This window comes from Bos javanicus, chromosome 12, assembly GCF_032452875.1.
Source record: "Bos javanicus breed banteng chromosome 12, ARS-OSU_banteng_1.0, whole genome shotgun sequence".
Classification (NCBI taxonomy): Eukaryota; Metazoa; Chordata; class Mammalia; order Artiodactyla; family Bovidae; genus Bos; species Bos javanicus.
The window spans coordinates 32676079-32818950 of NC_083879.1; the positions used below are offsets into that span (position 1 = coordinate 32676079).

The 142872-nt window shown below is 47.9% G+C and overlaps 2 protein-coding genes across 4 annotated transcripts; both read left to right on the plus strand.

Annotated features, from left to right (window-relative positions):
* The first annotated feature begins 1528 nt into the window (after positions 1-1528).
* Positions 1529-2167, plus strand: LOC133258020 (RNA-binding protein cabeza-like). The gene has a single exon (XM_061434369.1). It carries the CDS (start codon positions 1529-1531, stop codon positions 2165-2167), a length of 639 nt encoding a protein of 212 aa, XP_061290353.1.
* Positions 2109-62086, plus strand: USP12 (ubiquitin specific peptidase 12). 3 transcript variants are annotated; one of them, XM_061434911.1, is made up of 9 exons: positions 2109-2338; positions 34379-34459; positions 43807-44020; positions 49383-49609; positions 51557-51633; positions 51754-51837; positions 54974-55171; positions 57678-57756; positions 58882-62086. In XM_061434911.1, the coding sequence occupies exons 1-9, from the start codon at positions 2291-2293 to the stop codon at positions 58981-58983; spliced, it is 1110 nt and encodes a 369-aa protein (XP_061290895.1). In that variant the 5' UTR covers positions 2109-2290; the 3' UTR covers positions 58984-62086. The 3 variants fall into 3 exon arrangements, with proteins under 3 accessions (XP_061290895.1, XP_061290894.1, XP_061290893.1); XM_061434910.1 differs by lacking the exon at positions 2109-2338 and adding an exon at positions 2725-3816; XM_061434909.1 differs by lacking the exon at positions 2109-2338 and adding an exon at positions 31362-31794.
* Positions 62087-142872: the final 80786 nt, after the last annotated feature.

Genomic DNA, 142872 nt, shown 5'->3' on the forward strand with positions numbered 1-142872 from the left:
ACAAGGAAAGATCTCGGTGGGCAGCATAGATAGAGGTGGGGCTCAAGTTCTGGTGTGGACCTGCTTGATGGGACAAGATGAAGATAGATGTCAACCCAAATAGGGAGACAGCATCAAGGGGCATGGTGACACTGGTAGGAGGCCCAGGCACACACTGGGGGCCTAAGCAAAATGGACCATAGCAAGAAGGAATTCAGGTGGGTGATACTTTCCCGTCTGGGCAGAGAAACAGGGAGATGAGCACCCAACACCCTGAACGTGTGTTTTGGAGTTTTCTAGTACTGGCTCAGGTATCAGGGCAAAGAGGGTGGGCCTGGCTTCCCAGGAGGCAGGTGCCTGGAGCATCAGGCCAGCTACTATGGGACTTAGTTACATTCTGTTTGCAATTTATTTTCCCCCCAAGCAAGCTTATAATGGAAATCACTATGGAAACAGCATGCATGTACCAGAAATCTATTTTTCACCTAAATTTTGTTTGAATGTTTTGTTTTTTTGAATGTTTTGAACTGAGGAGATAAGGAATATCTGATTTTAGATATATGTCTGAATTTCTGCCCCACTGAAATGGGGGAACCCAAAAAGCATTACATGACCACAGTTCTTTAATTGTGAAAAATCACAGCTTTCTAATACAATAAGGGCTTCCCAGGTGGCTCAGTGGTGGAGAATCCGCCTGCCAATGCAGGAGCCACAGGAGATGCAGGTTTGATCCCTGTGTGGGGAAGATTCCCCTGGAGAAGGGAATGGCAACCCACCCCAGTGTTCTTGCCTAGAGAATCCCATGGACAGAGGAGCCTGGCCAGCCACAGTCCTTGGGGTCGGTAACAGTCAGACACGACTGAGTGACTGAGCATACATGCAGGCTAATACAATAGTTTATATTCTATTAACTTGAACTTCTTTCTCAAATAGGAAGAAGTGAAGCTGAGATGCCTGACAGGAAGGACAGGGTGCAATGATGCATTTTACAAAAGTGGAAAATGCTAACTGTCCTCCTGGCTAACACCAGCTTCACCATTTCTCACAGGACCTTTTTCTCACTTGCGGGACTACTTGTCCCTGGGAACATCATCATCACTGCTAGGTTGAGATCTTTCCTATTTTGCAACTCGACTTTCAGAACAAATATATTTAGAAACTATATTTATAACCAAATTCTAAATTTATGGCCAAGAAGCAGGCAGGAAAGCAGCTTCGCCCCCTTCCTCGTAATTTACCTTTCTTGATTCAAAGAGCTTAATATATATAGTTTCTTCTTTGCCCCTTTCACGTTTATTGAATTAATTTGTCTTTCGCTAAATCATGGTGTTTTGACCCAGGTTATTCACCCAAAGTGTGTAAAAAGAGACAAACCACCTTGTATTTTAGCTGTTTGGGATGTTGGATGACCTGGGCTATTTTAACCGTCCAGAAGCAGGTTTCCTCCCATCGCACCCAGGATTATCGAGACCGCCCCTCAGTTTTCTGGGCAGTGGAGGCTAGCTGTTCCTTCGGCCGTGCTAGAGGCTGGAGGTCAGCTCCTTTCAGGATGGGCGCTGGTCGCCCCCGCGACCCTCTTCGTCCCTCACTCGAAGCGGAGGCTCTAGGACCGCGAGGGCCGCGGGCGGGAGGCGGTGCCGCTCGAGCCCCGCCCCGGCCGAGCGCGGGGTGGAGCCGGCGCGGGAGTTCCCAGAGTGGCGCGTTCAGGGAGGAGGAGGGAGGTGGAGGGAGATGTCCGCGGGGAGAGGGCGGGCCCGGCGCGGGAGTGGGCGGGGCTCGAGGCGGCGGGCGGGGCTCGCTGCTGTGGGCGGGGCCGGCACGGGAGAGGGCGGGGGTGCGCGGCGGTGGGCGGGGCGGGGCGGCGGCGGCGGGCGGGACCGGCGCGGGACTGGTCAGGGAGCGCGGAGGTGGGAGGGGCGGGGTGGCGGAGGGGCGGGGCGGAGGCGGTGGCGGTGGCGGTGGGCGGGGCGGGCGCGCCGCCGGGCCGCGCAGCTGCCGGGCAGGCTGGGCATTAGGGCCTCGGCGGAGCCCGCTCCCCAGCGCGCTGGGCGGGGTGCGCGGCGGGCAGGCGCGGGCCCGGAGGCAGCGGTTGCGCCCTGCGCCGGGGAGGAGCCGGGGGCGGGCGGGGGCTGGGGCCCGCGACGGGGAGTGCCGGAGCGCCGGCGGCGAAAGCGGCAGCGGCGGCTGAGCAGGCTTGGTGCGTGGGTCCGCGGCGGCTCGGGGTCGGCCCGCGGTGCGAGCGGGCGGCCCGGCTGCCTCCCTCCCCGCCCGCCGCCGCCGCCGCGATTCGGTGGAAGATGGCGCTGGGCGGATGGAAATCCTAATGACGGTCTCCAAACTCGCCTCCATCTGTACCATGGTAGGTGCGGCAGGCGGGCGGCCAGCGTCCCCGCCCTTGCCGCCCGCGGGGCCTAGCGCGGGGCCGGCCGGGGGCGGTTGGACGGCGCGGCCCGAGCGCGGGCGGAGCGGCCCCGGGGCGCGCGGGGGCAGGGAGGGGCGCGGGCCGGCGGTGCTCCCGATCGCCGCGGCTCTGGGGGGCCGGAGGCGGGAGCACGCGCGTGGTGCCCCAGCCTTTGCGTCCGGAGCGCGCGGGGCCGAGGCGGGGTAGGTAGGTCCCGCTGCCGGCCCGCGCGCACGGAAGTCGGCGCAGGTCTGCTCCCCGCGCCCTGGCGAGGCCGCGTCCCCTCGCCGGGCCCGGGGGACGGGTGTGTGTGTGTGCGAAGGGGGAAACTTTAAAGTGCTGTCGAAACTGACCCCCCCCTCCTCCCCACCGTGTCTCCTCCTCGGAGGTGACTGAGCTCCCCGGTTTGCAGCCGGGGAGTCTTGTCTGGGAATGCCCGCCGATCCTGAGAACAGCTTAAGCGTTCCTGTCGTTTGTTTACTTGAACGCACTAGACGCATCGGTGTGTGACTTGGAAGTATTTCTGTGCGGGAACAGACGGCAGCAGCATCGCTGTCTTGTGTCGTGTCGGGGGCTTTTAAGTAGAAGGGGAAAAGAGCTTCAGGGGAAAAGAGCTCCTGCCTCGTGGACAAGTCCCGAGTTAAGCAGAGCGAACGTGCGTTTAAATCTTGGTGTTCTGTGCGTGGCCGGGGTACCCGTTGTCACTCCACACGATGGGGGCGAATTCGTTTCCTTAGTTCCTTATGGCTTTAACATCTGGCGATCTCTCTGGCGATCTTAGTTATGAGCCGTCTCAGGAAAAAAAAAAAGTTATTCTTCTACCACGTGGGCCTAGCGATCACGTTTATTAAAGACTCCTGCAGTCTTTCCTTCTGTTTTACGCCTTCCCAGCCCTTTTTGTGCCTGTGGGAAATTCCCCCCGCCCCCCACCAGCTGTCTTCCTCGTATGGGTGGTACATTTCCTGTACCTTTCTTGAAGGAGCGGCGAATCCGATCGGAAAGATGGCTTTTAGCCGCAGATTTCTGAACTGCACCCTGAGAAACAGTATTTTTAAAAATGGCTGAAATCAGGTGGGATTAAAATCTACAGTATTAAAGACATCACGCTGAAGAATGAATCATGAAGAGTCCATTTCCTCAAGTGGATGTTTTTCTCGAACAGTTCACGTTTTAGGAAAGCATTGATGTTAAAGGGACCGTTTTAAAGGATGATTTCCAAGGGTCAGGTACATTAATTACGCTTAGATGTGTCAGTTATCATCTTACTCTGTTTCAGAAGGAATGTGATAATTAAGTCTTTGAAAATGATAATCTCGATAATCTCACCAGATTGCTGAGCCTGCACAGATTGCCGGGTCATGGTTCCCTGTCAAAGTCTAGAGATTCTGGAGAGATGTGTCTGTCTTACTGCCTGCTCATCCACTCCAGTATTTCAGGTATACATTTAGCACCTACTTCGTACAGGAGGGTGTGCTGAGCGCTGGGGATACAACAGTAGTCAAGTGGGACTCTTGCTTTCATGGTTGTTTACCTTCTAGTTAAGGGAAACAAGCGTCATTCACATTAACGAATTTATAGATGCACTAGTCACATTAAGAAAATGAGGCAGAGCAATTTGCCATGTCAAACACTGAGTGGGATCTTGATCTCAAGAACCTTATACTCTAGAGTTCTTTCTAGGGCTTCTGCTCTGGTGCATTAATTGCATGTAGTGTAATGTGTGTATTGTTGGCAGATACAGAAACATCAGTGCTCAGCCAAATGAGATTGCTCCTGAAGCAGTGTTAAAGTTGGGTGTGTCAGTTTTCATATTTGAATAAAAACTCTGACGCTGTCCGAGATAGAGCCGAACATCTCAAAGTAGCCTGCGATCTTTTGCTTAAGGAGCACTTCAGCCTATCTTCTGAGATATCACCAAGTAGACAACGAAGCAAAGCAAAGTATTTACCTGTGTGCCTTTGTAGATTTCTGGTGCATTCACAGCTCTCTCTCAAGCAGGTAGCCTTACTTGAATAATCTTACAGCTGTCCATCCCCAGCCTTCATCCCCACTCATGTCTTTTCACAGCATTTTTTTAATCTCAGTGGTACTTCCCACACTAGCTATGTTGTAAAGTTTTCTCTTATCGCCTTATTATGATAGATTGTAAAGGCCTTAAGCGGAGGGACTGTTGTTTATTTGTGCAGTTTGGTAGAGCACTACCTTCTGCGGACGGTCAAGAGTTTGTCCGGGTCCCTTCTGTCCCATGCCAATGACTGGGGGGAGTGAGTTTCGCTAAATGTGGCTGAGATTGAGGTTGTGTGTTGGGTGGTGGGAGGAGGGGGCTGGATCTCTCAGAGAATCAGCAGCTGTGAAAACATTTATAATGAGTTGACATTTTATACTATAAATAATAAAGTTGACAGAATTTTATTTCACCTGTCAACATAAGGCACTTGGGCAAATCAGCAGTCCCTTGGACTTGGATTGCATTAAGTACCTGTTAAAAGCGAATCTCTTCCAAAGTGCCTTCTCCTAGATCACTGTTCTGCTGGCATGGGAATGTTAGTCAAGTTTGTTGCTCTTAAGTCAATGTTACAGCCTAATCGAGTGAGGGATTGCGTTTAGGCTGCAGGGAATCCATCTGCAGGGTGCCTCTAGAAACCCCTCTTATTTATGATGTCCAGGAAATAATTTCAGTATCACATGGTGCTTGTTTTGCCGCCAAAGTAGCTCCTGACTTGAGGGCCTGGCACGGAGTATTTACCCAATATTTAATTTGTACTTCATCGTGGTGAAATAATGGGAAAGTGACAAATGCATGTAGAGAGGCGGCCTGCGTTTGGAAATCAAAGTGAAGTTGTAGAGCAGCTTGTAGCGGCTGGGACCTGGTGACCACACGGGTCAGGGCCGTCACAGTAGGGGGTGCTCCCGGGATGTGAGAGGCATCTAGGCTTGTTTGGGTTGTAGGAGTCCTGGCCGGGGAAGGGGCATGGGCCGGGGCTTAAGTAAAGGAGAAGTTGTGGCAAAGGAAGGTGGTAGGTGGTGGGGTGGCCTGGCTTCTTGCCCGTCCCCAGTCTCTGGAGTCAGCTAGGTCCCCTGGAACATGGGACTGCTAAGCCAAGAGCATAATCTGCAGCTTGGTGTCTGACAAGTTCGCTTCGAAAAAGGCGTGGGAATCTTGAAACTGACTGTACTTACTGCAGGAAAGTCACAGTTGAGACTGGCTACTTGTCTTGTCTTATTGAGTCTCACTGGGGTCACTCACCCATGGTGCCTTGTTCATGAGAATGAGGCTGTGGGGTAGGCTCTTCTTGTAGTCTGAATATTCTATTAAATAATAACATTCTGTGTTCCTTCTTAGGAAATAGGGTGGATGTGCTGTGCTCAGTTGCTCATTCATGTCTGACTTTGCAACCCCGTGGACTGTAGCTCATGGGGATTCTCCGGGCAAGAATACTGGAGTGGGTTGCCATTCCCTTCTCCAGGGGATCTTCCTGACCCAGGGATCGCACCCAGGTCTCCTGCATTGCAGACAGATTCTTTACCATCTGAGCCACCAGGGAAGGGTGGATGTAGTTCTTTTATTAGCGAAATATTTAATTAATTTTTATCTATATTTTAGTAGTAAAATTAGTGTTTCTGTGACAGGAATATTTAAAGTGAGTTGCTGTTGGTTTTCTAATTTTGCCGTTTTTAACTTTAACTTAGGAGGGATGAAAACTTCAAAAATAAGGAGTCTTCTGTCATATAATTGGTTGGATAGGAAATGTTTGAAGAGGTGTTTGAGGACCTTAGTGGATAAATCGTTGAGAATAAGTTTTATTTAAGCCAGCTGATCTTCTGAATTTGGCCAGAATACATACTGGACATAAAAAATTATTCTCATTATAGAAAATTTGGAAAATATTCTATTAAAAAGAGTTTGGAAACTCTGAAGGCAGCAGAAAATAATTTACTTTACCCTCCTCCCCACCCCCAGAGCTTGTTTTGTCTTAAAAAAAAAATTCACCTATTTTTGGCTGCTCTGGGTCTTTGTTGCTGCTCAAGGGCTTTCTTTAGTTGTGGTGCACAGACTTCTCATTGTGGTGGCTTCTCTTGTTGTGCAGCCACAACTCAGAAGTTGGGGTGCATGGGCTTTAGTTGCCTGAGGTATGTGAGATCTTCCACCATCAGGGATCAAACCCTCGAACCTGTGTCTCCTGTATTAGCAGGCAGATTCTTTAACACTGAGCCACCAGCCTCCCTTTAAAGTCAGATTAACTGAAGCTTACCTGAAAGTTTTATTGTCTCCAGAAAGATTATGTAAGCACTTATCTAGCATTAATTCGTTTCCAGCAATCTTCATTTTTTAGATTTAAACGATCTGATTTTGTTTTGATTTCTCTCTCAGTAGCTCCTTTCTAGAAGCTTAATATAGTATTTTATAATGTGTCCTACCGCATGGTATAATTAAAAAGAGCAGTTGGACCAGAAGGAAAACTCTAGTCCAGATTTTGACATTTAGATCTTCGCATATGGGAAAGTCTCTTAAAACTTTCCGAGTTCATTTTTCTCATTTGTAAAATAAAGGGGTTGGACTAGACGCTAATAAATATTCCTTCTGTGTTTGTTTCCTTCTAGATCTAAAACTCAGTATTCTCTAATCCTTTTAGAGTTTATAAATTGACTGTTGATTTCATCATTTTGGGAATGTTAATCATGTTTAATTAATTAATTTTACTTTTACTTTTTTGACCTCCTTCGCCCAGTTCTCTCCACACTTCACCCTTGTCGCCTCTGGCAGCCACCACTCTTGTTCTCTGTATCTATGAGCCTTTTTTTTTTTTTTTTTTTTTAAGATACCACATATAAGTGAGCTTATGTGGTATTTGTCTGTCTGACTTATTTCACCTAGCATAATAACAGTAATATCCATTCATGTTGTTGGCAATGGCAAGATTTTTTTTTAGTGTTTGAGTAACATTCCATTGTATACACATACCTCATGTTCTTTATCCATTCATCCACTGATGAACATTTAGATAGTTTTTTTCCATATCTTGGCTATTGTAAATAGTGCTGCACTGAACATAGGGGTCCATTTATCTTTTTGGATTAGTGTTCTCATTTGATGTGGTAAATGTCCAGAAGAGGAATTGCTGGATCATATGGTAGTTCTATTTTTAATTTTTTGAGGAGCCTCCATATTGTTTTCCATAGTTGCTGTATCAACTTACATTCCTGCCAACAGTGAGCAGATTCTCTTTTCTCCACCTCCCCACTAACACTTGTTATTTTTTGTCTTTTTGACACATTCTAACAGGTGTGAGGTGATACTTCCTTGTGGTTTTGATTTGTATTTCCCTGGTGATTAATGATGTAGAGTATCTTTTCATGTAACTTTTGGCAAATGTGTGTGTGTTTTTTTCAAAAGGTGTCTGTTGAGATCTTCTGCCTGCTTTGTAATTGGATTGGCTTTTTGCTATTGATTTGTATTAGTTCTTTCATATATTTTGGATATTAGTCCCTTAGCAGATATATGATTTACAGTAGTTTCTCCTGTTCAGTAGGTTGCATCTGATCATGTTTTAGATAACATGAAGAGCATGGAATTAGATATAGTTAAATATGGATTATACCTAGTTTGCTAGTTTTTAAAAAATGTTGTGGAATTTATGGATAATTATGGTCCAAAGTAAATGTTTGTTCTTTCAAAAGCATTTAGTGGAGGTGGAGAAGGCAGTGGGACCCACTCCAGTACTCTTGCCTGGAAAATCCCATGGACGGGGAGCCTGGTGGGCTGTGGTCCATGGGGTCGCTAAGAGTCGGACACGACTGAGCGACTTCACTTTCTCTTTTCACTTTCATGCATTGGAGAAGGAAATGGCAACCCACTCCAGTGTTTTTGCCTGGAGAATCCCAGGGACGGGGAAGCCTGGTGGGCTGCAGTCTATGGGGTCACACAGGGTTGGACACGACTGAAGCGACTTAGCAGCAGCAGCAGCGATATCACTATTTTATTCATTAAGGGGCTCAATCCACATAGCTGTTTACTTATTTTCGACAGTTTTTTCTTTTCCGATACCATTTTTTAAAGATTTTTGAATTGCTGCCCTTTTTGAGGGCTTTCCTGGTGGCTCAGATGGTAAGGAATCTACCTGCAATGCAAGAGACCTAGGTTCAATCCCTGGGTTAGGAAGATCCCCTGGAGAAGGAAATGGCAACCCGCTCCAGTGTTCATGCCTGGAGAATCCCATGGACAGAGGAGCCTTTGCATCCATCGGGTTGCAAACAGTCAGACACGACTGAGTTACTCAGCAGGTATAAGCCCTTTTTGAGATTCCACATTTATTTTCATGGGTGTGAGTGTGATCTTGGACAAATTAGTTCTCTGTACCACGATTTTCTTATCTGTAAAATGGGGGTGAAATAACGTCCACTTTATAGGGTTCTAGAATGGTACTGGCCCATGACTAATCATCTGTTGTGTTTGTAGTTCTTATTATTATCTTTGTAAAGTGGTTTGCTCCCCTCCATGAGGTAAGGACTCATTGGCACTTCTAGTTAATGTCAGGTTAGCAAATACTAGTAACCAAAATGGAAATCTTTTAAATAAAATGTAGTTATTTTAGTTCATTTTTATCATAAGCAACATGAGTTTATTAATAGTATATGCTTCTGAGAAAGCACACATTTATTTTGAAGTTAAGTGGGTTAGATCATAATATTCAAACTAAGAATGTGGATTGTCTTTTTTCTCCTGTTTTGAGTAGTTTGTAGGAACTACTGCTTTTGGCTGGGAATAAAAATGGTCTAAATTTGCAACATTCTCAAACATGTTTGAGAAGTTTAGATAAGTTGGGAATAGTACTTTGAGAAGAAAAGTCTTATTTTTTATACTGAAAAAAAGCACACCAACTTGTCATCATTGGTAGAATGGAGTTTGTGTTTTAAAGTCAGCTTCAGGCCTTATTTCCTTTTGGATTTTCCTGTTCTTCCCTGGGGCCACATTGTTGCATTTGATTCCTTCATGCCCTGGTCCCCTACCAGGGTGACACCTCTTGTTGGCCTGTGGTGCAGTTACCAAACCTGCTTTTCGAAGAGGATTGTTGAAATATCTGTAAAATGGTTTGTGTTGGAAGAAAAAGGTAAATGCCAGGTATAACGGTGAGTTATATGAGATGCTGAATCAATAATCCAGAGACCCAGTACTGTTGAAAATACCCATATAGAAGTCATCATCATTTAAAACCTTATGCACAGAATTTATATTAGAAGGAGATGAGAGAAATGGTTTTTGTATACATAATTCATCTTGGAAGAAAAACCCTGACGTCTACTTTCCCAGAAGTACTCAATCAAGAAGAATTTCGTGATGCTGTGAAGTACATGATATTTAATATAGAATGTGATTGTGTGAGTGGTGTGGGTCTTCATAATCCTGTATGTTCACTGGCTTATCCTTTGCTGCTGTGGCTTCCAAAGAAAGATCAGCTTTTTCTCAGAGTTGTGTGACGTCTATAGAACCATGTCGAAGCTTGCTTAGGACCTCCATCTGTAGTAATCCACACATCGAAAGCTGCAGGCCAGTAAAAATTTTTTTCCAGCTCAGAACAAGTGGATATTTTTCCAGTGCCAGCTGACAGATATTCTTATTGAAATGCTTCATAGGTTCAGGGACCAACCCTGCACTTTCTACTTGTGAATAGTGGTCTCATCATGGTATATTTTAAAGGAGTTAGAGTATTGTTGCCTTTGGTTTTATTTTAGTCCTTTTTCTTTCAGTGACCTAAGCCAGGCTTCTTCCTGATGCTAAGTGTGTAAATGCTTTTCATGGAAGGCGTGATGGATTTATTCTTTTTAAGCTAATAGCGATGTGTTCTTTTTTGTTCCCCCCCGTAAAGAATGCCTTTTCTTCATAAGTGCTTTGAGGAAGTATTCGCGGGGACCTGCATGCTGTCAGGGTGCGTGCGGTACTGAGAATATGAAGATGAGCATGATGAGCTCTGGTCTCACAGGACCTTCCCGTTCAGTGTGTCCCAAATAGGTCATAGTTGTGCCCAGAGAGAAATCTTCTTGGCTGCTGGGCAACCAGGAGCTGTCTGGATTGACCAGAGACCCTTGACCAATTTGCATCCAGAAAAGAACCCGCCTGCCAGTGCAGGAGACATGAGAGACGTGGGTTCAGTCCCTGGGTCGGGAAGATCCCCTAGAGAGGGAAATGGCAGCCCACTCCAGTATTCTTGCCTGGAGAATCCCATGGACAGAGGAGCCTGGCGGGCTACAGTCCAGGGGTCCACAAAGAGTCGGACTCGACCGAAGCGACTTAGCAGACAAGTACGCATGAGAATAGTCTTACCTGTATGTTCCTGTGGGCTCCACACTTAGTACTCACTATGTGTACCATGATGAGAAAAAGGTCGGGAAGGAGGCCAGACGTATACAGCACATCAGGAGTGAGGAATAATCAGTATGGGAAAGAGGAAGTGGTCATTTCTCCCTGGGAAAGAGACGAGGGCTTGGGGAGGAAACCTCTCGGAAGAGATTGGAACTTAGTGCTGTTGCTGTTGTTCAGTTGCTCAGTTGTGTCCGACTTCTTGCGATCCCATGGACTGCAGCACGCCAGGCTTCCAGCACGCCAGACACTGTCCTCCAGTGTCTCCCGGAATTTGCTCAAATTCGTGTCCACTGAATCACTGATGCTATGTAACCATCTCATCCTCTGCTGCCCCCTTCTCTTGCCCTCAGTCTTTCCCAGCATCGGAGTCTTTTCCAGTGAGTCGGCTCTTTGCATCAGGTGGCCCAAGTATTGGAGCTTCAGTTTCAGCATCAGTCCTTCCAGTGAATATTCAGGGTTGAATTTAGTGCAAGGAAGTCAGTCATTGTGTGAGCAGGAAGAGAGGGGATTCCAGAGGTGAGCAGAGGTGCAGCCTCCTGGGATCTGCATTTATCCTGAGCAGGTGTAAGTTCAGAGGAGAGTTGGGATAAAGGTATAGTGGAGTTGATAAAGGTACATTGGTAAATTTTACTACATTGATTGTTAAAACGTTGCTTTTAAAAAATATGGTGACAATAACATGATGAAGTAGAAGGGACTAATGGTAGTTAAAAACTTGTTAAAAGTCTTGTCCCCTATCCAAAAAACCTCCCCAAAAACAGTATTAGAAAATTGTAAGTTGTATATGCATGGTAAAAATGAAGGCTAAATATATACCTATACAAGAAATGATTTTCCTTGTTTCCAAACTAGCTGAAACTTTATCACTCAAATTCTGAGGGCAGGAAAATAGGAAATATAAGATTGAAAAAAAAAAAAACAAAAGAAAAAGATGAACAGAAAACCAAAGTAAAATGGAAGAAAGCTGTTTTATTAATTATAATAAATCTAAATGGATTAAATTCATCTGTATTATAGGGAAGGAACTATCAGATTACATAAAGAACTAAATATCGCTTAAAAACCTTTGTAAAACAAAAGGACAATGTATATAACAACACAATACTACCATCACCTCTAAGAACTTAATGTGCAGATAGCTTTTCTAGATATTTTAAGATCATTCAAGTCCTTTTTTTGTTAGTCTCATACTCCTTCTCACATCTGTCATCTTGAAGATCCTTTCAGAGCGAGGAAAGCTTAGGAAATATCAGCCCCACTTTCACAGAGTACAAAAACAAGCTTCAAGTCGTCCCCAAAGCGACTGGAGGTGAGATCCCTGTTTCTTGACTCCCTAGTCCGTGATGGTATCTACAAGACAATACGTTGCCTCTTTCATGGTTGAGATAAAATTGTTTTTCTTTCCTTTTTAAACAAGAATTTGGGAAATTTTTTTGTCCCTAATTTCTAAGCTTCTCTGTATGTGTGTGTAGCTTTGAGTCCCACTCCACTTACTAATTATGTGTATTTGGATGGACCACTTACTGTGAGATGGAATCATTCTCCCCATTAGATCAAATGAGAGAAAGCCTGTGAAGGGAGGTGATCCATGTGGAACTGCTTTCTTTGCACTGGAAACATAAATGGAGATCCCCGTGGTGGTTGGTGATGGGCATTCGTCCTCAGGGGCAGAGGGCGGGGCGTGTCTGGCCACCTGGGCTGTGGCATGGCAGCGGGCTCCCAGGTTCCCTTTGACGAAATAGAAGTCAGTGCAGAGTTTGAAAATGAGTGTTTTAGTGATCCTGGTCTTGCGGTGCTCAGGTAACTGATGAAGCACAATTTTAGGTTCTCTTTCATTAAAAAAGTCTTTTAGGGATTTATGGTTCATAGACTTTTTTTTTCTTTTCTTTCTAATGAGGTATCTGTGGGCTTGGTTCTCCTACGACATGCAGTTCATTGCCAAATTATTTGTGCTATGAGGGAGCAGTTTACTTGTGATGTCAGCTAACTTCTTGTTGTTTCCTTCTAGTGCCATTTTTTTTTTAAGGTCTAAAATTATAGTGAATCAATTGTGTTAATCTCTATAGTATTCATCTACCTGAGTTTTTCAGGAATGCCTGAAAAGAAAGCTTTAGTAATTCTTTCAAGTTAGGATTGTAGAAAGAGAGCCCATCTGGGCACAAAGAAAGGAAGCAGTGGAGTAAGTCCTAGGGGCAAGGAAAGTAGAAAATAAGAGCCCCCTATTCTCTGGAGTGGAAAATATGTTTATAATGTGAGATCCTGTAGACATAAACATTTCCGCTGCTCTGAACCTCAGTCCAGAAAGCCAGCCACTGTCATTTTGAAGAATTTTTTTTTCTTTCTTCCCTAGAATGTTGTTCCACAGTTTTGTTTTGTTTTTTGGTTTGTTTGCTTTCCCTGATGTTGGGACGATTCCCTGGTGTTTAATCTGCTTCACGGAAGTGCTCTTCTGCAGGATGATCAAGGTGGTACCTTGGGGTAGCAGTTGGTACTTAGAAGTTTGCACGAGGAAGATGTGTCTTGAAATAGCAGAGGAAGGGTGTTCTGGTTTCTACTGAACAAGACAGCATGTTTAGACGGTTTCAGACTTCGGCTGTGAATGACGTGGCTTTGGTTCATCCAGGAGCAGGCGAGGAATGGAAATCAAGTGTTCTCCGTGTCCCCCTGAGGGAATCAGGGTTACTAAAGGTGAACAGAAGTCGGAACAGTTTTGAAATGTCAAAGGCTCAAAACTAGATACAGTTGATCAAAAACGAAACCCCAGGTACTGTATTAACGACTCTGCTAGGCAAATTTATTATTTTTGTTTTCGTTAATTTGCATGTCATTCTTTAAAAAGACAGTTCATTTTTTTTTTTTTCAAAACTAGTTTCTCTAGTTTACTAGTGAGTTTCATTTGTTTTTGCTGCGTATTTTAACTTGAAGGAAGCGTACGTCTCCCTCCCAGGGGATGCAGCCAGCCCACAGGACGATTCCCCTCCCTGGTTAAGCAGGTGCCCCGGGGGAGCTGGTCAGCCCAGCAGGAGAAACCTAGAGGCACCTGTGAGCGCTCTGGTGGGTTTTCCCTGTGAAAATCCAGCCCTCACCCCTTGACCACGCTTGCAATCTGCCTCGTTGTCTTCTTTGAAGACGCTCATACGTTGCCCTTTTCGACCGAAAAGTGGACTCTCTTACCTTTTCTCATCTCTGCTTATGGTTTGTTTTTATTTTTGTCCTTTCGAGGCGGCGTGGCTGCCTCTCGCGTGTCCTCCCGCCTCTCTCCCGTGGTTGCAGTTTTCACCCCAGATGTCATCTTCTCTCCTTTTCGCTCCAGGAACTGCGCTGTGGTTCTTATACCACCCTGTATGTTGTGTTAGTGATGAGCTGGCTCATCTCCGTGGTCACTTTCGAGGCGGGGTGGTGCCTCTCTCTCTTGTCCTCCCACCTGTCCCCCTGTGTGTTAGACCTGGGGTGGTAGATACACCTCTGAGGTTGCATAAATTGTTTGGAACTATTAAAATGAGGATTTTAAAAGGGAGCACTTTGAATGCATTACCCCACCTCCTCAGCCTTGCTCCTGCTGAGAAGGTGTCCCTTCTAAGTGACTCGTCCTTTTTCTCACACTGCTTTGAATTTTTTCTCCTTGTCTTTGACTTTCAGCGTTTTCACTATCACATGCCTGGTTGTGGGTCTGTGTGTTTATGACCTATAGATTCTTAAATTCGGGTTTATGTTAAATGCCTATACCATTCAGTTGAAAGTTTGTTTGTTTTTTTTAGGGTGGTACATTTCAGTTATAATATATCAACTTCATAGGCCAGAGTGATTAAATTCATTCAAAATCATTGTGTCTCAACCAAGAATATATTACTGCAGTTAAATATTACAAACATTCTCACAGAAGACATTCTTAAGAAAATTGGAAGCAAACTAAAATGAAATGATAGTGTGAATTCCTTTCATGAGTTGTATATTGGCATGCCTTTAGACTAGCCTTGCTGAGTATTGATGCCACAGATGAAATTGCTGGGTGTGAGCTCTTTGGAAAGGCAGTGCTCTTGAGGGTGTCCTGTATGCTTATCGGATGGTGTATTAGCTTTGTAGGGCTTCTGTAACAGGAGCTGCAAACTGAATGGCTTAGAACAAGGGAAATTTATTGTCTTACAGTCTGGAGGCCAGAGTCCAAGTCCACGGTCTGGACAGTGTACTGCGCCCTTGGAAGGTGCTGGGCTCCCTGCCCCGCCGCCAGCATCTGAGAGTCTCACTTGGAAGTCTGAGCCTCAGGTGTCCCGTGGCTTGTCAGTGGCCACCTTCCCCTGTGTCCCTTCATATCATTTTTCCTCTGTGCGTGTCTATGTCTCAATTCCCCTTTTTAAAAGGACACCAGTCATACTGAATTGGAGTTCACCTTAGTGACCTCATTCTAGCTTGATTACTTCTGTAAAGACCCAGTTTTTAAATAAGGTCACAATCCACACTGCTGTGAGTTAAGTTTTACATACATCTTTTTTTTTTTTTTTTTTGGTGGGGAGGGTGGGAATGGATACAGTTCAGTTCATAATGGGTGGCTTAAAGAAACATTGCCATCTCAATCCTTTCAGAAATCAGATAGGGACTTAAAGAGCTGTAGTTTTTTGGTGGTGAGGGGGGAGCAACCAGTTTAAGTGTCTTTTAAACTAACTAGTGTAAATATCTCTAACGTCACTTGTGAGCCAAGATTGGACCTGTGCAGTGGTGGACACTTAATATTCCATTAAACCAATGATGGCTGACGTTTTCTGGAAGTGGATGTAGTTGGTTAGCTGTGCGATTTTTTTTTTTCCTTTGTGATTGATCGTTTGCTACCTTCTACCCAGCTTCCCACTCCCAAGTCTTTCACAGATATGTGATGTTTTCTTTTAGTTACATGGATACTTACTAAGAAATTTTACTGTCTTACTGATTATAACAGGAAAAAAATGTGATGGACAGCAATGTGTAAAGAAGCCAGAAGTCACCAGTAACCCATTAATCATTTACTCGTATTTGATTACATGTTTTTGTATCTCTCCTGGTCTTTTCCATACATGGCAGACATGATTTTTAAAACACAATTTGTATTATTAAATATGCTCTTACTGTCTTGTGGGTAATTGAGTTAATTATTAATACTAGCGCTCTCATAGCAGACGTTTTATTTGCTCTTGTATCTTTCTATTCTCTGACCTCTTAGAAACCAAGATATATTTATTTTTGTTGTTTCTCATTCTCTCTTCTGACAACCAGAGTTTAGAATTACAGATTTACAGTTTTGGAGTTTAAAAAGAACCTTTTGACAACTGGCCCTTTACAGTAAGTATGTGGTGCAGGGGAGCTAAATCTGACGTCCTGATATTTCACAGTGATGCGCAGATTCTGAATGAACTCCTTAAGCATCATGGTTTAGTTTGAAGCTCAATGGGAGCTAGTGTACATTATTATTAATTTGTCCTTCCTTCTGAAAAGCTGCCAAACTGGAATGGCAAGCATTGGAAGAGAGTGGTTATGTAGGAAGTCTCCAGCCAGCAGACTGATTTCCAGAGGTCTTTTTGAAAGTCAGTCAGTTGGTGCTCATTGACTCTCCAGCGGAAACAGTGTATATAATTTAGTTCCTTAGCCAAAGGGATAAGGCCTGTTTTAGCCTGAGTGTTACTGTGGTTCAGCCACATTATGACATGTGGTTCATGCAGAGGGGCTGCTGTTGCCACCTGGGAAGGTGGGACTCAGTCTCATGTTTTTGCTGCCTGTTGTTTTTCAAGAAGACTCCCTGGGGAAGGTCTTGCACTTCGCTAGTGATCTGAGGTGGACCTGACATTGGGAAGGGGGTGTGATGAGGAGGGGGAGCTCTGTGATTCTTATCCGAGTTGCGCTTTCCCCTCTGCCATTTATTAGTTACAGTCATGGGCCTATTGCCTTCAACCCTTGAGTTTATTTTCTGTATAAAGTGGGCCCCACATAATGTGCGTAATAGCTGGGTAGTGCTGACTGCATACTTGTCATTATTCTAAGCCCTTTGCATACATGAATCCATTTAGTTTTCATGGTAGTTCTGTGGGGTCGGAACTGTTGTTTTCCTTTACGGGTGGGAAAAGTGAAAGTGAAAGTCACTCAGTCGTGTCTGACTCTGTGACACCGTGGACTATACAGTCCATGGAATTCTCCAGGCCAGAATACTGGAATGGGTAGCTGTGCTCTTCTCCAGGGGATATTCCCAACCCAGGGATCGAATCCAGGTCTCCTGCATTGCAGGTGGAAAAAGAAGAGAAGCGAAAAGCAAAGCAGAAAAGGAAAGATGTAAACATCTGAATGCAGAGTTCCAAAGAATAGCAAGAAGAGATAAGAAAGCCTTCTTCAGCGATCAATGCAAAGAAATAGAGGAAAACAACAGAATGGGAAAGACTAGAGATCTCTTCAAGAAAATTAGAGATACCAAGGGAACATTTCATGCAAAGATGGGCTCGATAAAGGACAGAAATGGTATGGACCTAACAGAAGCAGAAGATATTAATAAGAGATGGCAAGAATACACAGAAGAACTGTACAAAAAAGATCTTCACGACCCAGATAATCACGATGGTGTTATCACTGACCTAGAGCCAGACATCCTGGAATGTGAAGTCAAGTGGGCCTTAGAAAGCATCACTATGAACAAAGCTAGTGGAGGTGATGGAATTCCAGTTGAGCTATTCCAAATCCTGAAAGATGATGCTGTGGAAGTGCTTCACTCAATATGCCAACAAATTTGGAAAACTCAGCAGTGGCCACAGGACTGGAAAAGGTCAGTTTTCATTCCAATCCCAAAGAAAGGCAATGCCAAAGAATGCTCAAACTACCGCACAATTGTACTCATCTCACACGCTAGTAAATTAATGCTCAAAATTCTCCAAGCCAGGCTTCAGCAATATGTGAACCGTGAACTTCCAGATGTGCAAGCTGGTTTTAGAAAAGGCAGAGGAACCAGAGATCAAATTGCCATCATCCACTGGATCATTGAAAAAGCAAGAGAGTTCCAGAAAAACATCTATTTCTGCTTTCTTGACTATGCCAAAGCCTTTGACTGTGTGGATCACAATAAACTGTGGAAAATTCTGAAAGAGATGGGAATACCAGACCACCTGATCTGCCTCTTGAAAAATTTGTATGCAGGTCAGGAAGCAACAGTTAGAACTGGGCATGGAACAACAGACTGGTTCCAAATAGGAAAAGGAGTACGTCAAGGCTGTATATTGTCACCCTGCTTATTTAACTTCTATGCAGAGTACATCATGAGAAACACTGGACTGGAAGAAACACAAGCCGGAATCAAGATGGCCGGGAGAAATATCAGTAACCTCAGATATGCAGATGACACCATCCTTATGGCAGAAAGTGAAGAGGATCTAAAAAGCCTCTTGATGAAAGTGAAAGTGGAGAGTGAAAAAATTGGCTTAAAGCTCAACATTCAGAAAACGAAGATCATGGCATCCGGTCCCATCACTTCATGGGAAATAGATGGGGAAACAGTGGAAACAGCGTCAGACTTTACTTTTCTGGGCTCCAAAATCACTGCAGATGGTGACTGCAGCCATGAAATTAGAAGACGCTTATTCCTTGGAAGGAAAGTTATGACCAACCTAGATAGCATATTCAAAAGCAGAGACATTACTTTGCCAACAAAGGTTCGTCTAGTCAAGGCTATGGTTTTTCCTGTGGTCATGTATGGATGTGAGAGTTGGACTGTAAAGAAGGCTGAGTGCCGAAGAATTGATGCTTTTGAACTGTGGTGTTGGAGAAGACTCTTGAGAGTCCCTTGGACTGCAAGGAGATCCAACCAGTCCATTCTGAAGGAGATCAGCCCTGGGATTTCTTTGGAGGGAATGATGTTGAAGCTGCAACTCCAGTACTTTGGCCACCTCATGCGAAGAGTTGACTCATTGGAAAAGACTCTGATGCTGGGCGGGATTGCGGGCAAGAGGAGAAGGGGACGACAGAGGATGAGATGGCTGGATGGCATCACTGACTCGATGGATGTGAGTCTCAGTGAACTCCGGGAGTTGGTGATGGACAGGGAGGCCTGGCATACTGCGATTCACGGGGTCGCAAAGAGTCGGACACGACTGAGCGACTAATCTGATCTGATCTGATCTGATCTTTACCACCTGAGCCAACAGGGAAGCAAACTGAGGCATAAAAAGCTGAAGGAGTTTTCCTACCGTCATGCAGATCTAGGGTTCAGATCCCTTGAGTCTGGGTCCAGAGTCTTGGTTTATAACTGTCTCACTTAACCGGTTGTCCAGAAGCACTGCTCTGAGGTTATTGGGGGGCTCGCAGGTGGCTCAGTGGTAAAATACCCACCTGGCTATGTAGCAGACGTGAATTCGATCCCTGGCTTAGGCAGATCCTCTGGAGAAGGAAATGACAACCCACTCCAGTGTTCTTCCCCAGGAAATCCCATGGACAGAGGAGCCTGGCAGGCTAGAGTCCATGTGGTGGCGAAGAGTCAGACACAACTAAGTGACTGAGCACACACACATGAGGTTTCTAGGAGGAGTAAATGAGATGGTATATCAGGGATCTGGTTCAATAAATGTTAGCTCCCTTCTTCAGCTCTCAAGTAGTCCTCGAGGAACCCTGTGTATTCATGGCTGACTATATACTCAATCAAGTTATGAATTTCCTGTATCAGCAAGGTGAATTTTAATAACATAGTAGTACTTCGCTTGACCTGTCTGCACATTACCTTTTTATTTCAGGTGGAAATCCTCAGTCAAAATTCAGGCAGTTTTGGGGTGAGTGGAAAGGGAGGGACAGACCCTGGGAAGGGTCTGCCCAGGACATGATGGAGTCGCTTGGTGTCAGGCATCATCGGCAGCTGGAAAGTCTGAGGCATCAGAGCACTTGCCACTGGGGGGTAGGGCCATCTCTCTGTGGTGGTTCTGAGTTATACTTAGCTCTTTCTTGGTTTAGGTTCTAGTGGGAGAAATTAACCTTTCAATTAAAAGTTATGTGTTCAATAAAGGAATTGAATTCTAAGTGGGCAGATTCTGATGGATCATCTCAAAATCAGGGCTTCCTTCGACCTGACAGGTCCATTCCTCACCTGTGACAAGCCGTGGCAGTTTTCTAATGCTGTCTCTCATGCACAACGCAGTACCTGTGTGTGACTTCACCTGCGTTTATATATATCCTAAGGTCCGCTGGAGGAGGGCATGGCAGTTCACTCCACTGTTCTTACCTGGAGAATTCCATGCACAGAGGAGCCTGGTGGGCTACAGTCCAGCAGGGGTCACAAAGAGTTGGACGCAAATGAAGAGACTTAGCATGCATGTACCACATAAAATAAAGTGGGCCTAGGGCTTCCCTGGTGGCTCAGATGGTAAAGTGTGTGCCTGCAATGCAGGAGATCTGGATTCGATCCCTGGCCAGGAAGATCCCCTGGAGAAGGAAATGGCAACCCACTCCAGTACCCTTCCCAGGACAATCCAATGGACAGAGAGGCCCTGTAGGCTACAGTCCATGGGGTCGCAGAGAGTCGTGCATGACTGAGTGACTTCAATTGCGTATATGAAATTGCTGTAGGAAAGCTCTGTCTTTCTAAAGAGGTTTCTGACATTAAAGTTTTATCTAAGAACAACTGTTTTAGAAACAATTTTATTTTTTATTTTTTTTTTAGAAACAATTTTATACACGTGTGTAGCGCAAGCTGGAGGAACCTTACTACTGTGGTAGGGATATTGGATGTATCAGCATTACAGAAATGAATCTTCCTCCATTAGATGTAAACTAAGGAAAGCTCTGTTGAATGTGTCTGCAAGCTTAAATGTTGGTATTTTGATCTGTACGCTGAACTTCTTTACCAAAGAAATCATTAATCTGGGCAAAGTCCAGCAGAATGTTAACGGTAACAGATAGAGATGTGTAGGGTGTTCAGCTGGAGCAAACTGAAAAGAATGAAAGGTGCAGTCGTGCTTGGGAAGATAATGATTTAAGGTGTAGAATGTGAATACAAGGCTGTGTTCTCGTCTCACCTGGGGCCCTCTGGGACTGAAATGTGTGCCGACACCTGGTCCACACCGTCTCAGACAGAGCAGGGCACCGTGGTCCTTCTGCAGGGTCAACGTTGATCTCTCTGTTGTATCCTGGGGTTCCAGAATCAGTGTTTCTTTAAACTCAAGAGACAGAACGATGGCAAAACTAAAGGGGCAAACACTGCACAAACTGTGACAAATGTAGAGCTTCAGAACTGAAGATTGTCACAAAGTTCGCAGCTTAAACCAGCATGCGTTTGTCATCGAGCAGACCCACTGCCAGGTGAGGCTCTGATGGGAACTGACCTCTGGCCAGGGCACCAACTGCAGCCTTGCAGAGGGCACAGGTTGGAGGGGCCTGGCTTTTGGCCGGCTGTCTGTAGGAGACAACCCTCAGCACTGAGAGGCCGCCTCCAGTTCCTGGCTGTGAGACCTCTCCATGGGAGCCCTCCTCCATGTAGCCCTCCCCTCCACGTGGCCCCTCTCTGTCCTGGGATGGTCCTCTCAGCTCCTGGCAGCCTGTTCCTTCAGAGCCAGTCAGTGAGTCAGACAGCACGCCAGGGAGCGGTGCAGAGTCTTCTATAACCAAAGAATTGTCGTCCCATGACCTTCGTCAGATTCTGTTGGTTAGAAGCAAGTTGCTGGCCCTTCCTGCAGTCAAGGGGAGCCCTTTAACTCTGTCCACCACAGTGATGCCTTCCCAGCAGCTTGTCAGTGTGAAGTCAGCCTGACTGAGGCCTGTTTCTCCCCTTGCTTGGTAAATGTCCTACTTGTGATTATTTTCTGTGAAGGGGCCACCTCTTTCTAAATGAATCCGTTATCTGAATCACTTCTTTGGCAGTTCATCATGTTTCCCATTCTGTTTTAACCAAGCGCAGTCTTCTTTCCTAAAGAAAAACAGACGTCTCTCGGGTCAACGCTTCATGTCGCGTGCCGCCATGCACCATCTGCTGTCTGCAGCCCAGAGTGTCTCTTGACCAGCCTGTCTTCTTCCTTCCCACCTGCTGTACACCTCCTGGGTTATTTTGAGGTGAACCCCAGGTACCATGTTATCACTGAAATTAACTTTTCCTGTTGGGCCCTGGTTCTCCTCTCCTACGCTGTGGGTTCCCTGCAAATAGGGATCGCCTCGTCCACATCTTGCTTTGTCCTGGTGGTGCCAAGTGGGTAGGCAGCTACACACACGTGTGCAAAGTCATTTCAGAATCCCTATCGCTTTCCACATAGACTCATGATGACGAAGCAGTCCTTTGATAACAAGACTCCGCAGTAACTCAGGCCTGTGGTGGGAGGATTCCTAGACGGAATCCTGCCTGAGTTCTAGCCGGAAGGAACCCTGTTCACACAAAGCTCGTGTGTTCTGGGTGGGGAGACATGTGTCCTGGCCCCCTCCCCAGTGCGCTCCTGGCTGCACTTGTGGACGTATGATTGTATCCTCCGTAGAGACCAGCCGATATCTTAGGATTTGTGTCTTTCATAGACCTCAGTGGCTAAGTGTTTATGTAAATGTTTGGTGGTGCAGCTGAGACCATAAAGCATTACCTGTATTCAATTGATAAATTTTGTTACACTTAGAGATCTGAGATAAAAAAAAAAAAAAAACTATGAATGTTTTCATTCACTTTATGATGCCTCTTCGTTCATCTTCAGGCTGCTTGTAGGTGCCTCTAGCAGCAGTGTTTTGTTCCTGATGTGTTTGTGTCATCCGGCCCAGCTTGTCTGCATGGCATCTCCTCTCTCGTTTAAGTGCATCACGTGTAAGTCTCTCTTTATGACACTGGTGGATACTGTGGCTTGGGATGGCGTTCCTGTTCACAGAATGGAGCACTGTTTTTCGTCTGCTTGTTTGCTGATACCCCACATAATATATCACTAATTGCTGACCTAGTCTCTCCTTTATAAAAGTGATTTTTAAAAGACTATTTATTTTATTTATTTGGCTGCACTGGGTCTTAGTTGTGGCATGTGGCACCTAGTTCTCAGACCAGGGATCGAACCCAGGCTCCCTGCATTGGGAGCTTGGAGTCTTAGCCACTGGACCCCCAGGGCAGCTCCCTGTAAAAGTGATTTTAAAGCTTTGTTAGAACATCCATCGGGAGAAGGCAATGGCACCCCACTCCAGTACTCTTGCCTGGAAAATCCATGGATGGAAGAGCCTGGTAGGCTGCAGTCCATGGGGTCACTAAGAGTCGGACACGACTGAGCGACTTCACTTTCACTTTCCACTTTCATGCATTGGAGAAGGAAATGGCAACCCACTCCAGTGTTCTTGCCTGGAAAATCCCATGGATGGAGAAGCCTGGTAGGCTGCAGTCCATGGGGTCGCACGGAGTCGGACACGACTGAAGCAACTTAGCAGCAGCAGCAGCAGAACATCCATCACATTCTGTAATGAGATCACGTCTCTAGCATTACAAAATTACGTTCAAGTTGTGTTCAAGTTCCTTACTTCTTCTCTAGAGGAATTAGAATTACTGTTTGTTGGGGTTGTTTCAGACTTCCTCGGCTTACTCTTCGCTGTTCAGAAGGAAGTAACTGTGAGAGTATTTTTGGTAGTAGGAAAGACTTAAGGGGACCTGAATGGAGAGCAGGTCCCTATTCTTTGGGATTTGGGGGAGGGGGCACCATGTGTCTGGGCAGGTGATGTGTGTGCTCACCTTGGGACTCACGTTTCCCTCCTCAGACTGAATAGAGGAGACCTGTTCCCCACCTCTGTGTCAGTTTCAGAATATAATGGAAGATGATTCTAGACGGCAAACCAAATGGGATAAGGATATTTTTGAAGTTGAGTCACCTTTGGTCTGCACACTGCTTCTCTCCATGTTCTATCCCGTGGGAATCAGCATCACTATAAAGAGCAGTCCTTTAGTCCTTCTTTGGAGTGTGGTGACACAGTCAGTGTGACTAATAAGTTTTCAAATTTGTTCTAATTTATAAAAACTATTCTGAAGTAGATAATGGATCTATGAGTTTCTTTTACATTTCTGGATGTAATAAGAAAGCATTGTTGGAAGTGACTTCAGGGAACAGCGGTCTGAATGGAACAGCCTTTGCTGTGGGGTGTGAGTTTCTGCTCAGATTGGTTTAGCACCAAGAAGGACTCCTTTCATGACTGTAGATGTTTATTAGCAGAGCTTGTTATAGAATTTAGATATATTAGTGTCATGTGGAGCGTAGACTACTGGAAGTGATATTATACTTGTTAATATAAAAACTCTTACAAGATCTGCTATAAAGGACCCTGTGGCCAGTGTGAGCACATGCATGTCTGCTTCTTCAGTGGCACCATCTGTGGGAGTCACAGAAAGGTGTGTCTGCGTGCATGTGCTGAGTGGCTGGCTATTGGTGCTTTGTCTATTGAACTGCAATAGAGCTAGAGGGTGAGCGGCGTTACTGATGCACCAGATCCTTTGAGGGATTCCTAGAGGACTGGAAAGTAGTGATGGGAAAGAAAAGAAGCAAAAAACAGACCAGCCAGCTGTGGTCCTCCCCAGAGAGCTCCTGTGGAAGCTTGAACTTGGAATCTGCCGTTCATGGTTGGCTGTGGCTGTGATGCCGTCACCATGGTAATCGCATCTAGCCTCTGGCTTGGGAGAGCTGGGTCAGGGAGCCTTCTCGCTTCCTATTGACACAGAGTAGTGGGCACATGGGGTCAGGCCAGAGACCTGGTCTTTGCAGAGAGTGGCTGACCTTCTGTCTGGGGGTGGGTGGACTGGCCGTTAGGGCTGGGGAGAGAGCAGGGACCGGCATGTGATGGGCTGGGTCCCCACAGACCTAAGGCCAGCCCAGGGTGCAGCCACCCCCAGCCACGCCCCCTGGCGCTCTGCCTCCCTGTCCCTCCCAGCTCTTTCAGGACCAGTGGGGAGGAATCCCAATCAGAGATGCAGATGCTGGCCATCTTTCTTTCACAAGTTGGATCTGCTAAGCAGGGGTTTCCAGACACTTAAGGGAAACCGGGGAGGGAGAAGGAGAACGGGAAACTTGAAAGATTCTCCTTTAAGTGACAATAGTTAAATGTCCAAGGGCCATGTGTCTGTTCCTTAGGTTTTTTTCTTGTTGACTTTCCTGAACTTTGTCGCATCAATGTTTTTTTTGATAGTTGTAAAGTTTTGCCGCCTTTGTAACTCACATTTTCTTACGTCGAAGTTACTCGACGTCTTTTTGTCTGCTTTCGAGTTGAGCTCCCCGGGCAGCATTGGCTGCCCTCCAAGCCGCTGTCTGTGGAGCTCCTATGTTGTGAGTGAAGTGTGGTGGGTGAATTGTCACAGAAGCAAATGTGAGTGGTCCAGCCTCTGCCCAGGTAAACAGGTAGTAGGGATGGGGAGGAAGGAGGGACATAGAAGGAGAGTTTCACAGCAGTAATGTACCTATTTTATGAGATTGGTGAATCTGGCTAGAGAGTTAAATATAGAATTACTAGATTCCCTAAAGCAATCTTATACCCAGTAATTCATAATAAAAACTGGGAGGTGGTGTGGGGAAGGAGAACCGGAGGCGTGTGCGTGCCAGTTTCACACTTGCAGAGCAGGTTTAAAGCTGGTGACGAGACATCTGTAATTTACAGCTGTGATAATAACCACTGTAGAGCTGAGACCAAGCTGTTAGCAGCCGGTGTCTCTGGGGAAAGGAACTGAAGGGAGGGGGCGACCAATAACACCTTGCCTTTACCCTCTACCCTCTGCACTTTGCATTGTGTTCAGTGTATGAGCTTGCAGTATTTATTAAATAAGGTGTACATGAGGCACACAAAAGGGATTTGGTGCTTGTTCTAGTATTTATTACAACTGACCAGGGGGTGCTAACTTAAGACTTTGGGATAAAGAGCTATGTGTTTTCTTTAACCTGCCCAGTAGCTTCCCAAACAAAGTACAAGTGAGGTAGTTCGCTGTCTTCTGTTGGAATTTTCCGTTGTGTTGTTCCGTTTGGTTGAAACCATCACTTGAGTGACTGATGCTTCTGATAGCCTTACAAAGGGCAGCTTCACTCTCGTTGTTTGCTTTCCAGCCCCATGAGCTTGGCAGAGTAGGTGTTTTCCTGTATTAGGAGGTGCAGAGACCACACCAGCCTTGGTGACTTGTCCGGAGGTGGTGCTGAGCTTGGGCTCAGACTCTGTCCCCGATTCCCGGCCCCCACATAGGATCTCTGTAGCATTCCCAAACTCAGGCTCCCACTCCGATTTCTCCCTGCATTTGGAACATTGTGTTCTAGTTGTATTTAAAACAGGTACAATTATGTAAAGTTTAAAAATAAAATGAAATAAAAAAAAAGAAAACAAAAACAAAAACAAAAAAACAGGTAAGCCTGTGTTTATTTTGAAAGGTGAGTTCTCTTGAGGTTTTTCAGCAGTGCCGCACATGACACTGGGAGTCACTCAGCCTCTCACTGTTGGGCATCTGGACCACACTTGCTCTCTGCCCTGCTGTCCCCGTCTTTCCTCAGACAGCAGTGCCTCCCGGAATTTTCCCTATGTCTTTATTTTGCACTCTTGTAGCTAGCTCAGTCAGAGCAGTGGAAGGTAGGTATTGTTTGCTTCAAGGTTTAACTCATCTTTTGGGCTTATGACACTAAACAAGCAATGCTTGGCCTTATCTGATCCTCATGGTGAGGTTTTTTTAACCCAAGAAATTATGGATTTCAGTAGTGACTTGCCCTCCAGGAAAACAATGGTGGCGGGGGATGCGTAATTAACTCTTGTCTTGGGATCCCAGTGTAACAGCCTTGACCCTTGATCACGAAGTCCTTTTCTTAAAATTGTGGTCAGATATATATAACAAAAAAAAAAATTGCCACTTCAGTTAATCTTATGTATAGATTTCAGTAACATGAATTACATTTGCCATGTTGTGGCAGCTGTCACCGCTGTCATATTCTAGAATGTTTTCATCACCCCAGCCGGAGCTCCATGGCCATTCAGTAGAACTCCCCATTCCTCCCTGTCTGCAGACTTTGCTTAATCTAAAGTTAATCTACTTTCTGTCTTCTGTGAATTTGCCCAGTAGAGGTGTTCCATGTCAATGGAATCCTACACTATTTGTCCTCTTGGGTCTGGGTCCTCTTATTTCACTTAGCATAATGTTTTCAAAGTTTATGCATGTTGTGGCATGAATCAGTACTTCATTTCTTCTTATGGCTCAATGATTGTATTAGTCCACGGTTTGTGTATCTGTTCCTCTCTTGATGGGCATTTGGGGTTCTTTCTACCTTTTGCCTTTAATGACTAATACTGCTGTGAATGTTGACCTTCCTGTTTTCAGACCTTTTGGATATATACCTAGGATTGAAATTGTTGAGCCATATGGGAATGCCATATTAAATTTTTGGAGGAACCACTACGTTTCTTCACATCCTCACCAATGCCTGTTCTGTTTCCCCCCTTGATTCTGGCCAGTTTGATGGGTGTGAAGCGGCACCCTGTGATTTCGATTTGCATTTCCCCTAGTGAGTAGTGATACTGAGCATCTTTAAATGTGCTTGTTTGCCAATTGTGTATCATCTTTGGAGAAATGTCAGTTCGAGTCACTTGCCTGTTTTTTGGTTGGGTTGTTTTTTTTTGTTCTTGGGTTGTAAGAGTGCTTTATTCCGGGTGTTTATGCCACTTGGTCATGGTCGGTAATCCTTTTAGTGCATTGCTGAATTCGGTTCACTAGTGCTTTGTTGAGGTTTCTGCATCTGTATTCATAAGGGATAGCGCCTGTAGTTTTTAGTGTCTTGTCTAGCTTCAGAGTCAGGGTGATGCTGGTTTCATAAAATGAGAAAGTATTCTCCCCTCATTTTTTCTGAAGGGTTTTAAAGCCTGTGGTTTTAAGTCTTCTGACATAGTTAATGCTGAGGGTTTTTTAGCTGAACAGTGGTGGTGGAGGGCCTGACCCCAGGAACTTCCCCCTGTGTCTCCTCTGTGACGTCTTTCCATTCTGCGGGGTGTTTTGGACAGGACTCCGCGCGCTGCCAGCAGCAGTCAGTTCCTTTCTGTGTCTAACAACTATTTCGGTTTGATGATAATTTTAGTTTTTATTACAGTTAGCCCCTGGAATCTGGAGTATGAACCCTGTTGTTACAGTAACAGAATAATTCAGTCAATCAATAATTTACATAGCTTTGATTTCACTTCAGCTTAATAATACGTTGTAGCTGGATGGTGATTTTCCTTGCAGGAGTGTGAGGGACTTTTCACATAGTTCACTTTACTGTAACACAGGATTTGGGGAAAACAGAGGGGTTCACGCTTTTGTAAGTGGGAAAACGTTGGTCCCCGTTTTCTGATTGAGCGGTTTGGCAGTTAGACCTAATATATGTGTACTTGAATATTGGAACAGAAGTCCCACAAACCACCGTTTACTCTCTCGGTAGGGAGAGGCACTGTGACCTCTTCAGCGTCACGGAAAAGGGAACAGCGGTTGTGATACTCTGCTACCTACTGAGGGCTGCGACCTTTTTGGTTCTCAGATGCTTACTGAGGTTCATCTTTTCTGGAGGACTACTGCTTTGGGATGACTTTTAGGATGCCTGAGACTGAGAGTATGGAAATGGTTTGTTTTCTCATGAAAATGTTTGTTGTCTCTGGTTTAGTGTCGGGGCACAGTGTCTGGGTTAGCGTCAGGGCACGGCATACCTGGTTTAGCGTCGGGGCATGGCGTCTCTGGTTTAGCGTCGGGGTATGGCGTCTTCCAGGGGAACAGTCGTGGGCTCTCAGCCTTGTCTCCCTTCTCCATCTTCTGGTTTGGGAGACAGGAGCTTGCTTCTCACATCTCACTCTGGATTCACCCCTTTCCTGCCCGCACTCACTTCCTCCTTGCTTTGTCCACATCCTACCTCGCCTCTTCCTGTGCCTCCCGCACTGTTCTCGGTTTGTAGGGTCACTTGCTTCTTTGATCTTCAGGAAGCCTTTCCTGCCTGTTTTGGCAGTTCTCCTTTGGTTCCCGACCTGATCTGACCCTCTTCAGTATTAAACTGGGAATGATAAATGCTGGATTTCAAGATAGGACTTGAAACACAACAGTGGGGGAAATGTGTTTTCTCATATTTGTATTAAATACAGGCTATCTAGTATAAAGAACTGTAAGCTGTCTAATGGAAAGAAGGAAGTGCCGGCCCTCGGTATCTGTGGGTTCCGCCTCCCAGGATCGAAAACATTTGTGAACAAAGTCCCAGAAAGTTCGTAAAAGCAAAACTTGAATGTGCCGTGTGCTGGCAGCTGTTCACATGGCATTTACACTGCACTAGGTGTGACATGACCTCGAGAGATGGCTCATGGGTCATATGCAAGAACTGCATTGTTTTGCATGATGGGTTTGCGCATCCTTGGGTTTTGGGATCTGTGGAGGTCCTGGAACCAGTTCCCCACAGATACAGACAGACGACTATGTTCTTGATAAGTCCATTTCCTATATGGAGGTGTTGATCTTTTACATTTTCATCCCTTTTTATTTCTTGCTAAAATGTATAAAGTTTGCTATTTTCTTAAGCAGTGTACACTGAACATAATTAGCTTTTCCAAATACATCTTCACAGATAACCATTTTTTAATCATAGTCGAGCTTTAGATGGTAGAAGAGATTTCCTTAATTTACTGCCTTGAAAACATTCCTGGGTGTCACTTTGCTTTTGTGTAATTGTTTCTTTCTCTCAACGGCAGGATGCAGGGCGGTCAGATGTGTTTTCCATGGTTGACTGTGTAAACGTTGTCCTTCAGAAGAGCCATCTCCCGACTGGTTTTCTTTTTTCCTATTTGCAGCTGTGTCCTCAAAACATAGTATCTTTATCAGTAAACAGAAGGTATCCTTACAGTTTCTACTTCTCTTCTTTCACATGGGTTGGTGGTTAATTTTCGGTGAGACACTCAGTTTTTTAAGAATTGGACTAGGCCAGGCCAGGGTGTTGTTAGGAGAAGGCGATGGCACCCCACTCCAGTACTCTTGCCTGGAAAACCTCCATGGACATGGAGGAGCCTGGTAGGCTGCAGTCCATGGGGTCGCTAGGAGTTGGACACGACTGAGCGACTTCATTTTCACTTTTCACTTTCATGCATTGGAGAAGGAAATGGCAACCCCCTCCAGTGTTCTTGCCTGGAGAATCCCAGGGGTGGGGGAGCCTGGTGGGCTGCCATCTATGGGGTCGCACAGAGTCGGACACGACTGAAGTGACTTAGCAGCAGCAGTGTGTTGTTAAGTTGCTCAGTCGTGTCTGACTCTTCATGACTCCATGGATGGCAGCATGCCAGGCTGTCCATCACCAACTCCCGGAGCTTGCTCAAACTCAAGTCCATTGAGTCAGTGATGCCATCCAACCATCTCATCCTCTGTCATCCCCAGCATCCAGGGTCTTTTCCAGTGAGTTGGCTCTTCATATCAGGTGGCCAAAGTATTGGAGCTTTTTTTTTTTTTTAAACTGTCTCCATAATTACCATTGAGTTTTTTACTTTCAATTATAATTTTCAGATTTGGAAGTTTTATTTGATTCTTTAAAAACAAATCAGCTTAGGCTTTAAATTCTGACATTTGTTCTTATAATCAGGCTTTTGCTGTTTCTTTGTATATACCAACCATTTGCTTTATGTCATGTCTGAAATATTTCTGATGTTTAGCATCTTGAGTCTTAATTCTTCTGTCTGTATTTTCACTGGTTTTTACACATGGTGCTTTGTTTTTCTGCTTTTGTGTGTATGTGTGATTTTTGACTGTGAACTCAGTCTCTTGGGAGTTTTACTTGCGGGAATTCCTTGTGGGTGGATTGAATTTGTCTTCTGGAATGAGTCTGTAATTCCACTGTTTGCTAGTTGTGGGCACCATCCGCTTAGGACCTTGTTGAATTACATTTCCTGCCTGATTTTGTTTGTGTGTGTGAATCTGGGTCACAAGCTTTGATGGGGGCCAGCTTGTGGTTATGATGTTGGGAAGATACTGGTCGTCTCTCCCACCCCCAGGCCATGGACAAGTCCTGCAGGTTCTTTTGCCATCTCCTCTTGTGGTGCAGGCTTATTTCTTGTTCCGCCTTTGCTGAAGACACAGCCCTCTTGGCTCCCTTGCCGTGCTTGGGTCTCCTGCCGGTCCCCGTCTTGAGCGGGCCCTGAGCCTCAGCCCTGGTCTCCGTGCCCCGTTCGATCCGGCCATCAGCTTGGGGTGCTCGGGTCGCTGGTGTCGGCACGTGCCTCCTCATGAAATCCGTCTTTGGCATTTGCTCATCTCTCAGGTTCTCCCATCACTTGATTTTTGGTTTCTGCAGATTTCTTATTTTCTCACCAGCTCACTAAATTACTATATATATATTTTTTTTTAATTAAAAAGTTCATCCACTTTTTGGTTGTTTTCATCAGGAGGGTCATAAATATCTAATCACTTCTTTGTGATGAATTTGTAGCAATAGGTCCTGAGTCTAAAATAATCTTACGTGGTAACGGAAGAGTCAGAAAGAATGTTTTCTTCCTTCAGTGTGTTGTGTTCTCAGACAAAACAGATGACATTCCTGATCCCCATGGCTTTAGAGCAGAGATTCCTGAGAGTGCCAGCATTTCTTCCCTTTGTCCCAGTGAAGAATCATGATTTCACGCAGTGTTGTTAATTGCAGTAGGAACATATTTCTCAAATGTGGGGATGGGAGACTGTTCAGAGCCATCCCTGTTGGATGTTGACAGGTTCTAGGCTCAGTTTAAATTTTGGGCTGCTGGATGGACTATTACTTGACGTGATAGGGTTTGGCAACCTTCAACAGAATCTTAGAATCTTCAGGGGATGGTGTTTGAGAACTCTTGTAAATGTACTAAAAAAAATTGTATAGCACATTTTCAACTTGGTGGGGTTTTTTTCTTTATTATTAATTTCTTAACCAATTAATGTCTAACTACAGTGTTGAAAACACTTCTAAATTAAAAACAAAAAAAGAACCACTCATCAGCCACTGGATTGCTCTGTCTACACCCTGCCTTTGTAGTTAGCGTTTGGCTAGAGGCAGGAATGTGCTCTGGTCGTTTCTGCAAGAGAGTCTTGAATTCCTGCCATGAGACTGTCCTCCCGCACATTCACAGAATCAGTGCCGCGGTGTCATCGCGCTGCACTAAGGTATAGTTTACTGCGCTGTACCTTAACTTAGCACTCACGTCCGTAAGTTCCGTGCTCTCTGTACTTCCCATTGCAGTCTGCTGCCCTTACTCCATCTATAACCATCTATGGTGCTTGTCATGTGCTGGTTGACTTGGAGTTCCTAGAGTTTTGTGTGAATCTAGTAATGTCCTCAGAAGTGTGGATAAAAGTGATTAGACATGATAGAATGTTGAGTTAGAAGAGACTTTAGAAATTTTCTGACCTTTAGCTGTGAAAACCTAAGTTGGTGTAAGGGCTTCCTTGAACACCCAACAGATGAGCTTAGAGCTGGGATTTGGAAGATTGCTGAAGAAGTCTACCCTGGATATTCATTGGAAGGACTGATGCTGAAGCTGAAGCTCCAACACTTTGGCCACCTGATGCAAAGAGCTGACTCATCGCAAAAGACCTTGATGCTGGGAAAGATTGAGGGCAGGAGGAGAAGCGGGGGACAGAGGGTGAGATGGTTGGAAGGCATCACTGATGCAATGGACATGAATTTGAGCAAGCTCTGGGAGACAGGGAAGGACAGGCAAGCCTGGCGTGCTGGGTTCTTGATTCACCCTAAGGGCGAGAAATGCTTTCCTTGGGTGTGCCTGCTGGCTTTTACTGTTCCAAGTAGATGTCCTTTGACAATAGCACCTTTTCTAGCTTTTGTGTATGTGTGTATGGAAAGAGGTTATACTTGTTTGCATGACACCAGTATCAGTTTGAGTTCTTAGTGATAGTTTTCAGCACACGCGAGGAAATTCCGTGACAAGACACTCGAGCTGGTGGTGTGGACAGTGGGCTGGTAGGCTCCCCACAAAGGGCTCTGGTTCAGTGGATCTTGAAGTTGCTGTCATAACTGAATTTCGTGTTATTATTAAAAAGTGCACGGAATGCCAAATTTAAATAGTATCTGTGAGCTAGGGCTTATATCAAGGTCTTATATAAAGCTAAATAGTATGTCTTAAACAAGTAAACATCATGTATAAATACAGGTGCTGGGCGGCTGAAATGTATTCAGGCAAATGTCTTGCTTTGGTCGAGCTTGACCACCAGCCTGCCTGGTTCCTTCCGTCAGGCCTTATTTTCAGGCCTGGCATGTCAGGAAGCCAAGGAGGCGCCACCTGACAAAGGGCCGGGCTTCCAGGCTCAGGAGGCAGCAGGGGCACACTGGGCACCGGGTGCTGTTGAGTGCGGCTGTCCCCGGGGAGGCGCCGTGTGCGTGTCGTCCTGTCCGCGGCTTCGTACACAAGGCAGCGTTCGGCTGTTTTGTGGGTAGTGTCAGTTGTATTCATCTGGTCCTGTGTTTTCTGGGGAATTTTGAAGTTAACAGCTACTCTGTCTCCAGAATCGCTCTGACTTCCCTTTCAGACTGCGTCTGGAGTGCATTTGCTAGCACGCACCGGTGCTCAGGGCCTTTGTCACCCCCGTCCCCCCAATCCCTTTTCCTTCGGTGCCCCAGATGCACAGACATGTCGACTGTATTCCTGAGACCGTGGCACGCGGTTACTCTCTGAGCAAGGCCCTTCTTTTGTTGGGTGTCGTCTCATTCTCCGCTCTTGTCTTTAACCCCCTTCACTTCCGCGTCCTGGCCTCCTCCAGCCCCACTCAGGTGCGTGTCGTGTACATTCTCCAGCCCCCTTGCCGTGCGCTATTGTGTATATATGTGGTGGTGGTTGTGTTGATCTTTTTTCTTTGTGTACCTAGTATTATGTATTTGAGAAATACCTGTGTGTTTGAATGAACTCTGCTTCATTTATTCTGACAGCTACGTGGTATGCTGTCATTTTATGGGCCATCTGTTCATAGATTGCTGTCAGCTGTGCTGTCACCAGTGAGACTTCAGGAAGCGTTCTTTTTTTAATGTTTTTTTTCATATTATTCATCTATTTTTGGCAGTGTTGTGTCGGTCTTTGTTGCTGCACAGGCTTTTCCTCAGGGGCTGTCCTCTAGTTTCTCGCTGCAGTGGCTTCTCTTGCGGTGGCGCACACGCTCTAGGCGCACGGGCTTCTGTAGTGGCAGCACCTGGGCTCAGGAGTTGTGGCCCACGGGCTTAGCTGCTCCAAGGCACGTGGGATTTTCCTGGACCGGGGATTGAACCCATGTCTCCTGCGTTGGCAGGTGGATTCCTTACCACTGAACCACCAGGGATGCCCTCAGCAAACATTCTTGTCCCCCTTTGTTCTGCATGAGAAATTTTCATGCGTACACTGCTGAAGAAGTGTTAGGTTGCTGAAGGTATGCCTGTTTAACTTCATGATGTCTCTGAAATCACGCACCTATGAGACCACAGATACAGCAGGGGCTCTCATCCATCACATAAGAATCATGTAGGAAAAGGAGCAGGATTTAGTAGAATTCCTTGATCCAACTGTTCCTGCAAACTTTTTTTTTTTTTCTAAGTCATATTATTAAAAGGCTTTCTTCTTCATTGTCACCCTTTATTTTCTTTCCATAATGTTAGGTAGTTACAGGAAACAAAATCATTTGAAGGATCTCTCTGTAATGTGTATGCATCTGTGATAGTATTGGGAAAATACCCTGAATACTGAGATTTCTCCTTTTCGTCCCATAGGGCGCCAATGCCTCGGCATTAGAGAAAGAGATTGGTCCAGAACAGTTTCCAGTCAACGAGCACTATTTCGGATTAGTCAATGTAAGTATCAATGTAAGCTAATACGTAAGTAGCCTATAGAATTGTGCTTGGAAGTAGTCTTAAGGACGATGAATGCAGTTCATAATTTATTAAAGGAAAATTGTTCATTCGCATCAGCAGATTTAATGCAAGAAACTCGACTTGGAATTTCAGAATTCTCTCTAATGGGAGAGAGAGAGGCACTGCCTGAAGCCTTAAGAGTCTTGAAACAGTTTCTAATTTATCAGCCTGATTTTTTTTTTTTTTTCTATTTTGTGTCAGAATTTTCTCATAACCAAAATCTCATATGGCCTAGACCAAATGATCTGATTCTTTGAGAATTATATACATGTCTAAATATAAGTGGTCTACATGACAGATAGAAATAAATATAGTTTTGTAAATGTCTCTGTGTGTCTGTAGAGTCTAAAGAACTTTCTTTAGAATTTTGAACTCTTTCCTGAATCATCAGAGAACACAGATCTTTACACGCTTGGCATGGTAGTTTATGCTCTTGTACTATTCTGTTAGGTGGATCTGTGGCATTTTAAATATATATATATATATATATGTGATAATACAGGTACGAAAGTAAGTTTTATTAAACTTGTTTCTAGCATGTCGTTATGTACACATGGATTTCTTGTGCCATTTGAGGAGGGCAGATAAAGTGGTGTGTGGTGTCACCTTGCCAGGGGACTCTTCTTTGTCTGTGCTGGACAGAGAATCAGCAGTGCCCACCCTCTTCTGTATTCCCCTCCCTGGAGAAGACCACTCATCAATCCTCTGGCTCTTTTTTCTGGAATGTGTCCTTATAGAGTAAATAAGATACTTATACTTCTATTAATATATATATATATATATACACACACACACGTATATGTATACTGACTTGCTGTTTTGGCAGAAATAGAAGCAGGAACTTTGCTGTCTTTTCCCATCATCCCTGCCCAACTTCACTTTCCCTGGTTCTCCCAGTATGAAATTAATCTTGGCCTTAATTGTCACTTATTCTTAACCAAAGTCTTCAAGAGAACCAAAGAAAGCCAAGAAGACCATGTGTCAGTTTCCACGGAGCTGTGCCCAGCAGGCCCCCTCTGTGCTCTCCTGGTGCCTGGCAGCGTCTCTTCTGTTGCCCTGCACGGCCCCTGCACTTGACCCCTTCCCTCCATCCCGACCCCTTCCCAGTGGTTTCCTCCCTTGCTTTGCAGAACACAGCCCGCAGTCGCTTGTTAAGGAGGTGTGCACAGGTATAAGCTCTGAGGTCGTGTGTACCAAAGACAGGTTTGGTTATCTGTCTCTAAGTGTCAGTTGGACGTCCATCCTAGGGTATACCCGTCCTTCAGAGTCTTTGGGGCTTGCTCTGGTGCTTTCTGGCTTCTCTTGATGCTGAGAGGGCACTTGCCTCTCAGCAAGTGAGAGAGCCTCTCAGTAAGAGAGCCATTCTGGCTCTTTCTCTCTTATGAACGTGCCTTCTTTTCCCCTTTAGAGGGTGTCTGGGAGTCCTGAAGGGTGTTCTCTGTCCCAATGTTCTGAAATCTCATCCTGTCTCTTGATGGGAACCCTGTTGTGCTGTTTACTGACCCATTCAGACTAATGATGTGTGTCCCTCAGGTCTAAGTCATTTCCGATACTATTATTGGGATAGTTTTCTTCCTGTTACTGTAATGTCTCTGTTTTGTCTTTTTTTTTTTTTTTATGGTTAATTGCATATTGAAACAGACTGATTCCTTATTTTTATTTTTTATCCCATTTTTGATCATTTCCCTTAGTCTCCATTTTAGACTGTATCTTCAACTGTTTTATCCACTCTTTGCATGTTTCATTTTTTAGAGTGTTACCTTGTTTGTTTGTTTGTTTGTTTAATCTTGTTTCATGGAGACAATATCTTCTGCTCCTTTTCTTACGATATTATTCAAAGATTTTGTTGTTGCCGAGGTTTTCTTGCACTCACTGGATTGTTTCTGAGACCTTTGAGTTTATTCCACTCCCCCGCCCCCACCTCTTTTTTAGTATCTTTACTACTGGAAGGTTTCCTCAAATTTTGTTCATCTAAAAGAGTGAAATTTTCTCTAAGTTTGCTCTGTCTCTGGTCCGTTGTCATCTTCTTTAGCGTTTTGAGTTTTTACCTAATCTATTCTTTTTTTTTTTTAATTTTATTTTATTTTTAAACTTTACGTAATTGTATTAGTTTTGCCAAATATCAAAATGATTCCACCACAGGTATACATGTGTTCCCCATCCTGAACCCTCCTCCCTCCTCCCTCCCCATACCATCCCTCTGGGTCGTCCCAGTGCACTAGCCCCAAGCATCCAGTATCGTGCATCGAACCTGGACTGGCCACTCGTTTCATACATGATATTTTACATGTTTCAATGCCATTCTCCCAAATCTTACCACCTTCTCCCTCTCCCCCAGAGTCCATAAGACTGTTCTATACATCAGTGTCTCTTTTGCTGTCTCGTACACAGGGTTATTGTTACCATCTTTCTAAATTCCATATATATGCGTTAGTATACTGTATTGGTGTTTTTCCTTCTGGCTTACTTCACTCTGTATAATAGGCTCCAGTTTCATCCACCTCATTAGAACTGATTCAAATGTATTCTTTTTAATGGCGAAGTAGTACTCCATTGTGTATATGTACCATAGCTTTCTTATCCATTCATCTGCTGATGGACATCTAGGTTGCTTCCATGTCCTGGCTATTATAAACAGTGCTGTGATGAACATTGGGGTACACGTGTCTCTTTCCCTTCTGGTTTCCTCAGTGTGTATGCCCAACAGTGGGATTGCTGGATCATAAGGCAGTTCTATTTCCAGTTTTTTAAGGAATCTCCACACTGTTCTCCATAGTGGCTGTACTAGTTTGCATTCCCACCAAGAGTGTAAGAGGGTTCCCTTTTCTCCACACCCTCTCCAGCGAATCAACCTACCTGATTTCAGGCTCTACTACAAAGCCACAGTTATCAAGACAGTATGATACTGGCACAAAGACAGAAATATAGATCAATGGAACAAAATAGAAAGCCCAGAGATAAATCCACGCACATATGGACACCTTATCTTTGACAAAGGAGGCAAGAATATACAATGGATTAAAGACAATCTCTTTAACAAGTGGTGCTGGGAAATCTGGTCAACCACTTGTAAAAGAATGAAACTAGAACACTTTCTAACACCATACACAAAAATAAACTCAAAATGGATTAAAGATCTCAACGTAAGACCAGAAACTATAAAACTCCTAGAGGAGAACATAGGCAAAACACTCTCTGACATACATCACAGCAGGATCCTCTATGACCCACCTCCCAGAATATTGGAAATAAAAGCAAAAATAAACAAATGGGACCTGATTAACCTTAAAAGCTTCTGCACATCAAAGGAAACTATTAGCAAGGTGAAAAGACAGCCTTCAGAATGGGAGAAAATAATAGCAAATGAAACAACTGACAAACAACTAATCTCAAAAATATACAAGCAACTCCTACAGCTCAACTCCAGGAAAATAAATGACCCAATCAAAAAATGGGCCAAAGAACTAAATAGACATTTCTCCAAAGAAGACATACAGAGGGCTAACAAACACATGAAAAGATGCTCAACATCACTCATTATCAGAGAAATGCAAATCAAAACCACTATGAGGTACCATTTCACACCAGTCAGAATGGTTGCGATCCAAAAGTCTACAAATAATAATAATCTATTCTTTTACTGTCATTTTATTTGGGGTTTCGTGGGGAAGAGAGTTAAATGAATATTTAATTTCCCTTGGTTATTGAGAAGTCTAGCCTCGACTTCTGTATAGTATCTGAAATGCTTGCACTTACATATAGAGTTGCCTAGCGATCAGAAGCCTCATTTCAGTTCTGGGGGAGCAGACCCTATTTTCTTCAGTCTCACTGCTCCTTTTCTGTGGGAACCACTCTTACCTGGTTCAGACCCCAAAGCTCATTTGTGTCTTGAACTGTCGTAAAGCTGTGCCCATTGTTAGTGTCCCGGGAGAACCTCTCTTCTTTAGAACAGTAGTGTTTTCTATATTGAAGGCTATCTTACCTTTAGCTTGTCCTGTGTAAGCATTCCAGCCTTCTGCCTTTTGTGCCTAAGTAACTTTTTTGCAAATAACCTCCAAACAAGTAAAACAACATACTTGATACGATATGAGTCCTAAAGCTCTGTGGGGCTTCTCTAGTGGCTCCGTTGGTAAAGAATCCGCCTGCAATGCGGGAAACCTGGGTTCGATCTCTGAGTTAGGAAGATCCCCTGGAGGAGGGCATGGCAACCCACTCCAGTATTCTTGCCTGGAAAATCCCCAAAGACAGAGGGACCTGGTGGGCTGCAGTCCATGGGGTCTCAAAGAGTTGGACACGACTAAGCACAAAGCTCTGTGGTATTTTTTTTTTTTTCTGCTAATGTTTTTAACTCAATATGATACCAAAAACCATTGTTGATTGTGTTACCAAAAGTTTCTAAGAAGGTATCATTTTTATTACTTCGTATGCACCAGTCTAAATTCAGAAGGTGGAGTTTGTGTTTCTCCCTGAAGCTGAATAAATGAGGTTCCAGTAAAGCCAAGGAAAGCCGGAATTTCCGATCTCTGTGCCTTGTTACAGTGATGAAAAATTGAGATCCCTGAGATCCTGAGGTAACCAGGGCTCCGGCTGTGAAGGGTTGATGAGCACCTCGAACTCTGCTCAGAGATCAGTGGTGGTGAGAGCAGGCTCAGCTGACCTGGGACAGCGACACACGCTTCTGTGATCTGTGGTCTTGGGCCACTTTACAGCTGTGTTGTGTGCCTTGAACCGTTTTCCACGAGCTCTGTTTCCAACTCTTACACTGTCATCACCCTTCTCTCTAGTTTTCTTCTCCTTTTTTATTTGGAGTTATCACACTATTTATAGAGTCCCTTAAAAACTAAGGTTGGAGCTCTGAGAAGCTGGGGAGATGGCTTAGTTAATTCAGAGGTGAACATTTGAACATTTTCCTCCTGTCCCTATGCCTGTTTGCCAAGTCGTTAGTGTTTATAAACAACACGGAATGCAGCTGCTTTAGGAACTTGGTGGTTAATCTTTCCTAATAATTGGATTCTGTTAAAATGAGGCACGTGTCTGTTTTCTTCTAATCAGTCTGTTCTAGCAAAGTGTGCATTTCCAGGTTCATTTTAATCAACCTTACAAAAAGCGAATACTGAAAGCGAATACTGAAAAGAGTTCCTGTTAGGTCTTCCTGATTGAATCCCTTTTTGTGACTAGTAAAGTACTAGAATCACTCAAAGGCATTTGCTTTTGGGAAACTGTCTGTGCATTTGGGCAATTAGAAAAGTAGACTTTTTTTTTAATGAAGAGAAGGAAAAAAACCCCATAGTTTAATTAACCTACCAGAAAATTCAGAGTGGTTACTCTTCACTTTGTTAATAACAATCTAGTTTCCATTACTTTCAGTTGTAGATATTTTTATCTTGGAGGAACATTTTCGCAAATGATAGCTTTCATGTCAGTTGACTCTTGCTGATAACTCTGATGTCTATCCCTGTGATTTGCATAATACATATAGTGGGGGTTTCCTATTGAGTTAACCCTTGTGGGTACGTTAGTATTTCTGATGTTGCAGGATGTCAGGAGAAATATGGGTGTGCCTGGTGGGGTACAGGGGAGTGCAGAAACCATCTCGAGAGGCGGAGGAGCCTTTGGGTGCTTTCTCTTGCTGTAAAATCCCTCTTTTACATGTCGGCTGTTTGTGCAATTAGCTGAATTCTTTGAAAACAAATGGTTTTAATCTGATCAGCCAACTTGCCTTTTCCCCTTTATATCTTGTAGCCAATAAATACTTAGTCTAGTGAAGTTGAGTGAAGAGTCATTTAGACTGCTAGTGTCTTTTTCCTACGTTTTGTGCAGTTGCTCCGTTTTTAGCAGCCTTTCGAGAATCATTTTAACTTTCTAATACATAAGCCCCCAAACACAAGTCGGTTGGGATTAATGAATCTTTTTGTGAGGCTGAACCATCTTATAAAAGGCTTTCTCTAACCTGAACGGATAGTAGTCATTAGTTGGAACTCTGAATGCAGGGAACAAGGGTCACCATGGAGGAAAGAGAAATAAAAATGAAACTTACCATTTGCAGGTTACAGGGTTGAGCAGGCTGATGTCTCTTGGTTCTGTTTTCTTTTGTGTTGATTTCATTCTCCATTAGTTTCTTCCCACCTGGTGTCCTTAGGCTGCTCAAAGCCTATATTATCAGAGATCGAAGACTGTTCATATCAAACCTGACCAAAGAACTCAGGCCAGACTGGATCAAGTGCCTGACCCTGTGGCAGCATCTGCAGAAGGGCTTGTGACTGACCCCCTTACAGAATTTGCATAGAGAAGTCAGTTCCTGTGAGGAGGCCTGGGGCTGGGCAGCAGGTGAAGGGGGGAGGAGCAGGTGAGTAGGGGGGAGTAGGTCGGGGGGGCAGGTCAGAAAGGGGGTCAGGATGGGGGTCAGGTGAGGGGGAGGAACAATGTCCCTGAGAATCTGGATTAGGTACCCTTGGCTGCAGGGAGCAGGTGGTTGGGGACGTGCCTGAACAGAAATTGTGGGGAGAAGAGGGTCTTCCCTTAGAAGGGGATGTTCATGGGACAGGCATCATCACCAACCAGCGTGGGTGACAGTGGAGCAGTTAGCCATTTAAAACATTCTGTTGACATTATGTTGACATAATAGTGGTTAAAACCAGTAGTTTCCAAATGGAATATGTAAGATGATTCATTGGCGGGTGGGGGCAAAAGTATGAGCACTGCTAATGTTCATTTTTACCTAAAAATGAAAGATAATTAAGCTTTGCTGATTCTTAATAAATGGACAATGCTGGTACCCGTACTCTGTCCACACATGTGATGGCTCTGTATCACTTCAAGTTGCACAGTGCTGCAGGCTGATGGTACCACCCCTCTGGTTTATTTGTGCTGCTGCCATCTATCATGATTTAAGTGTAGACCTGGGGATTATAGGATTTAATCTGTTTCAGCTAAGCTAATTTTCCAAAAGGGACAGATGACTCAAAAAGGTTGTTTCAAAAATAACCATGTAGTGATGAGGTATGCCAAACCACACTAAGTTCTTCATGCAGATCATTGAGTTACTTCTTCACAAGATTGTAGAGGTTGGTGCTGTTATAAACGTCATTTACAGATGAGGAAACCGATAAATAGAGTGGCTTGGTAACTTCCCTAGGAAGGCGTTGATAGTAAAAACCCATCCTGTGCTTTAAAGTCATTTGAAGTCATTCTTTAAGTAATTCTGCCATCAATTTGATAGACATTTAGGTTTATTTCTGTTTATTTTTGATTTTAGGAATTTATTTTTTTTTCCTGTTTTAATTTAATTTTTTAAAAATATGGATACAAGGACTTTCCTGGTGGTCCAGCGGCTAAGATTCTGAGCTCCCAATGCAGAGGGCCCAGGTTCGATCCCTGGTTGGGGAATTAGATCTCACATGCTGCACCTAAAAGTCTGCATGCTGTAACTAAAGATCCTGTGTTCCTCAGTTGAGACCCAGGGCAGCCAAATAAATCTTTTCTTAAAAATATGGGTGCAAAAGAAACTTCTTATAACCATGTACATGCACAGCAGTCTCACTTTCATTGCTCTCTCCTCTTTTCCTTCTCTCTATAAATAATCATTTATATTAGCTTTTGATTTAGCCTTCCTAATTTTAAAATATCAGCGGACGTGTGCATGTGTTTGTGGACATAGTTGAAGGTTGCATTCTTCAGCACTCCTCTGCAGGTAGCCTGTTAGAGTTTCACGTGCAGGACCTTACCCTGGGACAGTGCTCTGAGAACTGTCCTCGGTCCTTGTGTACTCCTTGGATCCTCCCTGAGTGACTTCCAGGTGTTTTATTAGCCTGCTTTTCACGTCATTATCTATTCACGGGAAGGAAGAAGGAAGGCAGAAAATATTTGTCAAGCTCTGTGTTCTTCTGTTTGTAAAGTAGGACTGTTTCCTCCCTTGTCATTAAATAGAAGGAAACTCGTGCCTCCCTGGCGTCTAGTGGTTAAGACTTTGTGTCTCCAATGCAAGGGTGCAGGTTTGATCCCTAGTTGGGGAACTAAGATCCCACGTGCCTTGGGGCAAGGCCAAAAAAAAAAAAGAAGGAAACTGAAGCTGAGTGAGTCATGGTCGCCTGCTCCAGGCCACACGGCCAGTGAGAGGTGGCGCAGACATTCAGGATTCAACTCCAGAGCGAGTCCACGTCCTCCTGATGGATTGAGCACGAAATGCCAGTGACCTGGCATTTCAGCATGTCAGTGGTTAGGCTGTCACACTGTTGATTCTTTCATCTAATACTTCAGAGTATCCTGTTTTTTTCTTATTTTCTGTTTTTATTTTTTGGATGGCCCTGAAGAACTTGATAGTAAACTTCACTATTATGTTTTTATAAAAGAATTTTTGAGAGTTATATTTTTAAATGTACAGTATAGAAAATAGTTCTTATACAACCGATACTATCAAAACAGTGAGAATTGGAAAAGAAAAAAATTCTCCAGAATCCTGCTGCTGCTGCTGCTAAGTCGCTTCAGTCGTGTCCGACTCTGTGCGACCCCAGAGACGGAAGGCCACCAGGCTCCCCCATCCCTGGGATTCTCCAGGCAAGAACACTGGAGTGGGTTGCCATTTCCTTCTCCACTCCAGAATCCTAAACCTTATCTAATTTCACTATTTAAACTGTAGTTCTTTAACTCAGTGGTCATAAAGGCCAAATTTATCGCATGTATCTTTCTTCCATTTTAACCTGAAACTGATGTCAAGAGCATCCATTTAATGTTAAAATCTCTAATTTGCAGTCAGGACAATTATTTTTACCCTCAGTTCAGTTCAGTCGCTCAGTCGTGTCCAACTCTTTGTGACCCCATGGACTGCAGCATGCCAGGCCTCCCTGTCCATCGCCAACTCCCAGAGTTCACTCAAACTCACGTCCATTGAGCCGGTGATGCCATCCAGCCATCTCATCCTCTGTCGTCCCCTTCTCCGGCTGCCTTCAATCTTTCCCAGCATCAGGGTCTTTTCAAATGAGTCTTCGCATCAGGTGGCCAAAGTATTGGAGCTTCAGCCTCAGCATCAGTTCTTCCAATGCATATTCAGGACTGATCTCCTTTAGGATGGACTGGGTGGATCTCCTTGCAGTCCAGGCACTCTCAGGCATCTTCTCCAACACCACAGTTGTACCCTCGGGTACCTTTTGATTTATGAGGATCATAAATATTCGCTATCTTGCTCTTTCTCTTCTCTCAACAACTCTAGGCTTGGAAATTCTTTCTCTGGAAATTGTTTTACCCCCAATTTTAACAAAAAAAAAATTTTTTTTCTTCTTTTTCTATCCTAGTTTGGGAATACCTGCTACTGCAATTCAGTTCTTCAGGCACTTTACTTCTGTCGTCCATTTCGGGAAAAAGTTCTCGCGTATAAGAGTCAGCCCCGGAAGAAGGAGAGCCTTCTCACGTGCTTAGCAGACCTCTTCCACAGCATCGCCACCCAGAAGAAGAAGGTTGGAGTCATACCTCCTAAGAAGTTCATAACAAGATTGCGGAAAGAAAATGGTAAATAACTCTTCTGCTTCTCAACCTGCTGCTGAGGTAACAGGACGGTCGGGTGCAGCAAGCGTTGGCTGGGCGTCCTCACGCCTGATGGTGCAGTGGCTTCTGAGAAGCCAAAGGCGGTGTTCCTGCGTGGAAGGCAGCGCCAGCCGGCTCATTGAGGACACAGTCACTTGGGTTCCTGTGAGGTGTGGCTGCCGTCTGAAGTGTGCTGTACAGAGATTAAATTCTGTATGCCCGGATATGAGAAATCGTCATTTCTCTTTTTTTGCCTACTTGGCTCTTTGATCAAGGAAAGTTGTTGGGGGCCACTTCCCCGGTGGTCCAGTGGCTAAGACTCCAGGCTCCCAGTGCGGGCCGGGGTGGGTGGGTTGGGGGTGGCTGGGTTTGATCCCTGATCAGGGAACTAGATCCTGCATGCTACAGCTAAGACCTGGTGCACCCAAATATTGAAAAAAGAAAAGTTGTGGGGTCTTCTGCAGTTTTTTTGTTGATTTTTTTTTCCAATTACTGTTCATTTGTGTTTTTTTTGGTAATGCTTTTTATGCATATTAACTCATTTGATCCTTACAATAACCTGATGAAAGGCCATTATATTTCCCCCACTTTAGCCATGAAAAAAAAAAAAACAAAAACTGATGCTAAAAGACATACCCCAGGCAAAGAAAAGCGCCAACACAATAAATGAAACTTTCTGGCTTAGATATATGGTTTTAACTCCACCCCCTACCCCACCCCACCCTTTTAAAAATAGTTACTGGCTACACCCCCACTTCCCTTTTCTCTCTTCAAATAGTTTTCATTTGATTTCCCTAGCAAGCTCATCATTAGTCACTACTTCCTCAGTTGCCTTAATGTCACTGGCACTCAGGGATGTTACGGTGACCTGTCAGGCCCGTGTCCTCCCTGACGTCTGAGCCCAGCGTCTGTCCAGGGTGGTGAACCGCCTTGGGAAGCTCGGATGGACTTGAGAAACGTGTGGAATTCTTTTTGCTTATTTGCTTGGAATTAGGCATTTCAGTCACTGTAGAAAGAAAATTGGGTGTTATTTTTAGTTTCATTTGTTATCTCTCGAATATAATGATGCCCATAGACATATAATTTGAGAAGTTTCTAAGGTTGGTTATTAATGGGGAGTCCTGCCCTTAACTCAGTTGAACTGTTCATTGTCACATGAATCAAGAAAAGCATGGGTCATACTGAATTTCCTAAAACATATGAAGATGCTGGAATAATATAATTATAGGTTACTCTTTATTAATCTGATAACCATGTTAAAAGTTTTGTTCATTTTCTCCATATACAAATAGATTAATTGCTCACAAAAGCACTTTTTAAAATATTTCCCTGATTCAAAGCTAAACCTACTTACTGTCTTAAATTCCAGATGTGTCGAGTATCTGCTGTGGTGAGAAAGCCAAGTACAACTCTGTTAGAATGAGAGTGATTCAGGTCTTCTCGGAGAGTTGTTGTTTTTTTTAGTCTGTGTTGGTGGGACACTTAAAAAATTTTGTCCTGGTAGAAAGCTCATGTACAGTTGATGTTTGGACAGCATGGGTTTATATTACATGGGTCCAGTTGTACGAGGATTTTTTCAGTAGTCAATACTAGAGCCCTGCATCGTCTGTGGCAGCTCAAATCCACAGGTGCGTGACCAGGTACGGAGGGTCCTCACATACAAGGGGCCGACTATGGTTGTACGTGGGTTTTCACCTGTGCAGAGGGCCACCTCTCCTAAGGTGGCTTGAAGTCAGAACAGCTGGCTTGTAGCAATGTGCAGCATTCACATTGCTGTTGGGGGTCAAGTCTTTTCTTCTTATGTCACCTTCACTGTTTCAGTGCCTGTGGTCTGTTCATTCATTCATTCAAGAAATGCCAAATGACCTCTTTGGTTTACCATGGGGTTGAATGTTTTTTCATGTATTTTATTTAACCTTTAAAATTTTGTTTCTATAAGTTGTTGATTTCAAGTCTTTTGCTGACTTTGTCTTTTGTATAAATTCTTTTTATGTTGAAGATGTTCATACCTTTCAGGTTTCACCATCTTAAAATTTTTAAATGATTTCTAATGTGTAGAACTTAGTCTTATGTGGTCATATCTGCAGCCCTTCTAAAATGTAATTTTTAAATTCCTTGTGTCTTAGGGAGGCTTTCCCTCGATTTTCTAATTGGTTTCTATTCTATCATTTTGAAAATGTAAACTGTAAACTTCCTGAACTTATATAAGGTCTGGAGGTGAAACTTCCTGGTGGGGTGGTGGTCTGAGTGCATCTTGTTGGCTGGGTACAGATGCCTGTGTGGCCAGGTGGCCTGGCTGCCCGAGTCCCCTGGGTGGGGCCAAACGGCCTGCCTTGAGTCCTGGTCCTGCCAATTCCAGGCAGTGTCTTTACCACTCTCTTCCATTTCCTCACTTGTTAAATACTGCTAATAGCAGTGTCACGGGGTTGTTAGGAAGATGGCATGAGGCCCTGCCCTGGAAGGTCTTCCTCTCCAGGCTCAGGGTACATCATGTGAGCACAGGTCAAGTGCTTAGTGTTTCCATGACAGGACTCATTTGAGTAGCTACGGGGGACGTTCCACGGAGTTACAGGTCTTTGGAAGGGCCCTTAGAGATTCTCTGGATTAAATATATTTTCCATGATGCCTTTGTTCCCTAAACCTGACTGCACAGCAGAATCACCTGGAGGAGCTTGGAGAAGTGCAGGTTCCAGGCCTCACCTGACTCTGGCAGAGCGTGTACACGGGGTTGTGTGGCCCAGTGATTTATCATGTTCAAGGCTTCCTCTGTGATTCGTATACATTTGCCCTGGCACTGCCACAAGGTCCACTTTCCGCTTTAAAACTTTCCCTGTTGTAGTATTTATCAGTTCAGTCCTATTGCTCAGTCGTGTCTGACTCTGTGACCCCATGGACTGCAGCACGCCAGGCCTCCCTGTCCATCAGCAACTCCTAGAGCTTGCTCAAACTCATGTCCATTGAGTCGGTGATGCCATCCAACCATTTCGCCCTCTGTCATCCCCTTTCTTCTCCTGCCCTCATTCTTTCCCAGCATCAGGGTCTTTTCCAATGAGTCAGTTCTTTGCATCAAGTGGCCAAAGTATTGGAGTTTCAGCTTCAGCATCAGTTCTTCCAATGACTATTCAGGACTGATCTCCTTTAGGATGGACTGGTTTGATCTCCTTGCAGTCCAAGGGACTCTCAAGAGTCTTCTCCAACAACATAGTTCAAGAGCATCAATTCCTCAGCACTCAGCTTTCTTTATAGTCCGACTCTCAAATCCATACATGAGTTGGAAAAACCATAGCCTTGACTAGATGGACCTTTGTTGGCAAAGTAATGTCTCTGCGTTTTAATATGCTGTCTAGGTTGATCATATCTTTTCTTCCAAGGAGTAAGCATCTTCTAATTTCATGGCTGCAGTCACCATCTGCAGTAATTTTGAAGCCCCTAAAAATAAAGTCTGTCACTGTTTCCATTGTTTCCCCATCTATTTGCCATGAAGTGATGGGACCGGATGCCGTGATCTCAGTTTTCTGAATGTTGAGTTTTAAGCCAACTTTTTCACTCTCCTCTTTCACTTTCATCAAGAGGCTCTTTAGATCGTCTTCATTTTCTGCCATAAGGGTGGTGTCATCTGCATATCTGAGGTTATTGATATTTCTCCTGGCAATCTTGATTCCAGCTTATAGTTCATCCAGCCCAGCATTTCTCATGATGTACTCTGCATATAAGTTAAATAAGCAGGGTGACAGTATACAGCCTTGACGTACTCCTTTCCCGATTTGAAACCAGTCTGTTGTTCCATGTCCAGTTCTGACTGTTGCTTCCTGACCTGCATATAGATTCCTCAGGAGGCAAGTCAGGTGGTCTGGTATTCCCGTGTCTTTCAGAATTGTCCACAGTTTATTGTGATCCACACAGTCAAAGGCTTTGGCATAGTCAATAAAGCAGAAATAGATGTTTTTCTGGAACTCTCTTGATTTTTCCATGATCCAGCAGATGTTGGCAATTTGACCTCTGGTTCCTCTGCCTTTTCTAAATCCAGCTTGAACATCTGGAAGTTCACAGTTCACATATTGCTGAAGCCTGGCTTGGAGAATTTTGAGCATTACTTTACTAGTGTGTGAGATGAGTGCAATTGTGCAGTAGTTTGAGCATTATTTGGCATTGCCTTTCTTTGGGATTGGAATGGAAACTGACCATTTCCAGTCCTGTGGCCACTGCTGTTTTCCAAATTTGCTGGCATATTGAGTGCAGCACTTTCACAACATCATCTTTTAGGATTTGAAATAGCTCAACTGGAATTCCATCACCTCCACTAGCTTTGTTCATAGTGATGCTTCCTAAGACCCACTTGACTTCACACTCCAGGATGTCTGGCTGTAGGTGAGTGATCATACCATCGTGACTATCTTTTTTGTGAAGATCTTTTTTGTATAGTTCTTCTGTGTATTCTTGCCACCTCTTCTTAATATCTTCTGCTTCTGTTAGGTCTATATCATTTCTGTCCTTTATTGAGCCCATCTTTGCATGAAATGTTCCCTTGGTTTCTCTAATTTTCTTGAAGAGATTTCTAGTCTTTCCCATTCTATTATTTTCCTCTATTTCTTTGCATTCATCACTGAGGAAGGCTTTCTTATCTCTCCTTGCTCTTCTTTGGAACTCTGCATTCAAATGGGTATATCTTTCCTTTTCTTCTTTGCCTTTCACTTCTCTTCTTTTCATAGCTATTTGTAAGGCCTCCGCAGACAACCATTTTGCCTTTTTGTAGTATTTACGGGACAATAGATTAAGTGAACTAATAAAAAGCAGTTGATTCTTACCACCTCAATACATTATGTATGAGGATAGGTTTTCTCTTTTTTGATCAATTAGTATTTTTTAGAAGATTTTTGGAGAAGGCAATGGCACCCCACTCCAGTACTCTTGCCTGGAAAATCCCATGGACGGAGGAGCCTGGTAGGCAGCGGTCCATGGGGTTGCACAGAGTCGGACACGACTGAGCGACTTTGCTTTCACTTTCATGCATTGGAGAAGGCAATGGCACCCCACTCCAGTACTCATGCCTGGAGAATCCCAGGGATGGGGAAGCCTGGTGGGCTGCTGTCTATGGGGTCGCACAGAGTCAGACACGACTGAAGTGACTTAGCAGCAGCAGCAGAAGACTTTTATTCATCATAACTTTATTTTCCCCACATTTGAGTCATAATTTGTATATGTGAAAGGTACGTGTTTCTTGTTCATTACTAACAGTCCCAAACATTTTATGTAATTCTGATAGAATACTAGATATACTTTTTTTAATTTGGTTTTTTTAATGAAGTTATTCAGTCTGAAATAATTCTCTATGTATCATTATTTTTAGAGCTCTTTGACAACTACATGCAGCAAGATGCCCACGAATTCCTAAATTACCTACTAAATACCATTGCTGATATTTTACAAGAAGAGAGAAAGCAGGAGAAACAAAATGGTCGTTTGCCTAACGGTAACATCGACAGTGAAAATAACAGCACACCAGACCCAACATGGGTTCATGAGATCTTTCAGGGAACACTGACTAATGAAACCAGGTGTCTTACTTGTGAAACTGTAAGTATATCATCAAATGTCGTATAGAACACATCTAACCCATCGTGTTAAAAGTTCTTTGAAGATGAATGTGAGAGTGAGCTTGAGAGTTGTGGTGCCTGTGACCGACGAGCCTCTCAGCTGTCTCTTGTTGACTGAACCCTGAGCCGGCAGAGGAACACTCGCTGCGGTGTGAACTGTGCGGAGACTTCATGTTGAACAGGAGGGCTGTGTTGTGACTGCAGTGTCGTACAGAGTAGTCTCGCTGCTCTGACGGCCCTCTGTGCCTCGTGTATTTGTGCCTCCCCCCGCCCCAGCCCCTATCGGCCGCTGGTCATTTTACTGCCTCCATAGTTTGCCCTTTCCAGATACCACGGGGTTGGAATCGTAGAGCACGTGGCCTTTTCAGATTGGCTTCTTGCACTCAGCAGTAGGTATTTAAGGTTCCCGCCCGTCTTTTCACAGCTTGATAGCTCATTTTTTTTTATTGCTGAATTACATTTTATTGTCTGGATGTACCAGAGTTTATCCATTCACCTACTGAAGGACATCTCGGTTGCTTGTTTTGGTAATTATGAATAAAGCTGCTCTCAACAGGCATGTGCAGGATTTTGTGTGGATGTGTTTTCAGTGCCTCAGTTAGTGGTCAGGGCGCAGTTGCTAGATCGTGTGGTAGGAAGAGTACGTTTAGTTTTGGAAGGAACTACATTCACATTCCCACCAGCAATGAGGGAGAGTTCCTGCTGCTCCACGTCCTGGTCAGCACATGCTGATGTCGGTGTTTTGGATTTTGGCTGTTCTAATAGGTATGTAGTGTTGTCTTGTTTTAATTTGCATTTCTCTGATGGCATATAATGTGGAACATCTTTACATGCACCCGTTTGCCATCTATATATCTTCTTTGCTGAGGTATTAGTACTAGTCTTTGGCCCATTTTTCAAATCAGGTTGTTTGTTTTCTAGTTGTTGAGGTTTAGGAGTACTTTGTACATTTTAGATACCAGGCCTTTGTCAGCTGTGTCATTTGCAAGGATTTCTCCCAGCCTGTGGCTCATCTTTACTTTCTCTGAACCATGCCTTTGGCAGATCAGAAGTTTTTAATGTTTTAATTTTAAATTTTAATAAAGTCCAGTTTGTTTGTTTGTTTTCCTTCATGGAAATGCTTTTGATATTCTTTAAATGCTTTTGGTGTCGTATCGAGAAAGTCATCACAGACCATCTGTGCGTGTAGAGTCGTGTGGTGGTGAGGGGTCCCGGGCACGAGTCTGACGTCCCTCCTGTTGCATCCTGTCGAGGGAGGCAGCCAGCATGAGGGATGTGTCCTACTCCAGTTCACTGAATCAGTAGTAACTTTAGATCATGACAGATGATTTATTCATAGTTCAAACAGAACATGGTTAAATTCAGAGAGTAAATGAAAGAAGGTCATAAGTGAAGGCTCATTTGGCATGTTGGACTAACATTTTTTCTTAAATGGTAGTTTTTTTCTTAAATAATTAAACAATACAGAGATCATGTCCTTTACCAGCCATTCTCATTCAGCCTTGTCCTGTGTTCTTTTAAGAATTACTGTATATGGCATAGTTTGTTTTATGCTTTACACCATGGACACAGGAGCCTGGCTACAGTCCATGGGGTTGAAAGAGTGGGCCACGACTGAGTGACTAAACCACCCCCCATACCAGGATTCGGGGAAGTGATAGGATTTCACATCACACCAGCCTTTGCCAGTAAGGAGAGCAGCCGTAGGTGCACTTTGTTATTTTCCTCTAAATATAATGAAGGGTGTTGATTCAGCGTCCTTTTGTAAACTTGCATGACTCAAGTAGTTTCTTTTCAACTTGGGGGAAAAAGTTCTTTATGTATTTAATAATACTGATAATAACCCACATTTAATTCTATCATTTTGAAGCAGTAATTTCCTGATATCTAAAGAAATCAACGGTAATTAATTCTCCTATTTTTACAGATAAGCAGCAAAGATGAAGATTTTTTAGACCTTTCTGTTGACGTGGAACAAAACACATCAATTACTCACTGCTTAAGGTAAGCATGGAATTATTTATTTTGACAGTTAATGATTATCTTTGGTTTTTAGAATATCTTTAAATGAATACATCATTTTCTGGTATAGGCAAAACTAATTTATTTTGAATTTTACAACAGGGGTTTTAGCAACACAGAAACTCTATGCAGTGAATACAAATATTACTGTGAAGAATGTCGCAGCAAACAGGAAGCACACAAACGGTAATTTAGTGTTTTCTGAAATTCATAGTGATTCTTTGGCCATGGATGTTCTAACCAAAAGTGATCTCTGGCAGTTTACACTGAGTAATCATCCTTCGTTTTATCACCAACCGTTAAGACTCATTAGGTAATTACTAGACAAACACATTAGGTGGTTACCAGGCAAACAGTGCTCAACTCTGTGCTGCCTTGACTTGTCCACACTTGGTGAGTGTTTAATCACCATAAACCAACACAGTGAGAGGGTTCTGCTTTGAAGCTCTCCTCGTTGTGTAAGCTTTCTCTTGGTGAGGAAAGAAGAGGGGGAAAGTGCTTTCCTCACGCCCACTCCAATCTCCACTGTTCCTCCTAGGATTCATGCCTTTTCTCAGTGTGTTACCATGAAGACCATATTCTGGTATCAGAAAAGGGACTCCTCATCACCCTGATTATTTTACTTTTTATTTTGAAGCAGCCTCAAAAGTCTTGTGAGCAATATACCAAGAATGCTTTTTCACCCTTAACCATTTGAGAGTGGGTCCCTGCTGTGATGTCCCACAATTCTGAGGCTTCGGTAGCAGTGTCCTGCCAGCGGAGACGTTTCCCCTGTACCATGTCCGGCCACGTCAGGACAGCAGCACTGACATGTTACTGTTGTCATAGACCTTCCTTTAGCATCACCAGATGTCCCAGTAATGTCCTTTATAGAAAAAAAGGGTCCAGTCCAGAAGCACACGTTGCATTTAGCATTCGTGTCTCTGTCGTCTTTCTACATCGGGAGCAGTTCCTTATTAGTCTTTGCTTGACTTTCACTCTCTTGACACTTAAAAATTACAGGTTAGTTACTTTACAGAATGTCCTTCTTTGGGTCCATCTAATGTTTTCATGTGATGAGGTTCAGATTATGTATTCTGGGCAGGAATCACACAGAGGTGAGGCTGTGTTCTTTTTAAATACACGATTTTGGTGCGTGTCATGTGTCGGGGCCCCACGACCACTCCTGGATTTGATGCTTCCCTAGAAGGACTCACAGGATTCAGCGTCTATAGTCCTGCTCACAGCCAAGGTTTGTCACAGGGAACAGTGACAGGTCCGATCAGCAAAGGGGAAGCCAGGTGTCCTGTCCCCGTGGAGTCACTTGGACACACTTGTTTCTCCAGCATCGAATGTGGCAGCATTGTCTCCCAGAGAAGCTCCTCACAGACTCAGCGTGGTGCCCGAGATTTACTGGGGGCAGGTCACCTAGGCATTCCCTGCCTGTGTGTGTGCATACACGCTCACTCACTCAGTGTCCGATTCTTTGCAGCCCCACGGACCACAGTCCGCCAGGCTCCTCTGTCTATGGGGTTCTCCAGGCAAGAATCCTGGAGTGGGTTGCCATCTCCTCCTCCAGGGGGTCTTCCTCACCCAGGGATCAAGCCTGAGTCTCTTATGTCTAATGCATCACAGGCGGATTCTTCACCCGCCAAGCCATCAGGCCTGTACCAAAACTCCAGGCTCCTGGAAGGGAAGCAAGAGCTCAGCATAAACCATATGATCTGTACCATAAGTTCAGGCACATCGAGAACCGCTTACGAGCTAGGGAACAGCGGGAGCACCCCCAGATCAGGTTCCCAGATGCCAGCTGAGGGTCAGCCCCACAGCCAGCCTTTCCCAGGACGGTCTGGGGCCTGCTCTGTAGGTCCCGTGACTCCTACCGTTCTCTCTGGTCACTTGACTGAGGTGCTGTCGCCCAGTGTTAAGCTGTGCTTTCTCCCTAGTTTGTTACTCATATGCATTTTGTGTGGAGGTATTTTGAGATTATGAATATCCCTGTTTCTCAGTCTCAGTGAGGGCTCAGGGATATTGTATTTGAGGTTATATATTTAATTTCTAGAAATGGAATTATTGAGGAAAAGGGCATAAAGACTGTTGGTTCCTGTGGCTGGCTGGTTTTCCAGGAAAGATTAGGTTTTTACATTTATTTTCACTGATGTTTTCCACTGGCCAGGTTAATAAATATTTCTGGGATAATCAGCTGCTCCTCCACACTTAAGATCTGTAGAATGCAGAATGCAGGTTTCGAATAAGGCTATAATTTTTTTTTCACTTTATTAGAGGCAGTGGCTTAGTAAATTTTTTTTAAAATATGAAAAGTGTTTTGCTTCCCTGAACACGTACAGAATTCAGTCCCGCACTGTTTGTCAGGTACCTGCTTGTGCCAGGCATGTTACTGGGGGTGGAGAAATGCGATGAAAGAGATGGTGTCTGTCTGCCCGGAGTCCAGACCCTAGACAGAGAGAGAGACCATGACCATCTCTGTATTTTGTAGTGTAGCAAACTGTACCAAAACAGAGTGAGTCTGTAAAGTGCTGATGGAGGACGGAGGAGAACAGCTGTTTCTGTTGGACGGGAAAGCGTTGGCGGAGAATTTTTTTAAGAAGAGGCTGCCGTGCGGTGACATGGGGGAGTGGAGATGGCATGGAGGGGGTCTTCAGGATTGTTGAGGATGAGGAGGCCTGGACTTCACAGGTAGAAACCTCATTCCTGTGTTTCCAGGTTATTTTATTGCCTTTCTGGGATCCACGCAGTAAGGAGCTGTATCCTGTCTGTGAAACGGCCTGAGTGGCTGGTCTTCATTGCACTTCTCTCTCTCTCTCTCCTGTTCCCAGTCTGTTCCTGACTTATATAGATGAGTAGAACAAATATATTTCAGTCTCTGCTCTCAGCAGCGTTTAGGAACCGGTTTTTCCTCTACCAGACGCAGGCATCGCCTGCAGTCTGCCTTGTCATAAGGGACCTCTATTTCAGGAGTTCAGAGTTCTTAAAATAACCAGCTAGACCTCTGTCTGGGAGCCACACGGAGTTCCACGTTGCATTATGTGGTTTGGAGATGATGAGGGACGGGGCCGTCTTAAGACTGTCAGAATATTGCTCTGCTGATATAAGAGTCACAGGAGATCGCTGTTCACCTCAGACCATCACAGCATTATTAATCAGTTCTACCCCAACACAAAATAAAAAGCTTAAAAAAGGCACAGGTAGAAATAACATGGAAGTGGGCAGTGCTGGGCTAATAAAACTGTCAACGGTTAATTGGATCCTGCAGTTTGATAGTTCTTTTAAGTACATGGTGAATGTCTGTTACGAGATTCTGTCTTCATGTTTATTCTGACAGGATGAAAGTGAAAAAGCTGCCCATGATTCTAGCTCTGCATCTGAAAAGATTTAAGTATATGGATCAACTTCATCGATACACAAAACTTTCTTACCGGGTGGTTTTTCCTTTAGAACTTCGTCTGTTTAACACTTCAGGCGATGCGACCAATCCTGACAGAATGTACGACCTCGTGGCCGTCGTGGTTCACTGTGGAAGGTAACGGGTGTGGGCCGTGCCGGCGGGAGGCTCAGGGGTGGGCAGTGTGCACAGGACACCCCAGAGCCACTCAGAGGCGGGCCTGCCAGAGATCCTGTACCCCCGGTGCTCTAGGACCGAGATGAGTTTATTTCAGAATGAGTATTTCAGATCCATTTTACCATTTCCTCCTTAAAGCTTTTATCTGTTAAAATAGTGCATTATTGCTTGGATCTGATATTTGTTCTTATTATCTAAATAGGGGCTTCCCTCGTAGCTCAGCTGGTAAAGAATCTGCCTGCAGTGCAGGAGTCTCGGGTTCAATTCCTGGGTTGGGAAGATCCCCTGGGGAAGGGGATGGCAACCCATTCCAGTATTCTGGCCTGGAGAATCCCATGGACAGAGGAGCCTGGCGGGCTACAGTCCATGGGGTTGCAAAGAGTCAGAAACGACTTAGTGACTAAACCACCACCACCACCATCTAAATATTACTCTGAGAACTTTTAAGTCCTGTTAGTTTTCTTTTTTGTTTTTCTTGGTTGTTGGTTAAAAAAAAGAAAAAAGATGCTGCTTAAAGAGATTTTATAAAATAAATTCTTTATTTTTACAAAATCTGAGACTAGTTGGATATGTTCATCATATTGATAATAATGAAAAACACTTTTAGAAGGCTTTGGAGATAACCTTCAAAGATAAGTTTTCCGATTTTACAAGTCCGTGTGTATGTTTCCTATTAGCTAATTTAGTGTACTATCTCATCTATAGACCTTAATTCATAAAATAGCTCAAAAAGATTCTCAGACCACAAGAGCATTGCATAATCAACATTTATGTTTAGAACATACAGTCTTCATTGACTGTTTACCATTTCCTGTATTAATTTTATTATATATATATATATATATATATATATATATATATATACACACACACATACTTTGGCTGTACTGTACAGCTTGTGGGATCTTAGTTCCCTCACCAGGGATTGAACCAGGGCCCAGCCAGTGGAAGTGCAAGTCCTAACCACTGGACCACCAAGAAATTCCCTTCTTGTAATAATTTTAAAACAAGACACTCCTCCATTTCCCCTGGTGTTTGGAAACGTGTACTAACAGCGTATTGTATCCCAGATAATGAGAATGTTAGCTGTCCCTGCCTCCCACCTTTCTGCTCAGAATATGTCAAGAGAGCTGGGAGGGGGGTCCACCCTGTTACAGTCTTTAACCTCCGTGGGCTGCGTCAGCCCGTTTCCTGTCGTTTATCCTCAGCAGTAATCTTGCTTTTCCATTTTTGGAGCGTTCTGTTTCTAAAGTAAGTAATGATATCTGAACAGAGGAAAACGGTATCAGATAACTTACAGAACTCTACTGTAATGATCAGACTGGAGGTTTATGTTAGCATTAAGATTTTTTTTTTAAGTTTGAGATGTTTTCTTCTGCAGGGAAAAAGTACTCTCGTCATATCTTTCTCTCAACAAAGATACTCATTTTAATTACGGGATCAAAGATCTAAAGAAACTGGGAGGCAGCTTATTCTCAGATCTGAGGTTGCTGCTTTTAAAATAGTATTCAGAGCCATAAAGGATAATTTGTGTTGAAAATTTTTTCAAGGCCTATAATGTAATAATTGTGGTAGAATTGTAATTTAATTAAAAATTATATAAGCTTTTCTAGTGAGTCATACTTAAATAACTGGGAGAAGTTAAAAAAATCTTTGATATGTTCTTTAAAAAGAATTTCTTTTAGGGAATTGGCTGGTGGTCCGGTGGTTGGGACTCTACGCTTCCACTGCGGGGGACACGAGTTCAGTCTCTGGTTGGGGAATGAAGATCCCACAGGCCATGCAGCATGGCCAAAAAAAAAAAAAAAAAAACAAAAAAACCCCACCTTTATTTTTACATTTTTCTAGATTCTGTATCCCAGATTTATTTAAAATGAAAGGCAGAGGCAATTATAATAATTACATGTTGCTAAGAATTAAAACTAGCACTAATAATACTAAAAATAAGTTATTTGTTTAGAGAAGTTTATGAAGTTGGAGCTTGATTGCAGATCCAAGGTTTCAATATCTTTTTCAAGCATCATGTGGAATTTTTCCTCAAGAAAAACTATTGCCAAGGGTTAAGACTCAGAAATAATTCTATGTACATTGTTCTGTAGTTATAATTCAGTGTGTTCTGGCCTCTCCTGCCCCACAAAAATGCTAGAAAATTTTATTTAAGTCTCTTGCAGAATCAAATTTGAACTTTACTTTAAAAATAATAATTTTAAAAGGCAACAAAGAATTTTAATAGCATAGCTTTATATAAATAGAATACTGGTTATATCTCTCAAAGCAGAGTACAAATTATTTTAAAATCGAATGACAATTCAAATCAATGTAGCTTGATCTCTTGGGGGGAAAGAATAAGTAAGGAACATTTTTATCTGTTTCAGTTTTTCTCCTTTACAGAACATGGAATTTAGGACAAGAAGAGTAATACTAATAAACTTTGTATAAAGTTAACTTTTATTTCTCTTTGTTTTAGTGGTCCCAATCGAGGCCATTATATTGCAATAGTTAAGAGTCATGATTTTTGGTTGTTGTTTGATGACGACATTGTAGAAGTAAGTAGTTTCCTGATTTCTTGTTTTCCTTCAAAGTTATGTGTGTATCTTGCTCGTGACTTTTTCCTTCTAGCTTCTCATTGTATATGACAGGTCTTCAGGTTGTAATCGAATTCCTACTTCTCAGTCCCTAATACCCAGTTCCAGGGCTGCTGGAACAGTCAGGTAGCCTTGAAAATGTTTAGAATAAAACAAGTGAGATCTTTCAACCACAGAGCTAGTTAAGAAAAAGAACTTACACTATGAAAAAAATAATTTATTGAGCTATAAGACACAGTTAAGTATGCAGATTTTAAGCAACAGTTTAAATTGTTACATGTGAACACACACACATGAGCGCACACACATAACTGCCATCTAGATCAAGAACTAGTGTATTTCACCACCCCAACAAGCTCTCTTATTCGTTTTCCCCTTTAGTACCTACAGCTTTCCTCCCCCATCCCCTGGAACCCACTATTTCTAATTTTATTATCTTTACTGGGGTTAATTTTGTCTATGTTTGAATACAAGTAGACTCATCCAGTATGACTTCTTTGGTGTCTTTTTTCACTCATTCGTATTTATGCAGTTCATTCTTCTTACTTGCAGTAGTAGTTCTTTTTTTTAATTGCTATCTAATTTTTCATTGTACAAATATACCATGTTAGAAACTTGGCTTTTTGTCCATTAATGACTATTAAAATAAAACTGCCTTGGTTACCCTCGTACAAGTCTTTCACTGATCATATGCACTCATTTTTTTCTTGAGTATATATTAGATTGGACCTTATGAAATTGCCATGTTCATAGATCCCAAATGGTTGACAATCCGTTGTTTCTTATAGTTCGGCCTGTGCCTAGGAATAGAGTTGCTGGGTCACAGGGTATGTTCAGGCTTAGAAGATGATGAAAGCATTTTGTCTGTGTCTGGTGCCGTTTTGCGCTCCCAGCTATGAATGACAGTTCCATTCGTTCCACGTTCTCACCAATACTGGGCATCATCCAAGCCATTCTGATTGTGCAGAGCTGTTTTACAAATGAGAAAATGAAAGACATTATCCTAAGAAAGGTTGAAGCTTTTACTGGATTCCAGGAGTCCAAAGAGCTCATTTTTCTACTGACGTTTGTTTTTTTCCCTTGCAGAAAATAGATGCACAAGCTATTGAAGAATTCTACGGGTTAACATCAGATATCTCGAAGAACTCTGAGTCTGGCTACATCCTTTTCTATCAGTCCCGGGACTGAGGGAACCGCGATGAAGAGAGACTTTCTGCCTCATTTCTTCTCTGGTTATTTGGGAAAGGATCAAGCACCGATTTTTCCAAGAAAAGAGAACTGCAGGGAGCTCAGGGGGGCAGCAGCACACTTTGCACACAATAAAGCAAAGACCGTGGGTTAACACGCTCTTCCTATCCTGGTAGTTGATTGATTCGCTCAGGTATCATGCTGTCTGTGCAACTCTGCACAAGGCAGTGAAATCAGAGATACCAGCTCCTCTTGTAAAACAGCCTTCCAGTAACCGACATGCATTTTCTCTTCCTTCATTGCACCGGTAGTGATTGAGCTCCTTGGGGGTGCAGCAGAGAAAACGGGAGTCTGTGCGAGGTTATACTGACGATGGCAGGAGGTGATGCTGAACACACCGCACACGCGCGTGCCTGGGTTGGACACGTAGAGAGAGAACACTGGGTAGTCTTTTCGAGCGTAAACCGGAAATGCTTTTTGGGCCCAACACTTGGAGTCGCCTTCCTGATGTAAAGAGACTTAACACATACTAGAATCCAGGGTCAGGAAGGCAAATAACGTTTGCTTCTCTGAAGAAGCTTATAATCATATACAGTATATGTATATCTAGGGAACAATTGGTCAAAAGTGGCTTTTTGTTTCCCCAAGGGGAAAGACTGGCTTTGTAATTATAATTTTTTTCCTTATTTATTTTACTTAAAACTGGTAGAGTCTAAGTATTGTATGAAGTGCCCATGATTCTGTTGGTAAATTTGAGCATATTTTTATTAGTTTTTGTCAGTTTAATGAATCCTTTCGTTTGTTTCTATTTTTAAGGTGAATTTTTAAACTATTTTAAATCATAAGTTACCCTAAGAAAAATTGCAGTGAGAGAAGGTAAATTATTCTTTTTCCAGGAGGAACTGATATCTCTGGCTCTAAATATTTGTTCCTAGTTGTAAGTTTTATTCAGCTTTAATTTCAGTAAAATTTAAAAATAATCAAAAAATTCCCTATTGTTGTGGAATGATGGAAGAAATCCTGGTGTGGTAGTGGTGTGCTAGTCTTGAGGGTTCTTCAGTACTCTGTTTCAGGCTGAGGTCACGTTTGGAAAACTCATGTCACAGCAGTTACCTTATTTTCAGATGTTCTTTATTCTGGAAAGAAGTGACCATCCCAACCCCAGCCTTCCTGGGGAGCTGACAGACCTTTTGAGGAGTGCATTAATGAGGTCAACCAGGAGTACTTTGAAAGCAAGTCCTTTTTCCCCCCCTTCCACCTTTACAGATCTTACTGGAAGAGTGTTTAGAAATTTAACTTTGTGTTTGTAAAGACTTCATTCTGTTGGGAGTTTCAAGAAGTGACATGCGTGATGTAAGATGTATGTAAACCATTGCAGTTGACACTTTCCTATACATCAGTAAGTTGTCTGACAGTGGCCGAATGTAACTTGCAGAAAGTAATTGAATATATATTCAAAATAATAGCAATCAGGTCTTAGATGTTCTTTATTCAAGTCTTTTTAAGGCAGTAATCTTTTTCTTTAATTGCTGTAATTTTCTAAACTTATTTTACTAATACTGTTGAATCTGAAAAAAAAAAGCAACAAAGAAGAATGTTTTTGTCTGCTGCTATTATTAACATTTATTATCTGTATCTTTTAGCTCAGGAAATGACTTCACCTATTCGTTCCATGAATAGATCTTTAACAGGGTCACTTAGCTAATTGGACTGTTGAAACAAATGTGCCAGGAGAAAATGATGATGTCTTCTGATAGATTGCTTTTGCAGATAACAGTTTCTAAAGCCTTACCCCTGGCTGGGATGGTTTCGTACAAATTACATGGCCTGCCCAATCTACCAGTGTGGCTCAAGAGAATCAACCAAGAATGTGGGCAAGGTCAGAGCTCTGGAGGTGCATACATTTTTTTTGCTTTGAGGGCTTCAGCCAAATCGTCTTGTAATTTAAAGCTGAAGGTCTGCAGCTTTCAGTCCAGAGACGAGGAGTAACGTGAAGCTGAACCAGCTTTAACTTGCACTGGTCCGCGGCATGTAGAAGAAAGATAGATGAAGTCATTTGCATAAAGGTACAGCGTTGGGATACTGTGTTGTGTTTGTAAACTTTACATTTTGCAGTTAAAAAAAAAAGTACAGTAAAGTAAAAGCCAAGGTTAAATTTTCTATGAAAGCAAGTTCTCACATTTTTCTTGAGTTCCATGGTAGTCGCACACTGTTCACATCTACACCCTGTTTAATAGGACGACCTGTCAGGGGCAGGACAATGGCATGATGGTTCTTCATTCACTTTGTCCTCTTAAGTGCAGCTGCATCTACGTGCAATGTCTCGAAGCTTCTCAGAAACGCAGTATGCTTTAAAAACTCGAAGGGTTTAGGGCTGGGGGGAGAAATGCAGACAGAGAAAGAAAAGTGACGCGTCTAGAAAGCGACGTGAGGGTGTGTGTTGGCTGACCAACTGAAAGGAGCGGCGGGTTTCAGTTGTACACGGTGCTGATTGCCGTCTAACTGTGTACATGTTTGTTGGGATGGCTGTCCCGTATTTTGTGTTTTGGAATAAGAATTTCTATGAATTATCGTAACTGAAAGTAAGTATTCTAAATTAAGTCTCACTTCTAAGTCATATGGCTTCTGCCTTGGCAGCGGTACCTTTAGAAGCTGGCTGGAGACAGGAGCCCTGAGACTCTAGGCAGAGGGAGAAGGGGGGGTGTGTAATATATGGGTCTCGTCGCCTCTAACCATCCGTGTAGAGTTTTTTACTTTCCTTGATGGCAGTAGAAAGACCTCACTTCCATAACATACTACTCTTGATACTTTCTTTAAAGCTACTTTTTCATTGAAGATTTCTCTCATGAGGTATTTAACCTGGGAGCCGGGAGGCTAAGGCGCTCAGGTCCTGGCTCTTCAGTGAATTTAACTGTGTGACCTTGGGCAAGTCACTTAACCTCTCTGTGCTTCAGTCTCCCTATCTTGTAAAATGGGAGTAATACCTACCTCACAGGGTTGTTGTGGGGATTAATTAGATACAATGTCTGTAAAGCATCTAAGGTTCTTGAAGAAGGCGCTATATAAATACAAAATAATATCTATTAAAGTTGGTCTATTTGTGCCTGTGGGGTTTCGTGTGTTTTTTTTTTTTCCTCCTTAAAATGCATTTACGAAATAGAAATGTACACCGTGGGCGCTGTCTTACTGCTTTTCCTCAAAAGTTGACTACTCCTGTCGCCCAAAGAGATTTTCCCAGAACACATCCCACAAGTGTAAACCTGTGTTCCATCCGTGCCTATGTTTATTCAGCATGCACCGTGCATGTATTTGTCTTTATTTAGTGGCGTTGTCTTTCCCCAAATCCCAAATTTAAAAATTTAACTTTCACGTCATAGAATCTTAGAGGGCAAGATACCTTTGCAGTCACTGTTCCTAATGCCCTGTCCTCCCTTCCACGGGCCTACTTCTCCTGGAAAATGATCACATGAACTTGAGACGAAGCCTGGTCCTCTGTAGAGTGACTTAAAAATTGCTGTTTCTTGATCCCCATGGTTCTTGGGAAGCCTGGCCAGGCAGCACTCTCATTGGAGTCTCTGAAGGAGAGTTCTCAGAGTTAAACACAGTAACAGGGCAGCCAGCTACCTGGGGACCTGAGATAAACATCTGTAACATACTGAACTTTGAGTAAATGACATTGTCTGTATTCAAGAGAGTTTCACAGACTTGAAAAAGCCGTGACTGCCCCTCACCTTTTCCACCTTGTCATCGGGTGCTTGTGTGTAAGTTATTTGAAACCCTCTCCCCTTTCTTCATTGGTCTGTTCTTTATGATAAGCTGTCAACCATTTTTTAAAATCTCCAGGTTTGCTGAAATAACCCGTCATTTTTGAGTTGAGTGTGTGATAGGCTCTGTACTCAGCATTTTACATTTTTAAAAAGGTAGCTTGAAGACTGTCACAGAGGTCATGATATCCTCACTTTACAAAAATGGAAACTAGGTCTCTCCAAGGTTAAGTGACTCCAAAGTCACTCAGCTGGAAGGTGTCAACTAGGATTGACTTCCAAGCACTTAACCCCTTGGTTCCTAAAGAGGGTTCTACAGTGCTCTTAGGAGTTCTTTCTCAAGCAGCCACTGTGGACCTGATTCCTGAAGGAACAGGCTCACACTATTTGTCATATGCCACTGACTATGAAAGTGAAATAGTAGTGAAAGTATCAGGCGTTTGTTCAGTCATGTCCGACTGTTTTAACAACCCCATGGACTGTAGCCCAGCGGGCTCCTCTGTCCATGGGATTTCCCAGGCAAAAAGACTGGAGTGGGTAGCCATCCCCACCCAGGGATCGAACCCCAGACTCCTGCATTACAGGCGATTCTTTACCATCTAAGCCACCAGGCTTACAGTAAACCACTTATAATCCACCTTTACAACAGGTTCCTTTCTTAAATTTCCTCACTTGCTGTCAAGGATTTGCCTATAATGAAACTGATACAGAACTTAATGAACACTTTATTTCTCCAAATTGTTTTTAAATAAGCAAAACTTTCAAGAGCAAGGAAAATCGTCCCACTCTACCTACAAGTCATTTCCAAATCTGGACAATCTCAGCTCGTTGGCCAACGTTGAGAAAGCTCATTCTCAAAGGCTCCCAGGTGGTTCTAATCATCCACTTTGGGGCCTGTGTTAGGACTCCTTTGAAGTTCTAGATTATGTTTCTGTAAGGTCACGGCCAGTCTGGAGTGGACCTGATGGTAGCACTTTTGAAAAATCAAATTAAGCAATGGTCAGGGTTGATTTCCTTTAGGATTGGCTGGTTTGATCTCCTTGTTGTCCAAAGGACTCTCAAGAATCTTATCCAGCACCACAATTCAAAAACATCAATTCTTCGGCACTCAGTCTTCTTTATGGTCCAGCTCTCACATCCATACGTGACTACTGAAAAAACCATAGCTTTGACTATATGGACCATTGGAAGGGCTGAAGCTGAAGCTCCAATACTTTGGCCACCTGATTTGAAGAGCCAACTCATTGGAAAAGACCCTGATGCTGGCAAAGATTGAGGGCAGGAGAAGGGGATGACAGAGGATGGGATGGTTGGATGTCATCACTGACTCAATGGACAGGAGTTTGAGCAAACTCTGGGAGAAGGACAGGGAAGCCTGGTGTGCTGCAGTCCATGGGGTTGCGAAGAGTCAGACCCGACCGAGCAACTAAACGACAAATTATCAGGTCATTCAGAAATGGACTCCAAAATGGGAGTCAAAACAGCAGAACTGGCTCACATCTGCGTCACACACGGTGACTGTGGTTCCATCCATCAGAGAAGGGGGTGGGGGGGTGGTGTCTGGCTGGTGGCTCTGGTCTGGTGAAAACAGTTGTCATTAACACACGCCCCAGAGGGACAGATCTGGGCCTCAGACTCCATCCTCCTCATTCCCAAGCAGGATTTGAAAATCGCCTTGAAAGCTGCAGTGAATTTTACCTGAAGGATGATAAACATTTAGCTTTGCTTTTAGAGCTTATGGCTGATCCTACATCTGAAGTGGGTTGTGGGATGGCAGGCTAGAGCCCAGGAGCTTCTGAGGCCCACACATCTGAGAAGGTGGGAGGGGGAAAGCTTCCCATGACCAAGGTGTGTGTATGTGTGTGAGCCCACCAGGCTGGGACCCCAGCAGGGGGCCTTTGGAAGAGGGTGTCAGTGAGTGACCAGACCAGGAACGTGGGGATAGGAGACCCACAGTTGAGACAAGTGTAGGGAATGTGCAGACAGATCAAGAGAAGTACTATTATTAAAATTTACTTTGCTGATACAGGGAATTCATAGTTTGAATACACAGTCAGCCATGAAAACACAGGGTTCCTCGCAGACTACTAAACAGCTGAAGAAGGGAGCTTGCATTTACTGAACCAGACCCCTGACATACAATCTCATTTACTTCTCCTAGTAACCTTGTGTGAGCGTCCTCAGTCGCTCAGTTGTATCTGACTCTTTGCGACCCCACAGACTAGCCTGCCAGACTCCTCCGTCCATGGGATTTTCCAGGCAAGAGTACTGGAGTGGGTTGCCATTTCCTTCTCCAGGGGATCCTCCTAACCTAGGGATCGAACCCACGTCTCCTGAGTCTCCTTCATTGGCAGGTGGATTCTCTACCACCGGGGAAGCCCCTTCACCACATCTAGCTGCCCTCAGTTTGCTTTTCTGATTCTTTCCTATGGCGCCAGACCGGTTTCCATCACAACGGCTGCGTGCTTGCGTCAGGGACTTGCATTCTACAGAAGGGCTCTTCCACCTCCACTCCAAGTCTCACTGGAGCAAACTTGCTGGCAGGTGCAAGTGAACCTGGAATCTCTCCAGCTCACCTGCACGCCTTTGAGGGGAGCTTTGTTTTTTTCCTAAACCAGCTGATGCCTGAGGTTCATGATATTGTGCTTAAGACATGTGATTCCCTACTACAGCAGTCAATTAAATATTACGTACGCAAATATAATGAGTTTGGAAGGGAGAGTTGCTTCTTTGAAAGCTCAGTTGAATGATTTGAAAAGATCCAATAAAGGTAACAATATTTGCTTTAAATTAGGTGTAGGGGACACCGGGGGAAAATAAGAACAGAAGGATTCTGTACTGGAATGGTTTTTCAACAGTCTTTAAGATCTCCAACCCCTTTAAAGAAAACAAAATCTGAAATTGTAGATAATTTATTACAGGTGTGATTTATGCAAAACCCAAGACAGCAAGATTCCCCAGCGAGGGCATCACTCAAAGAAAGACTTGGGCCCTGAGTCAAATATTGGCAAGTAAATTACCATGTATGTGTTTTAAGGTAAAAGAAAATGTTGAAAGTATTTATATGATTTTTAAATCCTTGGTTGATCCATGTACTAATCGAGAGCCTACTACGCGTCAGTGTTGTTAGCTCTGGGAATGAAGAAATAATTGATTCAGACCAACAAGTCCCTGGCGCGGAATGTACCTGCTAGTGTAGGCCAAGGCAGGAAACAGGCCTGTAAAACATACCTATGATGTCATGTACGTGTGTGGACCGCACAGGAGCGCAGACCCGGGGATGCGGTGAAAAGGCAGGGGCAGGGAAGAGCTTGTTACGAGGGGACATGAGAGCAGAGAGGGAATCTGATGGGAGCCATCTGGACATCTTAAGGGGAGACTCAAGAGGCAGAGCGGCCAGGGGCAAGACCCCCAGCCCAGCCTTAGCCAGACGTATTGAAGGAACCTGGAAGCAGGTTGGAAGATGGGCACTAAGGAGAGAGGAGAGACACAGGCAGGGCCATGTCATGGGAGTGGGGGTGGGGGCTGGCTTTGGACCTTATCCAGAAAATGAGGGGACGAACCTGGGTAGGTCTGATTTCCAGGGATTTTTTTTTTTTTTTTTTTGGCTGAGCAGGGCACATGGGATCTTAGTTCCCAACCAGGGAGTCAAACCTGTGCCTCTTGCCATGGAAGTGCCGAGTGCTAACCACCGGACCGCCAGAGAAGTCCTTGATTTCCAATTTTAAAAGGACGCTCTGCTACTGTATGGATAATTGAGGCCAGGGTGTGGGGTGTAGGGTGGGTGCTGGGCTGTGCTTAGTGGCTCAGTCCTGTCTGCACTCTTTGTGACCCTATGGACTGTAGCCCACCAGGCTCCTCTCCTCCTCCAGGGGATCTTCCCCACCCAGGGATCAAATTCTGGTCATCTGCATCCGCAGGGGGATTCTTGACCGTCTGGGCCAGCAGGGAAGCCCACGGGGTGGGGGTGTGGGGTTAAAAGTGGAAGCAAAAAGCCAGAAATGGGCCAGACAGGGCTGAGCAGAGATGCTGAGGACAGCAGGGAGGCAGGATGCCCAGGGCAGCAGCAGAGAGGAGCGGGTGGGGGTGGAGGGAGTGACCCCCTACCAGTGGCATGATGGATGCAGGAGGGAGGGGGCCAGGGAGCTTAGGGAAGGGATGGGGTGCTGTGGGGGCGGGGTGCCTCGGCATGGGTGGGGAGGTGTGGGAGCGGCGAGGGGCAGGGGGTGCTAGGTGGGGCGGGGAGTGGAGACTGCGGACTTTTTCACCACAAGGGAGAAAGCCAGAGGCGAAGCCTGCTTTCCATCTGTCTTGTGGCCAGCCAAGGGTGCGGGAGGTGCTCCCGGCCGCTCTAGCCCATTTTTGGCGGCTCCGCTGGGGCTGCTGCTGGGCCTGGTTCCCACGTGGAAGGAAAATAAGCCCCAAGCTTACATTTCTCAGGCTTTAGGTAGATGCCTTGTAGTTGGAAATCTTTTGGAAAATGTCTGTTTATAGGAATCTATTTTATATACAGGTGTCAACAATCTATTAAAAATAATAAGAATAATTTCTGGAAGCCTCTGGGCCTGGCTGGGTCCCCATCACAGACGAGAAATACCCTGAGTGGGTCACTCTTGGGGACCATGCGCTTCTGCCGAGCATGGAAGGCTCTTGACATCTTCGGAGATGTCGCGCCCCCTCTCCCCACCCTCCTGGCTTTAATTTTCTGTCATTTCTGCCTCTGCCCCTTGGTACTGGACTTTGGGAACAGACGATGCCAAAAGGTTGAAGATCTGAAATGTTTGAATTTTGCTCCAACATAGCCCTTTCTTGCCCTTGATAAGCCCAAGACAGGGAAGGTGAAGGCAGATGTACCTTTTACAAGGAGGAAGCCCCGTGTGGGTCCTTATGGACTAGTGTGGCCCTATGAGGAATTCCTTTCTCCCAGCTGGAAGTAGGTCAGGGCCCAGAACCCAGATAGGCTGGGCCTTGCCTCCTATCCCACAGCCGCCTCTTTCCTGGTGGGAGATAGCAGTGGGGGAGGGTGTGGTGTTGGGGGGCACCTGCGGGGGCAGGCAGGGACGATCAGGTGCCTGAGAGGAGCAGAGAAGAGGAGGGCAGAGCTGCTCTGGGCAGGACAGCTCCCAGAGCCTCTCCAGCTTTCTTAAGTTTGAAAACTATTGCTTTTACCGGTAAATAATAGCCAACATACCTGAAATTGCTATGAAAGTATTGGGTTGGCCAATGAGACCATTTGGGTGGTAAGAGAAAAACCCAAATGAACTTATTGGCCAACCCAAATATATGTACAGTTTAACACCTAGGAGAACCCCGTGTGCCTCTCTCTAGTCTACCTCCGACCCCTCAGAGTGACCGCCCACCTGACTGTCCACTGCAGTGTGAGCATGCAGGTCTCTATCTTAAGCACGGCACGTGAGCTTTGACTCTTTCTAAACTGTGTGGGAGTGGAGTCATCCTCTGTTCCTTTATCCCAGCATTCATACTTTGAGATTCATCCATGCTGTTCTGTGCAGACTTAGCCCTCTGGTTCTACTGCCGTGTAGGGTTCTCTCTGGTGAATACACCCCGGTTACTTACTCATTTGACTGTGGATGGGAATTGGCTGTTGTACAAGTCCGTTGGCAATGAGCAGCGCTATTGTGAATATTTTTGTATATGAGTCATATGTGTCGTTTCTCTGCAGGTTGTACCTCACAAATTGGGAGTTCTGGGTTTGCATATCTGTGATTTTAAAGATAATGCCAAGCTGTTTTTCAAAGACATATCTGGCTTGTCCAAATCTATATCCTGGCTGATTTTTATGTTTGTTAATTATGAAAATAGGTCAAAATCACCGTATATGTTTGTAGATTTGTCTTATTTATTTATTGCTTTATATATTTGAATCTCCCAGGTGGTGATTCAAATTGTCAGTGGTGCAGTAAAGAATACACCTGCCTAGGCAGGAGACGCAAGAGATGTGAGTTTGATCCCTGGATCGGGAAGATCCCCTGGAGGAGGAAATGGCAACCCACCCCAGTGTTCTTGCCTGGGAAATCCCATGGACAGAGGAGTCTGGTGGTCTACAGTCCGTAGGGTCGCAAAGAGTTGAACACGACTGAGCACATGAACGCACACACACGCACACACATATATTTGAATCCAGGTTATTAGACACATAAAATTATTATATCCTCTTGGTTAATTGATCATATTCAAAACAATTTTGATTTAAATGCAAGAATGTTGATAAGAGGGACTTCTCTGGTGGTCCACTGGTTAAGAATCCACCTTGCCAAGCAAGAATCCACCTTGCAAAGGTTCCCAATGGGGGACCCATTCGGATCTCTGGTCAGAAAACTAAGATCCCACATGCCTCAGAGCAACTATGCCTGTGCCCTGAAACTAGAGAGTCTGTGCACTGCAGTGGAAGATCCCTTATGGTGAAATGAAGATCTGGCATGCTGCAACTAAGACCCGATGCAGCTGAATAAATAAATATTAAAGAAAGAATGTTGTAAGAGCATTGTGCACTGCCAACAAGGCCGAACAGCCCCAAGTGGGCAACTGTCCGTGTGTTATCATTTTATCACTACGAAGTGACCTTCATCATCCCTGCAGATGCTTTGTGCTGTAAAGTCAACTTTGTACTGCTAACCCTGTTGCCTCCAGGATCCTAGGAGAAAAAGAATCAGAGAGAGTAAAGCTGCTGAGTGAGCTCAAGAAGACAGGAGAGTCAGGCTGCCCCTTCTTGAGGCACCTGGTCCTTGGGACGCAGAGAGGTTGGGGGACCCTAGGTTCACTCCCTCCAGGGGCTGCAAGGAGGCGGGAGGAGAAGCAGAGACTTGAGGCCAGTGCTTCCCACTGGGACACCTGCTGGCTGGGGGTCAGCTGTACACATGGCCTCCCAAGGGGCTCACCCCAGGGCTCTGAGATTCTGTTTCTAAGGCTCCTGTTTCTATGCTATGATATGGTTATCAACCATATTTTCAGAAGAAAAGATGTAAAATGCGAAGGCAGGTGTGATGGTGGAGGGACTCAGGCTGGGCCTCCGCTCTGGGGGGCTGAGGAGCTGGGTCCGGGGTAGGGGGCTTCCTGGGGCTTGTAGGGCTTGTTACTGTGCAGTCAGCAGGAGCCTGGACCCCTTCAACTGAGATTCAGGCTCCTCGGCGGCCCCCAAGAGGTGGGAGGGCTGCTGGAAGGACTGGAGGCCCAGCTGGCGTGTCACAGCTTCCATCCACATCACCACAGGCAGGGCAGCCTTGTGACTTACCCCCTGCTCATCTCTGCCTCGTGTCTCCTTAAAGCCTGTCAGCAGAGAGGCCATGTGTGTCTGTGCGTGAGTGGGTCCTTCCAGTCGTGCCTGGCTCCCTCCTCACCCAGAAGCTGTCCTGTCTTCCTTGGGAGCCCCAGCCCTCCATCAGCAGTCCACTGGTCCTATGGTCATTGGAGTTATGTGCCCCTGAAGGTAGTAAGTGATCCCATCACTTCATATGGGGTCAGCCAACACCGTCTTACTCTTACTGGGTGAATTTCAATGTTTTTAATCTTCATGTATCTTAAATCTGACATAGAGCCTAAAACCCCAAATGCACTCCTTGCATCAGGCCCTCTGTTCCGTGGTCTCGACTGCCTGGGATTCTTGTCTGTTCAGTAAACCCTCTTTGGGACAGAAAGGAGGAAATATAGATTCTCCCCCAGACCTCCAGACACAACTCTAAAGTATCATCTCTACCCAAGAACCGGATGCCTGTGGACTATGCACCCCGTGTCATTTTCTTTCTGTGTCACTGGATGGTGTTTAGAAGCTTCTTTTCTATAGTTAGAAATTATTTGGCAGGTCAACAGCAAGCTCCAGGCCTTATTCTCTGTCTTGAATTTATAGACAAAGCACCTTAGCTCCACGAAGCTGGTTTGAGATAACAGCAACCTGTTTCAGCTCTTGCATGGAGGAGCTGGGACCGGTCTGCAGGGATCTGGAGGGGCAGGGAGACGTGAGAAGGCAGGTCCAGGCCTGAGGGCCGGGGGTGTGACAGCAGGAGAAAGTTCGAACGGATGCTTATAAAATAGGGAAGAGCAGAAAAACAGGTTATGAGAGTTCAGGGTCAAATAAGTGGGACGTGGCATCTCATTCCTTGTGTATTTTTCCCAGGGATCTAGAACTAGTTTTTCCTCCATGGTCACGTGTGTCGCCTGGGACACAGAGAGGGGCCCAGGCTCGTGGCCGCCAGCATGGTCAGCTCAGGGTTGGGGCTGTGGCATGTCCTTCCTTTATGAAATATGGGAGCCCTGGCTTCAGCTTCCATCTGTTCCAAAGCAGAGTGTATGACGCATGTGTCCCTCTCCCCAAAACACTAATTTAATGCTCTTCAGTGCAAGGCACCACCCGCAGCTGAATTTTCACACTGAAAGTGGCCGCTGAGTACTGGAGTTGGTCAGAGTGATGTGACGCCATGGTGCTGGTGAACAGCTGAAACCTCCCTTGGGAGCAACTCGAGGGATAAAAGCCAAAAGGCCCAGGGCCCAGGGATGCCAGAGGAGCCCACGATTGTCCAACGGGGTTGCCCTGAGTTCCTACCTCCTCAGCAGAGGGTGTTTGTGTGGATAACGCCAAGTCAGCCTGGAAATCGGTGACTCAGGTTTGAAGTCGATGCACCCTTGGGTGCCCCTCACCCCCCTCCAGTTGTGCACAAGCAGGACCCGAGCCCTCCCCACACCCATGTTAAGAGCCACGACTGCCTCTCAGTGTCCTCTCTCGGGGTCAGGCCCCGTGCACAGTAGGCTTATTCCTAGTCGAAGCGGAGCCTCACCTGGTTAAGGAGCTCAGAGCCTGAAGAATTCCGCCCCGACCCCGACCCTGGCCAGTGACCAGCAGAGGTCAGAGTTAGTCCTCGTGTTTCTGGCTTCAGCTTGTGTCTGTCCATCACCCTACACAGCACGTTTGCCATCTTTGCCTCTTTTGTTTCCTTCATTTCCCCCTCTCCAGAGAAGCTCTCCGGAGGAGACTCCTGCTTGCACACAAGGACACTTTCCTGGCAGTGGGACCCCCAGCAGGTGCCTCTGACTCCCCGGGTCTCCTTCCCCCACACAAGCATCACGCCCCTGGATGTGGACCGCTGGGCAGCAGATGTGTGTCTTGCTGTCTCTGCATCCTGGAGCCGAGCCCCTCCTGGACTGCAGTCAGTGCTCAGTGTGGACAGAGCCCCCACCTTCCTCCCTCTGCACTGGTCCCACTAGGCTTTCCTCCCACGCCCCAGGGTTCTGATTGTCCCCCACGGCCACCTACGTGGCCTTTCTCAGTGCACTGCTCTCTCCTAGGCCTGAGGGAAGGGGCAGGTTGGGGCCAGAGCACGAAGCCCAGGCCACAGGGAGGGTCTCAGCAAGGTGGTCTTGACCACCTCAGGGTTCACACCTGACTCTGGTTTCCTCCATGCAGGCCTGTGTGGGGCCCCAGAAGGTGGGGGAAGTTAGCATTCAAGTTTCCTTCTGCTGCATGTTGGGGGGCAGTTTGCTCTGTGTTTGAAAGAGAAGCTAATGTTTAGCTGAGCCCATGACAGGAAGGTTCAGGACAAAGAAGTGGCCTATTAGTTGCAGGGCCTGGGGTATGGTTTTGTGGCCTCGGGTAGACATGGGCTCACATCAGTGATGGCTTCTGTCCGTCTTGGTCTGGGCCACTGGTGGGAGCCCTGCAATCTGGGTGAGAAGAAACCTGTGCTTGGGGCTGGCCGTAAAGGGTTGGGGACCCACCTATCCCAGGGGACAGAGCAGCTAGAGAACTGCCCTTATTACTGGAGGGCTGGGTCACTATCCCCCAGCCAACCCTGGCTGTGGAGCTGAGTCTGGAACCCCATAGCCTGGTGGCCACATTACAAATTAAAGGAGACTTGACTCGCATGATTTGAGGCCTATTTTGCCACCGAAATACAAAGTATTGACCACAAGACAAAGCACAGAAGTCTGTAACTATTATTACTTTCGCCTTGTTGCTGAGTTCAGTCACTCAGTTGTGTCCTGCTCTGTGACCCCATGGACGGCAGCACACCAGGCTTCTCTGTCCTTCACTATCTCCCGGAGTTTGCTCAGATTCATGTCCACTGAGTCGTTGATGCCATGCAATCATCTGTCGCCAACCTCTGTCCAACCTCTGTCGCCCCCTTCTCCTTTTGCCTCAGAGTTGCCTTAAGTTTTGTGATAAAAACAAAATTCGACTGAGTAAACTTGAAGATGTGACGTGCTCTGTTAGCTGAGTAATGAATTGGACAGCAGCATCTCACCCAGGTGGGCTTGTACAAAACGGTGGGTTTTTTTAGGCAGAAGGGGGTGGGGGAAGGGGAGGTATTAGCAGAAGAAAAGAAAGGATTGTCCCAGGCCAGGCCAACTCTTTCGAGGGATGGGGAGGCAGGCAGGGGTCTTACCTCACTAGACTGGATCAGGAAGTGTCAGATTGGCTGTTTCAAAGATGACATCTGGAAGGGACTGAAACTGTCAGTAAGTCTTGTTTTGCTGCAGGGGTGGGGGTGGGGCACAAATGGCTCCATCTGGGCCTTGTAATTTCTTATTAACAGTTTTCTCAGTCAGTGGCTCTAGGCTTCTGTGAAGTCCTATTCCTAAATGAAGGCTTCCCAGGTGGCTCAGATGGTAAAGAATCTGCCTGCAATGTGGGAGACCTAGGTTCGATTCCTGGGTTGGGAAGATCTCGTGGAGGAGAGCATGGCAACCCACTCCAGTATTCTTGCCAGGAGAATCCCCATGGACAGAGGAGCCCGGCGGGCTGCAGTCCATGGAGTCACAAAGAGTTGGACACGACTGCAGTGACTTAGCACAAGCACCAGTGGCACTAGTGGTGAAGAATTCGCCTGCCAATGCAGGGGACAAAAGATACGTGGGCCCGACCCCTGGGCTAGGGAGATCCCCTGGAGAAAGGAATGGCTGGCTACCCACTCCAGTGTTCTGGCCTGGAAAATCCCAAGGGCAGAGGAGCCTGGTGGGCTGCAGTCCTTGGGATGGCAAAGAGTAGACTGAGCAACTACATATGCACACACACACACACTCTCCATAAATGACCAGCGTGTAGTTCAGGCTTCCTTACAGACAGCTTTATCACATTTGATTTCTGCTCCAAAGTTGATGAATGTCGGGCAAATTTTTTGCCGCATGAATGCAGTGAGTGCTTGGATGACATTTTTATACACACCCAAAATACTTTAAATTATAATGACAGCAAATGAGGAAATAATGACACACGAGCCATCAAAATCCCTCCCATACTTTGGTTTCTGAAGTGTCTGGAGTACAGAAGCTGAGGTTTATCTTCCAACCGTAGTTAGCAGTATGAACACAACTTACAATTTCCCCGTCCATCCAGCTTTGGAACTGTATGGATCTTGATGAATTCTTACAACTTGGAAACATTTGAATCGCTTTACATTTTGCAAACAAAGTGAGGCTTTATTAATATTTTGCATGACACCACTTCAACTTTGCAAAATTTGAGTTAGCATGGGATATATTCATTCATCCCACAAATCTTTTTGGAGTCTGGTCTGCTGTGGACCAGACTCTTCTAGGCGTTGGAGATTCTGCAGGGACAAAACCAGGTCCCCACCTCGGAGGACTTAACAGTCTCGTGGGAGGACTGACAATAAATAAATAATCAGTATACTATGAGATCAGGTCAGGTAAGTTCAATGAACAAAAATAAGGCAGAGTAAAGATGGAGAAAGCGGTGCTTCTTCAAATAGGGTACCATACGGGAAGGGAGGGGGCAGGGAAGGGAAGGGTGGAGGCAGCAGTGAGCAGAGTGCCTTTGGTGACTCTTTAACACACACTGATTAACTGTATGTCTTTGGGCAAGTGATTTAATTAATCTCTCTGTGTCTGTTTGCTCATCTGTGGAGCCAGATGTAATAGTACTTGGCTCGCAGGTTTGTGGTAAATACAGGATGTGATCATGTGCATCAAACCTCTGTCTCTGACCCCAGCACATACAGAGGCTGTGCTGAGAACAAGGCGGCTGTCACTATTGTTATTATCACCAGGATGATGCGGAAGAGAGAGTGGTACTCAGAAGAAGGGTGGTCTCTGTGTTAGTTTCCGCTCACAGGCAGTTCTGTTATGAAGCCTATGAATTTGTTTCAGAGCAACTGATACATTAGGGCAGCCATCCCCAACCTTTTTGGTTCCAGGGACTGTTTTCAGGGGAGACAACTTTTCCATTGAGTGGAGGTGGGTGGGGGAACAGTTTCAGGATAATTCAAGCGCATTACATTTCTTGCTCCTGCATGTGCCTGCTCAGTCGTGTCCGACTGTTTGTGACCCCCTGGACTGTAGCCCGTCAGGCTCCTCTGTCCATGGGATTCTTCAGGCCAGAATACTGGAGTGGGTTGCCATTTCCTTCTCCAGGGCATCTTCCTGACCCAGGGTTCCAACCCATATCTCTTGCGTTAGTAGACAGATTCTTTACCGCTGAGCCACCTGGGAAGCCTACATCTATTGTGCACTTTCTTTCTTTTATTATTACACCAGCTCCACCTGGGGTCATCAGGCATTAGTCTCCAGACCTTGGGGATGCCTGCCATTAGGGGAAATTTAAGCATAATGTGAATTTTGTGTTTGCTTATGAGCATTAACCTGCACCCACCTAAAATGAGCAGAGTAGGGACTGTGAACATGGGCATGTATACGTGTGTGCGAATACGCACACTAGCACATGTGCCCACGTGAATGCAAGCACTGGTGTGAGCGTGCACATGCACAGCCTCTCAGACAGCTCCTAGCGACTTGGCTTCCTTGCACCCGTGGTCCTGAAAGGCTTCACTCTGCTTGTGCATATGTGAGTTTTTCTCTATTAAATAAAAAAGAAGAAATGGTTATTCCACACCCAACTTGAGTGTGAGGCTCCAGGCCCACGACTCCAGGGAGCACGTGTGGGGAAGGCATTGCAGGTGTGCGGACACCTTCGCAGGAATCCCCAAGCCCTAACGGAAGCCACCCGGCTCCACGCCATCCCGGTGGCTCAGTGGTTTCAGGTCCTGTTGCATTTCCCCAGGCGCTGAGCGCCAATGAGAAAAACAAGAAGATCAGAAACACATTTCCAGCAGTGATTCCCAAGTTGATTGTAAGAGAAGTCAATAATACTGGATTTGATTCTCAGCTTTGATAAAAACAGATATTTACCATAAACACTTGCTTCAAAGGACCTGCCTCTCCAAGGCAGAAAACCAGACCTCAGGATAAAAGGCTGGAAAGATTGCCTCCCTTTGGTCAAGGATAACCAAGGATAAGGGGCCCTGCCCCCGGCCCGTGGGTGTCATACTTCCCACCTTTCACGAAGACGCACAGGCTGCAGCCCTGCCCAGCCCTCTCCCTGAACCGCTTCAGGTCATTTCCAAGGTACAGTGCCATGTTCATTCTCCTCTTTTTTTGTATTTGTGAACTATTGATTGTGTTAAAATATGATCCTAGGGGGTCCTGTCTGTGTATGAAGGTGTCCTTGGTCTTTAGGGTTGTTCCACGGGCCCCATTTACTCCTGTGAGTCCAGGGCTGTGCATGGAGTGATTTTTGATTTTGCGCCCAGAGGGGGATTTTTCAGAACACAGACATCACGTTAAAGCACAGCGGACTGTATTTGGCAACGGTTTGTCAGCTGCGGTTACTTAAGGAGGCTTAGTAATCTCCCCATGTGGCTCATGGAGTATGGGGGTGGCGGTGAGGAGCCAGTGTTAATATTCTGAGGAGCCTCACATTTATTTATTAATCGAGTTTTTATTACGTTGTTTTCCAAACATACACAAATATTGAGAATACCTCTCTGGAGCTTATGATGTACAAGAAAGAGCCTGGGACTGAGAACCAGAAAAAGGACCCCAGGGCAGGCATGAAAAATTCAGTTAGGGAAGTGAGACCTGGGGACAAAACCAACCAGAGGCAACTTGAGAAAATACTCCTAGAGTGGTCCGTGATCTTTGAAGACTCGGGTCAGAGCTGTGAGCTGAGGGTATCCTGGAGAAAGGGGAGCCAGTAGGATTTGGAGGGAGGCAAGAGGGGGCATCACAAGCAAGAGAAGAGCAGGTCCAAAAGCCTGGGTGTGAGGAGGTCACCAGGCATCATCCGTCAAGAGCTTCGCAGAATACTAACACTAGCTCCCCACCCCCACCCCCATGCTCCAAGATCCACGTGGGGAGATTACTAAGCCTCCTTAAGTAACCGCAGCTGACAATGAGTTGTGCCACAACACATTCGGGGCTCCTGGCATCCACTGCTGGCTCTGTCGGTGATGCTTGGGCCTCTGACCAGCTTAGATGGTCCATCAGCAATCTGGAGCCTCCCAGCTGCAGCCCTGGGTCCATATGGCAGAGTGACTGCCTGCACAATGTGTAAATGCCCCAGCAGAAGTCACCAGATCCATAGCTGGAGGGAGCAGAGGGTGTGACTCCTTTCTCAGGGCTGAGTGGGGTCATGGCAGCCTCACGTCTTCACTGGGGACCAGGCTGAAGGCTCCGAGAGGCTGGGCAAGGCAGAAGGAATGGAAAGAGCCTTGGGGCGGGGTGGTGTCGTGATAACCTGACCCCCTACTCAGGGTTATCCTGGAGAAGGTACCTGGAGAGGCCGGGAAGGGGTTCCCCCCAGCACATGCCACCCCCAGGGTCAGCTGTCGGGGCTTGTGTAGAAGCTCAGGGATTAATCCCTCCTCAGCTGCTCCGTCCAACCTCCTGGCATTCTGCAGGTCTGACTGCACCGCTGGCATGGCTTCCCGCTCTGGGCTGGGGGCTGCAGTCCCCTCGCTAGCTTGGGAGCAGTGGAGGGAGCAGAACCTCTCCTCATCTGAGTGGGCAAGGAGTGATACCATCACCCTGACCAGTCCCTGCTGGAAATCCTTCCTTCGCACTGACCATCTCCCTCCATCCTCTCCCATCACTCCCGGCTCAGATGGAGAGTGTTTCTGGGGCACCTGTGAGCGATATTGACCTAGATGGTCCAGCATCTTTCGAGCATGTGGGTACCTGTCACCTGTTGTTCTCAGCTGTGGGGCCTCAGCTGAAACACCAAGACAAGGACAGTGTCTGATCACAATCCTACACACACAGATCTTCTGTGAATTTACTGCTCTGTCCTATGGGCCGCTGAGTGTGTCCTGTGCCACAACTGCGGTGTTTTTATTTCTAGAACCTGTTGCAAGTCTGATTCTCTAGAAATGTGGCTTATCTCTGACGACGGGATATGTTCTAAGATCAAAAAGAATAGCAGAGAAATCTTGAATTTCATTCACTGTTATTATCTGTAGTAATGTTGGTCTAGTAATTTTGAAGCTAATTACATGGGAGGATGAAATCAATAGGTAAATTTGTTAATGGAGTGAGCCAAGCTTTTCAAGGTGAGAGAAAAGCCACAAAGACTCTATAAACTAATTCGATGACTGTAGTTAAAAGAATATATCCTAAAGGTTCTCATCACAAGTAAAAAATGTTTCCTTTTTTTCTTGTTTCCCCTTGTGTCTATATGAGGTAGCAGCTGTTAACTAAATTTATTGTGATAACCATTTTACAATAGCTGTAAGTCATTACGCTGCACACCTTAAACTTACATACTGCTCTATGTCAACTTTGCTTCAATGAAACTGAAAGAAAAAAGCTGATTAAAAATGTGTATTCTAGATATAAGTTCTTTAACAGCTATATGATTTTTCAGATATTTCTCCCAGTCGATGGCTGGTTTTATTTATTTTCTTGTTCTCTTAATAATATTCTCAAAAAAGCAGAGGTTTTAGTCTTGGTAAAGTCTGCCTTTTTCTTTTATGGATCATTTTTACTTGGCATCTTTGTAAAAAGTCAGTTGTGAGCTTATGTGTGGGTCTGTTTCATTCATCTGTTTGCCTTCTGCCTTGACTAGATAATTGTAGCCTATGCATAGTCTTGAAATTAGGTGGTGGTATTGGATCTTCATTTTCAGGGTTGTTTCAGTATTCTCGGCTGGGCCATGGGGGTGCCCAGATATTCAGCCAAATGTAATTCTGTGTGTTGAAGTGAGGGTATTTGGGATGAGATTAACATTTATTTCGGAGAAGGCAATGGCACCCCACTCCAGTATCTTGCCTGGAAAATCCCATGGACGGAGGAGCCTGGTAGGCTGCAGTCAATGGGGTCTCGAAGAGTCGGACATGACTGAGCGATTTCACTTTCATTTTTCACTTTCCACTTTCATGAATGGGAGAAGGAAATGGCAACCCACTCCAGTGTTCTTGCCTGGAGAATCCCAGGGGCGGGGAGCCTGGTGGGCTGCCATCTGTGGGGTCGCACAGAGTCCGACACGACTGAAGCGAATTAGTAGTAGTAATAGTAGTAGTAGTAGTAACATTTATTTATTTATTTTTATTGGAGTATAATTGATTTACAATGTTGCATTAGTTTCTGCTAACCACAGAGTGTATCAACCATACGGATACACATAGCTCCTCCCTCCTAAACCTCCCTCCCACTCCCCATCTTACTCCTCCAAGTCATCACAGAGCACCCAGCTGAGCTCCCTGGGCTATACAGCAGGTTCCCAATAGCTATCTATTTCACACATGGTAGGGTATATATGTCAAACCTAGAGATTAACATTTGAATTAGTAGACTGAGAAAAGCACATTGTTCTCCCTAATGTGGGTGGGCCTCGTCCAATCGGTTGAAGGTCTGGATAGCACTGGAAGGTTAACTGGAACATCGTCTCTTCCTGGGCTTAGAGTCTGCTGGCTGTCTGACCAGAGCTTACATCACTGACTCTCCTGGTTCTCAGACCTTCAGACTTGGACTGGAGTCATACCATCTGCTCCCGTGGGTCTGTAGCTGAAAACCCACCCTGCAGGTCTTGGCACTCCCCAGCCTCCAGGATTGCATGAGCCAGTTCCTTATAATGAATCTCTCTCTTTTCTCTCTTGATAAACAGATAAGTGTGTGTGTGTGTGTGTGTGTGTGTGTGTATGTGTGTGTATGTGTGTATATATATATGTATATATATGGATGGAGATTGGGACTTCCCAGGTGGCACTAGTGGTAAAGAATCCACCTGCGAATACAGGGGATGTAAGAGATGCAGTTTCGATCCCTGGGTTGGGAAGATCCCTTGCAGGAGGAAATGGCAACCCACTCTGGTATTCATGCTTGGAGAATCCCATAGACAGAGGAGCCTGGCGGGCTACAGTCCATGGGGTTGCAAAGAGTTGGACATGACTGAGTGACTAAGCATATAGGGAGGTTTTTCTCCTTGATGAAAAGGAAGAGCCCTGGGAGGAGGAGCCCTCTTTGCTCTTGGCTTTATTGTGGTGTGGCAGGATGAACTGTCTAGAGCTATAATACTCAGCTTTGATGACAAGAACATGAGACTAGAACAGTAGTGCTGGGAAGCAGGGTTGCTGCTAAGTTGTTTCAGTCATGTCCGACTCTGTGCGACCCCATAGACGGCAGCCCACCAGGCTCCCCCATCCCTGGGATTCTCCAGGCAAGAACACTGGAGTGGGTTGCCATTTCCTTCCCCAGTGCATGAAAGTGGAAAGTGAAAGTGAAGTCGCTCAGTCGTGTCTGACTCTTAGCAACCCCATGGACTGCAGCCCACGAGGCTCCTCCATCCATGGGATTTTCCAGGCAAGAGTACTGGAGTGGGGTGCCATTGCCTTCTCTGGAGAAGCAGGGTAGAAAGACAGAAAAGTGGATCCCTGGTGATGTGGCCAAACCACTGGATCCACGGTCCAACAGCCTGATCCAGGCATCTCCTGGAAGTTTAACCCTTGCCACCAGAAGTGTGGTCCACATCTCACCCTGATCGTATTATCCATTATCTTGGCCAGTTACTTTGTCAGTTATGTTCCACATTTCTAATAGGGATTTCCCTGGTGGCTCAGATGGTAAAACATCTGCCTACGATGTGGGAGACCCGGGTTTGATTCCTGGGTTGGGAAGATCCTCTGCAGAAGGAAATGGTAACCCACTCCAGTACTCTCGCCTGGAAAATCCTGCGGATGGAGGAGCCTGGTGGGCTACAGTCCATGGGGTCGCAAAGAGTCAGACATGACTGAGAGTCTTCACTTCACTTTAGGCCCCACCCCAGGTCTTCTCATTTGAATCATTTAAAAATCAGCATCTTCATTTTAATGAGATCCCCGGGTGATTTGTATACACTCTGAAGTTTGGAAAGCCCTTGAGTGACTTTTTGCTGGGTGTTAATTTTCTTGTACCCGAGCATATCCTCATATAACTGACATGACCTCATTCAGATTCATGGATATTTGGCTTGTGTGGTTTTCTGACCGTGCGGGGCCCCTTCTTTCTTGCTTGTTCCTTTGGACAGTCTGATCTCTGTCCCTTACTCCCAGTTTTTCATGCAGCTAGTGATTCTGCTTCATGACTCAGTTAAGGCATGATCGCCTCCTCCAGGGAGCCCCCCTGACTCCCCCCAGGTGGAATGCAGAGTGCTTCCTGTAGTGGCTGCTGTATCCTGTTTCATTTGCATCTTATTCAGCTCTTCAGCTGGAACCCAGGCGCCTTGAGAACTGATGTTTACTCTTCATACCCTCCATGTCTGCCCACCATCTAGCACAGCTAACAGCTGAGGAAGTGTTTCTGAAAGGCTGGGTTTCTGAAAGGAAGTGTTTCTGAAAAGCTTTGCCGGCGATCTTTGCTGCTGTGTCCCACTCCACCAGGGTTCTGGGCACCCGAGAAGGCACGCAGATGGGTTAGGAAGCCAGGTGGTATTAGGGAGAGAGGAGGCCAGCTGGCCCAGCAGCTGTCTCTCCCTGCACCCCCCATCCCACCCCAGGTCCCCAGAGTGCACACACGTCAGAAGCAGCTGTCGGGGCCTCCCTCTCCCTCCCTTTCCCAGAAACAAATGTCACAAAGCACAAGACAGCTGAGGAAGAAGCATTTGGGTGAAGAGTGCGTGTGTGCTCAGTCCCTCAGTCGTGCCTGACTCTTTGCGACCCCATGGACTGTAGCCCGTCAGGCTCCTCTGTCCATGGGGATTCTCCAGGCCTGAATACCGGACTGGATAGCCATGCCCTCCTCCAGGGGATCTGGAGACCCCACAAATGTGAGCTGGAGCACCTCTGTCCTCCCCATACCGGGGCCAGTCTGTGGAGGCTATCAAGCTGCTCAGGCCCGGGCTGTCGTTTTAAAAGCTGAGTGAGTAGGGATAAAACCTCAGAGGATAGGTCTGGGGCAGCCCTCCGCAGTTAAACCCGGCATGTTCATGGCGCTTTCTTATTAAGACATGGTTAGAGGTGTGTTCAGAGAAGGCAATGGCAACCCACTCCACTACTCTTGCCTGGAAAATCCCATGGACGGCGGAGCCTGGTGGGCTGCTGTCTATGGGGTCGCATAGAGTCAGATATGACTGAAGCAACTTAGCAGCAGCAGCAGCAAAGGCGCGTTGTCGCTTCCTCGCTGGATGCAGCGTCATTTGTTTCTGTGGACGGAGGCTTCCTGCAGAAGCAGCCTGACTTTCATCTTGGCCTTTGCTGGGCGCAGACTCTCTGGGCAGGTGAGGGGAGGAGGTCAGCTGGGGTTCCCCAGCAGCTGAGGCAGGGCCCTGACCTCACCAGGGCGCTCTAGCATCTGGGGTGTCACCTGTTGGGGACTGCTTGCTGAATCAGCTCTTGAGCTGAGCGGCCCCTCCAGCTGGTGCCCTCCTGGCCTGATGTGCAGATGTACTAATTGGCCTGACTGCAGGTGGAGGAAAGTACTGAGGACTCGGGGTGGGGATGTGTGTGCATCTGTCCCCAGAGAGGCCCCTGGGGAACAGTCCCCTGGATGAAGCTGCAGTGAATTTGCTCATTTTGCAGATGTTTGTGGGTGAGCCCCTGTCACCAGGATCTGGGTGGGCCTTGGGAGTCAGAGTTGGAGGGCCTGTTCCTGCCCTCAGAGTGCCCTGTCCAGCAGGGGAGAGAGACAGACAGATGGACAGTCTGATGTAGGAAGTGCTGACCTAGAGGTGACCACAGGGAGTGAGGGGAACAGAACTCAGACCGAGGGGTCAGAGGACGGGTACCTGAGCCCCTTCCTGGAGGGCCAGGGCCGGAAAAGAGTAGACTGATGTCTCTTGGTGCTGGCCTGTAGTAGTCCACTGTGTGTATATATTATATACTCCATATCTTCTTTATCCAGTCACCTATATATGGGCACTTAGGTTGCTTCCGTGTTTTGGCTCTTGCAGATAATGCTGCAATGAACATGGAGGTCCATGTGTCTTTCTGAATTAGTGTTTTCGTTTTCTTTGGATAAATACCTGGGAGTATTTACCCGAATTGCTAGATCATATGATCATTCAATTTTTTAATTTTTGGAGGAATTGGAGGTAACTTTAAATTGGGTGTCATCAGACTGTGTCAGAAGTGGTCAGCACGGTGAGTGACAATACGGGCGTCTGACCTGTTGGTGTTTGTCCTGCAACCAGGTCTAAATTCCATCAACAGGGAAGACACACCTGCTTTGCTGGTGGCTGCGTCCCAGTGCCTAGCACAGTGCCTGATGCAGAGCCAGTGTGCAGAAGGTATTCACTGAATTGGTAGATGCAGGAGCTGATGAACAGGCGATGACTGTTTCCATTAGCTAATTAAAGACCTAGGAGGCCAATGGCAGACTAGTGGCCAAATCGACCAAGACACGGTTGTCTGTGACACAGCTGTTACAGTTGTTTTCTGTACAGATATGAGATCTGTTTCTGGAGAATTTTTAACAATGTGGGGAAATGCTTACGATTTGTCATGGAATGACATTGTAGAATATGACTGTTTATTAAATTTCAATTATTTGAAAAAAGAAGAGGAGAGTGAAATAGGGTCCAGCATTGAACCTCATGATGACTGAAAATCCTAATATAAACTCTGATAAAGTTTGTTGTTTTCTACATTGAATTTATTTAGCTCCTCTGTTTCATTTGCTAGGTGTCTTCATGTCAGGGCTAAAGAATGATTAGCACCTTTAAAAATTAGAATCCTATTAAATATCCTCCTATATTCTTTGGGGCATAAAAAATGAGGAAATGAAAAATAAATAGGGCCTCTGGGCTAAGACAATCTTAGTTTTAGTCACTCATTTTTCCATTAATAAAACCATATCTGATAGAATGTAAAATGATAGGTTGAAACTTATTTTGCACATTTATTCTTTAAAATTAAAAAATGATTTTTTTTCTGATTTCAGAACTAATACATGCTCATTAGCAAAAGGTTCAATATCAAAGTAAAGTAGAAACTTAGAGTACTCTAAAATTCAGCTTCAATCAGAGCAATAACCATTAGTTACATTTCGGTAATATTCTCCAGAGTTTACTCTAAACACACACTACCCCATACAGATGTGTAGAAATGAATTCATAGTACAGGATGGTCTACAAATAGCTTTTTCAGTTAAAGGATTTCTTTGGCTAAAGCTTCATGTCAATTTCCATCACCTCTCTGGTTCTTATTATCCCAGGAAGGTCTCAGACTCAGACTCGGCAACTTAGGATCTGAGAAAGGTCTCTGAAATACAGGAAGGTGGCTGCCCCCAAGGGCAGGATGGCCACGGTCCAGATGCCTAGACTGGTTCATACTCTGTTGATCATCGCTCTTCCTGGCTGTGGAGACGAAGTTCATACTCCAAGTGTGCTGGGTGGTTGGATGAACCGTTTTTGGAGTCCTTTTGGATAGAAGCAGCTGTGTAGGTAACATTACAAGAGAACCTGGGCTGTCCTCTGCTTACTGGAGTTAAAAGTCCCACCACTTGGTAGAATTCTCTGAAGGTTAATGGAGTTATTTTACTATCATTCGGAGCTGTGATGGAATATATGGAACTGTGTGAAATGGCTAAGCATACAGATTAAATGGACTTCCCCAGTGGCTCAGCAGTAAAGAATCCACCTGCAGTGCAGGAAACTTGGAGATGTGGGTTTGATCTGTGGGTTAAGAAGATCCCCTAGAGGAGAAAATGACAGCCACTCTAGTATTCTTGCCTGGAAAATCCTACGGACAGAGGAACCTGGTGGGCTACAATCCATGGGGTCCCAAAGAGTCGGACATGACTGAGCAACTAACACATTCTCATTTCAAGTAGTGATGGTATGGGGTGTGTGCTATTCATGTTTGTGGGTATCTGTATGTCTGAGTGTTTTACTAACAATTTAGGAAATTTCAGTCTCCACATTTTCTTGTTAAGTTATGCTCTTCATGTATTCTCAGTGATTTTCTCCCCCTCCGTTTGGTGAGTGAAAAATTGTATCTTTAAGTATGCTGCTGCTGCTGCTAAGTCACTTCAATCGTGTCCGACTCTGTTCGACCCCATAGACGGCAGCCCACCAGGCTCCGCCGTCCCTGGGATTCTCCAGGCAAGAACACTGGAGTGGGTTGCCATTTCCTTCTCCAATGCATGAAAGTGAAAAGTGAAAGTGAAGTCTCTGAGTCGTGTCCGACTCTTCGCGACCCCATGGACTGCAGCCTACCAGGCTCCTCCGTCCAGGGGATTTTCCAGGCAAGAGTACTGGAGTGGGGTGCCATTGCCTTCTCCGTCTTTAAGTATACCAATACATTAATACATCTGAAACATCAGAATTATATTTTGAGGCGTCTAATGCAAAGCAGAGGTTACTGTTGTTTAGTCACTAAGTCATGCCCCACTCTTTGAGACCCCATGTACTGTGTAGCCCACCAGGCTCCTCTGTCCATGGGATTTCCCACACAAGAATACTGGAGTGGGTTGCCATGTCCTCCTCCAGGGAATTTTCCTGACCCAGGGCTCGAACCCGCATCTCTTGAGTCTCCTGCTTTGGCAGGTGGGTTATTTACCACGGAGCCACCTGGGAAGCCCAGTGGTTACTGTAGGGTCTGTAAACAGCCTTTGCCCCTCAAGTTTGGAAGGCCATGAAGTGCCAATGTTGCTATATGTTTCAAGGCTGATTTTTCCAAATGAACTCTGCCCTGCCCTGTTTTCCAGCCTCTTACCTTGTGTCGGGAGGACTTCATGTCACATTCCCAGGGGATGATGGTACATCATCCTACCACACTGACAGTGAACAAGGACATCAGCTTCGAGCTGCGGGACAGAAAACCTCTGCGGAGAGGAAGACTGCAATTTCAAGTTGGTTTGAAAATGCTTTCCTTGTCTTATATTTTATAGAATGCTATATAAGATAACCTATTAATTGTTCCATACTTAGAACAGCTTTGTCATTCATTTAACAGAGCAACCTGTTCACTTTCTCTCAAGGTACAGAACAAAATGTAACAGCCAACAATTACGAGTAACGGGCTCAGGGGAGCTCTATTCCTGCCCGTGGTGCACACCTCATCCATGTTCATTGGTTTCACCTTTGAGACTAAGCATCAGACACATCCTTTTATGTCAGAATCAGGAGATTCTGGAAAGAAGAGCAATTGCACAGTATTTCAGAGATAAAGACAGGAGCAGATGGCAAGGAGACATGAAGAAGGACTTTGAGCCTGAACCTTGATTTTGAATGTCATCGATGGTACTTTCCTTGTCTGGGCAGCAGGGAGGAGGGGACTGTCTGCTAGCCTATCCCACACAGCCCAGGTGGGAGAGCATTTAGTGCTTTACTAGTCAGTCTGCAGCCCGAGCTGGGTCCTGTACATAGCAGGAGCGTGCCTGACAAACACTGCTCTCACTTCCCAGTTGGCACTAGGGGTAAAGAACCTGCCTGCCAATGCAGGAGACCTGGGTTCGATCCCTGGGTGGGGAAGATGCCATGGAGGAGGAAATGGCAACCCACTTAAGTATTCTTGCCTGGAGAATCCTGTGGACACAGGAGCCTGGTGGGCTACAGTCTATGGGGTCTCAAAGAGTCAGACACAACTGAAGTGGCTTAGCACGCACACAAATCTGAGTGGGCCAGTGGTGCCCAGACAGCTGGTTAAGCATTATTTCTGGATGTGTCTATGTGGCCGTGGTTCTCTGAAGAACCCCTACTATCAACAATGGACTTAGGGTGTCTGTTTTGCAAGGTGAGACGAGTTCCAGAGATGGATGGTGGCAACTGCAGGGCAATGTGCAGATATGTGTGAGGCCACTAAACCATGCACTCGAAAATAGTTCAAATGGCAGGTTTTGTTACATGTATTCTACTGTAATAAAAAAATGGGTGAAAAGGTAGTACATGATTTGCTCTCAGTCACACGAGGGGTTAATGCTGGAGTTCAGATTTATAGTGGGATCGTTCAGATTCCAGAGTTCTGACTAAACACTGCACAGTGGGTATGTCTGTCTGTGTAACTGAGGCTGACCACGGGTTGCTGTGCTGAATATCTTGCCATTGTGAAGGTGGCTATGGCGGTGGTCCGCCACCCTGAGAAGCCGGGAAGCAGCCGCCCAGCGTGCAGAGAGGTGGGGGGGGCGGGGCTTCAGGGAAGCCACAGGGATGCCCATGCTGGTGGCTGCGGGTGCATCTGGATGTTACCCGCCTCTGTGCTAGGACCTCGTGGGAGAAGCTAGGGGACACCCCTGCCCCGACACAGGCTCCTCTCTGCAGCTCAGCTCTGCCGCCGTCTGCCCCTGTCGCACAGCAAATGAGAAGGAAATTAGACTCTGGTTGGCAAAATTAAACAAATGAGACAGAGCAAATCCCTTACCATGTCTGGAAAATTCTACCATCTAATTATACTGTCTAATTAGAAATATTGAAGATGCCAACAGAATAGACACTAACTTCACACAAGTGAGAAATCTCTGTTTCATGGTCTCTGGGAGAGGGTGCAACTGGCTTGTTAATAACAATGTGTGTGTTCTCAGTTGTTTCAGTTGTGTCCAACTTTTTGCGATCCCATGGACTGCAGCCCGCCAGGCTCCTCTGTCCATGGGATTCTCTAGACAAGAATACTGAGGTGGGTTGCCATGTCCTCCTCCAGGGGATCTTCCTGACTCAGGGATCAAACTTGTTTGTTCTGTGTCTCCTGCGTTACAGGTGGATTCTTTACACTAAGCCACTGGAGAAACCCTGTTAATAACAATGGCGGACACTGAGCAAAGCTTTGCTGCCCAGGCATTGCATTGGCCAAGTTCTCGGCACTCTCTCTGATCTGCACTCTTCATGAAGCCTGTAGCCTGCTGAGCTTTCTTTGGCCCAGCTCTTCCTTGGATTCTCTGATTGATCCCAGCATCCCTTTAGTAACTTACCCCCCCGCCTTTTTTTTTTTTTGACTTGAGCCAGTTCAGTGGGCCTCTGTTACTTTCAACCAATGGTCCATGACTGAGGGGTTATACCCATTATACAGTTGATGGACTTGATGCTCAAGGGATTTGAGTGATGTGCCCAAAGTTAGCAAGTGGCAGCTGCAGAATCTACCCCTTAGTCTGTGCACTGAAGCGCATCACCTCTTCAAGCTGCATTCCCAGGGTGCTTGTCCGAGGGGGTGGCTGGAGGTGCAGGCTGTGGGAAGGCTGGCAAACCTTGCCTGCTGGTCTGCATGGAAGAGAGAGGAACAGGCTGGGCAGGGGCCTGAGGTTGGCAGCTGGACAGGCCTGCAGGGAACACGGAGTCAGGAGGAGGAAGTGAAAGAGGGGCACCCACGTCCACCACGCTATTAACATCTCAAATGCTCTCCTGGTCTAGGTCTCGGTTGGACTTAGCATTTGAAAAGGAGGAGGGCCATCAGTCAGGATTTTACTTTGAAAATTCATTTGCTTGAAGGCAGTTTTAGCGAGAAAGCTCTTGGGGGGATTTTGCTTTTCCACCTTCCTGCTCCCTGCCCTGCCCCCTGGCCACACACACACACACACACACACACACACACACACACACACCTAGTTGGCAGAGCCCCATCTGTTAAGGAGTGTCCCCGCTGAGGGCCAGACAACCTAGCTTTGTCCAAGCTCATGGGCTCTTCTTCAAAACACCTAAGTCTCTGTTTGGGTTGTCTGCCCCTCAACGCCTGGTCTTTGGGGCCACCGAGGGCACCAACGATGGTTGAGGGAGCCCCCTGTGAAGGCTGCACTGGGCCGCTCTGTCCTTGGGGAGCCCCTGTGTTTGGAGGATGCGCATGTCCTACTGGAGAAAGGCTGGATGGTCCATTTTCTTTAAGCCGTGCCTCGAGGTGCAGGCAGAGAGCTTTGCTTGCTGGCTGGGGTTCTCAGGGCTTGTTGAGGTTGCCTGAGCAGAACGTGACGTCTCCCCTGCCGCCTCACCTGGGCTCCTGGCCTGGAGGCAGAGGTCGTTGGAAGGGAGAAACCAGGCATGGCAGTGAAGCAGGCAGCACCCTGGCTTCTCCTGCCTCCTGCCTCAGTGATCAGTGATTGAACTGGCACCACCTGGCAACTCGGTGCTTCCCTGGGCTGGCACTGACTGCCACCCACACTCCAGCTGGCATTCTGAGATAAACCCACCCGGACTGTTCTGAAAACACGGAGGCTTAGTGATATTGTTGAATACTGGAAAAAAAAAATCAGTACCCGAGGCTGCTTTTAAAGTATAACCATATGAATATATAAAAGCTAAAGTAGTGACTTGTACATTTAGCAACCTGCTCTGAGGGCGGTGGCTGAATTTCTCCCTAATTCATGCCTCCTTGTGATCCCCGAGGTTCTGTCCAGGCCCCGGGCTTGGGTCGACAGCTGAGATATCTAGGGGTGCTGAGCAAGCCGGCAGTTACCTGCTGCTCTCTGCCCAGGATAAACCACTTGAATTGGAAGACTCACATATTGCCTAGTCTGAACTGAACACATATAGTAAGTGGTCTTAGCAGAGAAACTGGTCAGTTTGTTGCTTACACAGGTATTTCAGTGGTCTTGAACTACGATTCACATCATGGTGTATAGCAGCCCAGCATCCGATGTTTTGTTTTTTTAATTTTATTTTCGGTTGCACCGGATCTTCATTGCTGCACGCCAGCTTTCTCCAGTTGTGGAATCGAGGGCTCTCTTCCTTGTGGACAGGCCCACAGGGAGTGCAGAGTCAGGAGGTGGAGGTTTACGTGGGGCGGCCAGGGACGTGTCCAGTGGGCTCCTGTTCTGTGCTAGTAACGTTCTCACTGCAGGAACTTCTCTTGTTGTGGAGTGCCGGCTCTAGGCGCGCAGGCTCACTGGTTGCGGCCCACAGGCGTTCAGGCTTCAGTAGTTGGAGCACTCGGGCTCAGTAGTTGTGGCGCACAGAGTTAGTTCCTCCGAGGCATGTCGGATCTTCCCAGACCAGGGATTGAACCTCTGTCCCCAGCATTGGTAGCCAGAGTCTTATCTACTGCACCACCAGGGATGTCCCGATGGCTTTTAAAAGGTGTCCACTTGTTCCTTCAGCAAGTGTTTGTCTAGCACCTGCTTCCTGTGCACGGTGGGGTTGGTCCTGCCCTCGGCGGCACTGACTGCTGGAGAAAGGGGGGCAGTGGCTGTGGGTTCATGCTCTACAGGGAAGTACGACTTGGATGGGAGGCACCTGGACTACTCAGGGCTCCTGGGAGGGCTCCTCATGGAAGGGTGTCCAGGGTCAGACCCAGTGAGTAGCTGGGAGTCAGCAGCGGCAGATGCTGCAGGCAGAGGGTGTCCTGGGCAAATGCTCAATGGTTACTGAGAACACAGCTCCCACCTCAGGTCAGCGGTGGGCCAACTGGGTGCCCTGGGAGGACTTGCATTGATGGATGACTGTGCTGATAGTCCCACTGCCCCCCGTCACCCTTTCAAGCACATGGGGTCTGGGGGAACCACTGCCAGCCCCGGGTCCCATAGGCCATCCATCCCACTCGGGGGAGCCTTGGGTAGAGGTGCCCGGGGTCCACACCAGTCATCAGGCTACTCCAGGAAGGTCCCCATTTCACAGAGTCGCTTGTGCTCTGCGGTCGACCCAGTCCGCCCCACCATTCCCAAGTGAAGGCCCAGAGACGAGGGACTTGCCCGGTGACCTCAGCTTGTCCAGTGCCCGGCCGGGTCTCCTGACTCACCAGCGTGGCTGCATCCGGGCTTCTTGCCCAGAGCCTCTGAGTTGTGCCCAGAAGGATATTTTCCAAAGCGCTAATGGATGTGACAGTTTCCTGCTTAAACCCTCCTGAGGTTTCACTTTGCATCGGGAATAAAATGCACCCCTGTCATCAGAGTCTCCAGGACTCTGGTCAAGGACTTTGTCTGGGTCAGTGCTTTGTCTCTGGGGGGCCCCACCCAGAATCCCCTGGATTGATGATGCTTTGGGCGGTGTCTGGCATGCAGTAGGGACTCAGCAGATGTTTGTGGAATGCTGTGTGGACAAGCCGGATTTCCTTGGGTCCAAGTGGCTCTGTTGGAGCAACCATCACACTTGGTGAGCTTACACCGAGCTATTTGAGGACCAGCATGGGCATCTCATTTTATCTCGGGTGCTCTTCCCGGAGGGCTGGGTGAGGCTAGAGGTCAGCCAGGCTCCCGGAGAACCAGCCCTGATGGGCACATGGGGGCTGGGCTCCCTCTTTGGTCTGTTCCCCAGGGAACACACTGGACACGGGGCAGAGTGGTCAGGAACCTTAGTGCAGGCCCTTGCTGTCTAATTTTCTACATCTGGAGATCGACAGATTAACCACCGAGTCAGAGGCTGTCTCCAGACACAAACCTTGCAGTTAGCAAAGGCAAAGCTTCCCGAGCTGAGTTGATGTGAGGTCTCAATGTAGCACTCGGTGAAGTGGAGAGTGACTGACATCATTTCCACCTGAACAAAGCTGGAAAGATCCACTGAAGGCTGCTTTGTCTAAGGAAATGTTAAGTTGCAGTTAGAAGTGACTGAAGATCAAGAGTCATCTTTTCCTCCGTCCAAGTTGACACATGACATCCCAAACCTGCCCACAGACCCTGGGGGTGCTCCATGGCCCCGGGTGAGAAGTCCCTGGGGTCGGCAGGGGTCCTGGTCAACTGGGCCGAGTTGAGGCAGGAGAGGGATTGGGAGACCCTCTGCAGGAGGGGACAGAGGAGGTGCCCTCGCCGGCTGCTTAGGGTCTGGGTGTCTGTGACTCAGAGTTGCTGCTGGGCTGGCTCTTGTTTAACCGGGGACCCTGGTTTCTTTCCTGTCACTTGAAACTCATGTCACAAAGGGGAATGACTTCAGAGGAATGTGGAAACTAGACTAGAGTCAAGGTCCAAGGTCAGGGAGGGTAGTTGTGCACATCAACCCCACAATGCGGCAGAACTGGGGCGGGGAGGAGCCTACCTGGCCAGGGGCGTTTCCAGGTGAGGGCCCTTTTAAATTCGATTCTATTTATTTTGTGGCCTTGTCCACCCTGGCCCTGCCTGTATCTCAAGAGAAGGGAGTGGCCTTCTCTTGTCTTTGACCCTACAGGTTATAAACTTGAGGGCAGAGAAGTGGGGGCACAGTGGTGGGGAGGGGCAAGGGGAGGCCTGGGATGATGAGCCAGGAGCCTGGACCCCCTGTCGCCCCCTGAACCACAGGGTCACTGCCCCGCCCACCTCGGTGTCCTCGGGTGTGAGCGTGAAGTGCTGCTGACCTCTGCCACAGAGATCTCGGGCCGTGATGAACGCACATACACTCTGCCGTGTCCAGTCCCCACAGACACAAATATAAACAGGACAGAAAAGTAAATAGAGAAGAAAACTGGAGCGAAGGGAAACTATGGGCAGGAAAATGTGATAAAAGGCGCAGTTACACATGATCCTGTAGAGAAGGAGGAATAGGGGAAGGTGCGTGCTTGGGGAGGAGGGGAGGAGCTCGGGGTCGGGGGCACGTAGGGTGGGGAGGGTGCTCTGCTCCCGGCCGCTGGGGACGGCAGGGTGGGCGAGGCCAGGGGGCCCTCGGATTTCCAGCTCAGCTCCTGGGGACAGTGGAGCAGAGCCTGGGCTTGGGGGCAGACCCCAAGCTCACCTGGTCTGTGGAGTTGGAGTCCTGCTTTGATTTCATTGCTCTGGACATTGGGCATCATTGGTTCTAGGAAAGCAGAGGTCGGGCTTGGTGTGACTGTCGCTCCTGTGGGTATCCAGGGGCTTTCATTAGGACGTTTTCTCTGAAGAGAGGAGGCAAGAGATGGCAAGGTTTGGGAACAATAAGCGGCTGAGCGTCGGTATGTGAGGTCTGGGGAGGAAGAGAGGAGAAAACACCTATTTCAAAAGATCTTTACAAATGCGTCAGCCTTGAGCTGAGATCTTAGGTGACTTCTCTGAGAACTGAGTGTTTAGTTTAACCAGGGTTCTGGGTGAATGGCGTTCCTCTGGGAATCCCTGAGCTGGAACCAGCACACAATCAATTCGGGAGAGTGGGTGTGTCTGCTGCTTGCAGCCAGCAAAGGGAGGGTCTCTCCTTGGGGAGTTCTTTCTTTGGGGAGTTCGCATGTCGGGCTCCTGGCAGGAGGCCATGTGTAAGGCGTGTGGCTACACGGCACAGTGTGTTTCATGCACAAACCAGGAACGATCACGGGACACGGAGATCCTGGAACACTGAGGGTGGGGCCCAGGCCACTGCCACACCGTCCCCCCCACCCCGCCGGCCATGTGTGCAGTTACACACTCCTGCTGTCATTTAAAAGACTGACTCAATGTTTCTGGCATTGGGGAAATTGAGCGTCTTTAAGCCTTGGCTTTCATCTCTGTGATGGAAGGATAATAATCACAGCCTCACTGAGGTGTGGCTATCGAGGGGGCACCCTGGGCTCCTCTCACAATTTGGGCGTGAGCACGTACATGCTCAGAAAATGGTACGGAAATCACCGAATCCTGGTTCAAGCTGTATGAGGAGCTGGGGGAAACCGAGAAGGAAATTGAATGTGCTTTGGTGCCTGAACTGCACAGTCTAGGGGTTACTGATGTCGTCTTGGAGTCAGGGTGGTGCCCTGCTGGAGAGCTCGCTCTCGCGTGTGCAGGACAGAAGCGATGCGTATTTATTAGAAACCACGACCCCCATGCCTGCACAGTGCTTGCGCAGGAAGCTCCGCGGTGTAGGCGCTCAGGGACCTTATGGAAGAGGCATCAAGCCAGAGAGTGGGGACCCTGCTTGGGGGCCTGTGTGTCTCCAGCATCCGGCCTGGACCCCAGGACACAAAGGACCCTTGAAGGTTGTTTCCTGATGATACAGCGAAGGTACTGACTCGACGAATTTGGAGACCTCATGCTGCAAAGACCATCTTCCACAATTTAATTTTCTTCCCTTTTTTTTTAAGTCCTCGAAAGCACCACATCTCAAATTACACTTTTTTTCTAACTTAGGATCTTTTCTGACTTCCAATAACTGTTTAAATGTAGTTGGGGTCAGGGAGGAAAAGAAACACCTAGAGAAAAGGAGCTATAATTCTTCATGTTACTTTTGCTCCTTAGGCTGTTGGCATAAAGACAGAGATTTGATTTATTTGACAACTGGGTCACACCTCTGAGTGGAGGTACAGCTTTGGGTTCACAGAGGTAATTAATCAGCCCAGAGGTGTTGCTTCACAGAAAATAGATTGTCTTAGCCTGACACCTGCTGGTCAACCCTGTACTTACATGTTTGTGTAACAACAGATCCAAGTTCCACCATTGTTTTTAACGCAAAATGGTCCATCCGGCTAATCAAAGCTATGGTTTTTCCAGTAGTCATGTATGGATGTGAGAGTTGGACCATAAAGAAAGCTGGGCGCCGAAGAATCGATGCATTTGAACTTTGGTGTTGGAGAAGACTCTTGAGAGTCCTTTGGACAGCAAGGAGATCAAACCAGTCAATCCTAAAGGAAATCAGTCCTGAATATTCATTGGAAGGACTGAAGCTGAATCTCCAATACTTTGGCTACCTGATGCAAAGAGCCAACTCATTAGAAAAGACCCTGATGCTGGGAAAGATTGAAGGCAAGAGGAGAAGGGGCAACAGAGGATGAGATGGTTGGGTGCCATCACTGACTCAATGGACATGAGTTTGAGCAAGCTCCGAGAGATGGTGAAGGACGGGGAAGCCTGGCCATGCTGCAGTCCATGGGGTTGTGGAGAGCTGAACGACTGAGCGACTGAACAACAGTCAAGCACTTTCTCATTTCCACCCCTCTGCCCCCTGCCCTCTGCCCTCAAGCCTGGTTGTCCCTTTCTCCTAGATCTTGGAAGCTAGAAGGCCTCACCCTCTCCTGCTTTGTTCTCCTGACCAATCTTTGACCTCTCTCTCCAGTCAGCCCCAGGGGGCATCTCTCTCTCTACTTTGCTCTTTGTCACCTGTTGCTTCCCTCCAACCTGGCTCACAGCCTGCATGAGCACCCCTCTCTGCTGGTAGCCGACCTCCGGAGCAGAGCCCAGGATTCCAGGGATCCGAGTCCTGAATACAACACCTCCTCCCCACCGACCGGGGGACTCCAGTTGTTAAACCCCTCCAGGGAAGGCATTTACAAAGAGCCTTCCAGGAGTCTCTTGCCCTGTCTCCTGTTCCTGGAACTGCGGCTAAACTCTGCCTTAAGAACGATCCCCCAGAGCCTTGATGACAAGGGAGGTGTGAGCCCGGGTGTAGCCAGGGGCCCATCCACACTTATTGTCTCTGTAGCAGCTCAGATGTGATGGTGGTGGTTTAGTTGCTAAGTCGTATCCGACTCTTTGTGACCCCGTGGACAGTAGCTCCTGGTTTAACATTTGTGGAGCTTGGCTTTGAGGCAGCAGGTGTGGGGAATTTCCACCCCACCGAGCTCTGCCTTGCAAGATTAGAAAAGCCTTGCAGCTGGTGTGGAAGGCTCTCGAGTGAGACCAGCCCGAGTGCCAAAAGTCCGGGTGAGGTAGCGGAAAACGATGAAATGGTCATTTGTGACCTGAAGACGTGTAAGCTTGCCTTTGGGAGCGCGCTGGCCGTGGAGTGATGCCAGCGCAGAAGTTGTGGGCGTTTTATTGGTGTTTCAGGGTGACATTCTGAGCGGCCGTGATGCTTACTCACTGCTGGTTATCAGCGAGCTGTAATGCTTCCAACTGCCAGCGGACATCTGAGATAAACACAGGCAGCCTCAGACTGAGCGGCGCCTGGGCCCTGCTTCACGTGCTACGTTTCCTTTCTCTTTCCCTTTTACTGTAGGGTGAGCATTATTTCTTGACCTGGAAATATTTATGCAAGATATAAAAAGGAAAAAAAATCCCCCAAATCTAAGGGGGATCCTTAGAGAGAATTCTGCTGCTGCTGCTGCTAAGTCGCGTCAGTCGTGTCCGACTCTGTGCGACCCCATAGACGGCAGCCCAACAGGCTCCCCTGTCCCTGGGATTCTCCAGGTAAGAACACTGGAGTGGGTTGCCATTTCCTTCTCCAATGCATGAAAGTGAAAAGTGAAAGTGAAGTCGCTCAGTCGTGTCCAACTCTTAGAGACCCCATGGGCTGCAGCCTACCAGGCTCCTCCGTCCGTGAGATTCGCCAGGCAAAAGTACTGGAGTAGGGTGCCATTGCCTTCTCCGAGAGAGAATTCTATTAATCCTGTTAATGTATTCCTCCTGTCTTTGCTTTTTTCTTCTCTGTATTTGATGACAGAGAAGTAGAAGAAGACACAAGACAGTCTGGGTTTTTAGGGGGAAGTGCGTTCCCTGAACTGGCTCTGAGTGAGCAGGAAGAACTCACCTGGGAGAACTGAGTGAGCAGGGTGTTAACATTCATTGATTTCCTGGTTATGTGGTTGGGGGGGAGGATTGCACACGGGTTAGGTTCTGATATCAACACGAAAGGCAAAAATCGTGTCCAACCAAAATTACCTTTGAAATTCCCTTCAGCCTCCCATAAAGCATCCTGAAATGGTTTTAATTCAACAGTTGTGCAGGATACTTTTAAACACGTGAGTTTGAAAACCACTGACCTTGACTGGAAGGGAACTCTGTAGGTAGACTTTGGGCTCAATATTGCAATGTAAGAAAACTGTCAATACAGTTGTGTACAGAACAGCGGTGAAGGATGCCTGTTTCCCTGTGGAGTCCCTCTGTTTTATTTCAGTCCCTATAACTTTAACCCTGGGAAGGAGGTTTGCCATTTAAGGAGTGACTGAGATGGGGAGCCCCTCTCTTAACCCCCAGTCCATGAAGGGGAGAGCCTCATTTCAAGTAGGACTTTGAATGTAGGCTACTGACAAGATCTTCGGGAACCATGCACTTTTTAATTAAATTAGAAAAAAAATTTTTTTTGGCTGCACTGTGAGACATGTGAGGTCTAATTCCCCAACCAGGGATTGAACCCATGCCCCCTGCAGTGGAAGCATGGAGTCTTAACTATGGGGCCACCAGGGAAGTCCGAGAACCTGGCATTTTTGATGCCAATAATAAGACTGATGAGAACTCTGCAGACAGTCAGCATCCTTTTCTCTTTGGTCAGCTTGCCCCCAAAAGGACTCATCTAAACCCCCTGCTGCCATCTCTCCACGTGGCACCAGCCACAGAGTCTGAGCACAGTCATCACAGACCACCTCCAAACAGCAAGCCTGTGTGCCCACCTACTCACATCCTTTATGGGCTTCCCTGATGGCTCAGTGGTAAAGAACTTGCCTGCCAATGCAGGAGATGCTGGAGATGTGAGTTTGATCCCTGGGTCGGGAAGATCCCCTGGAGAAGAGAATGGCAACCCACTCCAGTATCCTTTCCTGGAGAATCCCATGGACAGAGGAGCCTGGTGGGCTACAGTCCATGGGGTCGCCAAGAGTCAGACATGATAGCACACACACACTCATGTCCTGTATACCTTCAGTTATACCATTTCCTGATGGCAGTTCTGCTGCTTTGGAGACCCATTAAACCCAATTCCATAGCAATCCTTCAGGCTTTGTAGAAGATCTGAGTATTTAGACACTTGAGTTCTACCATTTTGTTCAAGTTGGTGGAGGGAACCATCTGGAGTCCAGGGCATAGCTTGACATTGCCTGGTGATGCGTCAGACCTGATCAGAATCACTTAACTCCTTCTGACTGGCTGGGGCCCACAGAGACTAACGTGAGTTGCCAATGTTAGACTGAAGGGTGGGATAAGTAGGTTTCGTGAAAGCCAATGGATATAAAATGGAAACAATGCACTCTAGGCTGCTGGAACAAGGCCGAGTGGCATGCCACCAGCCCGGGGACAGGAGCTGCCTGTGGCGTGGCCGCCTGCTGGCCGCAGCGTCCCCTGGCCAGCCAGGAAGGGCTGTGATTCCCAGAAGCATGGGTAACACAGCCACAAGATTCGATGGTGGATGTGGGGACAAGTGGCCCAGCTGCTTTTACCTCTGTGGCTTCAGCTAAATTACGGAGGCTCAGATGTGTAGAGATGCATCTTCAGGAAATAACACACACAGGAGGTGCCGTAAAACACTCGTGGGGCTTCATGTGCTGTTTATTTAGCAGTTTGTGAGGTGAAAAACACATCAGGGTAAATGGCTTTGCTGCCAGGCTTTTGTCTCTCTTGGTTTTATTGCTATCTCTGGGCTTTTGAACACTCAGATCCTTTTCCTTGAATACAATTTAAATCACGAGTTGGGTGGGGAGGATGGGATCTCTGAAAGCAGCATCATCAACTGATGATGCGTGAGCAGTGTAGCATGTGCTGCGGATCCTTGTTAATTGGCCCGTGTGGTGGCGTGGAGTCCTTCCCGGAAAGGGCTCCTCTGTCCTCAGTTAGCATCTGCCCGGGGACCCTGGGAACAGCTGGATGGGGGCTGGCGCGGGCAAGGGAGGCCAGGCTGGAGGTGGAGGGGGACACTGACCCCTTGAGGGGCGGCTGCCCTCATGGCCCACCTGGTCACCCCTTCTGACGGCTCAGCAAGAAAATATCGCTGATGATGGTGTCTGGGGAGAAGATAAAAGGGCTGAGTAGGGCCTGGAGAGGGAGAGAAATGGGGAAGAGGATAGGAATGGAGAAAGAGGAGAAAAGAGGGCTGAGCCGGAACGTTCTAGAAAGCTGCTCTCCTCACTGGGACGTGGCTGCAGTCGGTCGGGAAAGCTGCAAACCGGGAAGTCTGGCAGTGGGTCATGGCTCATGTCGTCCTGGGTACACTCTCAGAAGCTTTTCCCCACCATTGGCCGAGTCCAGGCCACCCCCGCCCCACCCCTGACCCCCAGGGCCTGGTCATCCGGCTCGGGGCTAGCCAGGCTGGGCACGGAGCTCCTTAGGGTTTCAGAGCTAGGAAGGGACCCTCTGACTCGTCGGTTCAGAGAGCAGTTTTGTCTCCCTGGGGCCAGGCTGGCGGTCAGGGGGGTGGCCTTTGCAGGAGGGCCTGTGTCATGATGAGTTCTCAGCCATGGTCAGCCGCATCTCCTTCCAGCCCAGCTGCCGTCCTGACGTTGACCAGCTGTCTACTCAGGTCGCCACCAGGCCCTGGGTCAGGGCTGAAGCTTCCGTCCAGTGGGGAGCCGGGGAGCAAGCAGGCACAGGGCCCAAGAGGCCTGGATGGGTCTTCTCAGCGCTTTCCCCATGGAGCCCGCCAACCAGGCAGCTCACGGCCTGGGAGCAAAACTCCCCGAGTTCCACGCAGTCCCCACGGCCCTCAGAACCCACACCCAGCCCTCTGACGGCAGTGGGCCACCCCCCAACCCCCCCCAACCCCCCCAACAATTAAATATTGTTTAATCTTTATTGTTAGAAAATTCAAAGGTACACCAGGGAGTTCACACCAGGTTCTGCGGCTGCAAGACAGTTTCTCATCTTCACTGGCAAACGAGGCTGGAGCGGCCTCCTCAGCCCAGAACCTGGCCGGTTACAGCGGGGTCACCAAGGGGGACTGTCCCTGGCTGACACACCTGTCCAGTGAGCATTTTTCCAGGGCCCTCCACTGTTCATTCATCCGCTGTGGGCTCCTTCTGAGTTACCAGGTGCTGGACAGTGTTTCAGAGGAAGCCCGTCAGCAGCCCCCTTCCAGAGATGCCCTGACCCCTCCCCTGACCACACAGGTGCACAGTTCTGTGCCATGGGCCACAGACATCCAGAGAGCAGATGCCGCAAGCCATTAGAAAGGAAATGTCACAGCCAGGGCCAGGCTCACAGACCTCAGTGCTCGTAAGAATCACCTGGAGACGACTTCCCTCGTGGTCCAGTGGTTAAGAATCCGCCTGCCAATGAAGGAAATGCGGCAGATGCAGGTTTGATCCCTGGGTCGGGAAGATCCCCTGGAGGAGGAAATGGCTACCCAGTACCGTATTCTTGCCTGGAGAATCCCCTGGTCAGAGGAGCTTGGCAGTCCATGGGGCTGCAAAGAGTTGGACATGACTCAGCATGCACGCGTTTAGGAAGTGTTTCTCAAGTATCCTCTGAAATCCTGAGGTACAGGGCTGGGCTCCGCTGGCAGCAAAGACAGTCCCATTTCTTGGGAGTAGCTTGGAGAGGAGGTGGCCAGCCTGCAGAGCATTGGGTGAGGGTGAGAGCCGGGAGGTGGACTCCTGAGGGAGCTGGGCCTCAGAGTCCACTTTGGGGGCCTCGGCCACTGTGTCCCAGGCTGTGACTGTTGAAGGCGCCACCGCCGGAAACCACATGGGGTCCCCTCAGGGCCCTGGCTTCTGTTTCCACCAGTGCCGTTCCCCACTGGCTCCTTCGTACTCCATCGTCTCTGGCTCTCTCACTGGCCAGGGTCGGGGTGGGAGGGGTGCAGTGTGTCCAGAGGCCCCCAGAAGGTGGGCAGTGAACCTGACCAGGGGGCTGTGGCTCTCAGGGCCCGCGATCTTCCTAGGCCCGCACCCCAACAGAGTCAGGGTCCTGTGGCCCTGCCTCCAGCTGCCCATTGCTCCCTGTGGGCACTGGGCATCCGTCAGTCAAGTTAAGGAGGGACAAGAAGAGATGGGCTGTGGGTGGGGGACCTCCCAAGAGCTTCACTTGCCCAGGAACAAGGGTAGGTGCACATTTGGGGGTGTTCTCTACTGTGAGGACGTGGGATGAGGATTTGGGGAGGGAGTGCTACAGTTTAAGAAAAATAAGACCGAGTTTGCTAAATTTTTTTTTTAAGAATAAGAAGAGAAAAATCTCATCAAGTTCCAAATTTTAAAAAGCCTACAAATACCACAAACAGAAACGGATCTGTGAATAAGCTGCCTGATGGAACATTTTTCTTATGTTTTTCTTTACTCACATGCATTTTGATTTTGTGATGCCATTTTTCTGTAGAGAGAACAGAGAGAATGCGGCGTGCTGGGCTGTGGGGCAGGGCGGCTTCTTTCCCATCACCCCCTCAAGAGCCAGGCTCGGGCTGCAGGGGTCAGGTGGCCCCCCGACCCGTTCTCTCGGTCCTGGAGGACTGATTCTAGAATGAACCTGGGCAGGATGCAAAGAGGTCTGACATGGGGGAAAAGAGAACACATTTCCCTGCCCAATCTTGGGGGCGAATGTGTCTGCATTTGGCAGTTGGCGTCTTTCCTTTTTCCAGCTGTCCTTTCTCTCCTACGTGATTTGTGAACTCCTGCCCCAGCCTTGGGCTTCCACAGTGGCTCAGATGGTAAGGAATCTGCCTGCAGTGCACAAGACCCTGGTTCGATCTTCACACCCCCGTGTGTGTGTGTGGTGTGCGTGTCTGTGTGCCTTTTCCCTCAGAGGAGTAAGCCCGCTGTGCTGCCAGACGTCTTGTCTCTGTTACCATCAGAGCTGGTTCACAGAGGCTGCCCTGGGTCCCTCCTCTTTCTGGCTTTAAATTGCATCAGGTCTTTCTCCCTAAGCCACCCTCTCTATGTAACCTGTATATATATGTTCGTTGCTCAGTCGAGTCCAACTCTTTGCAACCCCATGTTCTGTAGCCCACCAGGCTCCTCTTTCCATGGAATTTTCCAGGCAAGAATACTGGAACGGGTTGCCATTTCCTCCTCCAGGGTATCTTCCTGACCTAGGGATTGAACCTACCTTCTCAGACCTACCACCAGGCATCTTCCTTCTCATGGGCTCAGGGCTCCCTCTGCTGGCTTCCTCTTCTCTTCCTGTCCCCTGACAGCCTGTCTTCCAGGGTCCATCTCAAATGCCACCTACTCCAAGGAGCCTTCCCTGATATTCAGGGACAAATGATTCTCTTCTGCCCAGAACTCCTTAGTGGCCTTTCCCTCTGGGATGGTCCTTCTAGTGTCCAGCCTTGTGCTGGATGTTCCTGAAGCACGGTTTTGCTCCTAAGAGCAGAGATTCTTATCTTCATCGTCCTCACACCCATCACAGTGTGTTCTGAACAAATAACTCTTCTCTTTTGACAGAGGAAAGCATCAGCACTCAGAGAGGTCAAGTGATGCTCCAGGGGTTATTTGCCCAAAGTCTCTCAGCTGGTGACTGGCGGAGTCAGATCAGCGTCCATGCACCCAGACGTGGTGTTTCCTGGAACCCGTCACGACCACACCATTCAGAGCCTGTGGGCCCCATCCCTGTGCCCTGAGGCTGTGCTAGGCCAGGATCTGCAGGGGAAGGAGGGCTTGAGCCTGTTGGTCCAGGTGGAGATGAGAGGGCAGGGAAGGGGCCCATTCCAGCAGGTGGGGTATGGGTCCATCCTCTACATTTTCCTTATCACTGTCTCCAAGCACGGTGGGTTATGGAGAGGTGTCTGAGTGTTGCTTTGTATTTGTGTACATGTGTATGTGCCAAATACTTGTAGTTATTTTTAAGCCTTATTATCAAAATTTCGCACATTCAGAGAAGCAGAGTAAATAATACAGTGACCCCCCCACCCCCGCCATGTACCCAGCAAGGATAGAGATCAATCAGTATACGGTTTCCAATGTTCTAGATGCTGCCACGTGCAGCCCTGGGTGTCATTTAGTATTTTCCTCTAGTCCTGTATTTCCTGTACACTAGTTGGTAGATCTGGAAACTTGATAGGGCTTGTTTTTTTTTCTTGGTCCAGATTGCTTCCTTTACAGGAGGTGGTGTTATTTCCATCAACGGCACATAGTGTTTTATTTATTTATTTATTTTATAGTTTGCTTGTTTATATTTTAATACATTTTATTTATTTTTGAAATTTTATTTTAAAAATTCGTTTACTCGTTGATAGCTGCACTGGTCTTCGTTGCTGTGTACAGACTTCCTCTATCTGTGGCGACCAGGGGCTAGTCTCTCGTTGCAGCGTGTGGGCTTCTCATGGCTGTGGCTTCTCTTTGTGGCAGAGCACGGGCTCTCGGGTGCTCGGGCTTCAGTAGTTGCAACTAGGTCGTTGTGACTCACAGGCTCAGTAGCTGTGGCTCGAAGCTTATTTGCTCCAAAGCACGTGGGATCTTCCCTGAACAGGGGTGGAACTTGTTGCCCCCTGCATTGGCAGGTGGATTCTTAACCACTGGACCACCAGGGACGTCTCTGTGGGCACTTTGAAGTACAACATATTTGAGAGAAGATCGGCGTGATCATACTCATCTGAAGAAGGGGAAAGAGTCACTTGCCCAGTAGACCCTGACTGGAGAGATGAGGTGGGGTCTTGGTACAAGCTAGCTGATGAATTAGATCGCAGATAAAAGGCTCTGAGCATACGGCTCAGCGGGTGGCCTCCTGAGGTTAGAGGATCCCAGAGCTGGCTGCCCGCTCGCCAGGACAGGATGTCAATATTTGATGACATCCGGGGACCGCCTGGAGTGCCAGGTGACGGGTGTGCCGGCAGGAATCAGGATCAGCTTTTTCAAGGAACAGTACATGGCTCCTGTTCTGCAAGGAGAGCTTGGAAAGTGTTCCAAGAGTCCCCTAGCTTCTGTCCTTGGCAAGAAAGGTGCTTCTGATCCTTGCTGTCAGTTCAGAGGGGCCGGTGGAGTGGAAGGTAAAAGAATTACAGACTGAAATGTCTCTGAGCTGGGACTCCGTGGGTGGATGAGGACCCCAGCAGAAGGTTCGATAGAAGGTGTTGGAGCCAGAGCTGGGATGGCGGCTCATGGCGCCATCTTCGTCCTGACAATGCCCTCCAGCGAGTATTCACATCTGTTTGCAAATTGGGAGACCCCATTCATCTTCTGCTGCCATTGTGCTTTCCTAGAACACTGAGGCTTTGTAGGCCCTTCATCTTAAATAATTAATTTATTTGACTGCACCAGGTCTTGGTTGCAGCATGAGAACTCTTGGGCTTCCCAGTGGTGCTAGTGGTAAAGAACTCGCCTGCCAGTGCAGGAGAAAAAAAGAGATGCAGGTTTGATCCCTGGCTCAGGAAGATCCTTGGAGAAGGGCATGGCAACCCACTCCAGTATTCTTGCTTTAAGTATCCCATGGACAGAGGAGAATCCCTGCCAGAGAGCCTGGCAGGTTACAGTCCATGGGGTCACAAAGAGTTGGACACGACTGAAGTGACTTAGCACTCACACTTGAGAATTCTTAGTTGTGGCATGTGGGATCTAGTTTCCTGACCAGGGATGGAACCCAGGCCCCCTGCACTGGGGGCAAGGAGTCTTAGCTGCTACACCACCAGAGAAGTCTCTTAGAGTCCTTTTTATTGTTATTTCTTCTCTGTTGGCCTTGCCTCCCCAGTGAAAGGATTCTCCTGCACTCTGCAAAGCGCCATGATAGACCCAAATCAGGGTCTTAGCCATCTTCACTTGTTCTGCATTTGAGGTTGTTCATGAATTTGGAAGAAAGTTGTTGGAGAATTTCATTGCAAGATGCCAAAGTGCTTTTCAAAAAAAAAAAAAAAAGCTGAAAGTCCTGCTGAAAATCCTTTCTGAGTTTCACTCCTCTTGGAGAGAGGCCCTCCAAGGCTCAGGACTGGCAAGCCATAAAGATAAGAAGCCACGCAGCCTTCTCATCTTGGAAGGGCTTATCTGTATTGGGTCCGGGGAAAAGCCGCCTCCTAGAGGACGCCCCCCATTGGCGTCCTCACTGTGGACTTTACCAGGGCCATGTCCCCAGGCTCCTGACGTCAGGCCCCTGTACCTGTGGGCAGGGCCACGTTGGGTCATTGAAGTGAGCACACCCTGGAGAGGCAGGAAGCGTTAGCTGGAGTCAGAGTCGGGCGCCAGCAGGGCCCCTCCCCAGGGCCCTCTGCACTTGAGATAGCTCAGGGAAACTTTCTCATTATCAGTGTGACCTCCAGGGCCCTGAGCTGCCCGTTAATCATTACCTGGGCAGGGCTGTATCCTGGGCTCTCGGGCCTGTTTTTGCATCCAGCTGGGTTTATTACTGGCCAAGGGGCCTTGGTGGGTATTTGGATTGCATACTGATGGGTGGCCACTTGGCTCCAACTCACCCTTGCTGGATGTAGGACACAGGCCTCTCCTGGGAAACTTGGGTCATCTGGGTGGCTGGTACCCCGTCCCTTGAGCTACTGGAGGCCCTGAGCACCCAACATCTCCTAGGGGAGAAAACCCAAGACGGAACTGGGGCACAGGAAGGCCAGGCCAAGAGGTGAAACCTCCAAGTTGGATGGTGAAGAGGCCAGGATGAGTCACAGCCGTGCCCCTGGGGGGCCTCTGCTCAGGGTCTAAACAGCTGGGCCGGATCAGGCTTCCTGTTCTGAAACCCTGTCTCCTTCTTGAAACCTACCTCCTCCTGTTTGTCCTCAGAGTTGCTGAGACCTGCCGGAGATGGTCGATGCACCTGTTGCGAAAGCGAGTTGACTTTCCCAGTAGCATCTCCCGGCTTCCTGATGACCATAACCCAGTTCTCGGCAATCAAAGAAAGTTGGCAAGGGTGGGGATGGGGCCCAGGGCCACCTGCCCAGATGGCCTCCCTTGAACGAGTCAGGTTTTACAGGAACACCTGGCCCTGACCCAGTCACTCGGTACAAAATCCCCGTGCCTCCCCAGCCCCAACTCACCCGTGTGCGGTGCTGTTCACACGATGCTGCCCGCCTCTGCCCCCACTGTCTGCTTTCCCACTGCCTCCCCTAACCGGCCGCCTCCTAGACCTTGCCCTTGAGCCAGCGGCCTTCTCTAGACTGCCCATCTTATTTAAGGCCTGAAACTCCTTCCCCTCCTCCAGGTGGGGTCTGCCCAGGGCCAGGTCTGAACCTCAGTCCACGCTCCATTTTTCCCTGAAGTTGGTGCCCAGGCTGCACTGGGCTGGGCAGGGCTACCCTTTCCTTTGGGTCACTCCAGGGAACTCCTGGGCCTGCTGCAAGTACAGGGATGTCACCGGGGTGACGCTGGGGCCCCTTCTGTGTTGCTGGGAAATCTGGCTCTGCTTGGGGTTGGTGTCTGTGCAGAACAAGAGGGGACTCTTGGTTCAGACGCGCGTCCACCTGTGTGCATCACGTGAGCCCCTCCACCCGAGGGTGGTGAGGGGGAGGCTGCATTCACGGCCCCTCCCTCTCTGTAATCCAGGCAGTGGGGGTGGCCATGGGAGCAGCTTCCTCCTGGGGAGGGGGCTTAAACAAAGGCTAGATCTGAAGCCCCTCCCCCTTGCACCCCCAGGGCATTTGTGGGCGGCCCTTTGGTTTTGCGCAGGGCACAGGTGCTGTTGCCAGGCGGGCACCCAGGCTAGTGAGTGGCCTGCATCTAACACTGCCTCCTTTATGCTCCCTTCCTCCTGGCCCTCATTCCTGAGTTTGCGTGATGGGAGAATACGTCACTACAGACGAAGCCTTCTTCCTCTCTTTTATGTCACGTGCTCAGTTGATCAGTTGTGTCTGACTCTTTGCAACCCCATGGACAGTAGCCCACCAGACTCCTCTGTCCATGGGATTCTCCGGGCAAAATACTTGAGTGGGTTGCCATGCCCTCCTCCAGGGGAACTTCCCAACCCAGGGATCGAACTGGAGTCTCCTGCACTAGCAGGCGGATTCTTTACCACTGAGCCACCAGGGAAGTCCCATTTTTATGACACAGTTGACAGCATTTGTTTCCTTCATGATTTCTTTTATTACCCTCAGTTTTTATTAATCCCGTGGCTGCAGGTGATAACAATCTCATAAAATAATCACTGGGTGAAGCTCTGCTGGGAGGCCCATTCTGATGAGTTTGAGAGTGTCTCTTTGCCCCCAGGATATTGAGATATTGAGATTTGCAACCCCATGGACTGTAGCCCACCAGGCTCCTCTGTTCATGTAATTCTCCAGGCAAGAATACTGGAGTGGGTAGCCATTCCTTTCTCCAGGGGATCTTCCCAACCCAGGGATTGAACCCAGGTCTCCCGTATTGCAGGTGGATTCTTTACCATCTGAGACACCACTTCACTTCACTTTGTCCCCCAGAGTGAGGGGGTGCTGGGCACAAGGGCAGGGGCTCCTCAGCGTGTCGGCATCACCTCCAGGATTTATGACAATGGGTCCTCTCCTGTGACAGGCTCACCTGGGGCTTGGAGCAGAGACAGCTTCTCTAGAGCCTTGAATCTCACAGTCGAGGGCTTGGATGCAGATACAACTGACAGGGAGGGGACAGAGGAGGTGCTGCCCCCAACGTGCTCTGTGTCCTGGCTTCACGCCGGGTGGGGGTCAGAGCTGAGGCCTGTTTGACTAATGGACCCCAAGCAGGGGAGACAGAGCCTCTGCACGAAGTCAACTGTCCTACCTGGGAAGCCCCAGATTCCCTTCAAAGTGAAAGCGCCAGCTGCTCAGCCGTGTCTGACCCTTTTCGACCCCACAGAATGTCGCCCACCAGGAGTGATGGGATAGGGTGGGTTTCAGCTTGCCTTCAGAACCCAGCTCATCCCCTCCCTGTCCTTTTGTGTTTTCAGAATGGTCCTTTCTTTAGCATCCCTCCTGCCCACACCAGCCTCGCTACCCTGTACAGCCTGGTCCTTTCTGCCCCCAGGGACTGGGGTCCTGATCCCAGCTCAGTAGCCCCAAGGCCCGCATCCTCCTCCTCCGGTCAGTCCTGCCCAGCACCAGTGCTCTTCACTCACACACATTCTGCTACGTTTATGACCCACTTGCCGGAAGCTGCGAGTGTTTGAAGACTCATTGGTCTGCACTTTAGTAGCATGTTATATCTCTCTCCTGGCCTTTATACCCACTTTTATTAAAAATCAATGCTCTGCAAACATACTCAACTCAACTTTTCGTACTCAACACTTGCTTATTTAACTCAGAGAGCAAGAGGACAAACGGATTCCCTGGAGTCCAGCCTGGTCCCCAGCTTGATGTGCGCCCAGCAGAAGTGCACAGTGTCCACTGGGAATACACCAACGTGTGCTCTCATCACAATGGCCCAGACCATGACCAACCCTCAGGAGTACTACCAGGAGAGGGGCAAGTAGACGGGGACACGTCCCTGTGGGGTCAGGTCCCGGGTCAGGGCAGTGACCATGGGGGTGAGCCAGCACACGTGTCCGGCTGACCCAGAGGGAGACAGGCACACAGAGAACTTACATGACATTTAAGACCAGGCAAAACCTGCCTGGGGTGTTTGAAGTCAGGATGGTGGTTACCGGGGGAGGGAAGCGCCTGGAAGGGGTCTGGGGGCTCCCAGGGCCGATCATGCTCTGTGCTGTGATTTGGGTGCAGGGCCCACAGGCAAACGCCCTGGGTAGGGAATTCGTTGAGCTGCATTCTTGCAATTTGTGTGCTTTTCTGTTATTAATATACTTCAGGAAAAGGGCTTCTGGAAAAATCCTGCCCCCCCCGACATCAAATTCACTCTGGATTTGGTGCTTTTTAGGAATTTGTCATTTTAACCAATTACTGTAGTCTCAATGGCCCATTTCTTCAGCTCTTACCAAGGACTGCTCTGTGGCATGGTCAGGACCGCTGGTCCTTGCCTGCGTTGTGTTTTGATACTCCTTGACATCAGCTCAACCCCAAAGCAGCCCTCATTGGCGTGATTAACAAGTAAGGCATTGATTTGTTTTGCTGGGAGCTGAGAGGCGGGGAACAGACAGCACACGTTGGATCTTCACACCGAGGGTGACGTCCTAGCCGGCCCCTCTGCAGTATGAGGCCAGCACACCTGACCCCCATGCCCTGTCCTCCCCCAGGGTCAGAGGTCGCGCCTCGACCGCACCCCGTGTGGGCAACCCTCCCGCCCTGAGCTGGAGGAGCTGGGCCTTTGGGGGAGGCTGAGGGCTGGGATGTGCCTCTGGCCTTCAGTTTGCAGTGGGTTGGGGCCCAGCGAGCACAGCATGAGGTGGCCGGCCTGGAGGTGTGGGAAGAAATGGGTAGGGAGAGGGGGTGAAACCACCTCCCACGGCTGCCCGAGGGGTGCTCACTGGTTACATATTAACCAGGGACCAGCCGCGTGGCTGCCCGGGGCCTCCGGCAAAAGCCGCGCAGGCATGTTTATAGCCAACAGCCTTCCAAAAAGTGACCTCTCCTGCCACACGCGCCCGCTCCCCCTTTCATGTCAGCCTCGTCACCAGGCTGAGATGACAGGTGAGCAAACAGCAGGGGCGACGGGCCAGGGAAATCCCTGTGCTCAGCCGGGCCACAAAGCTCCCTGCACCTGACCCTGGCCCTTTATCGCCTGGGAACAGACTGTGCAGATAACGGAACCGCGGGGGCGGCTGTTCCCCTGGAAGGAGGCCCCAGGGGTGAGGGGGCGGAGGGGGGAGGAGGTGGGGAGGGCTCTGTGGAGGGGATCACTTCATCTCCACCAGGGAGGGAGCCTTCGGGTTTTCTAGAACTAAGACACTGAGAGGTGCTGGGGAGGAGGAGCCTCTATCAGGGCTCAGGGGGAGCGAGGTGATGGGGGCCTGGCTGGTGTGAACCTCTGCAGCCATGGGGCCCTTTGCCATGGACACTGATCGTGGACAGCTGAGCCCCTGTGCTCACGTACGAGTTTGTCCGGGCCCTGAAATGCTCAGGACAGGAGAGACCCGGAACCCACCCCCAGCCCTCTGGGGTTTCAGAATTCTGGGCAGTGAAATGGGGACAGGACTCATCAAGTCCTAAAACAAAGCCAGGGCAAGTTCTGAGGGCCTAGAAAGCCCCCTTGGTTCTCAGGCCATAAGCAAACACGTGATGCCGAGAGGGAGCCGCGTCGTGTCTGTCCGCCTCTGCCTCGTGTGTCCGTCTGTCTGCTCCTCTTCTCTCTTTCCCACCCTCCTTCCCTGCCCCATGTCTTTACTGAGCACCAGCTGTGTATCAGGCCCTGTCCGAGTAGCAGGGGAACTGAGAGGGGTGAGCTTGGCCCCCTTCCTCTGGGCAGCTGCAGCCCTGCCCAGGGCACTGAGCAAGCGTGGGCAGGTGGCTGGGAAGCAAGGCCAGGTGTCCCCTCGGGGCACAGGGAGGGTGCGCTGACTTCCTGCTGGGCCTGGACTGAGGCAGCATACCCCTCCCGAGTTTCTAAACAAATTATGGTGAAATACACATAACATCAAATTTACCATCTTCACCATTTTTATGCACTCAGTTCAGCAGTGTTGAGTCCATTCATGTTCTTTTGCCACCACCCCCAGAATCTTTTCATCATGTGAAACCAAAGCTCTGTCCCCATGGAACAGCAGCTCCCCACACCCGGCTGCTCACCCCCTGGTCCCCGGCCCCATGGGCCTGCTTTCTGTCTCCATGAATCTGACCGCTCCAGGGGCCTCATACAGGTGGAGTCCCACAGCCCTCGTCTTTTTTTCCCCATTGTCCTCACGGCCCTCTACACTGTAGCCTGTGTCAGGATTCACTGCACTTTGAGGGCTGAATAATATTCCATCGCACAGATACATTGCAGTTTGTTTGTCCGTTGGTCCGTCGGTGGACACTTGGGTAGCTTCTACCTTTCAGCTACTGTGAATAGTGCTGCTTTGAGCACGGGTATACAGATACCCAACCTCCAAACTGTAAACTGTTTGGAATCTTTCAACTTGTGCTGGATGAGGGGAACTTCCTCACTGGCCTGAATGGAAGGCAGGGGAGCGGCGGCCAGGACGCTCGAAGGCCACCCTGGGGTGGATGGTGTCTGTGAAGGGGGCAGACAGCACAGGTGTGAGTGTGGCCAGCCCTCGCCTGTCCCCTGCCCATCTGCCCGGAGGAACAAGCCATAACCTCACAACAAGTTCTCCTGTCTTAACCTTGGCCAGGGATTGTTGGGCTGGGGTCTTTGTTGCCTTTAACTAGGATGTCCTTGTGACCCCGTCTTCTGGGACACCCCCTCCGTCACCCTCATCCCTGTCCCTGCCTCTGACCTACCTGCCCCCCTGCCCCACCCCAGCTCGACCTCTCCTCACTGTCCCGTCCAGTTGGGTCCAAGCAGAGTCAGGCTCCGAGCCTCAGAGGCGAGGTTCACACCTGCTAGCCATGCTTGGAAACCCATTCCAGATCTTGGTTGCCATGCCAGTAAAATGGGGCTGATCACCACGTCCACTCTATGTGGGATTGTGTGTGTGTGTGTGTGTGTGTGTGTGTATTTGTGTGTGAGATAACTAAATGGGCAATGGGTTTCCCCGGTGGCTGAGTGGTCAACAGTCTGCCTGTGAAGCAGGAGATGCAGGGTTCAATTTCTGGGTCTGGAAGATCCTCTGGAGGAGGGAATGGCAACCCACTCTAGTCTTCTTGCCTGGAGAATCCCGTGGACGGAGGAGCCTGGTGGGCTACTGTCCATAGCATCACTGAGTCAGACATGACTGAAGTAACTGAGCACAATTGGGCAATTCCATAAGAAAGAGAGTTACAGTTTCTTAGGTATCGAGATTGGTGATGTCAGCATGTGAAAGAAGCAGGGAGTGCCAACCTTCAGGGCAAAACTCAGGCTTCATACAGAATCTTTTGTGGATGTGAAATGTGCATGAAAATTACGAGCTGTTTGTTCTGAGCACTAAGGAGGAAAGATGCTGGCAAGGCCTCAGAATACTAAAGATGACGCCAACTGGTGTTGAGGGTTCCCGGTGCCGCTCTTGCGTTGTCTCATCCATTCTTTACGATGATCCAGCGAGAGCCATGGTTTCACCCTTCTGATTCTATAGAGGAGAAAACCCAGCACAGGGTTTGGTGCCCAAGGTCACGGAGTAGGAAGTATGAGGGCGGGCGTGGGGCCTGGGCAGTTGGCAGAGAGATTGTGCCCTTGACTGTGTTCCGCCCTGCCTCCTGACTTGCGGGAGATGCTCGGGCCTGTCCTGGACGGCGGAACATAGGGCCCCTCATCTCCCGCTCGCAGACGTCCCAACAGCCAGCTCCCTCCTCTCCCTGAGGTTCCAGGCACTGGAGGGCTGTGGCCTTGAGGCGGCTACCGCCTGACAATGGCCCATCAGATGGGGTTTCTGGAAAGATCCCCTGGGCGAGCTCCCCATGAAAGTCCAGCTCGGCTCCCTTGGTCCAGAAGCACTGCAGACACTTCAGCTCTGAACCTCAAAACATAGCCTGTTTGCTCAGGGGGTCCTGTGTCTCACAGAATGGTTAGTTCATCTCTGCCCACCTCAGTGGCTTTCGGCCAGACCACAGTTGAACAGGGCTAGTGCGTGCACGCTGGGACAGCTCAGAGGCTGCCAGCTGTGTGTCCTTAGCCTGGAACGCTGAAGCCCACCTGAGCCCACCTGCTGGTCAGTGCTCTGGGCACAGAAGCCGACCATAGGGGAGGGAGCACCTTGGGGCCCTCCTCCTGGCCCACCACTGTCGTCCGCTCCAGGTGCTCTCGGTGGAGCAGATGCTTCCAAGATCAATCGAGGTGGCCTCCACCCTCTGAACACAGAAAAATTGAAAGGAAAACAGTGAACACACAGAACGCTCGCACCGCCCAGGGGCCCCCGTGTGAGGACGTGTGCAGATTTGCTTTGTGCTAAGTGGTGAGGCAGGTGTGGACCTTGAGTAGGACTACGTGAGCCTGACAGGTGGGCACCAAGGAGGAGGGCAGGAGAGCATGTCCCAGCCTGGAGACCTGGTGGGGTGGGGTGAGGGGTAGAAAGGCTTTTGTGCAGGAGCGTGGCTCAGCCAGGGGTGGGGTTGTTCAGCAGCCCAGACCCTGAGGGTCCACCTTTTCATTTCTCATGTAGTTGGTCACCTGGTTGGCCAGGCAGAAGATATGAGAGACCTGGAATCTTCCTCCCAATCAATTCAGTTATCCTTTATGTTGCCTTCTTGACCAACTTGAAGCAAGAACTAAATAAAGCTGTTCCTATGGTGTGTATGCTTGCTGTTTCTCTCTGTCTCAGCTCAGGTGTGCTGTTACGGCTCCTTGACTGCCTGTAGCATCTCCCGTCTTGCTTCCTTTCACCTACTCATCCTTCCTTGGACACCCACAGTGCCAGGCCCCTCCTGCAGCGTGCGGCCACCAGCTTTCCCTGCGCTGAAGCACATTCATATTCCTAAAGAGTTTCCAGTCACCGTGATTGTGTTTCTTTCTCTTTTGTGCGCTCAGTTGCTCAGTTGTGTCTGACTCTAGCGACACCATGGACTGTAGCCCTCCAGGCTCCTCTGTCCATGGGATTCTCCAGGCAAGAATACTGGAGTGGGTTGCCATTCCCTTCTCCAGGGGATCTTCCTGATTCAGGGATTGAACCCATATCTCCTGTGTCTTCTGCATTGCAGGCGTATTCTTTACCCACTGAGCCATCAGGGAAGTCTGATGGTCTTGGCTTTCTTTATTTCTAGATTCTTTGAAGACCTGAGAGTTCAGCCACTCACCTGACACCTGCCCAGTAAAGTCAACTAAGAAAGATCCTGGACAGTGGGGGAGTTGTGAGGACTCTTTCTACTTCTGCTAAACTCAGAGAATGCCATTAATTTCCCAGAAAAGAAAACAGAAGTTAAAATAAATATTAACAAAGTTATATTTTGTGACGGGCCATGAAAATGCTACTCTTCTCTTTTCTAAACTCAATCATAGAATATTAGTTTACTTTGTGGCATCAAATGACTCTTTATTTCTCCTTGACTGAATTTTTATTGTCGCTCTGGCCCCACCCCTCTGTCTTGCCCGGCCGCCCTGGTGCCTGTATCAGCTCAGAGAATTTCAGGCGGCGGGGCGGGGGGGTGGTTTTTCCCTTATAGGTAAGGCTCCAAACAAATTCTGCTAATCTCAGGGCTTGGTGAAACTCTTTGCTCAGAAACTTTATGGCCATTGGGAATTGATGGTTTGTGTTTGTTCTTCAAATAAAGGAACCTTGGAGGCAGAGAAGGGCATTTTCTCCGTAGCTGCTGAGTTTTGAAATCTTGAGCCCTCTTCCTTATCAGGCCTGTTTATCACAGGTTTCATAAATGTTTTATGATGCCATGGTGAGGCCCTGCTGACTTGGGGTGGTGGCAGCTGTCTCCAACCTTCCACACTGTTGACAAGATCAAAGGACAGATTTACCACCTGATAAGATTGGGCGGATAAGATCGGGCGGAATCCCAAACTGACTTTTTGCCTCCATGCACACGGCAAACACCCTGGGCTGGACAGGGGTAGGGGGTGGGCTTTTTCTTTGCTGGTTGGAGCCCTTTGTCTCCTGCATCAATTGTGGGACCAACCGCACCTCCCAAGCAATTCCCACCCCAATCACCGTTCAAATCAATCACTGTTTCTCTTTCACATTTTCAGAATTTTTTTTTAAATGTATGTTTTACAGATTGAAAATTATCTATGTGCTTCCATCCCCCCCGCCCCCGCCACGTGTTGATACATGTGACACAGATTTTAAAATACGTGCAATGGAAAAGAGGAAAAATGTGTGCTTGGAAATAATTTACGGCCAAATAAATCATCTCTACTATATTTATGTGTTCATGGAGAGGAATGATATTGACTATTTCTAGCCATTGTTAACATTTGACTACCATTGCCTTGAGCATGACTGCTGCAAATTGGAACCTTCCTTTTATCAGAAACCTCTCTTTTTCTTGAGATGGAGGGGCTAATTCTTTCCTGTATCAAAAGAAGTCTTTCCGATTTTCCAACAATGCCCAGCTCCTTGCCCGCCTGCCTTCTCTGCGGCTCACCTGGCCCCTCTGCTCGTGGCTGTGGTGTCAGGCCGAATGGATGGCCCTGCCTATTTCAGGGCCATGTCTATGTTCTGGTATGTTCCGGTAGTGACACACACATCTGGGTGATGCTTTACAGCTGCCGAAGTCTACTCTGCTGACTATTAAGGGGCCACTTTATCATCCACCTTGTTCTAGAAGGGCTGACACACAGACCCTGAGAGAACCTGCGAGGACAGCTCTCCTCCCCTGGATTGGGGTTTCCATCCTTCCCGCTCCCTTCTCCCCAGCCCGTGGGTCTCCCTTTGCCCTGAGCTCCCCGATCTTTCTCTGTCGGGGTGCCCTCCCCACCCCTCCACAGCTCTGCGTCTTCTCCTTTCCATGTCTGTTTCAAACACACCTGCACCTGCCGTGTGCCCGAGGCCTCTTGGAAAGCGAGCTGACAAACGAACCGCCATGAAGGCGCACTTGCTGGTCAGCCCTCTGTGCCTCTCCCCTCCTGTGGTGCTCAGGTTTGCAGAGCCCTGGATGGCACTGGTGGCAATTGCACCACCAGCATCATGCCGTGTGCCCCCTGTCCTGCACGCTCATCTGGACCTTGCTCTAGGAGACACAGGTGTCTTCTGAGCCACCCCTTCAGCTCTCCCCCCAGCGCCAGGATCCGGGGACAGGTGTTCACACGCAGATGGTTCCGGCATGGAAACACGGCCCTTCCCCACTCTGGGTACAAGCTCAGGCCAGGGCTCTGTCTTCTGAGTCACATTTGGGAGGGTAAAAGCACACCCATGTTCTGTAAATGCTTCTCAGGAGGTGTGGGATTGTTAAGGGGACTGAAGAACCAGCCTTGGGTTGGGTCGGGCTTGAAAAGAGACAGGAAAAGTCACCTGGAAAAGGACTTTGGAAAATAAAGAAAGGAAAGGTGGTTTAAAAAGACTCGTGTGTAGGTTTCAGAAGCAGCAGTGTGTGCCTGGGAGTAGGTTTACTTCCCTGGCGGGGTCAGCCTCTTCTGCACTGTTGCACTTACAGTTAACTCAGGAAGAAGCCGGTTGGAGCCCAGCCCCTCGGCCTCTGGTCCACGCAGCGGCGGAGGCCTCCCAAGGCAGCGCTGGGTGCACCTCATCTTCTTGGGAACAAGGTGTGCAAGGAGAATAGATCTGTTGAAAGTGCAGATTCCTGGCCAGCAGGAAGCTAGGGTGGCCGTGGAATTGGCACTTGATCCGGATGCTCTGACTGGCCCTGATGCAGGATGCGGCTCACCTCACCTGGCCTGGCGGGCCGGAGGAGCCCTGAGCCGCAAGGGGAGAGAGCTGACTTCCAGCCTCCCCTCTGCTGTGTGACCTTGGACAAGTCACCCTGCCCAGATGGATTACAGGGTCCTCCAGCTCCTACGGCCCCCACTGCACCCTCTCCACACCAGTTTCAAAACTGGGGGAAGCTAGGGTAGTATCTAGGCCTTCCCCGGTGGCTCACCTGCAGTGCAACAGCTGCAGGAGGCTTGGATTCGATCCCTGGGTCGGGAGGATCCCATAGAGGAGGGCATGGCAACACGCTCCAGTATTCTTGCCTGGGGAATCCCAAGGTCAGAGGAGCCTGATGGGTTACAGTCTGTGGGGTTGCAAAGAGTCAGACATGACTGAGCATGCACACATGCAGGCTAGTATCTAGATATTTTGCTTGGCTCAGCTCTGGGGAACTTCAGAACTCTGAAGAGGGGTGTATCTTTATACTTTGATCCAGAAGGCCATGTTGGCAGAGGGCTGGCTCTCTGACTCCCATCTGACCCTGGTCCCTGCAGCCACCAGGCCAGGTGGCTACCCTGACCACATGACCATTACCCAAGCGGTGCAGCCCTACCTCCACACTTTAGGGGCAGCAGTGGCATGAGGCCACCTCTCATTCACCAGCTGTGTGGCCTTGAGTCCCTTTGCCTCTCCTAGCCTTGGCTTCAGCTTCATTAAAATGGGGTAATAGCAACAGTATCTCCCTCACAGGGGCTTCCCTGGTGGCTCAGAAGGTAGAGAACCTGCCTGCTAATGCAGGAGATACAGAAGTTGAAAAAAAAGTTGAAAGTGAAAGTTGCTTAGTTGTGTCTGACTCTTTGCGATCCAATGGACCATACGGTCCATGGAATTCTCCAGGCCAGAATACTGGAGTGGGTAGCTGTTCCTCTTTCCAGGGGATCTTCCCAACCCAGGGATGGAACCCAGTTCTCCCGCATTGCAGGCAGATTCTTTACCTGCTGAGCCACAAGGGAAGCAAAACAACACTGGAGTGGGTAGCCTAGCCCTTCTCCAGTGGATCTTCCCGATCAGGAATCGAATTGGTGTCTCCTGCCTTGCAGGTAGATTCTTTACCAACTGAGCTATCAGGGAAGCCAATGCAGGAAATACAAAAGATGTGGGTTCAATCCCTGGGTCAAGAAGATCCCCTGGAGGAGGGCGTGGCAACCCACTCTAGTATTCTTGCCTGGAAAATCCTGTGGACAGAGGAGCCTGGCAGGCTGCAGTCCATGGAGTCACAAAGAGTCAGACATGACTAAGTGACTAACACATTGGGCATAGGGATTTGGGGGTGTAATTGTAAGGAGTTAATCTGTACGAGATGCTCATCCTGGCACCTGGCACTTAGTGAGTAACTGCTGGGGGATGTCATTGTTGCTGTTGTTACAGCACCTTACAGTTTACGAGGCGCTTCTATCAATATTACATGTTCCTGTGATTTTCATAAAGACTCGTGGAGAAGGCAAGTCATTCCATGGTGCTGATCAATTAACTGTGACACTCAGAAGTTCCAGGAGCTCATTTCTTTGGCCGCCAAACCAGGAGTGGTCTCTGATTCACAACAATGATGTCTGACTTGTGGTTGGCGGAGACTCGTGTTTGGAAGAACTGGGGCTCGTGTTTGTGGATGTTTACTGCTTCCACAGCAGTACTGAGAGTGTTTAGAGTGTCGTGGTGACGGTGGGGGTGGGGAGGGCACGAGGCCGTCCTCAGGGGCCAGCTGTGTGCTGTGGGTGGGGTTCAGCGCCCCCTCTCCCCACTCCCTCTGTCCCACGTCCCCAGCTACCATGCCCTGTTTGGATCAGGACGTGGGCGGAGCAGCAGAACCAAGGACCACAGGCGTGGTTTCAGGTCTGGAGGACAAACTTGGTGCCAAAAACTCGAGTCTGCAGTCAGGGCTTCCCCTCCCTGAGCTCCAGCCTGGGCCCAGCGGTTGAGACAAGCGTGGGGAGGCGGATGCAGACAGCCTGGAGATGGTGCAGGCCTAAGGCCGCCAGTCCGGATTGAAGCAGGGATGCAGGACCCTGGGGAAGCCCAGGGGTGGAGAGGGGTGCACAGGTCTCTCCTGCTCTCTGTCCAGAACCAGCCAGCATCTTTGATGAACACCGTCCACCCAGTAGGGAGCTTCGGCTTGAAAGCCCTGCTGTGTTTGCTGGGGTGGTGGGGGAGGGGGGGTCTTGGTTCCAAGCAAGTCAGGCCGGGAAGCACAGGAGATTCAGATGGAGAAAACCTGTGCCAAGCACGGATGCTAAAGCTGAAGCTCCGGTACACCTGATGTGAAGAGCCGACTCATTGGAAAAGACCCTGATGCTGGGAAAGATTGAAGGCAGGAGGAGAAGGGGGTGACAGAGGATGAGATGGTTGGTTGGCATCACCGACTTGATGGACGTGAGTCTGAGCAAGGCTTCAGGAGATAGTGGAGGACAGGGAAGCCTGGCGTGCTGCAGTCTGTGGGGTGGCAAAGAGTCGGACACGACTGAGCAACTGAACGACATCGACAGACACCATTGGGGTATCCTGAGCCAACAGCAAAGTGAGTGAATGAGAAAGAGACCAGACTCCGAGTTACACAGCGGTTCCTTGGGGGTGTTGGCCTGAGGGCCCTTTGCTGGGGCACATCATCGGCTGGAGGTGGTCCCCAGGTGCTGTGTCCAAGATCGTGTTGCAGGCTACTCCTTCCTCCTCGACCCCCAAAAGTGCAGATTCCTGTGAAGACCTCTGGAAGGTGGTTTCCTTGCACGAGGCCAGTGCAGGCGGAGCAGGGGGTGGAAGCTTGAGAGCAGGGCAGCTGGGGCCATGGGGTGCATGCATCTCTGTCCCTGAACAGCCCCCAAGGCCTCCCATGCCCCTAAGGCCGTGCGCTGAGGCTGCCGATTGCCAGGCAGCCTCTGGCTTGGGCCCTGTGGCCCTGTCTTTTTATGGACAAGTCTGAGGAGGAGTCTGGGCTGGGATTGGGGCTGGGTGGGGGTGTTGAAGGAGAAGCCAGCTTTTATTATCTGTGCAATTGTTTCCAAAACATTATCAACTCAGATTATTGGCCACAAATTTTCACCCGAAATCAGAGAGTAATAGGCTTTTACGGTGCAGTAAAAAGAGTATTAGCCTGTTCTGGGGTTGTCTCACTCGTTTACTCCGTTTTATCAATATTGCCATAATTTGACACTTGTGAGTAGAGGAAGATTGTAAAGTGTCCATAGATCCTGTAAACCGTGCTAAATAGAGATTAGTATTACTCCTAAGCTTAAACCCTAGTAAAAGATAATTAAATTGATGGATGTGGCTGTAAATCTCCCTTTTATCAAGTGCTCACCCTCGTGCGGGCTGTCCCGAGCCTTATTATTTTACAGCATCATTAATGCTCTGGCAGCATCAGCACCGGAAGTGGATGCTGCTGGCTGCCGAGTGAGGAGGCACCAAGACGTATAGGTTGTTGTTGCTGTCCAGTCGCTCAGTCACGTCCAACTCTCTGTGACCCGCAGGGACTGCAGCCTGCCAGGCTTCCCTGTCCTTCACCATCTCCTGGAGCTTGCTCAAACTCATGTCCATCAAGTTGATGATGCCATCTCATCCTCTATCGTCCCCTTCTTCTCCTGCTCTCAATGTTTCCCAGCATCAGGGTCTTTTCCAGTGAATTGGCTCTTTGCAAGGGACTCTGAGGAGTCTTCTCCAGCACCACAATTCAAAAGCATCCATTCTCTGGCGCTCAGCCTTCTTTATGGTCCAACTCTCACATCTCTATATGACTACTGGAAAAACCATAGCTTTGACTATATGGGCCTTTGTCGACAAAGTAACGTCTCTGCTTTTGAATACGCTGTCTAGGTTTGTCATAGCTTTTCTCCCAAGGAGCAAATATCTTTTAATTTTGTGGTTGCAGTCACTATCCACAGTGACTTTGAAGCCTAAGAAAACAAAGTCTGTCACTATTTCCACTTTTTGCCCATCTGTTTGCCATGAAGTGTATCTGATGTGCCCCCAGATCTGGTAGCCCTGGCTGTGACTCGAGTTCCCCACTGGGGCTGCTGGTGCCAAGGAGCCAGCCCACACACCCAGCATCCTCCAGCAACCTTCTGGTCCTCAGCTCTTTGGGGTGTACCCTATGCATCTTCAAAGGTGGCCGTTTCTGGCACTCTTCCCTGAAACACTCTTCTTGAAGCTCCATTGGGGTCTCTGCTTTCTTCAGAGATGCTGTCATATATATAATATGTCATATTATGTTTTGTGCTTGTGCTAAGTTGTGTCTGATCCTGTGACCCCATGGACTGTAGCACCAGGCTCCTCTGTCCATGGGATTCTCCAGGCAAGAATACTGGAGTGGGTTGCCATGCCCTCCTCCAAGGATCTTCCCGACCCAGAGATCGAACCCTCATCTCTTATACTTCCTGCCTTGTAGGCAGATTCTTTACCACTGAGCCACCTGGGAAGCCTCATATATGTCATATACATGTGGCCAAATAATGCCGCTTCTGGGAAAAATAAAGCTGCCAAACCACGATTCAGTGGAGGCGGTTGACAGGTGGGCATGCTGTTAGTAGGTGTCCACTGAGAGGGGATCCCCGGTCAGCCTGTATCTGAGCAGCTCAGTCCTCGCCAGGAGGCTCCCTTCACAGAAAGGGCCAGGAGAAGCCTTTTCTGCCTTTGACGAGGCTGGGGGAAGGATGGGGGCTGGTGATGGAGCAGAGGCACCAAGGGGGATGTGTCCCTGGGGCTGCTGTGCTGAGGAGTAACCAGTGGGGCCCCCCGGGCCCTACCCCACCCCTCCTGCATGTCCGTAGCTGAGCCTAGCCTGCTGGCCTGGGATCCACTCTGGTCAGGGACACGGCCCCTCAAACATGGGGTCCTCATCCCCCATCTGTCCCTTCTCTCCAGGGTTGCTAGGAAGAAGTGACCATGCACCTTCCCTCGCAGCCCACAGGCCATTGCTGGGTGGGCTGGGTGGCTGCTCGGGTGACATTTGTGGCCCTGGCGTCACCTGGCCCGATTGCAGTCTGGCTGCCACCTTGAGGGTCTGCGTACCACCCAGGGTCAGGCGGTGGCCCCTCGAGGTGTTAGGCCTACAGCAGGATCCTGAGATAACGTCAGTGGCTTTGGAATCCCTGTTGACCTGAACCTCACTGTTGACGGGACAGAGAGCCTGGGGGCCAGTGGTGCTCTTTGCACCTGCTCCCGACCTCGGTGGCAACCCCCTGAGTCAGGTCACTGGGCTCAGGGCTTTCTCACTGGCCTGGTGACAAGGCCAAGTTCTCAGGCCAGTGGGTGAGGCTTGAGCTTTGACTGGCCTTGACCGGAGAGACGGGGACACGGAGAACAAGGAAATAGTTCTGCAGAAGAGTCATCTGGGAGAGTCTGGCTTTGGCCATAGCAGATAAACACTTTTTTTTTTTTTTCCCTCTTTTATTGCCTAAAGTTGAGCGATATGTACCGTGGTTGGAATTAGCAGGTTGAAAGTTCAGGAGATAAGGCGCCTCTCTTGGCATGAGTGATCGGCAGGCCTAGCAGCGGGGCTTGGTCCAGGGGCCCCACCACCTTTGAACTCGGGGCCTGGCTCCCAGCTGTGTCACTGTCTCAGCAGCAGGAGTGTGAGCACCGAAGATTCTGGACCACGTGCCCCAGCCCCACCTGTGTGCAAAGTGTGGATGTGATTTTTTGTCCTCGACTCAAGGCAGGCTGGACCACCTGGGCAGAGTGCCCAGGTCTGCCTGCAGGGAGCGCAGAACCCACAGTGGGGCTTAACAGTGACCTCGTAGGCCCTGCCCACTTGTGGTGTCTCTGGAGAGAAGTGGCCTCGCATGAGCCATTCTGGGCACTTGCAATGTCTCTGGGTGAAGTTAAAAGTGCTGCTCTGTTCCGTGTGTTTCTCCCAGGGTGCTCTGCAGGGACTTTTACACCCAAGTCAGGGAACTACTGGCCTCGGCCTTGATGCCGACCCTGTGGTCTGAAGACCAGATCCAGTCTCCATGTGCAAAAATCCTCTTTATCATTGTTTCCTGGGAGGCTGGGAAAGGTGCAAGAGCTTATTTCTGTAAACAACTGATGTGCATATGTGCTAAGTCACTCAGTGTCTGACTCTTTGAGACCCCGTGGACTGCAGGCCACGAGGCTCCTCTGTCCATGAGATTCTCCAGGCAAGAGTACTGGAGTGGGTTGTCATTCTCTTCTCCAGGGGATCTTCCCGATCCAGGGATCGAACCCCCGTCTCTTGTATCTCCAGCATTGGCAGGAGGGTTCTTTACCGTTAGCACTGCCTGGGAAGTCCAAACGACTGACTGGAGTTGCCCAAGGCACCAGCGGGGCCCATGAAGGGGCAGCTGGCCCTTCCTGCCTGTCTGGATGCTTTGCTGTGACGTAATCTCACGGCGGTGAAAATGTCCTGTAAAAAGAGAGACCGCAGCCCCCAGCGCATCTCACTCACAGAGGTCCTGGACCAGGAAGGTGCAGCCCGGCCCCCGGGGGGAACCAAGCTAATGCCTCAAGAAAGAGGAAACCGGTGCCGTTTGCACAAGAAGTCTGTTCTCAAAATGTTATAATAAAAAATGGTCTCTCTGGTTCAGAGTCCACTCCTCAACTTCCTCATTTTGTGCTTATGAAGTGACCGAGCCGAGCAGTCCTGGGCTCCGGGAGGGCGGAGAAGACACTCAAGTGAGCAGGGGAACTGCGTGTGGTGACAGACACGCAGGGCCGAGCCGCCTCGTTTCCTCCGGGCCTGCTGTGGACTGAGTGCGTGTGCAGCTGTGTAGGTTTGCATGTGTGGGCAGTGTGGACACAGAAACCCAACAGACTTGCTCCCAGCCCTGGTCACGTCTTGGACTTCCTAGCCTCCTGACCTGAAAGTTCTCACTTTAGGAATCTACAACAACCTTTAGTAAACATCTGATGAACATTTTTTTTTCCCCTCTCAAAGGCTATTTTTCAGTTAAATGACCATATGCCAATGTGATACAATATTTCTAATTAAAAGGGCTTCCCTGGTGGCTCAGGTGGTAAAAAATCTGCTTGCAGTGCAGGAGATCCGGGTTTGATCCCCGCATCGGGAAGATCCCCTGGAGGAGAAAATGGCAACCCACTCCAGTATTCTTGCCTGGAGAATCCCATGGACAGAGGAGCCTGGCGGGCTACAGGCCATGGGGTCGAACAGAGCTGGACATGCCTGAAGTGACTAAGCGGCAGCAGCGGCTCTAATTGAAAGTGTCAGACTTCCTTAGTGGTACGGTGGATAGGAATCCACCTGCCAATCCAGGTGGCATGAGTTCGATCCCTGGTCCTGGAAAATCCCACATTCAGCGTAGCAGCTAAGCCCATGTGTCACAACTACTGAGCCAGCACTCCAGAGCCCATGAGCTGCAACCACTGAAACCCAAGAGCCTAGAGCCTGTGCTCCACAACAAGAGAAGCCATCAGGGTGAAGCCAGGGAACCACAGTGAAGAGTAGCCCCTGGTCAGCACAACTAGAGGAAAGTCCTTGCAGCAGCAAGGATCCAGTGCAGCCAAAAACAACAACAAAAAAAGTCACTTTATATTGGGGGAGTGAAGAAAGAAGAAAACAAGAGTGGTGGGGGGGAAGAAAAAGAAAAACAGCACAGAAAACATCCAGTGCTATAACCCAAGGGAAGCCCTGAGGAGGCGAGGGCCGAATGGACTGTTAACGCTCCTGGTGCTCGAGCTAATAAACCTGCCTATCTCGAAGAGTAAACACCATATTGTTTTGCCAACTATTAGATTTTTACTACTCGCCAATAAAGCGAGCAGTTATTCATTTCAAATAATATTCCACTCATTGTTTCCTAAAGATTAGCAATTGAAAGAGATGTCAACAGTTTTCACTCCTTAAATTAAGTGTGATAGGCTTTTATAGCTCAGTATAAAGATATCGCAGGGAAAGGCCTCGATTCCAGCAGCTGATTTTCCTTTTATCTGTCGATACAGCCCCAATTTGACACTTGAGAGCTGAGGAAGCTCGTAAAGTGCCCGCAGACCCCATAAAGCTGGCAGCACTTGGGTGAGCCTTACAGCTCACTTAGGGCACCGTAAAGTGATAATTGAATTAACTAACGGGGCTGGAGGCAGGAGGTTTACCTAATTAGTCTCTTCTACTCTACAAATGTGTACTCCTGTCATTCCGGTTTGTTCTTTCTTCTTTCTAAAATATTTTTGAACGACTGTAAAAATAAGCTTTAAAAACCATGGTGAAATATACCTGACATAAAGTTTACATTTTTAACTACCTTTAAAAAAAATATTTATTTGGCTGTGGTGGTTTAGTCGCTAAGTCGTGTCTGACTCTTGTGACTCCATAGACTGTAGCCTGCCAGGCTCCTCTGTCTGTAGGATTCTCCAGGCAAGAATACTGGAGTGGGGTGCGATTTCCTTCTCTAGGGGATCCTCCAAACTCAAGGATCGAACCTGGACCTCCTATGTTGCAGGCAGATTCTTTACCGACTGAGCTACAAGGGAAGCCCCCATTTGGCTGTTCCAGGTTGTTAGTTAGGGCACAAAGGATCTTTAGTAAGGCACAAAAACTCTTAATTGTGGCATGTGGGATCTAGTTCACTGACCAGGGATCAAACCTGGGCCCCCTGCACTGGGAGTGCAGAATTTTAACCACTCTTACATCTAGAGTTCAGTGGCATTAAGTACACACAGGCTGTGGTACAGCCATCACCACCATCCAGCTCTTGAATCCTTCCGATCCTGCAAAGCTGGATCTCTGTCCCCATTCATGAGTAACTGCCCCTACTCCCCCAGCTCCTGTGCCCACCCTTGCCCTTTCCTTCTGTCTCTGTGACTTGACTCCTGTGGGTGGAATCATCCAACAGTGTCTGGAGACCTCTAGTGTCTCCCTTCTTCTGCCCAGCGTGTCTTCAGAGTTGATGCATGTTCTGCGTGTGTCAGAAGGTCTTGCCTTTTTAAGGATGAACCCTGTTCCGTTATAAGTCAGCCCTACATTTATCCACTTATCTGTTGACAGACATGGGGTCGTCTCCACCTCCTGGCTGTTGTGGATAATGCTGCTATGAAGATGGGTGTGCCCATGCCTCTCTGAGTCCCTGCTTTCAGTCTTGTGTGTCCCTAGGAGTGGAATTGCTGGACCCCTAGGGCTTCCCTGGTGGCTCAGAGGCTAAAGCATCATCCCGCAATGCGGGAGACCAGGGTTCGATCCCTGGGTTGGGAAGATCCCCTGGAGAAGGAAATGGCAACCCACTCCAGTACTCTTGCTTGCAGAATCCCATGGACAGAGGAGCCTGGTAGGCTACAGCCCACGGGGTCACAAAGAGTTGGGACACGACTGAGCGACTTCACTTACTTACTTATGGTTATTCTGTGTGTGACTGAGGGGGACTCGCCAGTCTGTGCCCCATGGCAGCATCCCCATTTTACTTTCCCATCAGCAATGCTCCACGATTCTGGTTTCTCCACATTTCTTGCCAACACTTGCTATTTTCTCTTTGGGTGTTTTTGTTGTTTGATAATAACCATCCTAAAGGATGTGAGGTGATATCTCATTATGACTTTGATTTGCAGTGGGAATTAATCATTTAGAAAATCCTCCTGGAGGTGCCAGTGAACACTCAGAGTTGAGAACTACCAAGAACATGGCCATCAGCTACTGAGGACGAGTTATCCTCCAGGCAGATAACCCATTCATGCACTTCCCAACAAACGCTCAGCGAGATGGGACCCCTTCTCCTTCCTACAGATGAGAAAATCAGGCCCATGGAGGTGAGTGAGGACTGTTCAGTAGGTTGTGGGGCCAGAGTTTAAGTGCAGGTGTGTGGGCCCCAGAGCCCCTACTTCTAGGCCACTTTTGCTGTCTAGCCCTTGGCTAAGTGAGCTATTCAGGGAGCCGTCCACTTCAGGAGGTAAAAGTGTCCGGGGATTCCAGGGTAGCCCGCATTTGCACAGGGTTCATTCTGCCTAAGTGAAATGAAAGTCTCTCAATCCTGTCTGACTCTTTGCAACCCCATGGACTATACAGTCCTTGGAATTCTTCAGGCCAGAATGCTGGAGTGGGTAGCCTTTCCCTTCTCCAGGAGATCTTCCTAACCCAGAGATCGAACCCAGGTCTCCTGCATTGCAGGTGGATTCTTTACCAGCTGAGCCACCAGGGAAGCCCAGGACAATATCAAATTAGACATTCTGTCTAAGGACAATATCAAAACAAAATCTTTCATCTTGAAAGGAATATCTTTTCCTCACCACATTTTTAGTAAGGAGGTTTGATAAAGAAGAGTTGTTTTATTTTATTAGTTTATTTATTTCTAATTGGAGGATAATTGCTTCACAATGTTGAGCTGGTTTCTGCCATACATCAACATGAACCAGACGTAGGCATAATATGTCCCTTCCATCTTGACCCTCCCTCCCACCTCCCTCCCCTTCCCACCCCTCTTGGTTTGACTTTATATTTTTAAATCAAACATTGTTTTCTTTTGGCTGTGCCCCTCGGCTTGCAGGATCTTAGTTCCCTGACAGGGATCGAACCCTAGGCCGGAGCAGTGAAAGCAGACCACCAGGGAACTCCCAAGTTGCTTAATCTTAAATAATCATAGTTCTCTCCCTTTCAACTAGTAGTTTAATCGTCACTTTATAGTCAATTATTCAAATAAAACTCAGGCCCACAGGTTTTCAGCTGCAGAAATCCCAGCTCCGCTTCATTTCTTTCTCTGGTACTTACCGAGCCTGGTAAGAAGTCTCCAGGACTTACCTGAAACAGGGCCAAGCGTGAGAACTGGAGTGTCCCAACACCGCCATCTTGTGGGAAGCTTCAGTGTGGCCGTGGTCGCCTGTAGCAACTTCCGCCTAAAGCTCAGATCCTAAGGAGTTTCTGCACCCAGGACTGTCTCCCTCCATTTCTGGTCAAGGGGAGGTACAGAGTCCCGCTCTGTCACGAGTCGTCCATGCTCTCCGGGTCAAGATCAGAACAGTGCCCCCAAGGGACAGAGACAATGGCAGACACTCCCCTCGCCACCCCAAGACTCTGCTGCCTAGAGGGGAGCTGCGGCTGGAGCCAGTTGTGGGCTGGAGGGCCGGTTACCCAGCAAAAACCTGCAACCTCAATAGGTCTCCATCACAACTCACTAAAAATAGCCTCTGGGACCTTCTACGAAGCTTAGGCCTTGTAGGGAGATGATCTGTCCACGTGGTCAGTGCTTTCCTCCTGGTCATAGAATTTTCCCTTTAGGCCTGTTTTTTCCCACCCCAGTAAGCGAGGCTGAATAACTAGACGTTCATGTGACCATCTCTCTGTTTCTCTTAAAGAATAGCCCCCAGGGACCTTGCTTCTTGGCCCCAATCTGGGCATTGTTCAGATTCTTAGGCACTTTCTAAGCAGAGGGATGCACCAAGTACGAAAGATGTATGGGAAATGCGAGGAAGAAATGGGCAGCAGCTTTCAACACCCTCAAAGACTGAGCACTCAAAACCAAGCCTGTCCCTCCTCCTCGATATTCTTCACCAAGACATCCTTCTTTGCTTCACAAACCTCAGCATTATAATCTCATTACTGAGAGCCCCACCTGTGCTGTGCCCAGGGATCTCTCTATCAGTATCTAAAGTGGTGGCAGAGGGGATGAGACGGAGGGAGCCCAGAAGAGTGTAGCATCCACAAAGGATGGCAGAGGACCACAAGGCACCGAATGCAGAGGGAGGTCCAGAGAGACGAGGACCAGAAAGTGGGCGTTCGGTTTCCACTCTCAGGGAGCTGTAGTGAAGGAAGGCGGTAGTACGTTGAGGAGTGAATGGGAAATGAGGAAAAGGAGATAATCCTTCCATATTTCAGGGCACTGGAGGGCAAGGCCATTTCTGAGAACGAGCGGCAGGGAGTGGGGCGGGTGGCTCATGGACAGCACCCACACGTCTGGAGCAGCTCCACAGAGAATGGAGAGAAAGTGAGAAGGAGGAACAGTCATGTCAGCCCATCAGGGGTGTGGACATTGGGCGAGGGTGGGGGTCTAAAGGCCCCAAAGCGCCAGCGCTGGTGGGGCGGAGTTCTCCATGTCTGCCCGAGGGCTGGGTCTGACTTTCAGTGTGTGTGTGTGTGTGTGTTCAGTAGCTTCAGTCGTGTCCGACTCTTTGTGACCCCCACGGACTGCAGCCCGCCAGGTTCCTCTGTCCATGGAATTCTCCAGGCAAGAATACTGAGTGGATTGCCTTTCCCTTCTCCAGGGGATCTTCCTAACCCAGGGATCAAGTCCATGTCCCCTGCGGCTCCTGCAGTGCAGGTGGATTCTACAGCTGAGCCGCTGGAAAAGCCCGTCAGTGGGACTCCAGCCTTACTATTTGAAGTCTTGTTTGAGGTCTTGAGCGCAGAGAGTGTCCACAAGGGCAGAGAGGCATAAGAGTTTCTGCACAGTCACTATTTCTCTGCCTCTGGCAATACGGCCTTCTTCCAGAGTGCTGAGCATCTGTGTGGTGACCCCAAGCGTGCTGTGACTCAAAAACGGTGCACGTTTATTTCTGAACGGAGGAGTCCACAGCTGTGATCCATATCAGAGCAGGTCTCCTCCAGATCACGGTGGTTCCAGGGCTCCGGTTCCTTTTGCCCCCGGCTCCTCTATCTTCACACGAGGTTTCTGTGCTCCTCTGGGTCAGCTGGCCAGCACAGTGAAGACTCGCTAACTGATGCTGCTGCTGCTGTTATTATAATGAGTGTAACCTTCTCCCACTGGTGTCAGCCCATCACTGCTCAAATTCAAGCAGCCTCTGTGGGCAGCCAGTGCCCTGTGGTGTCTTTGCTACTGTGGCTAGCTTGCTAGTCTGTGGGGATGGAGACGTTGTTGTTCAGACTGAACAACTGTGTCTGACACTTGGCAACCCCATGGCCTGCAGCATGCCAGGCTCCTCCACTGTCTCCCTGAGTTTGCTCCAATTTATGTCCATTAAATCAGTGATGCCATCCAACCATCTCATCTTCTGTCATCCCCTTCTCCTCCTGCCAATCTTTCCCAGCATCAGGGTCTTTTCACATCAGGTGGCCAAAGTATTGGAGCTTCAGCTTCAGCATCAGTCCTTCCAATGAGTATTCAGGGTTGATTTCCACGGAAACGTTGCCCTGAGCTAATGATGAGGTTCTAGAAATGGGCCGGCAGCTCTCATCACAGGCATATTTTCAAGTCATGTATTTTCACTAGAAATCCTTATAAGGTCCCCAGATGCCTACCACCTACCCAGCAATGCTGTGGCCTTTCTCCTCAACCTGTGCTGCTCTGAATTATTTTACAAAATGGTGGTCAGCAAGAGGCTGGAAGGCCACCCCTGGCTCTTGGGAAAGAGGCCAATCAAGCCACAAAGCTCCACCACTAACTCTGGAAAATGACAGCCTCCCGTTAATACGTTCCTTAAGCAGATTTATTTTCAACTCAGGCTCAGCCACTGAGCAGAGAACAGTTACTACATAGCACCACTAGAGGGTGCTCCAGAGCCACCTTTTCTCGGAGGAGACCAAGTTTGCAAGAGCCCCCTCAGAGAAAAAAGTTATTAGGGACTTCTGGGGTGGCCCAGCGGCTAAGACTCTGCGCTCCCAATGCAGGAGGCCTGGGTTCGATCCCTGGTCAGGAAACTAGAGCCCACATGCCACAGCTAAGACCTTGTGCAACCAACCAAATAAATAAATAAAAAGAAAGGGTCAATTAAAAACCCAACTCCTTTAAAAAATGAAAAGAAAAAAGTATGAATACAACAGGATATAAGCTTCCATCTGCACCCAGCTATGCACATTTTAAAAGCCTGTGGCTCTGTGGTCTGCTTTTCATTCCTTGGAAGTGGCTCGGGCAATGTAAGCATGCAGGCTTAGTAGCGTCCGACTCTTTGCAACTCCATGGACTGTGGCCCACCAGGCTCCTCTGTCCATGGGACTTCCCAGGCAAGAACCCTGGAGTGAGTTGCCATTTCATTCCTTAATTGTTAATATTCTTGCTGTGCTCTGCCCTTCAGTGAAAAGATTGGGAAATGCTTGAGAAGCAGTTATTAAGGACCATGTGTCAGGCAGTGATATAAGCGCTTTTTATTCATTAGCTCTAATTCCCACAACAGCCCTGTTAGGGCATGCTGTTATATTTTCTTCCCTTTGTTATTCCTAAACTTAATTTTTTATTATGAAAAATGGTAGTTATACAGAGAAGTAGAGGGAAGTGGTGAGTTTAGTGGCCATGGACACTACCTAGATTTAAACAGTTGCTCACATGTTGGCACATTTGTCATTTGCTTCTTTTTGGCTGAAGTGTTTTAAAGCATGGTCATTATTCACACGTAAATACTTTAATTGTTGTTGTTGTTTAGTTGCTCGGTAGTGTCTGACTCTGTGATCCCATGGACTATAGCCCGCCAGGCTCTTCTGTCCATGGGATTTCCCAGGCAAGAATAGTAGAGTGGATTGCCATTTCTTTTCCCAGCGGATCTTCCTGACCCAAGGATAGAACCTGTGTCTCCTGCATTGGCAGGTGGATTCATCACCATTGAGCCACCTGGGAAACCCAAATACTTCAGTCAGTTCAGTTCAGTCGCTCAGTCGTGTCCGACTCTTTGCGACCCCATGAATTGCAGCACACCAAGCTTCCCTGTCCATCACCAACTCCCAGAGTTCACCCAAACCCACGTCCACAGAGTCGGTGATGCCATCCAGCCATCTCATCCTCTGTTGTCCCCTTTTCCTCCTGCCCCCAATCCCTCCCAGCATCAGACTCTTTTCCAATGAGTCAACTCTTCGCATGAGGTGGCCAAAGTACTGGAGTTTCAGCTTCAGCATCATTCCTTCCAAAGAAATCCCAGGGCTGATCTCCTTCAGAATGGACTGGTTGGATCTCCTTGCAGTCCATGGGACTCTCAGTAGGTATCTCTAAAAGCTATGAACATTTCCACGATATCATTTTTATAACAAATGAAATTAAATACGATTCTCCAAAATCATCCAATATGCAACCCATATTCCCATCTCCTGGTTATCCTCAAAAATGCCTTTCACCCTTGCTTTGTTCTGACCAGCAGCCGAACAAGAGCACTTTTTGCCATGACTCTTGGGTCTCTCTTTTTTTTAAAAAAAATTATTCTATTGAAGTTGATTTATGATGCTGTGCTAATTTTTGCAACAGCGAGAGTGATTTGGTTATACCTATATATGCAGTGTTTTTCATTTTCATTTTCTTTTCCACTGTGGTTGTCACAGAATATTGATATAGTTTCCTGTGCTGTGCCGTAGAGCCTTGCTGTTTATCTATCCGTATATATAATAGTTTGCATCTGCTAACCCCAAACTCCCAACCCGCCTCTCCTCCCCTTCCCCCTTGGCAACCACAGGTCTCTCTGTGTTGAGTCTGTTACTGTCTCATAGATAGGTTCATTTGTGCTGTATTTTAGATTCCACATATAAGTGATATCATAGGATATTTGTCTTTCTCTGACTTACTTCACTCAGTGTGACCATCTCTAGGTCCGTCCAGGTTGCTGCGAATGGCGTCGTTTCATTCTTTTCTATGGCCGAGTGTCGCTTGTGGGTGACCTTGGCTGAGGTTGTAGCTGCCTGGCCCTCCTGGTTTGGGCCTCTCTCTGAAACTTCTGATTCATTCTGAGTCTCTGATACGCTTTCACTGCAGGCCTGTTCTTTGCACACGAACCAGGGGTTTTGTTGTTTGCAAGCACAACTCACGACTAACCCACGACCCAGCAGTCGCAAGCTCAAGAGCCTGGGGGTGCTCCATTCACGGTGGAAAACTCAGCTGGGAGGTGACTGTGCTTCAGATCCGGAAAGCCAGAGTGACACAGGCTCCTTCCGGGGGAAATTACAAGGGAACATGCCCATGGCCCCGTGCACACAACTAAAGTGTGTGCAATTTTCCTGGAAAACTCAAATAATAATTTAGGCCCTTTCATGGGCTGGAAAGGCCTCATTAGGGAGAGAACAATGAGGAGCAGATGAGGAGGGAAGGATGCACGGGAGGTGGAGGCTGGGCTGCCTGGTGGGCTGTGAGCCGTGGCTAGACAGCCCTGGAGAGGGTAGGGGAGACCCCTCCCCGTCAGGGCCTCCCTCCTGAAGACTTCTGTAGGTCTTCTCTAAGGCCTTCGTAGACAGCCAGGCTCTAGCAGCTTTCCCAGCCAGGACTCCAGCTTCTGACCCTGACCTTCAGCTGCATTGCAACAGCCTGGCTGCCCCATGACGGGTGCTGACCTTAGCCTGCATCGCTCTGACTGTTGAGGACTATCAGAGCCTGGGACATGCATCCAGGATCTGCCTCTCCATCCAGCCTGTGGGTTCTAGGAGCAGCAAGTGCTGACCTCGCTCCATGCACTGTGCACACCGGAGGTTTCAGTATATGGTCTCTGGGAGTGATGTGCTGGGCTGGTTTCTCTTCCCCTGTTTGCTAATGACTTCTGCTCCCAAACCGCCACGCTGCTGGGCAGGGGGATTCAAGTGGTAAAGGGCAGGTGGGTCAGAGTGTCGCTTCCCGTCAGAAGTTCTGGGACTGGGACAAGACAGGAAGGACACCTTTACAGATAGATGAGTGAATCTTGCCTCTTTTATTTCTAGAAGGCCAGTCTTAAGGCTCCTACATACATAGTTGCGGCCTTCTTGCTGGTCTGAAAGTGGATGGTGCACTTACAAATTCGGGCATATATATTCTTCCATTTCAAGGACATTTCTGCCCTAATGTGCTCCAAATGGAAGCTTCCCAGGTGGCTCAGTGGTAAAGAATCCTCCTGCCAATGCTGGAGAGGCAGGTTCGATCCCTGGGTCGGGAAGATCCCCTGGAGAAGGAAATGGCAACCCACTCCAGTCTTCTTGCCTGGAGAATCCCATGGACAGAGGAGCCTGGCGGGCTACAGTTCATGGGGTCACAAAGAGTCAGACATGTCTAAAGCGTCTGAGCGTGCACACACTCCCCGTGCTGGGGGCATTCCTCCACCTGTATTTACGTGAGCCTGGGCCTCTTATTCAGTTTTTCTATCCAGGCCCCTTAAATGACGGAGGATAGTTTATACAAAGTGAAGTGAAGGTTTCTCACCTTCACTCCTGCCCAGATTGCTTTTTAAAGCATAAATCAGACAATACAACTCCACTGTTGAGAGCTGTCCCAGCCTCCTATCACGTGGGAGCTCTTCCCCACAGAGTTTTATTAAAGTCTGCAGAGACTGGTCTCTTTCTACCCCACTGCAGCCATGTCCTGCCTCTCACCTGCTTGCTCATGTCTATCCCACCCCAGTAGCCTCCTTCCTACCCTTGGAACACTTCAGACCTCAGGACCTTTGCACTTGCTCTTCTCTCTGATGGGGACTCCACCCCTGGGTCATTCATGTCTTGTTGCTTCTCCTTGTCATTCAGGTCTAAGCTCAAGTGTTACCTCCTCTCTGCGCCCCCGCCCTCCACCGGTCTACCTTAGCCAGCCCTCCTCCAATCAGTGTCTGTCCCTGGGCTCACTCTTGTTTTCTTCATGACACTTATCTTTTCCAAAAATGATCTTCTTCATTTACTGGTACACCTAGAATCACAGCGGGTACATAGTTGTTGTTTGGCAAAGCTTTATGGAATAAATAAATGAAGGAAAATGATGAGAAATTAAAAAAAATTGTATATGTATGTATATTTTTAAAAATTGTATGTATATTTTTAAAAAATTAATGTGAATGTTTCATCCTTCTTGAAAATATTTGTTAGTTTACTATAAAACAATAATTTGAATTGCCTGTGGAGTGAAAATGCTTCAGTTCAGTTCAGTTCAGTTGCTCAGTCGTGTCCAACTCTTTGCGACCCCATGAATCGCAGCACGCCAGGCCTCCCTGTCCATCACCAACTCCCGGAGTCCACTCAGATTCACGTCCATCGAGTCAACGATGCCATCCAGTCATCTCATCCTCTGTCGTCCCCTTCTCCTCCTGCCCCCAATCCCTCCCAGCATCAGGGTCTTTTCCAGTGAGTCAACTCTTTACATGAGGTGGCCAAAGTACTGGAGTTTCAGCTTCAGCATCATTCCCTCCAAAGAAATCCCAGGGCTGATCTCCTTCAGAATGGACTGGTTGGATCTCCTTGTAGTCCAAGGGACTCTCAAGAGTCTTCTCCAACACCACAGTTCAAAAGCATCAATTCTTCGGCACTCAGCTTTCTTCACAGTCCAACTCTCACATCCATACATGACCACTGGAAAAACCATAGCTTTGACTAGATGGACCTTTGTTGGCAAAGTAATGTTTCTGCTTTTCAATATGCTATCTAGGTTGGTCATAACTTTCCTTCCAAGGAGTAAGCGTCTTTTAATTTCATGGCTGCAGTCACCATCTGCAGTGATTTTGGAGCCCAGAAAAATAAAGTCTGACACTGTTTCCACTGTTTCCCCATCTATTTCCCATGAAGTGATGGGACTGGATGCCATGATCTTCGTTTTCTGAATGTTGAGCTTTAAGCCAACTTTTTTACTCTCCTCTTTCACTTTCATCAAGAGGCTTTTTAGTTCCTCTTCACTTTCTGCCATAAGGGTGGTGTCATCTGCATATCTGAGGTTATTGATATTTCTCCCGGCAATCTTGATTCCAGCTTGTGCTCCTTCCAGTCCAGCGTTTCTCATGATGTACTCTGCATAGAAGTTAAATAAACAGGGTGACAATATACAGCCTTGACATACTCCTTTACCTATTTGGAACCAGTCTGTTGTTCCAAGTCCAGTTCTAACTGTTGCTTCCTGACCTGCATATAGGTTTCTCAAGAGGCAGATCAGGTGCTCTGGTATTCCCATCTCTTTCAGAATTTTCCACAGTTTATTGTGATCCACACAGTCAAAGGCTTTGGCATAGTGAATAAAGCAGAAATAGATGTTTTTCTGGAACTCTCTTGCTTTTTCCATGATCCAGCGGATGTTGGCAATTTGGTCTCTGGTTCCTCTGCCTTTTCTAAAACCAGCTTGAACATCAGGAAGTTCACGGTTCACATATTGCTGAAACCTGGCTTGCAGAATTTTTAGCATTACTTTACTAGCGTGTGAGATGAGTGCAATTGTGTGGTAGTTGGAGCATTCTTTGGCATTGCCTTTCTTTGGGATTGGAATGAAAACTGACCTTTTCCAGTCCTGTGGCCACTGCTGAGTTTTCCAAATTTGCTGGCATATTGAGTGCAGCACTTTCACAGCATCATCTTTCAGGATTTGAAATAGCTCAACTGGAATTCCATCACCTCCACTAGCTTTGTTCATAGTGATGCTTTCTAAGGCCCACTTGACTTCACATTCCAGAATGTCTGGCTCTAGGTGAGTGATCACACCATCGTGGTTATCTGGGACGTGAAGATCTTTTTTGTACAGTTCTGTGTATTCTTGCCACCTCTTCTTAATATCTTAAAAAAATGCTTAGCGGATGGCAAATGGAGTCAATTCATTATCCAGCAAATGAACAAATCATTATTTTTTTTCTGTTTCTCCCAGCTTTATTAAGATATGATCAACAGATGACATTTTGTAAGTTTAAAGCATGCGATCTGATGATTTGATGTACATACATGTTACAAAATGACCGCTACAGAAGGTTAATTAATACACCCATAATCTCAAAGAACCACAGTTTTTCCTTGTGTGGTGATGACTTTAAAGACCTGCCCTGCAAATTTCAAGTATATGACACACTACTGTTCATTATAGTCACCATCCTGTGTGTTAGATTCCAGAACGAATTTGATATTGAATAAGCGAAGGAAGGAACAAGAAGTTTCTATCCTGTGGCATCTCGGCCTGCCTGGCACAGCGCTGGTGCACAGACTTGAGAAAGCCTCGGTTCTGAGCCTCTGAGGGGACGTGCAGCTCCTTGTGGAGGGGGAAGAGTTTCCAGAACCACAGAGCGCTTCCCAAGCCAAGAGAAGGGAGACTTTCAGGTTGTTCTCTCCCTGGGATGTCTCTGTGGGTTCAGATGGCTGAGAACCGGGTCCTTATTGTTCTCATCACCGAGCAGGCTCCCCACAGAACAGATGCGTGGAGCTCTCCCCTGGCAGGGGTGTCTCTTGGCCGGTGTCTCCCTGACCTTCCCAGGGAGCAAGGCTGAAGGAGACTGTGCACTCTGCACCCCGGTGGGACCGCCGGCCAGCTCTCCATCCCCTGCACCGGAGGACCACTTTCAAGAAACTCACACCTTCCAGGCTGATTCCCCCTTTCACCCAGCATCCTTTGGGCCATCGCCCCCCTCCCCCTGCCTGGGGGCATGTTCTCCAGATAAGCTCTGGATTCTGGGCATAATGTTGGCCACAGTGAGAGGGGAAATGCCTGGAAAATCACAGCTTGTGTCTTCAGTCAGCTGGAAATGCCCCTTATCCTTTTCATCAGACTGGTCTTCCTCAGTTGACGACTTCTCGTCTACAGGTTTTTCTGACTTCTGGGGAGACCATTTTCTGTGGGTCTCCTGCATTTCTGAGTCTCGTGAGCAGAGGCAGTGGTGTTTGTTCTGGGGGAGTTTTCAAGGATGTTTGTATAGCAGACAGCCCTGAGAGACGGAAACGTGTCTCCCTCTGGGACACCAGGCAGTTCCTTTCCTGACCCTTGTTATAGTGACAATGTCTGCCTCCAGGACACCAGGCAGTTCCTTTCCTGACCCTTGTTATAATGACAATGTCTGCCTCCAGGACACCAGGCAGTTCCTTTCGTGACCCTTGTTGTAGTGACAATGTCTGCCTCCAGGACACCAGGCAGTTCCTTTCCTGACCCTTGTTATAGTGACAATGTCTGCCTCCAGGACACCAGGCAGTTCCTTTCCTGACCCTTGTTGTAGTGACAATGTCTGCCTCCAGGGCAGGTTTGGCAGGCCGGGCAGGTTTGCTGTAACCCCCTGTAGAGCGCAGTCCCCAGCCTTTTTGGCACCAGAGGCCAGTTTCATGGAAGACAGTTTTTCCACCGCCCAGGGTTGGGGGGATGGTTCTGGGATGATTCAAGGGCATTACTTGTATTGTGCACTTTATTTCTGTTATTATTGCATCAGCTCCATCTCAGATCTTCAGGAATTAGATCTTGGAGGCTGGGGGCCCCTGTTCGAGGACTGGGCTACTGAGTGGTGCCAGAGACCCACTGCCTGCTCACCCCCACCAGGGCTGCTCCGCATCGCCTGTGAACTGGGGGTGGGGGGGTCGGGGGGGAAGGAAACATGCTTCTCATTATGCCCTGAGTAATCACGTCCCTTGTCTCTGACCCAGGAGTTCCGTGCCTTCTGCCCGCTGTCTGTGAAACCATGCAGGCTCACATAACCAGGAGCAGGGTAAAAACCTCTGACCTTTCTAGACACGCCTCTGGTCTCTATCCTGTAACTTAACTGTAACTATATAGCACTAGTATACATGTTATACTGAAATCGTACCAACTTTCAAGCATAGGAATGAGCTTCTCAGGTGGCTCAGATGGTAAAGATTCTGCCTGCAATGCAGGAGACCCCTGGTTCAATCCCTGGGTCAGGAAGATCCCCTGGAGAAAGGAATGGCAACCCACTCCACTATTCTTGCCTGGAGAATCCCATACAGAAGAGTATATGAATCTTGTCTCCTCAAGGGCAAGCAAGATGCCCCCTCAAATTATGTAATAACCATGGGGCACATGGCAAGTGCCCCCTAACTTCTTGCTGTCATTTCACCCTCTGGGTGGCCCGCAGCTGGGGACGTGCCACTACCATGCCCACAGGGGCCACTCCTGGATGCTGAGTACTGGTGGTGGGGGTTGTTCCTATTTATAGGGGTCTCCACTGTAACTGTGGGACATTTCCTCCACTACCTGGGGCTGTTCCCCACCACCTGGTGAGCTGGAAAGTACCAGGAGGGATGGTAAAAGGGGCCATTAATAAGCGCAGACCCAGATGAATCGTCTTGGTCCAAGAGCCAAATGCATAGGCATGATATGCTGGGAAGAAAACTTCAACTCCCCCAGCTCTGTCAGTGTCCCAACGTGTGGGAGGCTGCTCTGCCCTTCACCCTGGGTGTCAGGAATACCGGGGGCGGAAGCCCCGGAGTCAAGGCCAAATCTGCAGCAGGTCCAGGCTCTCCATCGGCAGGAGACTCAGGGCTATGGAGAAACAGAAATGAACCGACATGAGGAGACCACCAGCCCCATCTCTGAGTCAGCCGGCAGCCTCTCACTCTTTTCATTGTGTTAAACTTTATGATGCTGTACATAGAAGAGCCAATAATCATGATTTTATTTTATTAAAAAAAAATCAAACTGCTATCAAATGCCACTCCTGCGAATAGGGAGCGCCAGGCTGGTACAAGGATGGGCCTTGGGTCGGGACCCAGAAATTACCAAGTGAGAGTCTTGGCTCTGCCACCTGCAGACAGAGGGAACCCCGTTTCCTCACCTCTGAGGGGTTGTAACATGATGCTGGTTTCTGTGTGTGAGGGCGCTGGGGAGGGGGCTCAGGTACTCCAGGGGTGCAGAGGTGGGTATGCTGGGGGCTCGGGGGTAGTGGCGCGGGGTGGGGTGCATTACCCTCAGAAGCCACCAGGGGGCACCAATGAACACCCCACAAAGCCCTTTTCTTCTTAAAAAAAAACCCCTTCGCCTAGAAGGAGAGATCACACTTCAGGCTGTGAATCACCAGCATTAACAGAGAAAGCCACGACTTCATGGGTGTGTTTGACAAGCCAGATGTTTCACACATGCATGATGTTATTTCTCTTCTTGAGTCACTCTGACATTTATGTTATTTACAACACCTCTGAACCGCCCTGATATTCCAAATGAAGGAGCTAGTTCTCAACAAACGTGATGCACAGTCAAGGTCGAGACAGGGTTCTGGAAGGACGTGTCCTGTACTCAGCAGAGGTGCTCCCCACACCGGCTCCAGGTTTGCTGAGAAGGGAAAGACCTTTCCATGTGTTGTCTAATTAATCCTGGCTGTGTCCTGCGCGGGGGTAGGGAGTGTCTATTACTTGCACCTTCTTTCTACCAGAAGACAGAGCGGCTTACGGGGGACGGAACCAGATTCTGTGGGGTCAGGTGGTTGGCAGCCTGGACGCTCTGTCCAGAGTGGGAATTCCAGTTATCTAACATTCTTGAATTAACAGAACTACACAGATGGAGAACAGAATACTGATTATCAGGGGTTAGAGAGAAGGAGGAGGAAGCCATCACAAAGAGTAACACAAGGAAGCTTGGTGGTGACTGAACTGTCCTTGATGGCAGTGATGGATAATACTATACTGCACCTAAAGTCGGAGAAGGCAATGGCACCCCACTCCAGTACTCTTGCCTGGAAAATCCTATGGATGGAGGAGCCTGGTAGGCTGCAGTCCGTGGGATCGCTAAGAGTCGGACACGACTGAGCGACTTCACTTTCACTCTTCACTTTCATGCATTGGAGAAGGAGATGGCAACCCACTCCAGTGTTCTTGCCTGGAGAATCCCAGGGACGGGGGAGCCTGGTGGGCTGCCATCTGTGGGGTTGTACAGAGTCGGACACGACTGAAGCGACTTAGCAGCTTAGCAGCACCTAAAGAACCACACACACAGACACATACACACACACACACAAATAAGCGCGTGTATAGCTGGAGAAATCCAGATACAGTCTCTGGATTTCACTGATGTCAATTCCTGGTTTTTATCTTTGATTATGGTTGTGCTGGTTGGTAACTTTGGTGGGGGAGTGGTGCTGGGAGTAGGGTATATGGGACTTCCCTGGACATTTCTTTGCAATTTCCTGTGAATCTGTGATTATCTCCAAATAAAAAGTTGAAAGCTATCTTGCAGTGTTAGAAAGCAAGGAAGTGCTAAAAAATTCACTTTGATGGGACCTGTCAAAGGGACACGAAGCCAACAGGAAAAGCTCCTGGTGGACAACGCTGGAATCATTTGAGCAGCAAGACAAATTCGTGTTGGATTATGACCCAAAATATAAAATAAATTTCCCCAAGTTCATTTTAATGTAAGTAAATAAATGAAAAGTAAATGAGTGTGGGAAGAAGAGACAAATATACTTCATAGGAAAAGCCTTCACGCAGGCTAAGTCGCTTCAGTCGTGTCCGACTCTTCATGACCCTATGGACTGTAGCCCACCAGGCTCCTCTGTCCATGGGATTCTCCAGGCAAGAATACTGGAGTGGGTTGCCATGCCCTCCTCCAGGGGATCTTCCTGACCCAGGGATCGAACCGACGTTGCTTATGTCTCCTGCATTGGCAGACAAGTTCTTTACCGCTCGTTAGTGCCACCTGGGAAGCCAGGAAAAGTCTAAATAGTCTAAAGGTCTGAATAATGTAGACCCTCCACCCTCAAGGAGTCAGAGGGTGATTCTCCACTCATTAAGGAGAGAACTATCCTATAGTGTCCAAAACTATCAAGGTCTTTGAAAAAACAAAGAAAAGTCTGAGAAACCATCACAGCCCAGAGGAGCCTCAGAAGATAGGCTAACAAGATGGCCTGTGGGATCCTGGGAGAGAAAAAGGACATACAGTAAGAATGAAGGAGACCCGAATGAGTCGTGAACTTTACTGAATAATAATATATCCATATTGGCTCATTAATTATAACAGATGTAGCACACGAGTGTGAGATGCTAATAATAGGAAAGGCTGTGGGCTGGGTGTATGGGAACTCTCTGAACTGTCTTTCAGTATTTTTGCAAATCTAGAACTGTTCTAAAAAAAAGAAAGTTTATCACCAAATAAGAGTGAAAAGAAATGTAAGTTTTGATACAAGGTTTTTGAGCCACTTCTGTGAATTAGGAAGGGTTTGACGGTCAGAGTCATCCTAACAGTGGGCACGTCCTTCCCGGCTGTGTTTCGCTGAAGGGGACCCGCAGCTCACTCAGCTTGGCTGGAGTGTGGATCCAGGTCTTCCAACTGTCCTTCCATTTCTTCCCTGTCCTTCCAGGTTCTTCCCATTATGCACACAAAGACGCAGAGAAAAGCCATTATTTGGTGGTGGTATGGAGACCAGTTAACTGGAATGCTCCATCCTCAACCATTCATGGGTTTGTCCTCCCTCTAGAGCTCCGTGTAGTTCCCTGAACTTTGTATACACAAGTCCTAATTGTCACAACCATTCAACAGGGTAGGGATTGTTTGCTCTGTGTGGCTTTCACTTTCATGCATTGGAGAAGGAAATGTCAACCCACTCCAGTGTTCTTGCCTGGAGAATCCCAGGGACAGGGGAGCCTGATGGGCTGCTGTCTATGGGGTCACACAGAGTCGGACATGACTGAAGTGACTTAGTAGCAGCAGCAGCAGCAAGGTTGGAGAAACTGAGACTCAGAGAGGTAATGTGCTCAGGGTCACTCAGTGGCCAGCCATGGGGTCAGGAGTCAAACTCCAAGCTCTGCCCACCCCTCACTGCACCACGGCCCTCCTTGAATGACCAGCACAGCCCCACTAAAGGAATTTTCACATCATCACAGACATAACCACGATTCCTGGGTCTTTTCTCTGACTGCTCTTTGCTCTGTGGGGACAGTTAGTGAGGGTTCTGTTTCATCTCATGAGAAAAGTCTGGAATACTTTCATAAAAGGGATGAGGAATAAGAATTGGTTGCTGCCATCACAGGACACATTATAGAATCAACACTATAAACCAAGCTGGCAGAACATCACACATTGGCCCCACTGTCCTACGTCTGCTCCCATGGCAGACATGACTAATCAATCTCGAGCTCTTGTCTGCTGAGCCCAGACTCAGTCCAGCAAGTCGCTCTCGTGAGCTCTTCAGGCAGACACCAGAGCTGTCCCTGAGATGAAACCCCTCTGCCACCCCAGCTAGGGCACTGTCGCCACACTTTACATTCTCAACATTTGAAAAACAGGTGGAGGGCAGGTGTAGGCTGGTGACTGCATTAGCAGCTGGTGTTCTAGTCACAACACACAAGTATTCCTCCAGCCTTTAGTTAGGATTTGCAGTCACAACCGCATTCCTGATGCTCCGGGACGGGGCAGACTCCATAGAGCTACCGGGTGTCAGGGTGATGGGATGCCCATGGGCAATTCGGGCCAGCCATTGTGGGAAGTGACATTTAAGGCCTCTCCTTGGAATAAGACCTTAGCAGTTACCAGACAGTATACCTGCGGGAGGAGCCTTTGTGTTTTGTTTCAGAAAGCACCAGCCTACAGGAACAAGCTGGAAAATTACCTTGTGGTCCTTGTCCACCTGCTGACTGTATTAGGCCCCAGGATGAATATCGGTAAGAAGTCCATGGTGTTAACTGCAGTCACTACACATCATTCTGAAATACAAAGCCAAATTACCCAGGACTAGCACTTACGGGGATGTGCCAACCCTGATGAAGGCTAAAACAAATTATTAAGTTATAATGCTTCTAAGATTGAAGGCAGGAGGAGAAGGGGATGACAGAGGATGAGATGGTTGGATGGCATCACTGACTCAATGGACATGAGTTTGAGAAAGTTCTGGGAGTTGGTGAAGGACAGGGAAGCCTGGCGTGCTGCAGTCCATGGGGTCGGAGAGTCGGACACCACTGACCGGCTGAACAACAGCAGCAGCAAAAGTGGCTCACAGACTGTGTGTGAGCTTAGCTCATCTTTGCTCACATTTTGGTTCTCACTTACAGCCTTGTCTCTTCCTTCTGTGGGTTCCCACAGCTCAGAATGGAGGGACCACACAGTCCCATGTAACACAAATTCCCTGACAGGTTTCACGGACAGACTGGATCAGTTCTGTGCAGATACTAAGCTCAGCTTGTTAATGTTCTAAGGAAGCAAGCATCTCAGGTTACCTTTGATGCTGGGGGTTCAGTGAAAGACACCAGGAACCTGGATGGCAGAGGACATGGGTTCCTGAGCTGTGGGGTCCCACTGGGCTCCTGCATGTCCCAGACCGGGGCGTGTGACAGGGAAGAGACGCAGCCTGCACCACCTGGCCGCCCTCTTGGAGGGCGCCTGACTTCTGTAATTCCCAAAGGTCTGATGTTGGCACTGTGACACTGATCCCACACCTGTAGGTCATCAGAAGTCAATAGGATGGACACAGTGTGTTTTGATGGGCTCTCGGAGCTGCAGTCTGCAGAGTGTTGCCTTTGCTGTGACCTGCCCACCTGCTGGTGTGTCTTCATCGCTCCGGTCAGCTCTGAGCCAGCACCTTCTCCTTGGTCTGGTTCAGGGCCCTGAAGACCTTCACAGGGGACAGCCACCTCTCCCCCGCCCCAGCCCCTGTCTGCTGGCCTGTGCACAGCTCTCCCTGCACAGGGGAGATGGAAGCAGCCTTGAGTCAGTGTCGGGGACCTCAGCAGAGAAAGGAGGGGCTGGGAGTGGGGAGCCAAGGAGAAACAGATTTCGGAAGAACTAGGTCTCTTCTGCCAGCCCTCTCCCGCCTGCGCTATTTCTGCAGCTGGTGAGCATAAGAGCACAGCGCGTGAAGTTCAAATCTGTTTCTGCACCGTCAGATCAAGCCTGGGGAGCGGATGGATGAAAGCTCTCTGGGAGATCCGAGATCAGGGTGAAGAGGAGAAGCGTGG

Bases quoted from the DNA above. Each gene is read 5' to 3' on its own strand.
- LOC133258020 (XM_061434369.1), top strand. From the start codon at position 1,529: ATGGGCGCTGGTCGCCCCCGCGACCCTCTTCGTCCCTCACTCGAAGCG.
- USP12 (XM_061434909.1), top strand. From the start codon at position 31,690: ATGTGCTCTGGTCGTTTCTGCAAGAGAGTCTTGAATTCCTGCCATGAG. The intron at 31,795-34,378 runs GTATAGTTTACT...TTCGTCCCATAG, and splicing joins TGTCATCGCGCTGCACTAAG to GGCGCCAATGCCTCGGCATT. The intron at 34,460-43,806 runs GTAAGTATCAAT...TTTCTATCCTAG, and splicing joins ACTATTTCGGATTAGTCAAT to TTTGGGAATACCTGCTACTG.